Below are 144,179 nucleotides of genomic sequence, written 5' to 3'. Positions count from 1 at the left end.
GTCACCTCTGGCCTGAAAAGATCTAAATGGTGACGGCCTAAAAGCTGAACTTGAGGCTTTAAAACGGGAGTCCACAAACCAATGGGTAATGTCATGGTAGCTACAGCCATTATTATTACAGTCTATGTCCAAAAATCCCTTTTAGTTAAAATTATGTAAAATTAAGAAAAGCAGCAAAACCTCACATTTCAAAAACTAGAGCCAGCATATTTGATTGATTTCTTTTGTTAGCCATTAAATAACTTTACAATTAATCAGCTATCAAAATTGCTTTCTATTAATTTTATGCTGATCAACTAATCAAATAATTGACTGATCATTTCAACACTAGTGTAAAAAATCTTGATAAAACCTTTGTTACAAAGTGCTTCACACACAAGGACACATAAAAGAAAGCAGGAAACAAATACAAATTCACAGTCAACAAATAAAAAAACATATATATCATAGAGCAGATGAAATGGGAAACTGATAAAAAATAATTAAGAAAAGAGGGTACAAGTGTGTCTTGTTGTCTTGTGAATTCCTTAAAAGAACTACTTTTATTGATCAATATACAATGCTCAAATTGTATTCAATAAAGCACGCTTCAACCAATATGAGATTAGAGTTATTAATGAAAAGTTATCTAAAGCTCTTAGGTGACACCCACACACACACTAACTCACATTTGAATTCCAGTTACAGTGATGATACACATGTGACAACAAGGTCAGGTGCGGCTGTAAACATGAGTGAAACAATGGTCTTACTGAGAAATCCAGCTCATAGGCCTCTGGGGAAACCCACTGTGAGTTTGTAGTCATTGTCTTAAACCTAGTTAATACTCTGTTTACGCTATGTATGTGCATGCATGTGTGTGTGGGAGTGTGACATCTACCATTTTCTCCCCTATTGCCTAAGCCACAAGTTATTGAGAAAACAAATGTCAGTTGAAGGGCGTTGTCTGTTTGGTGTTTGCACTGAGAGTTAGTCTTTCCTCCCGCTACTTGGAGCAAATCTAATTTGATTATGAGCACCAGTGAAGAAAGCCATTGAGGGAGAGAGTTTATTGGATAACATGGGACCAGGGATGACAGTAGAGAGATGAGAGGGAGTGAAATGGAGAGAAATAGAAACTGAGTGATTTTGTGAGAGAGGTGTGCTCAGATAGAGTGTAAGGGAGACTCTTCCCGTCGGGGACGAGGCTCTGGATGGTTGCCTGGTATGCCACTGCACTGTCATCTGCGAGTTGCCTTTGTGCACGTATGGAGGCCAGCATATCCCATGATCCTCTGCTATTATCCCAGCCCAACTCCTAGCATGTGGCCTCCTGCTCTCTCCTGCCCATTCCTTATCTCTCTGCTTCCTTCGACCTCCCTCCTACTGCATCTCTCTCTTTTCCTATTCTATCCTTCCTCTCTCCTCTACCACATACCCTCCTCACCCTCATTTCACTCTTCCTTTCCCTATCTCTCTCTTCATCCTCCTCGCCAAAGCACAGCTAGAGGCTGGGCCTTTGCCACCTCCATGCAAACAGATGACAGTGTTTTGTTTTTTTTACCCCTCCCCACTGCCGCAGACCCCCCTCTAGGAGAGGTCTGTCTGCCTAGGAGGAGAGGGGGAAATGAGAAGGATTGATTAATTTAAAACGCATGCTGTCCTCTGTTTTCTGCACTGAACCCCCCTTCAGGAGGACATGCCTGCTCAATGAGAGACTGAGAGGAAGATCATGGGAGCTCATTCATCAAGCCATGTATTCCATTATAAATAATGTGTGTAATGTGCAAAAAAAGCCCCCAATAAAGGGTTGTGGCCTTTGACCGAAGCACTATTATGTCTTCTGTGAAGAGTTTTTTGATGGTGGAATGGTGAAGAGACTGATACTTCAAAGCCAGGCCAAACAGAGAGGGATTCTTTTGTTGTTCTTACAATAAAAACACAGCTCAGTATTCTGTCTTAATCAAAAACCACATTGAAGGTTTCAAATAAAAACAGACAGCCATGTAAAAATGATGTGCTCCTGCCTGATTTAATGTAAAATAAGATAATTCCATGCAGTAGTGTAACTTCTTCCCCAAAATCAAAACACACTAAGATTATTAATTCTCTTTCACGACCTAAGTTAGTATTATACTCGCTGTTGTTCCCCAAAATAACTCAAGTGGCACTCACAACACCGTGGACATTGAGTACTTAGACTAATAACAAATGATGCCAAAGATAGGGCAGAGATGCACCCTGATGCCTTGTGACCACGTGCATAAGCGCTTTTAGACCACATGTCATTCTCAAGTCAGATGCTAGGCCGGGACGAACAAGCAGTCCTTTTATCACTGACTTAGTTATTCAGTAATTTCAACGTCCTCATGCATTGAAGACCGTTCAGCTTGCTTACACCACTTAACTGTGGCAGCATCCTTTACAGGCTTTACTGGAGAGGTGGGACTTACTGCTGAATATTTCAGTTGCCATCAAGTTCAAAATAGTTAAAAAGTGCTGTTTAGGTTATTTCCTTCCCAATATTGCCCTGAGACAGGAATATTTCTCGATCTCATATTAGGATGTTCTCACTGCTGCAAATATGTCTCTTTTTTCTCTTCTTCTGAGGAAACTATTTTCTCACTAACCACAATATATTTCAACCTTTTTTTGCAAAATTTCACCATTTAAACCTGCTTTCATTTTATTTTTGGTCACTTAGGGTGGTGGAAAAAGTTGCCAACACAGTACCAACATTCTTATAAAGGCGTTCATGCAAAGTCAAGCTTTTAACCCACAATAAGCTAATATTCAGTTGAAGTCGTGTTTTGAGGGAACAGAGGATTTTGAGTCCAATGTTGACTCTACTTTTAGCTTTTTTTTTTTTTTTTTTTTTGTCTTTTGTGGGAAATATCTAAATTTAAGTCCCTGGCGCACCAAGCCAAAGGTCAACCGACGGTCAGATTTTGCAGCTTGACATGCACGTTGGCACTAGTCTGCACTTGTTTACATTTTCTCAGCTGATTCAGCATTGAATTGGTGTTTGAGATGACGGAGCCTGTCGGTGACTGACAAGAACTCTGATTGGCAGTTCAACTCAGTACATGAGAACAGAAGTGGAAGAGAGGATAGTGAACAAACAACTAAAGTTGAGAGGTAGTGAGATAAAAAAAACTTGTTAAATAAGGTAAGTTGTTTAAGCCAATGAGCTTTTTACCTGAGACAGAGAGATTGTTTGTCTAGCGCACATGAGGGAACCCAACAGTCAGCTTTTGTTGCCACTAGTTGTGGCCTTTGAGGCCCAGACACACCAAAGACTATTTTTATGGGCTTTTTGCCTTTATTGATAGGATAGATAAGATCAAGCATGAAAGGGGCAGAGAGAGGGGATGGCATGCAGCAAAGGGCCGTGGCCGGAATTGAACCTACGACCACTGCATATTTCCATCCCAAATATGTAAATGGAAGAAATGTAGTATAGTCAACTTTTATATCCACACCAGCATTCTTACTTTCATGTTTACCCTTAAGTATTTCATAACTTTGCAATGTTCCCAGTTCCGTACACACGCTATCTCCATTCCTGCCCCATACCTCATGTGCACTTTCCAGTCTATTATGCCCACAAACAAGCTACAGAATTATACCATGTACTATTCTTTTTTGGTCTCCTTATCAACAGAGGATCTGTCTCTGTCTGTATCTGTCAGTATCAGTATGTTCCTTCATCTGTAAGAAGTCTTTATGATGGATTGCGAGGACAATGAATAAATTAGAGAACGCAACACTTGTATCACATGTAGCCTATGGAAAAATGCAGAAACATGACCGAGCCGTAACCAATGTGGTTTGGCCCTTGTGGATTGTGAACTGTTTGGTAACAAGCATGGATCCTATGCAGACTTGTATATAGACCAAAGGTTCATCTAAGTCCAACATGAGACTGCACGACTGCAAGACTTTCATGGCTAAGTTCAGGCCAAAAGACTGAATGTGTCAGTTGTTGTCCGTAGAGCGTGAAGCATCAAAAACAAAAACGCTATTGATGGACAATTTCTGTCCCAATGTTGTTTCTTTGTGGCTGATTCATAGACTGTATAAAAATAATGGACATAACCATCAAGACTTCAACAACTGGCTTGTGCACTTCTGCATTAAAGTTTATCATTTTGGCTGTCATCATCTTTGATTTTTGGAGCCAGAAGTGACTTCATTTGGAGGAGAGAGTGGAGCTGTGGAGGAGCGAGGAGACGGCATCCTTAATTATGAATGACTTGAAGCCATAGCAAAATGAAAGCGGGTTAGTTATATAGAAAATCATCCCCATACAGTTGTCATAAAAAGGACATTACCTATAGACCAAAACCGTTCTTAGTACCAGGCCATAAACATGTTTCTCCTGTAAAATTAGGCATCTTAATATGGAGGTCTGTGGGGTTTGACTTGCTTTTGTAGCCAGCCTCAAGTGGCCATTTTGGATTGTTTTTTATTTTGAGGGAAGCATAATTTTAAATTCTTTGCAATGGGAGTGCGGCATATTCTACCAATGTCAGCAGCATGAAGAGGCATTGAGCATCTGTATCCTGCTGAGAGCTGCCTGTTTATTTCTGAGCGCCGAGATTTGAAAAATGTTCAACTTTGGGTAAAACACTGCACACTAGCTATTAAGTCACAGTGTAGAAAGGACATATACCATGAGCACCAATAATTACATCTTGGAGCCCTGACACACCAAGCCCCGGCCTACCCAGAGCATCTGTTGCCCAAGTTGTTGCGATGTGTCAGGCATTGTTGGCCCTTGTCGACCCTTTATGTCTTTTTTTTCCCAACTGGTACAGCAAATTGAATGGGTATCTGAGATGGCAGAGCCTTTCACTGAATGAAATTGCTCTGACTGGCAGTTCAGCTCAGTGCACAAAAAGAGAAACAGAAGTGGGGAAAGGAGCTAAGGGGAAGAGGGCATGAGATCAAAACAAACACACATATGAGATAAGGTTTTCTTTTTGCATTTAGCTCTAGCAGAAACATTTCATAATTGTGTTATTTTTTGCTAGCAACAATTAAAATAATTTCTTTCTTTTTTTTCTTTTTGCTAACTGGCTAACAAACATCTTGAATCTGTCCTGTTGGTATTTCAGTCTCTGTTTTTAAAGAAATGATGAATACAGACTTCCGATGCTTGCTGCTATGGAGTTATTTCCTTGGCTGTAGTCTTTGTGACATGTTCAAGTGCAACTTTTTGGCCAAGTTACATGCAATGTGAGACAATACAACAATTGGCTTTTGTCGCCACTAGTTCTGTGGTCTTTACATGCACAAGTGCGTAACTACAACAACGGAGAAGAAATATGTTATTATATTAATATACAGTATATTGATAAATGTTTCCTTTCATGAAACCATAGCAGGTCTGTCGTATTTCCCAACGTGCTTCAGCATTTTCTCATCCAGAGGAAGTACGTTGTGCTGACATTTTTAGTTACGTGGTTATTCGGTATCATAGTAACTAGACACAACCAAAGCATCTCAGCTAAAAAAACAAATGCCTCCAAAGCGTTCTCAAACGCTGCCATCTGGACGTTTCCTTAGGAGCTCCTTGTGTTTTCAGCCAAAAAAAAACTGTAGTTTTAGGCTTTATTTTTCAGACCCCGAGGTTGCTGCTTGAGCCTAATGGTGCCTCTGGTGCCTTCATGTTCCATATTTATAGTGTGCACTTCACATCCGTTCAGGTTATGTTAATCTCTTCCACCAGTGTATGCTGGACTAGATTCCAGCCCCCTGTGATTATGTACAAGGTAAACAAGATCTTAACTGCACAGTGCCTCCTTATCTTTCGGTCAATGTTTATTAAGGAATCCTCCATCCTCATGCTGAGGCAGGGGTTAAATCTGCAAAGAAATAATCCATTTAAGATTGTTGACTCCAAGGCGTCGTGGTAACTCAGCAGGTGCTCGTGAGTTTGAATCTGACTCATGACTTTAGCAGCATACCTCCTTCTCCCCTGTTTTCTCTCCGTCTTCATTGTCGGCCATCTAGTGAAGCATGGCTGCCATAAAAATAATCATTAAGGAATGATTATCTCCCTCTCACCTCTCTCTCAATTTCTCTCCATCTCTCATTGAGTTTGGAATGCACCAGTGCAATCTCCCCCGCTGAGAATAACACTCATGTTGGGTAATTTTGTCTTACATAAGGGAGAGTATTGCACACAACAAGACATGTAAAAACAACATCAGGCAAGGCCAGAGGGAGAGAATGCAATCCTCAGCTATTTGTAATGGAGAACAGGGGAGGGGCAGAGGGGTGGAAGATGGATGTGATTTCACATTAATTGTGTGGGTTCACACGAGTGTGTGTGTGTGTGTGTATGTGTGTAGTGTGCGTCCACATGGGGTGGGAGGTGTTAGTGGAATTTCTGAGAGCTATGCTGATTTTACAGGCACAGCAGGGATAGTGTGTGTGTTTGTGTGTGTATGTGCACATGTAAGTCAGAATGAATGCATGTGTCGGTATGTGCCCGCATGTGTACTGGGGAGCATGTGATTTTGTAACTACATGTATAAATGTGTGTGTTTAAATGAGTTGATGTGTGTGTGTGTTTGTGTGTGTGTGTGTGTGGGCCTCCACACTTGGCTGGGGGTAGCTAGTGGAATCTTCAGAGTGTGATGTTAAATTTGCAGAGTCTGTAGAGCCAGAAACAGGCTAGTGAATCTTCCACAAGTCAGTTGCTGTACAACAATGTTTTTCTTGCTACAAGCAAAAACAAGCCACGCAGGGAGGTAAATTCACTTTATTAGCATTTGCTTTTTTATTGCCTTTTAAAGCTCAATTAATTGCCTTTTTCAACACTGAATCAAGTTGTCATGTAAAAGTGGTGACAGACCCACAGAGAATTACCACCCAACTCTACAACTGCTTTAGCCTCTTTTAGCTCATGTTTTAGTTTTATTACATGTTACCTGGCCAGCATGAAGACAGTAAACAGACAGAAACAGACTACATGGTGAAGAAAATGCAAACTGTGCCCAAAAATTTTTCTTAGGAGTTTATCAAAAGCAAAACTAGAGAGTAAATATTGGACTTAATGTAAACTTCAAACACACGCTTTTTGTGTGCACATCAAAGTACTGGTGGCAACAAAAGCAAGCTGTTACGTCTTCTAATGTCACTCGTTTCTCAGCCAAAAAGATGCATTTTAACACATCGTAAAGACTGCAGCCAACGGCTAACTAGCTCTTATGTTCGTTGCCTACATGAGAGCAGAGTACCTCGTCATTCAAAAATAGAAACTGGAAGATCAACAGGAGGGATTTAAGATGCTATTAGCCAAATTAACAGCACCAACCGATGTTGAAAGAGCAAAAGATGTATTCTGTGCTTCAGCAAAAAATTACAAACTCTAGCTCAATGACTAAAATAAATAATCTAACCAAATATAAAGAGTTTGTTTCTCACTCTGGACTTATGTCATTTGTTTAATTTTCTTTTCCATTTCACTTCTCGTCCACTGTGTGGAGTGATGTCATTAACCGATGCGCTCCTTTGCTCCGATGCAGATTCAACATGCTGAATCAGCAGAAAAAAAAGCTGGCAAGGTCCACCTAGCGCAAAAGAATGCGAAAAACACATGCAAACTCTAGGGCGACAGACTCTTTGAGATGGCCCAACATGGACCATCAGCTTGGTGTGTCAGGGCCCCTGGAGACAAAAAGAGAGAGTGACTATTTCACCCTAAATCCTCTGGTCAACAGAAACACACCTTCAAATGAACACTAATTTAACCTATTGTTAGGTAGATGCTTGCCGTACACTTTTAAAAGATATTTCAGTGTTGTGGTAACAGCTTGTTCCTCTGCCGTAAGTGGCTGAGAATAACCATTTCTCCTTCAGAGCTCAGTGGCTAAAAAGATCATTCATTCATTGTCCATTCCGATTGTTCTCATGAGGGTCGCGGGGGCTGGAGCCTATCCCAGCAGTCATTAGGCGAGAGGCAGTATACACCCTGGACAGGTCACCAGATGATCACAGGGCTGACACATATAGGCAGAAAACCTTTCACACTGTCATTCACACCTACGGGCAATTTAGAGTCACCAATTAACCTAAACTGCATGTCTTTAGAATGTGTGGAGGGAGCCAGAGAACCCGGAGAAAACCACGCTGACATAAAGAGAACATGCAAACTCTGCACAGAGAACATCATCTTCGACTTTAGTCGCTTGTCCACCTCCATTTCTCTTTTCGTCCACTAAGCTGAACTGCCAAAAACAGTCTCAGACACAATTAAACATTCTGAAATGACCAAAAACTACCAACAAGGTCCGTCTATTGCCAAAACTGGGGTGACAGACACTCACCGACAGTCCATCACTGACAGATAGCCGACCTTTGGCAAGGTATATCCCGAGAGAGCAACTTTTTGCTAAAATGATAGCCTTAGTAATTTTATATCGTAATAATATAGGCAGCTTGTCCTGGAGTTTCCCACCCCCAGGTTTACAGAAGAAAGCCTTTTGAATATGTTGAGTAGGCTGCTAACAGTAAAGTTGTGTTTAACTTTTCCTGCATACCTCAAATGCCATGCAAATGCTGCATCCAGAGATTTAAACCCCGCACAAAGGCTTGCATATTTTAGAGTACTAGCATTTGACACAAAAAAATATGCAATGAGGTGAACACTGTTGCATTTAGGCCTATTTTGGCAATCTATGCATTAGACAGTTTCAGTTGTTTCCTTCTTTGTTCCTTATTCCCTTTCCTGCTTACCATCTTTTGTGTGCTTGCCCCTGTTTTTTCCTCCTTCCCTTTCAGTGTTTCTTTATTTGTCTGTCTTTGTCTATGTTTCCTTATTTCATTCTTTTGTTTACTTGTTTTGTTTCCTTGTTCTGTAACCTTTTTGCCCATTCTGTTTCTACTTGTTTCCTTTTTGCTTCCTTGTGTCCTTTCCTAGTTTCCTTGTTCATTTCAGAGTGAGAAAAAGGTATAGGTCAGGGCAGCATTTTCCCCATAGACCACCACTGTAAAATAGACGATTGTAAAACTGTTGACAGGACACTTCAAATTCAAACAAGGTTAATCATGACTCTACATATTGTGAATTTTTGAGCCATGTTGGTTTTATATTTGTATAACTTTTCTAGAGCTGAAAAAAGCTATTTAAAAATCTGCGATGTCATCTCAATGTAATGTCTATGAAGCAAATGGGAATTTATGGGCGAGGCCAGCAGGAGAAACATTACTGTGCATAGTCAGTGGGTCGCATACTGGGGATAAAAATCTGGAAACCAGTAAACATTTTTGGTGTATGCGCCAGTCGAGCAACTCCACCAGGCACATTTTTGGTCCGCTGTATTATTAAAGACTATGAAATCAACTCACCCATCCAGTGCATGTGTGCGTGTCAGTGATTCAGTATCATGTGATACTGAACCGTGAATTAGTTGTTTTTCTCACAGTTGTCTGATCAGAGTATGATTGACAGGTCATGTTCTCATTGTCGGTTTGAAATCTGGAAAACTGCAGCAGGTTTTGTATCATCAAATTTATCAAGCTCTGTCAACATTTTTAAAAATGTATTTCCTGTTATACCATGTTTAGATATTTTTCAATGAAAAAAAAAATCCATGAAACTTTAAAAGTTAGTTGTAGCTCTACACTTTTACCTCATTTAGTATGAGTATGTATGCAAATTAACCCAGCCACTCGCATGCAGATCAGGCATACTTGCTCACCCTCATTTTTCTAAACAGTAATAGATAACCCAAGCCTTCAGCTTGGCTATGTTATCAACAGCTAATAATGGGATGCTTATGTAGGAAAAACCTTGTTCCCGATTGCCATCTCTGACAAGTTGAAGTACAAGTTTTAATTCACTTTTCTTGGCCATCGTGTTCACAAACAGTAATTGACAATCCTATATAGTATACATGTAACTGTTATTTCCAAGGTGCATATCTGCAAGAAAAGTCCAATCTCCAAGCTTAATTTTTTTTTACATCCACCACTAACAACTGTCATTACATTCTACAGCTTAAATCAATTTACTTTTTGACTTTTGACTCTTCTCTCTTTTGTAACTGTAATACCAGCCCAGGCTCATGGCCTCATTGAGTAATTAGACCAATCCAAAATGATAAACAAAGTATAATTTCTCTGAAATAAAGTTAAAATACTTAAAACTGATGTCTATATTGTTAGGCCAGATAGAGTCCTATGTTTCTGTTAAGTAACATCCAGGATACTATTTAAAGAAGGTTTTGAAATGGGAATACAGCATGGATGTATATTAATGACTAGATCCTGCTCGGCTCACAGCCTTTACATCGTGATGACATCATTAATTGTATTTTATTTTTTTCCAGCTCAAAAATTCATAACAGAGTCAGAATTGACCTCGATTACAGTTCAAGGTGCCCCATCAACAGTTTTACATACGTCTCATTTGCAGTGGTGGTCTGAGGGTAAAATACTTTTTGGGCCGCGAAGAAATTTTTTTGCTGGAATACCACTCATGGCCACTGGGAAAAATCGGAAGCACAGCTGAGCTGCTTTCCTGGGGGCCTGAAATGAACAGGAAATGGAAGGACTTGCACTTGGATAGCACCTTTCTCATCTTCAAAAGAGCTTTTACACGACATGTCACATTGACCCATTCACACACATATTCACACACTGATGGCCAGTGCTACCATACAAGATGCCACACGCCGATGGAACAGCCATCTAGAGCATCGTTTTTAGGAGTCAGTATCTTGCCCAAGGATCCTTTGATATGCAGACTGTAGTAAGGTGAAAAAAGGAGGCCAAGAATGCTTGTTAACAGTGCCTGCTTAACAACTCTATAATATTTTGTGCAGCTGAAAAGGCTAAATTCTGCCACCTAGTTAGGCACGAGCAACTAAAGCTCAGCTGTGGAAGTGATATTTCACATTAATCTTTATAACCAGTATTTCAGCAACACTCACAGATCAGGTCAACTTATCTTTTAGACCTGAGAAAACTGTCTTTCCGCTGAGAGACTTTGAGATCCCCACTGTGAAATACTGAGCTGCCAGTTAGATATGCTGGTCAGCTGATTCAAAGATAAACTGAAACAAACAAACAATGCTCATAAGAAAAACAGAGCGTTTTCATAACCTTAAACCACTTATCTACAACTGGTTATGTAAGAAGGTTGTTTGACATGGTATATGGTCCATAAACTTAGCTAGATGGAGGATATTCATTGTTTCTGACCTTTGTGACACATAAACTTGTCACAGAGTTGGGCTTGCTAGAAAGCCAACTTTGTCTGACTGCAGGGACAGCAGTGCTAATGGCATCGAGATGAGGGGGCACAATGTAAAAACACACATAACTCTACTGGAATTTTAATAACACATTTTCACATATCCACCCACATTAGAATGGGAGGATGACATGGCCCTTTAAATGCCAGGTGGGTGGGATTTGTCATATGTGGGCTGTAACTCAATCAAGTATAGTTTTATGTAATATATTACCATAAAGAAATTGCATATTCACAAAATGCTGACTCAAATGTTTTTGATTCGAAGCTGGATCAGACAATCAAAAACAAATCCGTATACCCAGGTTGACCCAAATAGTTTTTGACCCAGTAAACACTGACACACTTTTGGTCTTTGACGCCTCTGACACTGGTCTGAGAGATATTCAGTTCCTCCAACACCCATAAAAGAGCTATTCTGAACTCTAAACAGTGCTGCTTAACTGAGGAAACATGGACTCTTTCCTGGAATTACGATTTATAAACTAAGCTTGCCTGGTATTTTAGAAAACTGAAATCAACCCATTAAAGTTTGGCCTATTTTAGCTGAAAATTAGTGCTTTTCTAAATCTGTAGTTGTGTTTAACTTCGGTCCTGCTGCAAATGACAGATCCAAGCTTTACTTTCTTAATTTCATTTGTTGTTTTGGATCCCATTCATCCGACTGTGCATAATATTTCAGGCCTGGCATAATCTGTCAGCACTCCCTTTAAATCTAACCGGCTGTCTCATGAGATGATTATGACAAAGCTTCATCCCTGCTCCCTGAGAATTTATGAAAGCCAGTTACAATTGATCATATTTTCTCTTTGCAGCTTGTCTTTCTGTTTATCTATTGCCTTTTCTAACCCAGTGTTTCTTTCTCTCTCAAAACCAGAGGTGGATCAAAATGCCCTCCCCACATACACAGTCCACAACACTGACCCGAATTCCCCTCTTTTTCCTTTGCTTCCTCCGCTTCTCTTTTCCTCTGTCACTGCCGCCCCACCCCTTAATTTCCTCTCTTTCTGTCCTCTCCTCAGCTGTCCTTCTCTTCAAAGTGAACCCAACACACGAGGTGGTTCTGTTACTTTTTTCATGCTGCTCTGTGTGTAATCACCACATTCCCGGCTCTTCACCTGTTTATCAGGATCTCACTTTGTGAAAACACTTGTACGCAGGATGGGTGTTTCCAAGGTTACCGCAGAGGCACTAAATAATGGTGACAGCTGTGGCTGGGGACTCTAGTCAAGCAAAACGATATCGCCATAGATACAAAGTACTAGTAAACAACAACATTTATTCCCCGCGCTCTGAAAACAAACATATTATGAACTCAAACAGGCATAGACATGACAGGTGAAAGCTTGCGTCTAGGTAACCGGAGGGTGTTAAATAAACCGCACTATGGCAAGGTTTCTGGAACGCCAGCCAATGGCCACTGATGCCAGCTCTTTAGGAAGAAACCCAAAACATATTCACAGTTAACGGCGCTACAAATCTGTCATTATATTACATCCACTTTACAGAGAGGTTAGAGGCAGAGGAGAATGCCTGGATTGTAATCTCCACAGTAGTGTGTCTGTGGCCATCTGTGCCGCAGTGTTAGTGTGTGTGTCTAGTGGTCTGCGTGACGTCTGTTCTGTGCCCGTGTGGCTGGTGCTGCATTCATCTTTCAGTCACCCAAAAGCAGATGTCACCAGGACGATAGGGAGTGGCAGATTGCCGTGGCGACCGACCGGTGGCAGGTTGAAGGTGTCTCCGCCCCGCGGTGCCCAGCAGATGGAAGCTGAGGTCATTATCTGCTGCTCTGTTCATCTCCTTACCCCCCCACACCCCCATGCCCTCTCTCCCTCACACACTGCGTCAGCGTACTGCCTATCAGATCAGTTACTGTGTGACTGGCATTAAATGCAAACACATTATTAAGTGCTTTACATCATGCAAACACATTAGGCAACTTAAACTGTTTGTTCTGCTGTCAATTAAAGCTCATTATCACAGTCTTCTCTGTGGGAGTGATGAATGTTTCCTTGTGTAATGGGACCCAGCATCACAACCCTGATACCTGGGAAGGAAAATGAAGGCAAAGCAGTAGCCGTAAGTGTTTGTAGAGACGCTCCATTTCCTCGTAAACAGCAAAAGTAAAGAAAAAAACAGCGATTAGTGGCCATTCAGTACAAATAAACCAAGTCAACAACTACAAGCAGAAAGTAGGGCAGCCTGGAAAGAAGCACTCCGCCACAGCATGCAGCAATTCCAGGTTTATTATGGTGCCAGCATCCTTCTATAATAAGCTGTGCGGGCAGTATGGAGGACATGGGTAAATCCATGTTAACATGCTTCATGTCATGTTCTTTCCGTGTGCCGTGCTTCAGACAGCTGTCAGTAACAGAGGGTTTTCCTGACCACTGCAGCAGCATGGCTATCTGCTAAGCTTGGAGTGTCAGCAATTATCCCACAAACTGCCTCAGGCTACAGTATATTGAGCAAATTTCACTTCCTGTGTGCCTACTGCTCCCACTGCTCGGCGGCTCTCTGCTGTTGGTTTTACTCCTCTCTCACAAATATGAGACACACGCTCCAGATGTGTGATGTGGTGCATTATTGAGGCCATGGAGTATTTTGTTTGTGTTAGCGCAATGATGTTTGCAGCTCTGGCGCCTGTTCAAATGTGCCGAGTTATTCTTGTTTGTTTGCTCTCTTGGTTAAAGCAGCATTGTAACCATTCAGCAACATATGGGCAGCTTCTCTCCTGCGAGTGAGCGAGTTCGAGGTGTTGGTCGTTTTACAGCCGTGCGCACATGTGGCACACAGACGTGCTGAACAGCAGCTCACTGGGGCGTTGCTGTCTGGCCATAAGTTTCATTTTATAGAGCTACTGAAATGATCAAAGGTTAGGGTTGTATGAGACAACTTTCCAAGCAGTTCCTTTATTTTGAGTGTTTATCTTACCTGTTTGCTTATTGTTGTCATTCATATACTTTTGGTCAAAGCTGAAATCTGTTGTCAGTTTTTAATTTAATATAGTCATTGTAAAAAAAACTGCAATAGCAAATTGTTTTTTTAACAATTCGTCATGACTAAAACTAACAACTACTGTACTTATAACTATACTAAATGAAGGCAAAATGTACCGCTACAATGCCATTACAGTCATTTTTTCGGCTGCAATGACGTTGCAGAGATGCCAAGAGCACAGATGCCAAGAGCACAGATGTGGGAGACCCGAAACACTGACCAATCAGAGCATATTGGGCTTTTGTTGGAAAGGGGGCTTAAAGAGACAAGTGCTAAAATTGAGCTTTTCCAACACATTCTCATCCCAACTCATCACATGTTGCAGCTTTGTCAGTGGACCTCTGTGCCTACATATTAAGAGTTAGGTATCCTTCTGCGTCTACACTCCAGGATGCCACTACCCCAATGTCAGCAAGCACATGGCGGGATGACATGGCACATGGTTGTGTTTAGGCAGCAACAGCACATGCAACAACAGCTCGGATAAATAGGTTTAGGCAAAAAAAAAAAAGTCACGAATGGTTAGGATGAGGGGAAGGAGGCACATGGTAAGCTGTAGTAAAAAACATCACATTCAAATAGAAAGCGAACACAGGACTCTAACCACATCACAGACTTATACCAAAAGCATTGAGAGAATGGAGCTATTTGATGAGTTTGGAATGAGCTTTTCAGAACATTAAAGGATGTAAACATGTTTTAGTTGAAAACCATAAATAAAAGGCGCCCAGTGGCTCAGTGCATAGAGCAGGTACCCCATGTATGAAGGCAGTGTCATTGCTGTAGCGGCCGCAGGTCTGATTCTGGCTCATGGCCCTTTGCTGCATGTCATCCCCTCTCTCTTCCCCTTTCACGCTATAATTCTGTCCTATTGAATAAAGGCAAAAATACAAAAAATAATCTTAAAAAAAAAAGAAAAAAAAAGAAAACCGTAAATACAAGTATGAATCTGAAAATGAACATTAAATGGGACCTTTAATAAAATGAACCTTTGTAATTTGTAAAAAATTATCATATTTACAAAGACTAACAAGATTAGTACATAACTATATATAGTCTAAAATTGTAATCAGTTTTGAAATGATTATATATGTTATATATGCACACTTTCAGCGAAACTTGGGTTTACCCAACTACGACAGGAACACTGAATGATTAAAGTGGATCAACTGCTGTCATAAATGCATACACACACATTTTACACTTGTATCATCAGTGCATACACAATCATGTACAATATATTCACATATTTTCATATACATATGCACACAGTCTGTTTTGTGTGATCTGTTGTTATACTTACATTTAAGTGAATGCAAAACTAATTTAAACACTGAATGGGAAAATGGATTTGACATGAATTGTAACATCTGTTGCATTTCTTTTTTCTGTGTCGCACTATCTATAAGAAATGCCCTATTAAATGAATTAACAGATGGATGAAATATTAAAATTAAGCAGAGTTTATGTATTGTATAACACAATCTTACAACCAGTGACCCAAAAGGCTTTACAGTGTTTACATGCTTCATGCGAATGCCCACATAGTGACTGCCCACATCATCCGTAAATAATTCTATTAGGGTGGAGAGTGTTTGGTGTCCAGACGGAGGCTTAATCATTAACATAATTCCAGACTGTGAGGCACACTTCAGTCTGCGGTGAGGCTGTGTGTGTTTCCTCCCCCCAGCGGTGCATCTCAGGGAAGCGTTTTTGGCCCCTGTAGCATTTTAGTGAGTAATCGAGGGGCTTTGGAGCTCTCAGTCATCCATTTACATGTCAAAACCTCCCCAGGCTCTGGATGTAAGGGACCCAATTTGGAATGACAAAGCTTGGCCAGAGACAGCTGATCCACAAAGGAGGCCTGGTTAAGTTCTTCCTCCCAGTCACCAGCTGCTCCACTGACCCATAGTACCTCTATTCAGCAAACGCACACAGGAGAGAGAGGGGAATGCTGCCACGTGCACTCGCGTGTAGCTGTGAGGAAAGGAGCTTTATTCTTATAAATCACCTAAGGACACTGCTGACACACTGTTGTAATGATTCAACCCCAAAATTAAGCATCCCAGCATGCATTGGGAACACATATGCTCCAAGCAAATAAAATGTTGCTTTTCTTGTATTTAAAGCCTGATATTTAATCTTCCACGCCCACTCAGATGGTGAGAATGGTCAGTTTACTTTGTGGTCCTTGAATTTTCCTTTCAGAAAAATAATTTAAAAAGCAAAAAACAAACGTTATTTGATTTTCATTTCAAAATCCAAGTATGAAAAACAAGCCATTTTTAGCGTTTTGGAGTTAGAGATTGATAACAAAGAATGGAAACATCTTTATATTTATTTATTTATAAAATTTTACACCTTTGAGGGGGCGCAAATTTTCTTTTTCTCATATTCCAAAAAAAATCTAATAAAATCTTTAATTTTCTGTGCAGGGTCTTCTGACACACCTTGCAGAAAAATCTCAGACTTCCCTACACTTATGTGAAAAATGCACAGATTTCTGTAGATGATAAACCTTGTTTTGACGAGTGTAAAATGATGTCTGAATATTGTTCCAAAGCCATTACAGTGCTAGTTATAACAATAAGTTCATTGTTCACTCATCACTTCTCTTGCTAACTAGACTAGTTTGATTTTGGCAACCTTGCATTTAACAGTGTTATTTTGTCCCCAGGACAACTTCCAGTTTCATAATAAAATACCAACAGGACTTCCAGTTTTCTTGGTATTTTATTATTATTTTTTGATTGGAGGAAAGGAATAAAGTAGCATTTCTAGGTTCTAGATTCCATTTCTGACCCCAAGAACTAAAAATTTCTTGTTTTTCATTTTTGGATTTTGAAATGAAAATCAAATAACTATGGTGTTTTGTTTTCTCATTTCTGCTTCTGAAAGGAAAATTCAAAGACCAAAAGGTACACTGACTGAGAATGCTTGCTGACTTCCTCAAATACCAAAGTGCTTTTACTATAAAAGCAGGTCACACACAACAAATCTTTCCATGCTTGTGTCTTAGGGGTACTGGTGACATTACTGCCTACTGATGAATGCTAGTACATGCAGACTTCTTGCTTCATCCGCTTCATTTATTTATTTCACTTTATTTATTTTTTAGTGAAACAAAGCGTCGAACATGACAGGTGAAATGAACTGTCATTGATTTTTAACACAGCCTCTGCGTGTGCAGCATCTGTCACATGGAGTGCCACTCTATTTGTGTCTGCATCTGACACAAAGTGGCTTAGGGATTTGTCACCTCCCTCCCTGCATTGTGCACTGGAATGACAGGATACTGGCTGGAACTTGTAGGTCACACCCTGCATGTTTTTCTTGGATTACTGTTCCACATCCAAATGGAAACATGTTGCTCCTACACCCTATTCCCACTTTCCTGCTCATGCACCTGACCTCTAAGAACTGCAGCAGAATAAACACACAGGCCTGAGTTTGCAAGACAGCAGTGACAGGAGGAGATAACTGCAGGATCAGGCCCAGATGGTAAGGTATGGCCAGCTCCTGTTGATGCGAGGAAGAGATTACATAAGTAGATTTAAAGCAGCGAAAAGGGGGACGCGTTTCATTAGCGTCACTGGTGCCAGATCTATATTTGGAGCGTGAGCCCACAGAAACAGACGTGCAGGGATGAAAATAGCCTTTAATAGCCCAGTTTGGGAGCTTTATTCCATTCCGCTCTCCTGCCACAAGGATGGTGACAGACGGTGCACACTCCGCAGAGAGCAGCTCTTTTCACCCAATCACAGCACTCCCCCAGGCAGGGAGGGAAGGAGGAGAGTGTGGGAAAAAGGAGAGGGGTGGAGGAATGGGGGATGGAGATACAGAAGGAAGAGATGTGGCGACAACAATGAGCTTGGAGCTGTGTGTGTTGTTTGAGAAGCCATTTAGGCATGATACTACAAAAGAGCTGAGTAGTCTTACCAGCAGAAATATTTATTTTCATTGTAAGATACAAAAGGATGACATTGCTGCGCCAACCACTAAAAAAGACTAGTGGAGAGAAAACCTGCAAAATACACTTTTAGGTATTAATTTTAGTAACCTCTGTTGTGGAAATGCATGCAAAAACCAGGAAAATTTCATGGCAATATCCATAGTTAAAAATTTTGCCCAAATATGTATGGAATTTTAGAATATATATCTCTTTCAAGGAAATTTTCTCAATATGAGTTTTCCATACTCCATACTCTGGGCCAAAACTCCACTTCAGCAGCACTTACATTCACCAAACTTTACAGTTTTATTCCAATCTATTTTCTAATGGTTTTTATAGGGGGGTCTGTTCATTAATAGTCTAATTTATAAAACAGGTTTTTTTTGTTTTTATGACTGTTGGCAATATTTCTGATTCAAAAAACAATAAAAAGAGATCTGAATATGCCTCATTTTATTCCATGTTTAAAACTAAAAATTCAACTTCTTAATTCTACACCATGTTATTTATTACACATCTTTGTATTTTCACTTCATATATCTAAATTTGTTCTTTAAGTTAATTTATTGGCATATGCATTCTTCTCATCCACAGCCTTAAGTGCAACAGCAAGGTTTTGTCTAGTCCAGAAGTGGCCTCAGACAGAAGGCTAGAGAGTCACAGTCAATGCTGCTGCAGATGCGTGGGGGGCTGGGAGGGAGTGTGTGGTAGAAACCCAATCTCCTCATATTGGGTGCCCATTGCCCCCAGAGAGAAAGCAAGAAACAAGAGGCCCAGCTGTCCTTAACAATGGACCTGCCCCTCACCAGCCAGGACTCAAAAGGACTCATTCAGTCCCCAGGCTCTCCAAGGGCTGCTTCCAGGGAGGCTAGCCAGGACATGCTCACATTGACGGCAGACATGTCTGTCTCTGTTTTGTGCAAGTACTGTATGTGTGTATGTGTGTGTGCACACATGCTGAAGCATACATGTTCATGCTTTTATTCACCGGAAATAAACAAACACTTAAAACAAATAGTGTGCATAGTGTTTCTGGATCCACTTTGGTGTGTGGTGGTGAGTTTTTATTCACAAGGTCGGAGAGGCATCACTTAACGCCAAGACACACGGACATAGAGGAGCTAGTGAACTTCAAAGGTTGACTGTGGCGTTGCCTCACGTTGCCTATTTCGTAGAAAAAGCTGCACTTGAACACACCGCAAAGACTACAGCCAACTAGCATGTACACTCAGCACCTGCATGAGAGGAAATAGGTCAACAGGCGGTGGTGGTCTTTACTTGTCATTCAAAAGGAAAACCAGGAGCCCAGCAGGACAGATTCAAGACACTAGTTAGCCAGTTAGCACACAATAACACAACCTGATGTTGAATTGGCAAAGGATATTTAATGTGCACCAGCGGACAATTACACAAAGAATTATGAAGAGCTTAATGACTAAAAAAATAATCTCAACTCATATACCAAGTTTGTTTCATCTAACACCCTCTTGACTTTGGTCATTTGTTCGCTTTCCTCACCTCCTTTTCTCTTCTTGTGCACTTAACTGTACAAAATAACAAAAAGTACAAAATATCTTTCAAGTATTAACAGAAGGCTCAGTAGTCAACAATGCAGCCTGTATCATCTAAAATGACCCAGTTAACAATTCACATGATCCAACATTTCCAAGAGTATCTTTCCCAAGACTGTACCTAGTTGCAGCAAGTTCCATATGAAATAACAGAGGTCTGTGCACAAATACCACAAATTAAAAAAAAACATTAGACAACAATCTTTAATGTCTACTGGATTGCAGAGACCTGAGGTTCAATCACACCCTCATAACTGCACTAGATAAGTTCTGCTGGTTAGTTGGTGGACCTACATGGAGCCCGACCACATCAGTGAGACAAGGTGAAACTCTTATGTTGCAATGGGCAAAATACTTGTTTTGCAAGAATGAACATCCAATTAGACAGCTATCTATTGCCAACTTGCCCAATTGGCAGACAAGTCACCTGACTCTGAAACACCTCAAAAACTGCAGGTAATGTTGAGCCATAGATGTTTAAGAACAGTCTAGTGGATTGTTTTGTTGAAGCTTTTAATGACATTATCTTAACCACAAAGAGTCATTTGATACCATAAATGGGTTGCAAGGAAACTTAACGCCTGATATAATATTTATTTGGCAGATTTTTACTTTAAAAAGTTGGAAGTAGAATTCAATGTATCAATGTGTTTGAGGCCCCTTGTGCTGTTCAGACCAAAGAGTCCCACTTAGATGAGTCAAAACTCACCACTACTACCTGCCAGTTTACAGCTATGTGACTACACGAAGTGGTGTATCGTCTCCATGGCAACAACTCAATTTACTTCAGTTCTTAAATCCAAGTTTTCAGGTACAAGTAATGACTGAAAGAATAATTTGTTTTCCTTAATGCGCAAGTGTGACACTGTCCATCTTTGGAACAGTGTGAGGATGAAGACCGACATACGTGTCAACAGCCGTGCTGATGTAAATGAGATGAAATCCAGCTCGGCAGGGATGAAGGGCTGTTGTCAGTGAATGCCAAAACAAACAAATGTGCCATATTTGTGTTTGTAGCTGACATGGCTGACGGACTTTGCTACAAGTTGATTGGCTGCTGAAACAAGCGACATGCCTTACATTTTAAAATCAGCCATTGGCAACCTGACATGCAAAGTCACGCAAGTCATTTCACATGGCTAAAACTTTTCTCTGCAACATTCTTAAACGGTTTCAGCTTGGCATGAATCTTTGGTCTGAGCTGGGCTTTAAATTCACAATACAAAATAATGAAAAACTCAAATTCACACAAATCTTGTGGCCACCATGAGTTTGCCAGGGAACCAGTGGAGACTCCAGGACATCACTGCACAAACTATCATTTTTACATTACTGTTTGTATTTGGATTACATAAACAAGATATAGTCCAGTCTTTTTATTAAACTTAGATAATTGTCCCATTGCTTTAGCATCATACATGGTCGACAAATTTAAGAGTGTTATCAATCGTCTCATCTACTTCTCAGCAAGAAATTAAGTAAGCTGATTTCCCAAAATATCTAATGATTTATTTACAGTAAAACTCTTTCCAAACAGCTATTGTAAAAGCCCTGCAGAGTTTGTATGACAAAATCCCCTTTCTTTCTCACAAATGACTAGTGTGTGATGCTGTCAGAAGAAAAATATATTTACATGTGTAATGGGAACATTGTAAGTGACCTGCTGTGCATTTCTCGTCCATTTTAATTACACAGGAAATGCTGAAGCTTTTTGGAGGTCTTCTGAGCAAAACCGTGTTTGATACCATCTGTAGTATCTCTAGTGTTGTGTACATTCCAACTCTACTCATCCCAAAAGACTTTACCCTTTTTTATCTTGTGGGGGGAAGGGAACAGTAACTAAATCTGCACTGCCAGAGCCTGGCAGTGTGTCCCACCCATTCCAACCCAGAAACCTCAGGTTCGATCAAGGCCATATGTTATGATATTTCTTTTGCTAATGTCTCACACACATCTGTTTTGATGCATTGTGATCTTTAAGCCAAATTCACATGTTGCACAGAATTAACTAAGTTAGTCAGTAACAAGTGAGATAGATTCTCAAGAACCCAACCTATCTGGTGCTCCAAGCATGTTGTGAAAACTGCTAATATTTATTTGCGAGTACTTGATAATCTGCTCTCCATATTCATAAAGCTTCTCTGTCACGATCACCCCCTTCGGCTGTCAGTTTACATTGTGTGCGAGCTGTTGATTGTTGACGTGGATGATGTGTCGGTGTTAAGTGTGTGCATGGAGTGAGCAAATACATTCGGGAGATAGACGTGTGGGCGAGACAAAGAGAGGACGACGTCGTGCGTGATGGTGTTTTGTGTAGGTGATGATCCCCCGGGTATTTCCCGAGAGCGGGGTCTTTATTCCATGCTGCACAAACACAGCCAGCGCTCCGCAGGGGAAAGCACCAGTCAGTCAGTTTCCAGGGCTTAAAACGAAGGCTTCCCCTCCCCCCTGCCACAACGATGATCCTCACACACACAAATGGACATGCATGCAAGCTACACATATGCTCAAAGGCATATAGGAGAATGCTTACACACACACACACACACACACACACACACACACACACATGCACAGGCTTGGCCTCTTTCTCCTTCACACATTCAATTGTCCTCAGTGCCCTCCCTCTGTTTATTCATGGCGACCCCACTGCTGATACCATCTCATTCTATCTCAATTACATCAGCCAACTCCCCGTCCTCCTCAGCAAGAACTGTTTTTCTTCTTCCCTTACGCTTGCACTTATGCCCTCTGTCAGTTTCGCCTGTCTCCTTCAACCAACATTCAGGATTACATAATATCCATATCCACATAAATACAAAATAAAAATAAATAAAGACACTATGATTGGCACCTGTGTCAATAGGTTTCAGGCATTATGTTGAAGAAAAACCCAAACAGAAAAACAATGTGGATTTAAGACAAATAAGAAGGGGTACAAAAACATGCTCCATGGGAAATGATTAGGTTGTTGCATTCAATTGCATCACTACTGTTTGGTTACTCCAAATAATAAGGCGCATTGGTCACACATTATAAACTCAAAGATTTGTAAAGCGTGGCATGATGTAATTGACAAACATCATACAAGACATAACAATGAATATGATTTATCGCTTGTGCGCCTGTAATTACATGTTTCCCCTTTTTCTCAGCTTCAAGAATAATTTCTAAAGCCTGAAAAAACATCTTACCTGCTGAGGTATGTTATACTCAGTGGCAGGAGGGCCATAAAGTGAAGGATTGTGGTCTCAGTGTGTCATAAATCACTTTTACAGATTTGATTTTTAAGTCCCTGTAGCAGCTAAAGGTTTACCTTCACGCTGTCTTTTTCAGTCACATTTATAAGTCACAGGTGTCTTGCTGCTGCAAACAATATTGTCACATCATCCAAACTGTTGTATTGCTAACCCTTCTGTGTAGTATTTCATCACAATTCCAGTGTGAAGTATCAGACAAATAGCTTGATGATCCAGATTATTCACATCCCTGCAACCTTTTTTTCCCCATAATTCCCTTGCTGCTCTCCTAACTCTCTGGTCAAGTGCTCACATTGTATTTCTCACACAGCACTATACTTAATCAAGTGCCTTTTCAAAGCAACCTCTGAAGGAGCTTCTCTAAATGTATTATAGTAAAATGAACTGTGATAATGATTAAAGCTGCTGTGGGCTGTGCTGTGAAGTGTATTACCCCACTGTGCCGCTTTTGATGCACAAATGATTAGTATAATGCTTACTGAGTTGGGTATTTTGGCAAATTGGCCTTGATTGCACATAATAAATAGTTGCACTGTCACATTTTGTTTGTTTGCTTTTCGCTCTGGACATCAATGTTTTTTTTTCCTGTTTCCGGAACGTGTTGGGTAATCTGCGCCTATCCGTTGCAAAATATGAACACACACACAGGAAAATTGAAAGTCTGCCATTGAACTTCTGTAATGTAGTGGCCATCGACTTCCTGTGAGAGACAATAACAGGAAGTGGTTAACAAGGTCCCCAACAGGCATCCCCTATAGTGGAATGCCTGAAAAAGAAAAAAACATGACAACACTATGACTGTTTCAAACTGAACGTCAAAGTCACATCTACAGGACACTCCAACGGATTTTATTTTGCTTAAAGTAAAGCAGGATACAAACTGTGAACAGCAGGAAAAGGTGAGGTCTCACTTTTGGCAAATAGGCACTCATGTGACCGACCGAATAATGAGGGGAGTGTCTGTAAATATGCAATAATAAAAGTGTGTTTTATTAGATCCTTGTAAATATTATTCGCCCTTGAGTGATTCTCTGAACACGCATGAAAATACATACAATAATACTATAAACTAAAGCAGATGTTATTGATATTTCTGGCCTTCTGGATTCATTTTGTTGCTGGATGGAGTTTTAGTTTATCCCTGCAAGTAAACAACACAACCTTTCAAAAATACTTTCAGGGTAGCTACAACACAATTGAGTTTTTCAAGTGTATAGAAATAATCACTCTATCCATTAGGGGTTAATGGCAGAAGGTTTGGTGTTAAGAAAAGGTTTACAGTTATATTAGTGGCTCTGTGAGGCTGTACAGTGTTGCCTTGAGATAAATGCTAATATCCGTATGTTAAAAGGCAGGTTTATTTATTTATTTGGACTTTTCTATCATTTTGTAGCTTTCTATTAAGGTTCTTTATGTGTTCAAATCCAAACAATAACATTTTTGTCAAGTAAGTGTGTTTTACAGCCTAGTTGCCAGATGAAAATTATATTGTACCATTCTGCAAATCACAGATATGTTTGTATGTTTCATACGTATGATTTAATTTGGATTACATGTGTATGAGCTGAGTAACTTATCACAAGGAGGAGGAGAAGGTGACATCTCGGTAAAATGGCTGCTAAGTAGCACATAGCAGCAGACCACTGTTTGGGATCAAGGGTATTTTTAAACATCAGTTAGGGACACATTTAGTTGTGTTTGTAGCCACCAAACAAGGTATTTTATGCCAAAACATGATATCTTCCTATCCTTAACAAAGTGGTTCTAAGCCTAAACCTAGCCACAATTGAAAATTGAAACTCAACACATCATATAATCTCTAACACTGGATGGTAAGTGATCTGCACCTGTGCAATGAACCATGGATTTATGGGAGAAACACATGAATTCCAACATGACTGCACCTCAGCAGCCTCATGGCCACTGAATGGATATGCATCGGATTTCGGACCACATATTAAAGTGGCCCAGATGTGATTTCTGTGTTAACACCCTGGACTGTAAAATAAAGTTGGATGACATGACAGCTCCCTAAAAGTGAAGCCAAAACATCTTGTTAGCCACCTTGCTGTTGTCGTAAAGGCTATAAAACCTGCCCCCTCATGTTGACTAATGTGACAAGGGCCAAGCTAAAAGATTAAAGTACTCACCTAATAATTATTTTTTAAAGATGGTTTCTGTCATTTTCGGTAGTTCTCATCACATTCATGTTTAGTCAAGTGTTTATTTATTTGATAAGTTTGGGTTTAATTAGTTATTGGATGCTATAAATAGGGGGTCTGACGTCCTGATTGACAGCTGTGTGTGACAATTAGTGTGTTCAAGATTGGTCGACCAGATATACGGTAGAACTTGATACTGTGAAGATTGGTACCACGCAGACTCTTGCACCAAATGACATCGCCAGTGCAAGATGGCAGTGGTTATATCCAGGATATTTTTGCTTAATTTTGTACAGTTGAAGGAAGTGGTGACGCATTGTGCATCGTTATATATAGTCTATGGTCCACACTACTCTAAAAAAGTCAGAACTGTGTCACATGAGAGCCAAAAAAAGGGATTTGGGCCACATTTGATTGTAATGTGAACATAGCATATATTAACTAATGAGCAATTAACACAAATCACATCTGAGGCTAATGGGAATCACATAAGTCTTGCAGGTATTAAGTCATAAACTAAAGAGCTGCCAACTTTTTCTTTGGCAAAAGCCTCGATAGACTGTAATTCCTGATTGCTCTCTCTCCTACTGCTATTTGAATAACTCATTTCATCTCTATTTATAATCCACAGGTGAATATAACATCTACCAGACCTTTCCTTTTCAAGGATAGTCAATCTAAGGATCTGCAGTTGTAGTAGATGAACATGACTAAAATCTTACCTGCCGGTTTGACATGTGTATTACGTGTTGTTATGGCATGTGAAACACATCAGCTGTCAGCTATGTCCAATTTAATACAGAATCCTTCTCAACCACATATACATAAGTGATCATTTATGCTTATTAGGCATATTTAATCCGTCTGGATCTTATTTGTAATTTTATATGGTGCCAGAGCTAGTATATTATCCACCATCCTTAATAAGCATGCATATGTGCAGCTACCAGCGAAGTGATGATACTTCTTTCTCTTTCTCAGTCTGTAATTAATGTTCTTCGGGGGATGTGTAAATATAGTTGCTCAGTCTTTTAGCCAATTACGCAGAACAAAGACGGCGGATGTCAGCAGAATCCTCAGCGCTCTGGGAGCTCCCAGCACAACCAGGACTGACCTTCAGGCTTTCACTTCTTTGCCGCTCCTTATCAGCAAGCATTACTTTGTTATTGTCATCCAGGCTCACTGCGGTCTTCCAAGGACAGTTTGGAGTATGAATCGTGGCAGAAACAAACTTTAATTTTAAAGTTTTTTTTCCGGCATAATTATCCTGCCAGACAAAGTCTATGTTTTTGACCTTTAACATTGACCTCTTTTTGCATGTATTTCTCATTCTGATGATCAGTGATGCTATGATCTTGATTTTTTAAAATGAATAACTCATGAATATGAGCTCCAAGCAAACCATTATCACCCATTTCCATTCAGTGTGACTACACCTACTTCTTGTCAAAATATCTCACTTGAAGGTGAGAATAAGAACTTCATCTGCTCTTGAAGTGTAGTTCTGTTTCACGCCGACCTTACTCTCTAACAAGTTTGTTTAAACTGGCCCTCCATTACCACACTGAGATTATGTCAGTCAGGATGAACCTGTTTAATAAATGTGGATTACCCTAATCTTTAGTTTCCAATCAACTGTATGGCAAGGGATGTCCTCTTCTGATTTTGTGATCATGAGTTACTTACCAGTGGCCACTGATCTCAGTGCTTTGGAAGTAAAGCATGCTGGGATAGTGCACTGACTGCAAAGATGACTAGAGTAAGTAGCAGTTAACTGCTTTACAAAGCCATCTCTCTACCAGCCTAGCTTCATCTATATGGACTAAGCTCTCACCATAAACCCATCACTGATGCCACATAGGTCAAGAGGCTGAACAAGATGAGCAAGCTACCTGCTCAGTGTGTGCTTCCAGTGTCTCTGCCTACTTTTCTGCTCTCAGCAGTGTGCAAAGGTGGCTGTCACTCCTCCTCTGTCCATCTGTATCTTAACTATATTCCAAATATACATATTCTGAGCTAAATAAGACAAAGGCTAGTGTTTCATTTTTCAGTGAAAAAATATTCAACTTTGCACTACTTTTGAAGGCAGCAGCCCTGAAAAGTAGTGCAAAGTGCCGTGGCCATGTCTGCTACCTAGCAGGAAATGTCTGCTGTTTGGTAATCATTCCATTTGCTCATTCACCATCTATTTATGAAAACACATCAGTTCCGCCTGCAGAGTTCCTACTTGATGCATGTCTACAAACTGTAGTCCTGCCACTGAAGGGAGAAAATGCAAAGTGATTTTGCTTGATTAACCAATGTAGTGTGGTCAGCCACATATAGTATATTTTAAAAGTCAAGTCAAAGGCCACTTAAAATTGGTTTGAGGGGCAGAAATGGCTCCCGCACTGAACTTTGGACATGCCTATCATAATCTCATAATCTGTATAAAAATATTCAATGTAGCTATGGTGACATCACCTATCATTTTGTAGACTGCTGTCATCTTGTTCTTTTTTTTAGCTCGAAATGACTATATTTGGACAAGAGGTTGGAGAGGCAGACAGCCTGTCACTTAAGATGCCCTGCCCTTAATTTTGCACAATTTTAAGCCCTAATGAATTGTAAACAGGTTTGTTATATCTAAAATTACCCCCCCCCCCCCCTTTCAGCTGTCATAAATGGAGAAATTACACATTTTAACATGGGGGTCTATGGGGATGGACTCGCCTTTAGAGCCAACCTCAAGTGGCCATTCAAAGAACTGCAGCTTTTGGTGCATATGAGTTGGCTTCATTTTTTTTTAGCCTTGGAGGATACTGCTTGATCTAGATGTATTCTATGACTGTTCTCTTTGCATTTGTTTTTGTATTTCATGTTATCGCAGGTTATTTGCATCAGTTATATGGTTTAATTAATTTCATTAACATAACAGGAAATAGACCCGCCATTCTAGTACAGTTATTCAATTACAATTATTAGATTTTTTAATAGAACTAGAGTTATGTGTAACTATATTACAGTCGAATTTTCAGTGTTGTCTCTTTTTCACCAAATATGACAAAACCTCTTAGTCATATATAAAAAATGTTTTATAAAAACTATATTCCATATTAAATCTCACAACATGTGAGCCACAGTAGATTAGTTCCAACAAGGGCAGATCCTCCATAAGAAAAGGACATGGTATTGAGAAGGAAAAGGACACATGAACCCCCTGTCACTACTACACTCTGCATTGATCCATTTCCAATTTACCCTCATGAGCAAAGACGATCTTTCCCCAATGACAAACAGTCAATGAGCACTGGAATGGCTTCAATCCACAGGACACATAAAGAAGTGCTGTGACCTGTGATGAAAAATCAGGCGAGGCAGCCGGAGGTGTGGCTCATTGCCTACAGGATGTCTGAAAAATGGGTCACACGTGCAAGAGGACTGATCCTTGTGTCTGAGTTACACAAAACAAAGGGATTCATACTCTGCCACAGTGTACACAGGGACCGTGGCTCCCTCAGTGCTGATGGGACAGAACTGGGGGGCAGGGAGCATCAGTGGCCCTGTTTAATTAGATTTAGTCTTGGTTGCGTCCAACCTGAGTGGGGAGGACGGGGGGATGACTATGCTGTGCAAACAAAGTGGACATTCATCAGTGTTGCCAATCACACCGGACGTGATTAAGTTACACACCCTGTGGCCGCAGTGCTAGGGCTAGCATTACACCGTCTAGTCGCCAAGGCAAACATAAGCATTCTGCACTCATGAGCTCAAGGGTCAGAAGGTGTTGGACTCTGTTTTTACATCAATACCCAAAGAGGTCACGTTAACATCTAAGTATTACACCCAGGGTAAATTATTATAAGTGCCGCGGCCAAGTATATGTTAAAAGGTGACTGCAGTAGACTGAGGAGCTCCGTAATGGAATACTGTTATTAGTGACATAAAACGTTCTATAACCCATAAGCTGTGAAAAATGCTTTAGTGCTGCATTTCCAAGCAACCCACTTCTTCTACTCTAACAGCAGTCACAGAGAATACAACACATGGATTTATACTGAAAATGTTTTTTGTATTCAAGTATCTTAGAAAAGGAGCCATATTTTTTAAGAGTCTCATGGTGTTTTTTACAAAGTATATTAAATGTTCTCATCAAGCTCTGTATGTATTGTTCTTTTATAGGCAGAGTCACTTTGGATGTGATGATGTAAGCATGTGCCGAATTCCAGTCAAGCAGAGTTGCATCAGTTGAGTTTAATTGCTTTCAGCCTGAACTGTTTGGATCCCTTCCACTGAAATCATATTTGCATCATTTGCATGGGAGGACAGGCGCTGTCTGTCGCTGTGTGTGCAACACTGAGAGCACACCTAGTCTGATTCAAATCTGGACATGAACTGAAATACAAGAGTTTAATCAGTAAGATTAAGACTGTCAGAATTTTCAAGTAGTTGGGTAAAGTGGAATTACAGGATAAGAGGTGATTTAAAAGGAATTTTAATAATCTTGTGCTCTATGTCTCAAGAAAATTTAAGGAGCTGACTCCAAACCAAATATTCCTCTCCTGTTCTCTTCCAGTTTTATCAAGAGTAAACAGGAAGCGTGTGGCATGTTGTAAGAGGGGGAGGGGAAGCACAAGCTGACTGAAAAAATGAGGGTAGGAAGAAGGTAGGAAAGATAAAGATAGAAATAACCGGTTTACACGCTCATGCAGCAGCTTATATGTATTAAATCAGTTTTGAGGAAGTATTCAGTTCCTTTACTTAAGTAAAAGCACCAATACCATACTGTGAAAACTGTATGTTAAAAGTAAAGGTCCTGCATTAAAAAAAAGTAAGTATTCAATGCAGAAAACAACAATACCACTACGACTACTACTAATAAATGAATAACTAAATAAATAATCTAAAAAAACCCAAATCCGACAAAATTATTTTAAAAAACTTATTTTTTTATCAACATAATTGCCAAGTAATTTGACAACAATTGGCTAATTGATTAATTGACTTATCACTTCATCTGTACTTGATTAATTTAAATGAAAAATTTATATTTTATAAACTATTTTATGCCTTTTTGCAAAAATCTTAATTTGTAGTAAGTAAGTAACTAAAGATTGCAGATAAATGTAGTGAAGTAAAAAAGTACAATATTTCCCTCTGAGACATAGTGGAGTAAAAGTACAACATGGCATAAAAAAAAAAGTAAAAAGTAAAGTATCTCAAATTTGTACTTAAAGTACAGTACTTGAGTAAATATTCTTAGTTACATTTCACAACTATATATAATTTGATAGTTTATAGAACAAAAAATAATACGATTGATGTGGAAAAGAAGATGGACAACAAAACTCTGTGGCCATGGAGCATGTTGTGATGGACAGCATTTGACATTCCTGTGTGTTATAAAAATAGTCCTCCAAAGGGGAAGAAAGAAACACAACGTGCAGCATTTTGTCCCTGATCTGTCTGGCACATGACACGGAAACAGCAGCTCACTTTGAGTAGCGTGTCCAACACAACGGCAACCTTCTGAGAATCAATACTGAAGATAATTGAAAAGCTAAGTTAGCTCTGTGTGCTTCTCCTATCAGTCGTAGTTGCAGTGTCACAGACCTGCCTGGTGTCTGTATGCAACTTGTTGGCTGGCACTTGGTTGATCAACAGTGTGCATTATCCACAAAAAAATCCTAAAGAGCCCAGGCTGCCAGCCTCCCATCACTTGGCACAGGCACACCATGTAAATTTCATGACCACAGCATGTTACTGCTGCCAATTCTTCGCTTTGAGTCGGATTCACTGGGACACCCACAAAAGCCTGGGGCATTCATCTTTTATAATGCTGTTTTTGTCTTTATTTGACGGTCTCAATGAAAGATTTAGGGACATTCTTAATCCTATGGGTCTAGTCAGGTAGACAGATACTGCTGCTGTTGTGGTGAAGAGACCCGCAGTGGAGGGATAGAGGGAGGCAGGGTGCAGACTGACAAGCAGACAGACAACCATGGCTGCTAATATAGCAGAGAGGGAGGTGCTGATGGCCTGTTGCCAAGGTGACATGGGCCAGCCGGGTTCTGTCTCATTTGCAGATGCAAACGAGACCTCGCAGCTCCTACCGACGCTCGCTAAGCCTCCTCTGGAGACACAAACTGAACCCCCCTCCTCTCCGGAGAACAGCTCCTGCATACACCTGAGCTGAGAGTAACGGGGATGCGCAACTATTTATTTGCTTTTCACGTTTGCTTGTGATGTGCCTCCTTTGTGCCCCTGTCTGTGTTGACTCCTTTGGGAGAGACGGATTGTATATAGTTTCTAAGTGTCCAACAACCCCCACATTGACATCTTTCCTACTTGCCTCCTATTCCATTGATTCTCTGTGTTGAATTGGCCTTTTCAGAGAGGGGGGCTGATAGCAGCGTGCGCTGTTGAATAACAGCCCTCAGCCGACGCAGCACTCCACCCCAGCGACAACAAAAAGGCAGACTCCTTTGTTTGGCTGGAGGTAAACAGCTGGGAACAGATGATGCTGGCCGGGCTGATTTATGTGGCCACGGCTACCGTGGTGACAAGGTTTTGTTATGATAAGGACAAACAGACGAGGGAAGAGGGAGGGACAGGAGAAAGGCAGAAAGACAGAGAGCATGATAAGTCAAGTCAGATGAAAAGAAAGAAAAAACAGAGAGCAATTTGGACATTTGTTTGTCCTCTAGAGAGCACTTCCTGAACACACCTGAGAAAAAAACAGAGGGCCTAACAATAGATTTATGTCACACAGGTTTGAGAGTAGACATCCAAACTGCAGCAAATTACAAGAAAAAACACACAAAAGGGGAGAGAAAACACACCATTCAGTTGTTTTTCTCCTCTTGCCAAATACAAATATATTTTGTCTTGGATTATAACAACTAGTAGACAGAACAGAATTATTCCACGCTGTGTTGTAGTAATTTAAAGGTATAGAATACAAAACAATCAGTAATGAAACTGCCATTAACAAGTGTGGCTGACGCACACTTATGAGAAACGCCACATATGCCGCGCAGACCAAATCCTGAATGGTTAAATGGTCATGAATAATTAGGGCATTCTCTCACTGAGCAGATGTCTCTTTCTGCCAAACGCTGCTTCTCTCAAGAATGAACGGCTGGGCGAGATAAGCCTGGTGCAGGGAACAGAGTGGGGGTCTCGTTGGATAGGAGCGGAGAAGGGAGGAAGGTTGGATGCTGCGGCCTGTAATACAATATACCATGTGTGCATAATCACACACACACACACACACACACACACACACACACACACACACGGGCATATATAATGCAAAGACTCACAATATGCACACAAGCGCTGATCAATGCCTTGAGCCTCCTGACCCTCACTCAAAACACATACACACTCACACATTATTTACGAGCATTGCATTTGAAGTCTGAAGACACTGAGGTGGCAAGTCCCCACTTGGCTGCACGGCCACTGTGTCAGTGAACCCATAAATTACTCAACCGGCCCCTCAAATATTAATAAGGCTATCACCATCTCACTAATATAGAACGAACACATTTCCGTCTCATTGCTGTTGAGCTCCAAACATGTTTTTACAGAGGATTGCACCTTTTCCTGTAATACTTGTTGTCAAGACACCTCAGATTACTCATTGACTTCATTTGTTTCCTCCCATGTTCAGTTGTTGCATCACACCATTAAAGATGTGTGGTAGAGGGGAGACTTTGTATCCATGTTACAAAGAGTGGATAAACTCTTCACTAACATGGATATAACCCGGAATTTGGCAGAACACTTCATCTGAGTCAATCAGAGAGACTACTTTTTTCCATATTGATGAAAATATAGATCATGTTTTCTTAAAAAGTGAGATTAAAAGATGATGTTGATTTTGTGCTGTTTTAACCAACTTAAAATCTCACATTCCAAAATGTTGTTCTCTCTCAAAATGCCTTTTTCATTCCCAAACTTCAATTGGGCTGCCACAAGTGTCTCCCATCTACTTTCACTGCTCAAGTTTTGCTGTGACCTCTGTTAACCCATTATCTTGTTGCTGTTCTGTTTTTTATCCTCTCTGGGCTTTTGTCAGCTGTCATTCAGGAACTCCACTGAGACAACCCCCTGCCACCCCTCGACCTTCATGTTAATCACAGCTAGCCCCAGAGTGTGATTGAGCTTTAGGTCACATCCATCCAGCTCTTCATGCAAAGTCTAAAGGGAGAAGGTTAACTTCTTGGGAAACTTGCTTATTTGTTTTCTTGCCAAAATTTTTGTTTAAATTTATAGGGACAATGCAAATAAACATAGTACAACTTCTGCCTGTTACAAACAAACTGTTATATGGAATAATGAATGCCATATCGCATGTCTGTGCTTTTAATATGAAGACACAGGCAACAGATAGTTAGCATAGCATAGTGTCATGAAGCAAAAGGTAAAGAAGCTGAAACAGTTAGGTTTTAAGAAACCAATGGTGACTCTAAGAAGTTGCTAGCCAACTAGTTCCAGCTTGTATATCCACTGAAAAAAAGCCATTCACAATAAGTCTTTCATGCTGAATTTCCATTATAGGGATAATTATGAATAATATGTCCAGCAGCAACCAACGAGACTGCTGGGTGAGCTTCAGGGCCCTGACACACCAAGCCAATGGTCAGTGAGTGTCTGTTGCCCTAGTTTTTTCTGTGTATCAAGCACTATTGGCACTAATCAACCCTTGTCAGCTGTTTTTCAGCCAATTCAGCAAGTTGAATCACCGTCTGAGCTGAAGATGAGATGAAAATGTTATATAGGTGAGTTGTTTTTTCAACGATTGAGCTTTTAAGCAGAAACACTTAAAAATTGTTTGTATATCGTTCACTACCTCAGGGTATATATAATTTGTTCGTTCAACATTGGGTTGTGTTATTAATCTGCTAACTGGTTAATTACCGTCTTGAATCCCTCCTGTCAGCCTTCTGGATTCCCTTATTGAAAGACAAATACAGCCCACTGCCACCTTCTGGTACTGTATGCGCTAGTCGGCTGTTGGCTGTCGTAACACGTTTTCATCCCAAACCGTCACATATCCCCGCTTTGTCAGTGGACTTCTGTGTCCACATATTACGCTCTAGGTATCCTCCTGCTACTGCTGTTTATGTACTGCGATGCCGCAACCAATGCCAGGATGTCAATAAAAGCACATAACTAGGATTAGGCAACAAAAGCATGGGTGGTTAGGTTTAGAAAAAAAAACCCATCATTTGGCTTTACATTAATGTGGGAAATGAACACCAGGCTCACAGGTAAAAGTCCAAGGTTTGTTGTAACCATCCACCAATCCTCCCACCCTATAGGGACCTTCCAGCTCTTTATATGACATCGCTGCCAGCTGTGTTTCAACATGACCCTGTCCAGCTGTGTATCATATGGCTTCAACAGGTTTCATCCAGCCGCATTTTCAACCGATGTAGCCCGGCAGCAAATCACACATGCCACAAAAGGTGGCTTTTGCTGTCTGTATCTTATGCTGAAATCACTGACAAAGTGGCAGTATTTGACAACTTCAGAATGAGAACGGGCTGGCTGTAGTCATTGTGGTGTGTTCAAATGCAACTTTTGGCCAAGACACAAGCAATGCGAGGTGGAGAATTAGTTGGTTTGGTGTGTCTGGGCCTTTAGATGTGCTGGAAGGCAGTTTTAATACCTTTGGACAGACTCACACTCTGCAAGAAAGAAAATAAGCATACATCAAACCTTTAATGCTGTTTGGTTGCTTAAAACCAGCACTGTATATCGTACTCAATCAGGGATATTCTATGTGTCTCAATAGGGTCATACCATCCCATATGTAATTGCCTCAGGACTCATATCGCCCCAGCTTTTACTGTATTGTGCCGTGTTAAACACATAAATTTTATTAATAACTGCCTAAGCCTTCCATTCAATTAGTCTCTTCTCGCTAAACTGAACAACAGCTCTCAAATTTGAGCCCAATGACCAGCTGCATTTTAGCAGTCATGGACGAGTGGTTTTATCATGTATAAATGTATTAACAGTATCTAAAGGTCATGTCATGCCAGGCAGAATGAAGTGTACTCAGCGGTCAGGCACACTGATTTGACTTGACTGTTATAGCTCTGTGGACAGTTATAGCTGTCAACACTCAGAAACACGACTGCAACAGCCAGCGGTGTGGCACACGTGGAGGTGTCTTTCCACCATTTACTCACACACACACACACACACACACACACACACACACACACAGAGAGATATGTATTCAACCTTACACCTGCAAAGGTCAGCTAAGGAAAACAAGAGAGGCATCGATATATAGATTTGTCTCTTTGGAATCAAATCAAGGCTTGGAGACTCGAACTTTGGGATTTGAAGCAGGGGAAACAATAATTGGCTTTTATTAAGCGGATTGAATAACACAGATGTAGATTCTACTCGATCAATGGCTTGCAAACAATTTAGCACTTGAAGCTTATTGATTTCCGCAGCTTCCCATACATGCTTTAGGGTCTTTGAAAAGCCTTGGTGGTTCTAGGTATGGCTGTATTATGACAGGGAACAAAGCAGTGAGTCAGACAGAGACACTGACAAAGACTCCTCTGCTATGCTGTGAAGAATTTATTTTCTCCTGCATTGAATTTAGCTGAAGCTGCTCTCAACTGTAGCTCTGCTACTGCCTCGTTGCTGCAAAGGCAAGCACTTATAGAAACTGAATCGGCTGCCAGTTCTGGAGATGAAATTGTCTGACAGTAAAAGAGCTTAATGTGGAAGGCACTCCTGTTTGTCACAGTGGAGTTGCCATGACTAGATAAAGTGTTTTGCAGTTACAGGCTTCATTTTGTTTTCTTTCAAATGCTGCCTTCCTGCTCTCCTCAATTGAGTACAGAAACTGTCACTTTATCAGTCACATAAAGCTTGATGTCTGAACAAGAGAATAACTTACGGGTAGCTTGTGAACCGAGACAACTGTGACTGATTCTGCGTTGCCTTTGTCATGCTATGAATTTGTTCATGACTCACATGCATCACAAGTCAAACAGTCATGGGCTCACACCTTAATAACCGGTGGAAGGGGAGTTGTGTTTGTGCGCCTAACTGAAGAAGGATATAAGTCCATTTAAATCCCATCAAATAGGCAATGGTATTTATGTTTGTGTGAGGAAGTGTGTGTCCTGATCACCATATCGCCAGGAAATCCCCACAGGGGGCAGCTTGTGGCACCTCATCCCATTTCAGTGATAATGCCATCATTGTCTTTTTGGTAAGGGATAGAGAAGAGCTCTCATCTGCTCTCATGTTTGAATTACTGCCACAGTCAAATAAAGATGTCTTTGTCCACCATGGATCACCAAACCTATTGTTGCTTTTCCACTTTTTACCGTGTGTGTTTAATGATTTTAGCACGGCAGCATGCTTATGAAACATTAAAAGTGAACAGCAGCATTTTAGCAGTGGTTTTTCACAGTTCTAAACGGCAAAAATATTTCTAGTGTTTTTCGAAATTGCTCTAACACATCAGCAGTGTTGTTAGCGTTGTGTAGGTGTTTCGGTTCCTCATGGCAGAATGGCACATCACAACAGAGCGATCACATTTTTTTCACAAGTAAGCAGAGTTACTAAAGCTGACTTGGGAATGGCTTCTTCTTGTATTCTTCCCCTTGGCAAAATGGCAGAATGACCTTGTGTCCCCATTTTTGAATAAACTTCACACCTACCAAATTGCAACTGGAGGTGTGAAGTCATTTAATTTTCTGCAGAACATTTTTTTTGTTTATGCAGAGCCAGCTGGAACAAAAAGTAAAACTGGTAATTTGTTAAGTGGAAAGTCTTTGCTGGCCAGTGAGTGATTGCTGCCCATTTTGATTCAGCAAACATTTTTTTCTGCATGTCTCCATGGCTAGTAGTGAGAGTTTTTTTTTTAATTATCTTTAACTTTTTTACCTTACTTTAGAAGCTGATTTAGCATGGCCTACAACTGAGAATTGACAATAGTGTGCATCCTTATCCCCATTTTGTCACTTCATACAGTCTATGATCCTGTCCTGCGGGCTCACACCTTTGACACAGACATCGATGCAGCACTGTTACTACCCCCGCTGCCAGTTTAAAGGTGGAACAACAGAACGAGGTCCCCCTTTTATACCCTCCCCTGTATTCAGACACAGAACCAACCAACAGCAGCATCATTCTGCTTGTGTGTGATTACACACTGCATCGCGGCATCCCATGATCAAAAAGGCATGACGAGTGTGACATTTAACGTAAGAGCGTTCGCCTTTAGCGTGAAATATAATATACGCATCAGCAGAACTCCCTAAACAATAACAAGCATAACATGCCAATCATAATCAGTTAGTTTCTCTGTTATATGGCAGCTGATCTTGTCCTCTGATCTTAGGGTAAGAAGCTCCTTCCCACATAAACATGTCATTGCAACGTCACACTCCTGCTGACCATGGTCTTTTCGGCTTTACGTTTTACACAGACCTTATGTTAGTGCTGTTACTGCCTCATGTCCTGGCTCAGAGGCGAGACCACTCTGTTACCCTTTCCTGCGATCAGACTTTATATATATTTATTTATAACAGTGAGACTGCATAATGGCGTGATATTCCTGTCTTGAACAGGCAGTATAAATGTAGATTAACTACTTAACTTACAAGTAGGAACAATTTCGCCTTCAGAAGAGGTTCAAAAAGGTGTCCCACGAAATAGATGTTTCAAGTACGCTGACATCTTAATGTGAGCAGGGATTCACTCTACCAGATCTGTTGGGGCACTGACCAGCTAGGAGTCACTTGCACAATGAATGAGGTTATGTTCTCATTACTTTCCTAAAGCTAACATGGCTAATAATGTGTAATGAAGGACTTGGCTCAGCCACATGAATCACTGCCCAAAGTTTTATCCTCTATACACCAGCATGCATGGTAAAGTGCACCATCAGACCATTATAATTTTAAACATACTCCACATAAAGTACTGCAGTAGGTCTAAATATTTTTACTCTCTATAAAGAGAAATGCTCTCTGAACTTTTGACTGCCTGTGCTGCTTTACAATTTGGCTTCTGATATTTAAGAACTGTAGAGTGTATGTACTGACGTTGCTTTTCCACATGATCCCAGGATAGCACTGACAAACTGACAAACAAGAAGCTGCTATGAATGAAAAGATTTATGAAACTTTATCATGTTTTGTTATGATTTCATAAGTAAGATAAAGAGTAGCTAAAAAGTAAAAGCAATGAATGATCCACATGATTCAGAGTTCTGCAGTTGAATTATTTCATTCTTTTGTTTTACAGGCAAATAAATAAAAGCTTTTTAACATTTACCACATACCACAGTGGTCTTTACTTTTTTCAAAGTCTAAACTGTCACTCTTTATTTGTCACTTAGAGGTGAGTGACCAAAGAAAGTTTAACACACAACCACAGAATTCATTTCAAACCCTGTCGCGTTTCAACATCAGTAAAAAGGGAATTTGACTGTGAGGTTCCTTTTTATTCAAAAACCTCAACTCTACTTTCAAACATGGTCTCCGGTAAATGTTGATGCACAGACTGTCGTAATCATTGCAGTTGTGAAATCTGAAAACACCTCCATGTTTTTATACAGCAGAAGCAATGCTAATGGGCAATACAAGATTAGTACGCGCCAGTGTAGAGTTGACTTTGGTAAAAATGCTTAAAAGTCTATATCATACACTGTCAGGCACAGTTATCAGAAAACTTAAATTAACTTTCTCCATGGAAACACAAAATTCAGAGGGTTGTATTTATTTATATTTATTTCTTTGTCATTTCATGCTCAACACCATTATAATGCAGGTCCCTCCTCAATGGGCATTTTAAGTAAAACAAAGGCTGATAATTCAGTGGGTAGCACACTGGTACTCAACCTGACCGTAGATTATGTGAGACACCAAAGCAACCTTGAACAAACACTGATGTCAAAGACGGCACTGCAAACACATAGACATTTGTGAGCACTTTGCCTCAGGATGATTCACATAATAACACTCCACAACGAATAGAAATCATGGTTTAAGTGTGATCTGTGACGTTTGCAGAGCTAGGTCAGATGCTTTCCTCAACTACAGCAAGTTCACTGTCTTTTTATTGATTTTATGAAAGAGCAAAAGAAAGAAAACTAAACAAAAAAAAAAAATGTAAACCTGAGACACAACATGCAACCAATTATGTAGGGGAGACCAGGGCAGTTGTGACATCTCTAACTGCACCACTCAGATATGAAACAGAACAAAGCGGCAACCTCTGAGGCTGGAAAAGGAAGCCACTGCAGAAGTGCCACAAACTCAAGTTTATTTAATGTCGACTTGAGGCTGGAGGTGGGGGTCTGTGAGTCTGTGAGTTGGATACAGCCCTAACTCAAACCAAATCAGCTCGAACCTTTCGTCCATGGTCATTTCTGTCTCTAAAAAGCTAAAATGACGAAGGCCGAAATACCAAACTCCAGGCTCCAATAATCATGGTCCATAAACGACTGGGTAACATCACAGAACATGTGAATTATTTTCTATAGTCTAGAGACAAAAAAACATGAAACCCATTATGCACACTGTCTGTGATGAAACTGTATCAAGTATGAAACTGATGTTTCATACTTGATATAATTAATAATACTGTTATGAATTAAACTGGAATTAATTGCTCAATGGTTATTTAATTGTTTGTTATATCCATATTCTATATTCTTGTGAGTTGCAATCACCCCCGCACATATGGGCAGATGTTACATTTGACCTCTAGTGTTTCAATCAATACTGCCACTCTTGCCTTGTTTGTAAAAACAGTTATTAACTGTCAACAAGTAAAACACAGACAGCGTCATAAAAATTGTATCCACATACTTTAAGAGGTTTTTTAAATAATGACTTCAAAACCAAAAAAAAAACCAACTACCTGTTCTCCCCTACAAATACTGATGCATGGCATGTGATGTTATACTGGGGATGTATAAAATATTAACAATTGCATTCAACACATTATCATTGTAAAATTGCTAAAGAGTGCACCATGTTTTCAGCCACCCAGCCTTCGTCAGCAGTGGCTAAACAAGTTAACCATGTGCCAACAATCAAGTGATAATGCACTGGTGTTGAACTGGGCAATTTAGAATGAAAAGGCTAAAGTGCAGTGAAGTGTTACAGCACTGGGAAATATAGAAAGCTGTAATAAAAGATGAGTCCAGCCACTAAACATGTGCAGTGAAATGTTATTCTGGTCATAAATCTGCCAGTTTCCTGTGCAAACATGCCAGATAAAATTGCTGCGGTAAAAACCATGAACGCACTGTGTTTTTTGTAAAAGTGTGTCCAAGAAATGTGTTTACATTTGTTTCAGGTGAATGTCTTCAATAAAAAAATCTTCAGCTTGCAGCTCAAATAGCCTTTACTCTACTGGCCTCTGCATTGCATAAAAACTGAAAGCTCTTATGCAACAGTCTGATTGCTCTTTTGAACACGTGCTAAATGACAGCATTATTAACTTTATATTTAAATGAGAAGTACTCCGGAGAATGTTTTGAACAGAGTTCACTTGTACTCATTCCAGTCTCATGCTGTTTTGCCCCCTCACTAAACACCATGCAGCAGGGTGGAGGTCAAGACAGAGGCAGCAGATAAGAGGGACAGAGGAGAGGAGGGAGAATGGAGGAGGGAGAGGAGGGCGTACTCCCTGACCGCAGAGCACAATGTCTTATCTTGTCCTCTGTCCTCCCTGTCGTTATCTCCTGCACATGGACAAGGAGACTGTACACAGCTGTTTGTTACCCGCAGAAATTGGAAATGAGATTTAAATGTTTCATACGGTACAGATGAAAGTGTTGCCTCAGTCATATTCAAACAGCCAGTTTGTTAAGAAAATAACTTCAGGTTAAAACAACATATGGCCAATAAAGGTTTTAGTGTGTGGTTGCTCTTAAGTGAAAAACAAGATGTCACATTGGCTCCAAGTATTATTAAGTATTATAAGACATAATATAATAGTTAGATCCTATTGCACACAGCCAACATGTTTGGTCTAAAGAAAAGAGATTTTCAGCCAAAATAAACAATAAGAGTAGCTTCAGTGCCAGGCTAGCATCCAGCTATGCATTCATATCCATACAAAATAGGAGGCGATGACGTAGTGACTACATGGTCTCTCAGCCACTATCTGGACAATAACTGAATGCGGTTAAGCAAACTGACCATTTCCCCGGACCCACATAGCTTGTAACCCCACATAATAATACAGTTAGGTAATGGAGTAATCCAAAGTGCGAACTACAGAGGAAATTAGGCTTCTTTTAATCAGTCATTAGCTCCCCTAAAAACAGCATTTGTGAAATTTTTAGGGGATCCCTAAAATCTAAAATATAAATAAAGTATCTTTTTCTTTATGGAGCATGTGTAAAATAAGGCTATTATAGATGTACAAGGGTGATTTATCACTTATTCACTTCAATAAAGAAACTGAGTGCATGTTTTTTTACCGCTGTGGAGATTTGATGTTGTCATCAACTGATTATTATATATATCAAATGTGCTGTCAAGAGAATAAGAGCCCTGAGTTTCAGTCAATAATTTCAATTGGAACGCCCCCTGAAGTTAGATTTCTGACTTGGAAAGTAGGAAGAATCACACCAACTACAACCACAAAAAACCAAATCCCTCCATTTTGGTCTCAGTTCTCAAAAGTCAGCACTATCAGCATGGTTTGCAATTGTTCAACGCTGCAAATTCAAGTCCACCAAAGCTGAACATGGGAAAAGCCACTTCAACCACAGACTTTCAAGGTAAGTCGAATGCAGCATTACTCTGACACTGGTTTGCTCCTTGACTCTGGAAATAACCCTGTAGGTAAGCTAGTTAGACAGGCAACTTTTGCATCTTATGTCAGAGCTTCCTCCATTTTGGTCTGCTTGTTCAATGCCATAAACTGAAGTCCAACAAAGTTGAACTCTCACCACTTTAGTTTGCCTCTAAAAGCAATTTAACTGACTGCAGTTATAACTAACAACTACTTGGTTTTCCGAACTTTTTGTACAGGAACACGCTCAAATCTGGTTTGACATAATTCCCAGCTCCAACTTCCGAGCTAAATTGACACAGCAATAATTCCACATTGGTGTGCTCCTTACCCCTCTGAAAATAACGCTGTGGATAGTAGCCTAAGCTGGCTAGATATGTATGCTAACTTTTGTGGCTTATGTTGGAGCACCTTCTATTTTGGTCTCTTTTCTCTCAAAAGTTTCATGGTTTTGCAATTGGTCAAGGCCACAAACTGAACTCTGTACAAAAGCCACTTTAGTTTGCCTTTACGAGCAAATAAACTAATTGTGGCAGTTCTGCTGAAACTGACTGTCAGTGTATGTATGAATAATTGTTTACATATAAAGGCACTACATATATTGGTATATTCACTGGATAATGTTGACATTAGCTTGAAGATGGAGTTCAGGTATTTATTAAATCAATATCTGAAAATGTTATTTGACAGTTTCTTGCAGTGGATGGATATTATTATGGATATATGAAAGCTGCCTTTTGGTTTTTATTCTGTATCCTCTGTTCTTGATTCATGGTTTCAAACAGCAATATCCAGGGATGAGCCTAGAGTGGATCTTGGATAAGCCTCTAGCCCTTGGCTTAGGTCCCCACCCCCATCTCTCTAGTGCTTGCTCTCCTTCTCTCTCTCTCTCTCTCCCTCTCGCTCTCAAACAGACACGCACACACATACAGGGACTCCAAAAGCACTACAGACACTCTGCCAATTTAATAAAGAGAGACTTTGTCATGCGTATCTCTCCCACAGCTTCCTGGCCAGAGTGACAACAGTGTGGGTGAGTGGAAAAACAGGAAGAGGACAGGCAGACTATAGACAGCTTTAGCAGGCAGTGGATTGGCCTGTGTGTGTGTTTATGTTTGCGTGTCTTTGCTGAATCCTGTGCATGTGTACGTCCAGCATAACCCGCTAAGACACGTGCTCACCAGGACATTGCTTAACATTTAGAAGCGATGGTGGTGCAACACAGATAGGGCTCCCTGGTCAGGAAGGAGAACTAGCAGCTTCCTGGAGGGACGTCTAGCTGTCAGCACCCGGGTAGGAGCGGGATATGGCTCCAACCATTAACAGACCTCATGATGGGAAGACCAATGGACAAAGGCCACAGGGGGAACTTCACCCAGGCACAGAGCTTTTGGGGCAACTCAATAATGCATGATTTGTGTTTTCTTGGTCGTACAGCATGATTGCTCTCCTGAATGTCCCTCTGGAGGATGAATATCTCTGAGAATGTACAGATCTCTCAACTGTTATTGAAAACAGTCTAAAAGATGCAACATTGTGCTTTTTAGAAGTTGACTGTACTTTTATCACCACCCTAGAGACCAAAGGTAGACTATTCTACCTCGTTTTGTAACATACGAGCCATCTACTGTTGTAATACTGCAATATTTTCCTCATTCACCCATACTTTCCCCTCCTAATTATTTTGCTGCTGTCAACGATGTTGTAACCAACTGCTTGAATACTAACTGTGTGTCCAAACAGATTTCTGCTGCGAGTGAGTCATTTGGTAAATATAGGGAATGACAGCACTGACTTTCAATTTGGGCTCAGCTGTTTAGCAGTCTCGTTGGAACACACAAACACATGAACATGATGACAGATGCACGCACACATACACAGCTGTCAGTGGTTTGGGTGTTCAGAGAAGACATCTGAATTCTGCGGTGCATACATGTAGGAGATGGAATTGCAAAACATGGCATGACATGAAACCTTGGCGTGGAAATAGGTCATATCACAGGTTGTATGTCGTTTGAACTGCCTCAGCGTTATTGCACAGATGTATCAGTAGATGAGACCTGCTTTAGCTTGACAGCCAGAGAGGCTCCCCAGATGGTAAACAGAAAAATGAAATTATGCCCAGACCATTCCAGATTGTTATTGTCCACAAAAGGCTGTTACCTCCTGGTGTTTTTTTGTGTGTGTAGAGCTGAGCTACAGTCAGAACTACCTTACATCTCACTGTCATATTTACACCTTGAGATTTATTTCAGAGAAGTGAAAAATGCCCACCCCCAATTCCCACTACCTAACACAGAGACATATCTGTTTACCCAAGGTGTGTGTGTGTGTGTGTGTGTGTGTGTGTGTGTGAGTGAGAGAGAGAGAACAGACGGTAAGGCCACAGGTACATGTGCATGCATGTGTGCGGGCATGTGCACAATATTTTTTCCTGCGTGCATGGGTGTTTGTTTGTGGAGGGGAAAAGTGTCACCGGGTGCTTTAGCCCCCGCCACAAACCCGACTCCTCCTGACATCTGTGAGTCAATTAGCTGACTGAAGAGAAAACATCCCTGCCCCCTCTCTCCCACACCCTCCCTTCCCCTCCATGCATCCCTTCCTCCAACCAAACAACTCATACCAACCATCCAGCCAGTTAGGTAGTGTAGCATAGCAAGCTCCTGTCTGCCCTGCCTGGTGTGAGGCACTGGGGGAGGGGCGCTAGTCAGGGCCAGGGGGTGGGAGGGTAGTGGGGGTGATGAGGTTGGATGTCAAGAATGTGGCTCATGGTCTGCTCTTTTGTGTGTTTTGTGTAAGATGAATAGGCCCATGGCAGGCTGGGGTGCTAGCCGGCCGCAGCTCCCCGTTGACTTGTGTGTTAGAAAAAGCCTGAAGGCCCTGGCCTGCCCCTCTTGAAATGAGACGGATAATGAAGGCTGCTGGGTGAACAACTTAAACGCCCACTACATATAGACATAACTATTTCAATGTCTTATTTCCTCCATGGCTCGTTCTTGTCTCCACATTAGGTACAGCTTCATTATCTCCCTTCTCTTCTGTATCTCTATCTCTCTGTCCATGCCTCCCAGAGCCCCCTATCAGAATAGTTATTGTTTGCTAAGCTGGTGTGGGGGCTGTTCTTTTTTGTGCCTGGTGCATCCCATATTCCCTTCCCCACTCGTCCCCAATGCCCTCCACGTCCTCAGGCTACTGCTATGGAAATATGCTTCAGTCACATTGCTAATTATTTAAGAGTCGTCACCTCATTAACAGTGCTGGGAGATAATGAATGATTAATAGGTCATTCTTCACATCGTCACTGTGTTCTCCCACTCTCTTCGGCTCCCTCCTTCCATATAGCTACTTGTCTGACAGGTTGTGCTGCTTCTTGTTGTCCATCCAGTCCCCCCTCCTCCTGCACTCCTGCGCTTCATGTGCATGTTCCTGGAGGTAACCGGGAACATCATGAGTGGCTGTGAGGCAGGAAGTGCAGTGAAGGGGACATGATTAGTGTTTGTGTCGACAATGATTCCTCGGGCTAGTAAATGCTGAAGAATGGTGTTGCTCGGAAATGCATGCAGTGGGCTTGTGGTGCTGACTGTAAATGACTGACATTGCTTGGTAATGAGCCAGGATTGGATACATGAAACCTGGGAGTCAACTGCAGCCGTATTTGTATAGCTCACATTAAGTCAGCACTGGGGTGTGTGAACACCTGCAGGCAGTAATACTACTTATCATGTCTTTGCTATCATGATAAGCATGCTGGGAATTCTCAGCTGGAGTGGGGAAGTTGTTTCAGTGGTTATCTGGGGCTTCAGACATCCCTTCATGGTCTCCACTTTCTCAGCTAACAGGGACATTGCATTCTTTGAGACATTATGACATCTCTTCCTACTAACACTGAAGACCTCGGTATGCTTTAACAGTCATATGATACATCATCTGACCATGTCTACAGTGTCAATACCTATTCTGAATCGCCACACGTTGAGTTGGGGGTGAAAAGTCTGCTGTCACAAAGAGGGGAGGGGTTAGAGAAAATGGGACGAATTAGACAAATGGGAATAAAAGGACACAATTTTGGATAGTCTCTTCTCTTAGGAAATATAATCATCGTGTGATTGAAGAAGTACTGAGATCTTTTAAAATAGAAATACTTTAGTCTAAGAACATGACAAAAGTCTGGATTTCAGAGTGTTTCTTAAGTAAAAGTACAGAGGTATTATCAGCAAAATGTACTTAAAGTATCAAAAGTAAGAGTTCCCAGTATGCAGAATGGCTCCTTCCTTGGTATTATATTAGTAGAGTACATTATGCTATTCTGGTATTATCACTGACAGATACATATATGTGCATTTATATTATCATATAGCTCTATATGATATTCAGAGTGTATCTACAATTCAGATGTTGTCTGCACACGGCTCTCAACATGGAGGTGGCTGAGATGGCAGTTCGCGGCTAATGGTGCTAACAGCTAGAGCAGTGGTAACAATGGCAGTGGTGCTGACAGAGCTTAGAGTGTTAACGTGGTGGAGGGGTAAAATGTTGGCACTATGCCTCTGCAGCTACACTGTCCTGTCATTAGCAGTAACCGCTGTATGAGTGCAGTGCAGAGGGGCTGTCACGTACTAGCCAGTGGGATACACACACTAAGTGACATGCACAAACATGTACATGTGGCCAGACCATCTACCACAACAACCCACAGAGAAGATTACAGCAGTCACAGATGGAGTGTGACTGTGTGTTTTAAGGTATACGATGATATGAAAGTTGACGATGATCATATCATGTACATTTGCTTATCTATGGTAATGAAAAAATGCAACTGGATGGAGAATCTCGCCTTTATTTTAGTTATTTTCAATGTGAGCTATTTAACACAACTTCCACTTAAAAAAATGGTTTCATGTCTAAATCATAGTGATAAATCTTTGTTCAAAACCAAAACCAACCCTTCTGTTTTTATTCCTTTAAGGGTCATTCTGACTGATTAGAATAACAATTCACTAATATTATGATGCCATGAAAGTGCAATATTTTCTGAGACTGTTATTTTACCATGAAAATCTCATACCATTGCTACCCTATTTGATGTATGGGCCAGTACTACATCATATAACCATATCATGTTTCTTTACATAAAAAGTAGCTAGTAACTACAAAGGTCAAATAAAGGAGAAAGTACAATATCGCAGAGTACATTTCCCTCTGAAATGTTGGGGAGTAAAAGTATGAGGCAGCATAATATAGAAATTTTCAAGTAAATACAAGTTTGTCAAAATTGTACATATGTACAATACTTGAGTGAATGTACTTTGTTACTTTGTTTCTTCCATTTCATTTCTTATAAACCCTGTTCTTAGATATTTTTCACTTGTAGTTTCTTAGAAGACATTTAGAGATCAAGCCTATTGGGGCTTCCTAGAAGCGTAAAGTAAATGGTAACACAAGCCAATCAAGTGTATCACCGTCAAATAGTGACAGACCAAAGTTGATTTAAACGGAAAAAAATGGTAATTTAACTTCACATGGAACAATCACAAAAGTTGGTGGAAAGCTGCATTTCGGTTACCCCTATCTCACCGAATCACAACTTTCACTCAAGCCTCTCACCCACTTGTGGCCTCAGGTCCGTGAGTGGCAGTTACCATGTTTCTCCCCCTCCCTCTCTTCCAAAGTCCCTTATCCTCTCCTCCACCACAGTATGTTTGAGTCAGACCCTCCCCCGTTAGCCTTGACTCAGGCTTATTGCTTTCTCTCAGCTGCTCGGCTAAACAGTGACTGTTGATTGGTGGTTGAGGCAGAGGAGGAAGCCTTGAGAGTATTTATAGAGACTCTCTCATTTACCAGAACAATAACAACCCTCCCCCACACCAAGAGAGGAGCAAACTGACTTTTGGTTTCACATCTCGGGGGAAATGTGCATACTAGGACGCACTTGTCCTGCTGAAAAAGGTTGACTGTCCATTCATGTTGATGTTATGAAACAATTACAACAGAATTGGTTGAAAGTGACTCATGGTTGATTTGTGTCTTGAGTCTAGAAATTTTGAGAGCAAACTTTTGGGATGTTTTAAAAAGTGTATCATCCATTTAAATTTGATGTTTCAAGCATTTAGGTGATTATGTTAGTCTGAATGGCTCCTGTGAGTGCCTCAACTGAAAAAGGCTTAAAGTTGTAGATAACCAAAATTAGAAGAAGCAGAAAAAAAGTAAAGCATTTTTATCTCAAATGCCTGCTGGAGCAACACTTTCCCTTTCACAACAGTCAGTTATTATCGAGGTATTAAAACACATAACAGTGAGTAGCTGTTTTATCTGAGATGCGCCAACACATTGTTTTTAAGGAATTGTTATAGCAGTAAGTGAAACAACTTTATTTTAAGGATGTGGTGGCACTTCCTGAAAACTCAGCCATATGGCTCCACCTCTATAAACGCACATGTCTGCACCAGCCAAAAGGCTCTATACATTGCTAACATTGCCAGTAATTACTGGCAGAGACGGTGTTGGGAGGATTAGTCAGGTAGGAAGGATTGAGTCAGCTTCTCTTAGTTGATGGTGACAGAGATTGAAGATGACTTGGGTGATCAGTTCAGTGTCCATGGGTAGATGATTACTTTAGCCAAAAGAGCTGCCCATCACTTTGTCCATCTAATCTCCTGTAGACACAGGATAATGGTCCAGGTACACCAATCCAACATCAAAGAACTAGTGATGATGAAGGCTAACTGTTGCATGTGTCTCTGCCAAAGAGCTGCACTTGAACACACTGCAAAGACTAAGGCCAATGGCCAACTAGCATGTATGTTCTGGTTGAAAGGAAATATCTCTCCATAGCAGCAGGCCGTGGTAGTCTGTATTCGTCATTCATGAAGGGAAACCAGAAGACTGACACTAAGGATTCAAGATGCTAATTAGTGAGTTAGCACATGAACAACACAACCTGATGTTGAAAGAACAAAGAACATTGACCATGTCTAAGTGAACAAAAATTCAAACAATTATGAACTGTTTCTGCTTCAGAGCTAAGTGCCTAAATAATCTTCTAATCTCATATAACAAGTTTGTTTTGATCTCGCTCCTTCTTGACTTAAGTGTTTTGTTTGCTTTCCTCACTTAATTTTTTCTTTTCTGTTCTGATCTTAACTGCCAATAAGAGTAATTTCATCACTGACAGGTTCTACTGCCAATTCATTATTCTGAAACGGCCAAAAAACAGCTGAAAAGGGCCAATGTCTGCGTTGCAAGATGCACTACAAATACAAGGGTGAAAGACTCTCACTACCTACGGCCAATCATTGATTTGGTGTGTCAGGGCCCCAAGTCATTCATCTCAGACTGCAGAACATAGTGATATTACTGCAGCGCGAGTTTGTCGGGCCAACTTAGCAACAGGCTATCCAAAAAAATACATTTAATAGAAATGCAACACTTTTTACGCACAAAACACTTTTGCTGGTACCTCTCTTTGGGAGTTAAATGTGGCTTCTTTTTTGTTCCACAAAGAAATCTATGAATGGTTAACTGTATACTTTATTGAGAGTATTTTTTCTGTCAGACAACCCATTCTTACAGGAAAGCTATTAACAGCTTAAGTTTTCAATCTATGCACTCGTCAATGCCACCAGACTGCATTGACAAAAACAGTAATTTTGGCTTGCTAAACACATGAGCTGCTGGGAATCCAGCCTGCTTTTCTGAATTGGGAGCATGCTGACTGACATAAAACTGTATGTAATACACTGGCTATAGGTACCTCGTACAACCTCACTTCAAAATATCAGAACTATCCCCAATTTCTATGAGTTTCTGCTCTACCAAAAGAACCAGGGATGAAGCTGGTAGTTGGTGCATTATCAAGTATGCAATGCCTCTGTGCACAACATCAGACCTCCACTCTACTATTCACCAGTGAGCACCTCTACTCTCCAGGGCTCTCCACAAAGTCAAAGACCCTGTTGAGGTGCAATAAACATCTCATCTCTACAGGTATGTCAGCTTCCTTGAAGTCTGACCTGGAGGACCTGAAGGCAGCAGCTAGATATTTCTTGGGCTTCATGGCCAACCTCTTAACTGTTAGTAAGTTAGTTAGAGGTAGTGCAGACAGTGGGAACAGCATGTAGAATGCAGAGGCAGATGAAGCACCGACAGAGTGGGGTGAGTTGTACAGAGTGTTCTGACAACGCACGTATTAGTTATGTTGTCTGCTGTCACTAAAGAAGAGTCAACAAGTAATGCTGAAACTTTTAATAGAGGAGCTCATCAGCAGTTGGAGAAGCTCATGCTAAATTGCAGAGAAGACAAAAAAGGGAAACTATAATTCTTTAGACACTGTTTTGTGTGTGAAACCTGGGTAAAACCAACTGATCCTACAACTGCTGTATTTTATTGCATGTTTTACAGTGTGTCAAAGGGGTGTGTCCAAGCTAGGAATGGAAGCAACACTTCTAATCTATTGCTCTTATAAACATAGTCATCTTAACTTTCTCTCTCTTGCTCTTTGTCCCTTGAATCTAAACACACACTCAGAAACTGAAGTCAATAAATGGCTCAAAGCAAGTGTGTGCAGATGCTTCTCTTCCAAACCATAGACCACAGCCAGAGATGTGAAACACGCACAATAATCTGAAAAGGAGACTTGAAGGAATACAACTGCAGTGCATCCTCCATCTAATTACAGCAAAGCAAGCCTGTTTAATGGATATATAATTACAAAATGCATATATTTCCACTACAATCATGGCTGATTGCGATTTCATGCAAATATCTTGGGGTTTAAACAGACGCAGGAATGTGATTGGTGAGCTCCAGAAGGTTGGGAAACATTGTCTGCGCTCTCTCTGATGCAAATGACACCATTAGGAGCTTTTGGCCCTGTGTTAAAAAATAGACTATTTTGATGCATTTTAAAATGTGTGTTTATCATATTGTCACAGGCTGCAGTAACCTTGCACAGAGCAAACACTCCACTAAAGGAGTGCTCATCACAGCAGCTCAACAGAAACTTATGTTGATTGTGTGTTTTCTTTGGACTGACTGGCTGGGTGAGTTTCTCAGATAGTACCAACACCTGGGAGTGGCTTATTAACACTAGCTTAAAGTGGCCGGACAATGTCAAACAATGACAAATGCCTGGCAACGGTTGCCCATTTATAGTTGAATTCCCAGGACAATAGATTGGCTTGCTCTCCCAAAGTGCTCCCATTCATTTGCAATTGCAGGCAAGAGGTCGTTGTCCTGAAGTGGGCAATCAAGAGACATGTGCATTTGCAGAGTGAAAGTACAGAAGGTACACAGAGAAACATACACACAAACACACACACACATACGCCTGCATCCACAGTCCATGCACGTAAAAACCAGAACACACATCCGTGCACAGCAGTAGTTACACTGCCGCTGCAGCTAGTGTGGCCTAGAATAGCACACAGGCTACATTCCTCTGCCCTCCCTCCGCTGCCTCACTGAGGCGAACACACAGCAGACTGGTGGGTCACATGGACCAACAGTGATCTTGGTTATGAAGTGTACGTGCACATACCAGGGCAACACTATTGCTACACATGCACACAGGGGCAAAAAGATAAGTACGTGTGGACAAGTTGGGAACATTGATTTCTACACTAATGTTATGCTCTCTGACACACGTGCAAATGTGAGCATGCATGCTGGCTCCTAGATAAATGCATAAACAAATATGTCAGTAATCTATATATCCCTCTATCTGTGTTTTTATCGCTCTATCTAAAATCTTTTTAAAAAAAATGCGTTGTGTTCATGATTCAGCCACAACAGCAGCAGTTACTTATAAAGACAAACAAGATGTCCAAATATTCTTTCAAAAAGAAACAGTGGGGCGGAGGGTATTTAAATTGGCTACTGTGTCACAGCTCTCCAACAGCCCCTTTTTTTTCTACGCCCATGCACAATTATATTAAGTAGGGCCAATAGGAACAAAGAAGAGGCAGGACCGAGGCTCCACCTCTCCCCGACTGCCTTCCTCTGAGCTTTTTAGATGTACATAATCCCTGAGTTGACCCAGAAAATAGGCAGTCGTTTCAAGATCTGATGCGGCAGTCTTTGTGCACACCGTCCCCGCTTGAGCATGAAGCGTAACCCTGTGGAATACATACTCTAATTCAGAGGAGCTTTTGCTTTGCACGGGAAAACTGCTTAAATAGACGGAGCCGAAGCAAAGTCGCGCAACTTTGTGAAAACGTAGCGGATACGGGTAAGTGATTTTTTATCGGATTTATTTGTTGGACAAATTGGGGTTTAGGTGTGCGGTGGTCTCCGGGGCTGCTGCTCCATTGTTTGCATTCCCTTGTTTCAAACTCGCGATTAACAGAATGGATATTATTTGGCTACAGCGTGCACGATTAATGGATAGGGAACGTTTTAACAAATCGGTACAAAGTAATCGGATAAAAGCGAAGCCTTTTGTTGGGATTTTCTGCCTTGTTAGAAATGTGGTGATTCAGCTGTTGGGGAGATGTTGCATGATGTCAGTGTTCTTTGTTGCAACCTTACGTGCGTAAAATGTAACAGATTTTTCTGCCTCGGCTGACATGCAACATTGATGGGATTTAAAGCAATGCATAACGCGATGCACGCATTTTGACTCCGTTTTTGTCGATCCCGTCGTGCATGAATTATCTGGCTGGAAAAAATGGACCCAAACAATGTATGTTAACCTGTAATTGCGACCTGGGCGTTCATTCCTTGGCACAAAGAGGGGAGGTTTTAGGAAGACTAAACACACGAGGAAGGTTTTCTGTGTCGGCCAATAGGCAAAACAACCATGCAGATATTTTTTTCTTCCGGTAGCGTTTCGGTGGTTTAACTTGAGGCGGAATGGTGACATTACAAGGAAAATTGAATCTTTGTTTCCTCTCATTGAGGATGAAATGTTTGGTCACTATAAGAGTAGTCAATTAGCTTAGTTAAAATAGATTTGAACCATAGCAATGAAACATTTCTTCCACAACATATATGGCACCATTAACACAAAAGCTGTGTAACTACTGCAGGTTCAAATGGACAGCGCCATACGCTCATGCCATGCAAGACTTGATCCAGCTGCACCTCCCCTTAAATGTTTCTGAACATCTCCTCACCATGTTCTAACAGCGTCTTCTTTCTGTTCATAGACAGGAGGCATGGCAGACCATCTGATGATGCCCATGAATCACAGCTCAGCGGGCGCCAGTCTCCACGGTTACAGGATGGGCATGAATGGCGGCCTGCAGGCAGGTCACCAGCAGCATGCCAACCAGCAGGGCATGCGGGCACTGCCCAACGGCCAAATGATGCACTACGGCAGCGCCCAGGCCAACATGGAGACGGCCATGAGACAGCGGCAGGGCATGGTGGGCGGACCCATGAATGGACAGCTGAACGGGGCCCAGATGGGTCACCACCAGATGACCTCTGGTAACATGATGTACAACGGCCAGCCCCAGCAGCAGCATCACCCTCAGCAGCAGCATCACATGCACCCACAGCAGCACCAACAGCAGCACCAGCAGCAAGCCCAGCACCCACAGCAGCAACAGCAGCAGCAACAGTTCATGAATGGAGGGTTAACATCCCAGCAGCTCATGGCCAGCATGCAGCTGCAGAAACTCAACACCCAGTACCATGGACACCCACTGGGGCCAATGGGTGGGAACCACATGGGGCCCACGACCCAGTACCGCATGAACCCGGCCCAGCTGGCTAACATGCAGCACATGGCCGGGCCGGCTCTGGCGCTGAACGGCATGGACGCAGATATGATTGACGAGGAGGTTCTGACCTCGCTGGTCATGGAGTTGGGCTTGGACCGGGTCCAGGAGCTGCCAGAACTCTTCCTGGGCCAGAATGAGTTTGACTTCATTTCAGACTTTGTCAGCAAACAGCAGCCCAGCACCGTTAGTTGCTGAGAGGACCTGATTTGCAAAAGGGGCTCAAATGGAGACAGAAGAGTGAGAATTGTCCAGGGTGGATGAAGAGTGCTCATCTCTTCAAGTTTTATTTACTGAGCACCGACCCTGTACAACTAAGCCACAATGCGGCGCAGGGGGCTCAGAAGAGAACTCTGGATATCCACAGGGAACACACAGTGCTCGAGTCTCACATGTGCCAGTGGCCAGAGGGTGGATGGTGTTACGGCCGAGTTCCACCTCTCCCTTCTCTTGGACATGAATGTAATAAAGAAATGCTGAAAGCCACTCTGAACAATGCTATGACACTGTGTAGCCTCCAAGCCTGGACTCCATGACAGTTTACCAGTACAAAGGTGTATTTATTTATTCCTATCTGAGAAAACTGATATAAAGAACAACCACCTTCTCTATTTTTGGGATGTGGTTTTCATGAATTTTTTTTCTGAAGTGGGATGGGGGAGAAAATTCAAATTAAGTTTTCTGCTCATGATTTCTCATCCTATTTGGCCTAGTATTTAAATAAGCTCAGATGACAAGGTCATCCAAAGAAGAGCGTGGATTTTCTATCAAGAGTCAGACATGATAGAAGTACAATGCTGTCTCATTTGAATGGGAGCCTCATCCAGATTTAAAAAAATGGTTCACTTTTGGTAAAGTGCTGCCTTTTTAGATGTGATGTTCTCGAAAAACCTACTGCTTTTACTGTATGAAGCTGTATAACTCCAACATGTCCACACTGTTGTGTTCTATTGGAGATGTAGAACCGCCTTAATCGCGCAGATTCTTATTTATTGGTTGTTTATATTGTCCCCTTTTTTGTGGTCAAGATTGGGGGGTTGGTATTTGTGAAGGGGGTTTTAAGGATCAATAAAGATGGCCTGGATAGAAATGTGGCCTGCTTTCCATTCATTGCGCAGTTCTTCCCCCCGGGCGGTGGAGAGCAAGCTGAGTGCTTAGGTTAACCTGCGGGTGAAGAGAAACCTCAGTTCTTTTTTTCAGTCTGCTGGAAACATTTAAACAGATGCAATATTTATTCTTTTTGAAAAGGATATATACTCCAAGTCTCCTGTGTTTTCAGTATTTGATCATTGTCTTCATTTCAAATTTTCATCGCTAATAATGCCACTGGTGTCACTGATAGGAACATCATTGGCATGCGGGGATAGTGACATGTTTCTCTGCTGCTTAGCAAAAGAGGAGCTGTTTAATCCCAGCTGGCAATGGACATTAAGGAAACAGAAAAACATTGGGACTGTAATATCAGACAGACATCAAATTTTGGTTGAAATAACATTTGGTGGACAATATGTTAAATGTCTAACGCCATTAGAATTTAATGTTGTGTGGACGTTACCATTATGACGTTTTGCAGATGTTGGGTTTTGTTCTCTAAAACCTCACAAATAAATGAAGTTATTCCACATCAAGATGACTTTGGTTGGCGTGAGACATTTGATTTTGGTTACTTAATAACACAACTTAAACTAGGGCTTACCAGACTTGGAATTATGTCAGCCGAATCAGATTCAGCAGTTCAATACAAATATTCAATGATTCTTTTTTTCTTCTTCATGTCAAGTTTTAAAGATTTAACTGGACTTAGTGGGTAGTGTGACAGTGCCATTCCTGAGATGTCGTAAGCAGCAGACACTAAATATCAAACAAAAGCCAGAGACTGTATTGTTTTAAGCTGCTGTGAGCTGTAATTTCACCACTTCTAAGCAGAAGAGAGAAGATAATGTCAACACAGAGTCTTACAATGCAGAGTGTCTTCCTCTGTGCAGCCGCAGCATGTACACAACTCCATATCTCAAAGAGTATTGTCAAAGTCAAGAGCATTCACTCCGCAGCAAAATGTGGGGACCAAAACTAGCAAAAAAAAAAAAAAACCCCAATAACAACTTGAAGCAATCTCAGTCGCCTGAGGGGTCTCTAACTGATGATTCCAAAATCCGACTCCAAAGGGACAAACTAACCCAACAAAATATCAATGTCATCTTTTGTCAGTATTTTATGTCATATTGATCTTGGCATTAGACACCGTCCTGACACAGAACTTTGGTCATCTGACATAACACAACTTAAATTCAACCAAATGACAATATCCAACTACATCGGTGGCCAGCTGGGATCTTTTAGAGTACATCTGATGTGACATCTCAGGGAGTGAAAATGTGATTCACGAGTCATCATTGTTTCTTGGTGCAAGCAACTGCCATGTATTGACATTAGAGGTGGTTCTCATCATAGCAAGATACTCATTCAAATGTTGTTGGTCTTCCTATAGCTGCATTTGAATAACACTGACTCCTCCACAGCACCACAAACATTTGTTACTTTTCTGTGTGCAAACTAATGCAAGTTTGTGTGTGGTTGGGGGAGGTGAAACTGACCAAGGAATGCTTACCTTGATGGGGGTTTAACTGACTTAAAGCTCATAAGCTCTGACTCAAAGACAGCACTGCTTTTCCCAGCTTTTCCACTGGCTGGTCAGAGAAACTATTGCTTCTAAATAATAACAAATGACTTATGCAAATCCAGTACAACCCCTCTCCAGTGTAAGCCACAGCCAGTTGGAGGAGTAAAACAATTTTCCTCATATAATTGCATTCATTATGAAATAAGGGTAAAGAGATTCTCTGTGGTGGCTGAGTTTGCTGGATTGTTTTGTGCCTGCGGGCTATGAAAACGCTTGATTGAGGTCATGTTGGGAATGTCATCACCGCGCTGAGCCTTTTCACATTGTCAACAAAGGCATCTTTAGTGAGTAACGGGGAAAATGAGAGCACTGTGGTTCGCAACCAGGAATAGTGTTTGCTGATTGCTCAATTTTTGACTCAACTCTGCTCTTAAAGCTGCCTCATCTGCTCTCATTTGTCCAATTGTGTTAAAGGCCGGTGAGCTTAATTTGAAACCCGGTATCAGGGATGATCCAAACTGAAATATCCTGGCTTGAATGTGGGCTTGTTTCAAGTAACAGAGACTCGCTTAAGGGTGTGTATGTATGTGTGTTGGTTTTCTTGGCTTTGCGCTGTCAAGAGAATGGCCCATAAGTAGGCCAACAGCCTTGGCACAGTGCTTAGTAACGGTTGCAGGTCCCTTGCCCAGTGCCAATCTGGTGAGATGGTCTTCTGGTGTGTGGCACATGGGGCATGTTGGCACACTGTCAGAGCTCTGTCTCCTCGTATATCTCATAATTGTATGCTACACTGTGAGCTCCTTGTTTAGCTCAATTAAATGCAGAGGTTTTTGTTTCTTGATTGTGAGTCCATAGACGAATTGTTAACTACGCTAAACAGCCCTGTTTGCTCTCCCAATCCCTTGTTATGACTGCCGCCTGCCTCACAGAGGTCCGTCTAGACGCATGCTAAGCAGGGTGGGACACTCAGAGACGTTTACAGTTACTTCTGTTTTTCTTGCTCTCTCGTTTTCAGCCCACCCACAGCAACTGCTCAATACAACGCTGTTGTCTTCCTGTGGCAGTCTGCCGGTTTCTCAATTTAAGTCAGAAACCAAAAGCCACATTCTGATAGAGAGGCAGAAAGGCAAAGTGAAAGAGGCATAAGAAAGGGGGAAAGAAAATGTAAGGATCACTCCACTTAAATAGAAATTAGGTGGTGGGATTTTTTTTTTGTCTTTGGGGATTTTTTTAGCTGGGTTTTCCCACAACAGGTTTATGATTCCATTTTACAGCCTTCATGCGAGGTATGCTAAATACAATCCAGATAAAATTCCTCTCCGCTGCCACATATCTGTATATGAGCTGTATGTATCTATGCATTGAGCACAGTCGAGTGTCCAGGCTTTGGTTCAGCTGGTGCCAAGCCTGTGCTTGTGGTAATCTCGTGCCGTAGCGGCAATGATGGATAGGTGGTCATTTGCTGCTGTCACGCATGGCCAGGTCTTCACATGCACACACACACTCACAGCATCAGCACACAACCTGATCAAACAAGCTAACAGGGATACCTCAATATCAGTGTGGAGCCAGGGGAAGATGATAAAGGGTTTACATCTCATCTCTGGTCATTGTGATCATTACAGTGACAGTATGTTGGTTGATTATGGCGGAGTTAAAGAATATCCATATAATATTACTTTGAGGAGCTGTGTGTAAGATTTTAGGGGGATTTAGTGGCAGCTAACACATCTGAAACTTTTCGATGTCAGAATTCTGTCAGTGGTTACTGTTCAGGAGGTTTTTAGCATGAGCCGAATTATCCACGGAGGTCTCTTCCTCTCCAAAACAAACAAACAAACCAGATAATTTAAACTAGTAAAAAACACTAGATAAAGCAGTTTCACATTGCAAATCAGTTTCTCATACTTTGTGAGGCTCATTGCAGATGCCTCCTTGATCAGCATTTGCATATTTTTAATCAAACTTGTCTCTTTTAAACTTAATGTGTGATCCAGACGTTCAGGAGGTCTTTAATGTGAGCCAAATTATCCACAGAGGTCTCCTCCTCAACAGACCTAGTGATATATGTCAGTAAAAACACAGAATTAAGCAGTTCCATGTTACAAATCTGTGTTTTTCTGACGCTGTTTGGCATGCCACAGATGGGTGGCTAACCCTGCACCTGTCATGTGTGCTCAACGTTTTTCTCTGATAACTTAAGATCTAGATGTTTAGAATGTTTTTAACTGGGAGCAGAGGTTTATTCCTCTCCAAAACAAACTGGTAAACCATGAATAAAGCAGTTTCACATACAAATGGTGCAATGCAACATGGTGACCTCCATCATGACAAGGACTCGCTCCCTATGTAGATATAAACATCTTATTCTAATGACGACTCTTATTTTCAGGTGACTACACACTATAGAAAACATACTTATTAAATTCCATTTCTGTCAATATATGCCTCTACATCCTACACACTGGACCTTTCATTAAGCTGCACTGGAAATGTGTTATTTCGAAACCGGACGGCCAAACTGAGCAGTACCTCTATAATGTCATGTCAAGAATCCCTCAGTGTGAATAACTGTAAAGCAAAGAATGAAATACACACTGAAAGTGAGAAACAAAGTGAGAAGAAAACTTGAGTTTCCCAGATGAGAGGATGAGTTATTTATTGACAACAAGGGGCATGTCTCTATCTCTGCATGTGAATATTGTGTGAAGGGGGCACATGTTTGAACTTGTCTGCTTTCACAAGAAAGGTTGGAGGTTTTTGGCATGTTTTGTGTTAACCTTGTGTGTGTGTGTGTGTGTGTGTGTGTGTGTGTGGCTGTGTGTAGTGGTGTACAATTGTGTGCTGGCAGGGAGTAAATAAACAGCAGATCCCTCAGGGCAGGGTTCATCCAGTGGACATGTTGCTTAAGCCGAACTTCCTGATTTTCTAGCTGAACAGTCACCCTGCATCTCCACCTGACATGCAGTCTTATTGGCACCCTGCTCTTGCTTCCTCATGCGTCTTAAAAACACAAACATTTCACAGATATTTCTATTCAACAGGTTTTCTGTGGAAAACATCAGTTGTTGCACTGTTAGATTCTGCTTCTGAGCTTTTTTTTTTTTTTTAGTAAAGCTCAGCATCTTCTAAGCAACTAAACCCTTCCTCTTTAGCACACAAGGGAAAAAGCAATATAATCACATCACACTTTCTCTCCCAGAGCCGCATAGTTTAGCTGTGTCTCAGTAATTGTTTTGTTTTCCATACGAATCCTGCTGTGGAGGCTTTTAAATGCAGCCCTGTATCTTGTGAACGCAGCCTCCAGAGGTAAGTTGCTGATTTTGGCATGTCGGGGCAGGTGATACAGAGGTTGCCTAGTGACTAGCGACTCCTCCTCCGACCCCCCTCCCCAAATCTGGGGCTGAATGGTTTGCCAGCTCTTTGAAGTAGAAGGAGGGGGTGTAAATAATTTATTTTTCTGCACACAGCTGACACTTCTCCGTCGAAACTGGCTCAAACACATCGAGGAGTCCCAACAATGTCTAAAGGTGGTAAATATTTAAGGGTCGTGTGATTTACACAGTTGAGCCAAACTGAGCAGAGCTGTGGTTTCACAACAGTGGCAGAAAGTTAACCTCAGTGTCAGCACATAGAGGTGAACTGGTAACATCCCCTGTTAAAATGTTATTTTAGTCTTTTGAAATTTCTTTATCTTAAGGCAAGTTAAATTTAAGATGTATTTAATGCCACCCAGAGTGAAACTTAAGATCAATATCACAATAACTGAAATTGTGGGGAAAAAAAATGATTTACTTTTTCAGAAAAATCTTGCCCAAATGTTTACTTCAATATAAGATATGACTTTGATCAAAAAGTTAGATTAACCTCAAATGCTGATTTTTTTAAAAAAAAAACTTTTTACAGTGGAAAAAATTAACTTATGTTTATCATGAAAGTGTCCATTTCTTGAAAAAAGCAAGTTCATTTTTCATTTGGTTGCATTTTGTAAATGAATGAGTGTTTTTGTCTCTTCTGCACTGATCTGCATTACATTAAATTTGACAAATAATTTAAATAAAATAGATATTACCAATTATTTTACAAATTTTACTATGTGATATCATGAAAAAAAGTTGATTAATAAAATCCTACCTCTAGTGTCTTAGCATGTTTAAGACTTTTAAAAGACAGATTTAAGACATTTTAATACCAATTAAGGCCTTACTTATAGATGATTTAATGTAATACCTATTAAGATATTTTAAGGATCTGTGAGAATTCTGTCTTAAAGTTTTATTTTTAACTGCATGCATTACTAAATAAAGTGAGTTTTATCATGTAATCCAAACTGATTCAGCAACAAGAATAAGCTTTAATTACCTCTCAAACTGCTCTGGTTTGTACTTCAATGTGTCAGAATCTGACATACTACAAGGGAATGCTAACATTTAACAGTAACACATGCAATGTCATACAATCCAAAACAGAAGCAAATATTACCCCTTTGAAGCTTAAAATCTTTGTTGACAGTGTGTCAGCAAGATTTCCTGTCATGACACTTTACTGTACAAAATAATAGGTGAATGTGACAGCATTATACAGTTCACAAAGGTATTATTTGGTTGCAAAGCTTTTTCAGGAGTTCACATTTCGGGTTCACCCTCTGTACTGGCAATTTTATATGACTTGTTAAATGTGAGCAAGAAAATTCTGCAGGCTGCCCAGGAGAGTTACAGGTTCATAGGTTAGAATAGAGGGAAACAGTATTAGCACGGGCTATGTTCTGTACACAGTGTCTTTGTGAGCAGGGCTTTAAGCCGGCGTGCTAATCTGGCTACAGTGGCAAGCACATGCTACCAGAGACATAGGCTATAGGCTGGGGGTGGAATTAATACAAGAGAGCAGTTCTTGTGAGGCTTTACGAGTGTTATCCTGCTGCGGAAATATCCATGTATTGTAATATAAATGTCTTAATGCCAGGGAGAATCATATGCATGCCATAACCACCTGTGTATTTGTTATTTTTTTATGTTTATGTGTGATCCATGCTCTTTTTGGATGCTCATTACCGTGTGACCAACATTTTCCTTGTAGGAAACTCCTGACATTAGCCGGCCCACACCATCTGCAGGAACAAGGCTGACAGGGTGAGCGTGTTGGGGTGAGGGCTGTCAAGACATTGCTCTTAGCAGATATTATCTCCCAATCAAAAGTCACTGTCGACAAGCAAGTGAAGCAGGTCAGCAGCCTCAATTATGGAAGGTGATTTGTAGAAAAATTCTTAACTAGACATGGCTGTCACAGCAAACTTTTTTTTGTTTAAAGGTCCAGTGTGCAGGATTCAGGGGGATACGGCAGAAATGGAATACAGCTTATTTAATATGGATGTTTGGGAGCAGGTCATCGTCTGTGAAGTCCACCATGTTGGACCTCTGTGGATAATTCAGCTTCTGGTATAAATCTCTTGAACAATGAAGGAGGAATTCTAGCCAGGGGAAGTTTTTAGCTGGTTACATTCTGCTATCCTGACCTCAAGATGCCACTAAATCCTCCTAAATCATGAGGCATAGTGAGATGTTAATGCTCATGGCGTAGAGTTTCCTGAACAGCTTGAGCAGGTTGACAGTACAGAAAGTGGACCTGAAATCGATGAACAGAATTCTTGCATAGGCATATTTGGACTCAAGATCGTCGTCAATGTTGTAGGATGGACTGCAGTGTCAGGTTGACGGCATCATCTGTGGACCAGTTTGGGCAATATGCAAACTATAGTGGGTCCATTACAGGGATGCGACTGAATTAACCACCCTATCCCATTTTTTTATTTAAGGGGTGCAGCGGATCAGCAGGTCAACATTAAATGCAACGTTAGAGGTAATATACATCTGAAAGCAGGAAATCCAAAGATTAATTTGAGGAGCAGCTCAGCACTGTTTCAAGTTTTTATAGTAATATATATGAAATGAAAACTGTGTTCTGATTGGGTGCCTATTCAAACTTTTAACGTTTAAAGTGTATTGGAGCTTAAAATATGAATGATGAAAGCACATGATCAATTACATGCTCAGTTATGACTCATAGGTTGTTGCAGCAATTTTTATGTTGAATCAATTTGTTACATAAATTCTAAAATAACTTTTAACATTTTTGATCACTTGAGAATGGAAAAAACATCTAAAATGCCACATTAAGATACAAAGACCTCGAGGAACACCACAGAGAACACCATGCTTTAATGTGTAATTTTTAGGAAACTGGATGGCGAGCACTTCTATTCTGGAAACTGATGAAAACTCCCCTTTTTGTCAAAATACCTAATAAAGCCATAAATCCTCTGAATACTCGAGGTCTCTAGTTTGTGGCTGTAAAGTTTCACAAGGCTGTGATTATCCTAGAGGTCACTATAGGGCATAGGGTGATGTCAGTTTAAAAAAAAAATTCTCACTTCAATAAAGTGACTGCTATGGAGGCGAACATCATCATACACGAATACACTGGGCTCACTGAATCCAAAAGGGTCTGAGCTTTCCAGTAATACCCAATTCATGCAATTCCAAGACTGTTTAGGGCCCCCAGTATACAGAAATAATCAACCACTAAAGGCAAAAAATAACACATTTGTACTGCATGCAAAACACTGCATGGGACTAGCATTAAATAAACAAACCCATTTCATTTTCATTCGGGTATTTTAAAATGAGAGGTGAAGGGAGCCCTGTAAAAATGGCCATGCCAATCTTTACATTACCAAAAGTGTAGCCTAACTTTGGAGCATTATGTAAACCCCTTCCTGATAAACTAGCAAGGCGTACCAATGGGTATCTTAGGTCTTCTAGTCCCATATACCAGTGCGGCATTAGTGGTGGAGTTTTTGCTCTATGTCTATCAAATAACAGACAAAAGTGTCTTGTACTGCAGAAGACTTGTGAATTGAACTCACTGCACAATCTGGAAAACAGATTTTAAAGATCAACCTGACAAACAAATTCAAGTACATTCTTTAATAGCTGAGAGTTTCACAGACACACAGGCTCCTGGGGCCAGCAGGACCCCCACCCTAAAGCGCCTTAACTGTCAGCCCAAAGGCATGCTGGGAATACTGGTATCAGCTGGAGAGAGCGTGGTGGTCTGAGCACCTTGATTTTGTGTTGTTTCCCTCGCCTGGCCTGCACTTGTCTGCAACATGCCCGTCTGGTTCTGCAGAGAATATGGTATTTCCATGCTATATTTTGTCACTTGAAGACCTGTGAAAGCCGTTTTTTTTCTCAGTTATGACTGATCTGCAAGCCCGCAAAACTTCCTTTCATGCATACTGAAATGGTTTCGCTGCTCTATATGGTGCATGACTGTTGAGGCAAAGAAACTGGATGACTCAGGTGCGCTGCACAGCATTGTTGGTAAATATCAGAGGCAGAATTCCCCCAAAGTACTGCATACCCCCTTATGTCATAACAATAAAGATAACCTTTCTTGCTTATATTTTTTCAGACAACCCAGTCTGTCATGTTAAATATTCACTTCGACACTTAAAGACCTGCTGCCCTATCAGCAGCACAAGAATGATGCCTGATAAAATCATACTGTAGCGTTAGGCACAAAGTACAAACTCGCTTCACAACCTTCACAAACACAATATGCAGCACAAGGAGCTGTTATTTCTATAAATAGCGCTGGCTTCATGCACAACACTTTGGCTACTATTATACATCAACAAGCACAGGCATCAGCCACGAGCTCGGAGCTTGTCACATGTGCCTGAGCATAACACACAGTGCAGATTGTGAGTATGTGTCATATGCTCACACACAGAGAAATGCATTCATACTCATCCATGTCAGTTAGAGTCAGTGGGTTTGGTCACTGTTTTCAACCTTACATGATATGTTTTCCTGTTTTCACTGGGAGGATGTGGTTAAGATTTTCTGCCTTGTGCTGAGTTGTTTCAGTAGACACAAAGTATTTTTTTCGCCCACAAGCCTAATAGCCCACTCATGTACTGACAGAAACAATGACAGCAATATTTACCAGAAGCAGCGTGAACAATAGGTTGACATTATCATAGCAGAGAGAGTATTTACATATTGGACAATGCATTAAATAACTGCGCAGCAATACAGGAGAGACACTGGAGCAACACAATAATAACAGCTACATGATGAAATCTTTATGTGGTATAAAAATATCACAGAGATTATCATGCTGACTATACCAGATGGAGATATGGCCACCCATGGCAGTATATGTCAGAGAGGCCCAAGGAGAAACAGCAAGGAGACGTGAATGCAAAAAAGTAGACGAGGCCGTGCTGCCCCCTGTTGGTCAACTACTGTAAATAAAATAGAAAAAACAACAGTAAATGGGACTAAATATATTCTTTAAAACAGAAAAACCACTGACAGGTGAATGATCATCTTATTAGAGTGTAATTTTCTGCTGGGAAACCTCGGGTCCTGGCATTCATGTAGATGGTTAAGGTAATGAACCTGCTGTCGTATAGCACCTTTCTAGTCTTCCGACCACTCAAGGTACTTTTACAAAACATCACATTTACACATTCACTCTCGCATTTACACAGTGGTGGCTGAGGCTACCATATAAGGTAACCAGTAACTCAGTAACCATTCACATGCACTCACATAAAGATGGAGCAGCCATCAGGAGCAATATGGGGCTCAGAATCAAGGATACTTCCAGGATCAAACCGCCAGTCTTTCAGCCAGTGGATGATCCGCTTTACCTCCTGAACCACAGCCAGACTCACCCACCCAAATGTGGTTGCAGACCGAATATACCCCCTCATCGCAACAGTACTGCCCCCCAACAGGAAAACGCACCTTGTCTCTCTGAAAAAACTGATCAGGAATGACTCAAGAAATGAGACTAAGAGCTTAAGGTGTCAACTTAGCCTCCAAATTTCCCAGATTTCAATATGACCAATCATCTGTGGGACATGCTGGTCCCCCACCTCACAACCAACAGGACTCAAAGGATCCACTGACAGCACTCTGGTGCCTGACACAACAGGACAAAACCAGAGGTCCTATGTTCATGAATCAACAGGTCAAAGGCCCAACCATGGATCAGACTGCCACTGGGCATTGCCATGAGAAAGTACATGATAACATCATTCACTTCACCCATCTGTGGTTTTAATACTGTGGCTGACTGGTGTATTTACAGCGACAGCCTGTAGCCGGTTAGAGACACGGATATTGTGCAAATTAAAATATATTCGACAAACTGTAGTATAAACCCAAGATTGTAAATATGTAATCACAAGTGGCAAGGTTGACACTGCAGAACAAAAAGCGCTGAACCAACAGTTGAATTATTATATATTTATTGAACAAATTGTTGTTAAGTATGATAGGGCTCTCCATGTAGGAAATCTAATAATATAGTATAAAAATTAAAAAAGTACAAATAACAAAGACAAGACAAGGCATTGTAAACAACATCCAGAATAAGGATAAACAAACAGATTTCCTCATGGCAGTATTTTCAGAATAAAGTGTTTTTTGTTTCTTTCCATAAACATGTTTTTAATCATAATTAATTTCGTCGTAGTTGCAAAATCATGCCTCAAACCGAGACGTTAACCAGAAGCAGTCCCAACTATTGGGATGAACATAGTGTATTCTTTGCTTCCTTTAGGGTTCTTTTAGTATATCCCACACAAACTGTCAAAAAGGCAAAAATACAAGTCAATATATCCATAAAGTACAAAATATGAAATGTACAGAATAAATGTAACATAACAAAAGCAGGCCAAAAAAGCCTTTTACAGTTAAGATGGCCACATATGACTCTTCAAGTTATACTGAAAATGCGAAACAGATGACGGACATGTGGGTGATCCTACGTATTCCATGCTGCCTTAAGGCTGGATTGTGCTACACAAAATAAACATTCCTCATTGGATGAGGCTGGGACAGGGTATGTAATACCAGATATGGTGGTCTGATGGAAGTCGCTACATGTAAACGGCCAGTATATGTCCAATATGCAGTGCCTGATATACTGATCCAATAACAGAGAGATGCTGTTAATCCTTTGGAAGGCTGCGGCTAGTCAGCTGACCTTTTCAAGCCCGTTTGAGCTTGTCGATGTGGAAGGTGAGTTTGAGGGCGGGACCAAGCTTCAAGCCCATGTATTTCATCATCATGTCACTGCGCAGCAACAAAAGTGCTTTGCCGTCAATTTCCTGTAGCAAAAGGAAGAAATTGAAAGAATTGTTGTGTAAAGCAAAACACCATGTTAAACTTTACAAATGTACTACACAGAAAATGATGTCAAGTGTAATCTAAAAAGAGAAGAAACATGTTTATTTCCTAAATCAGAGTAGTTTTTTTTTTTAAGAGAACCATTGCTGTTATTTTAAGAATACATACGTGTTTTCTAAAAAGGTCAGCATGTGGTGCCAGCACTGGGTCGATATCTCTGATATACTGCATGACATCTTCCACTGTCCACAGGTTGGGGTCCTGTCCACTCGGCCTTGGGCTCTCCCTGAAACTGCCTGAGAGTGCAAACCACAAACTCAAATCCATGACAGTCATAATTGATAAAGCTATGATTGCTATGATACATTTTAGTTTGCAATACCAAAATACAATTCAGAAAATTACAACATGTTGATCAAATTTCAGCAGTTGGAGCTGTCCTTGTGCAACTTTAACCTGTCAAATATATCAGATATTTGCCAGTCAGTGCTCTCTGTGTGGAGTTTGAGAACCTGCATTATCTTTTTCAACAAAGCAACTAAAGCTTACTGACTCTGAGAAAGCGGATGACTTAGACCCCTGGCTGCTAAGGAAACATGAGGGGGGGACTACATATGCCGACTTGCATATCTGAACGCTTCCATGACAGTATGTTGTATTAACAGAACAAACTACTGTTACAGACTATTTCGGCTCCGTTACATACCCTAAGTAATTCCAACAGTAAGAAGTTTGAAAGCTTTAAATCTAGAAATGTTACTTTTCTTGTAATGATAAAACTCTAGCAGCAAACAGAATGTTATGCCTATTATTCACCAACAGTAACATGTGACACAGATGTTCAACTACACCATAATCACCCTTAAAAAGTGTATAGTTAAAGCCTACTTACTGTTGAGTCAGTGGGATTCTTCTGATAAGGAGTTAGGCTGTGTTCAGACAGACTACAGCACTGCATGGAAAAAATGCAGCCCCCTCATGCATTTGAATAGGGTCTTTTTCCGGAGGTGCAATCGATGTGCCAGTGCAGAGGGCTCCAACAAATAAATGTAGAGTCGTCATCCATCAAAGTGCTCGTGGCCAATAAAACATGAGCAAGCACAAAGTCCTGGTCTATTACTTTGTGATGTACAGTTAACCTCGAGATCTTCACCATGAAAGATGAAACTGACATTGGATTTGGTGGACTTTTTCATCATTTTTCATTGTTTCACCGTTACCTGATGCAAAACATAAAAACCAATGCGACATCTTAAATGTCGTATTGGTTTGTTGCTGTTTTTAGTCTGATCATCCACTTAGGAGCATTAAAATAGTACTTAGAGTAGTACTTAAGTATAGAAATGTTATCATGACATCCCATAATTTTAACAATTTTAACATCCTTATTTATGCGCACAGGGCTGTTATCAGAACTCTTCCAAGAGCACATGGCTGGAATATTAGTTGTTCAAAAGTCTTTTTTTGCTTCTTTCAAGCTCTGACTAGCAATCTATTTATCATATCATCTAGCTGCGCCCTCTCCTGCAGTGGCAACTGACTGGAGCATTAGCACCACCTACTGCTTGTCTCCCTGAACCAACTTCCAATATTTGCATGGGAGAAGTGGGTGTTAAAAAAAGCATAAACACTCGTTTTCTTTAGCTGTTTTTGTGAAAATGTGGTACAAATTTGCACTACATTTGGATGGAAACCCAACTAGGGTGTCTTCCTACCTGTGGAGTTGTTGTGATGCAGCAGCTTGGAGGGAGACCTCAGGTTGGGAGTTTGTACCGAAGAGTTTGGAGAGAGAGGGCTCTTCTTTAAGTGCTCTGATGCGGCAACACTGTTCTCCACGAAGGACTCACCTGATGACAAAGCACACAGAAGACTCGGCAGTGAGATTACATAAACACTTGGCTGCTTAAACATTGCCCTAATAACAGAAGGGGCCACCAGCCTAAGAGAAAATATATCAAGTACATACAAATATAAAGTGATTAAAATGCTGCAACTAAAGGAATGCAGACTGAATTGTCTCCATTTTGCAGCGATATGGCTGTAACCCTGGGAAAGTATTAGTGATCTGAGTGTGCATGAGCCTTCTGTAAAAGTGTAGGGCCCTTTTAAGGAGGATATTACCCTTTTACATAAATCTCTTCAAATATTCCATTAACTTAATTAAAATATAAGGAAATTGAAAGATGATTAAATGATTAACCTCCTGCCCCAGAACTAATATGATTCACTCCTGAGCCAAGAGCTTCTTCTGTTTTACTACCTCCTTTTACATGATTACATAAGGCTTTACTGGACAACTCAGAGCAGTCGATTATTAGAGTAAAATGTCCTACATAAAGTGTGGTGCAGCATTTGAGTTGAGAGCCACTTATTATATAAACAAATACTACATACACGAGTGAGAGGCTTGTTTAATCAGGGAAATCCTTTGATTTACTTGGACTGCAAGTTATTTTTTTATCACACAAAGAAGAAAAAGAAAAATATGATACAATCATTTTTAAAAATCTGAAATTTACCAGCAAGGAGCAGTATAAACAATGATCCAACAATGCACAAAGTGGGTATGGTAAAAATTTGGGCACCTGCCATATTTTAGTGCAAATGTGGTGGTGCAAAACAGTTTAGCCTCCAACATATAGGGGAAATCATTTATTACTGTCTAATACTGTAATTAAAGCCAAACTCTAGCCCTTTTTACCCATACACTGCAAACCTGAAATTATCTGGAAATTAGCCGGAGGAGCTGTACATCAGAACGCAAATGTCCGAATCAGCTGCATGGGACATTAAACAGGCTTTATCCTGTCAGCTCCTTAGTACAAAGGCCTTGTAATGTCAGATTGAGCCCATATGTGGACAGAGCCGGTAACTGTCCATAGAGTTTACGGCGAGTGAGTGGGTGTGTTGATGACATTTAAATCATGTGGCTCGCACAAAACCAAGAAAAAAAAAATCAGAGTGAAGAAGAAGGTTCATTTACACAAAGATGGGAACAAAAATGGAAAGATGACAAGTTTTGGGAAATTTTGTTGGTAAGGGATGAAACTGAAATCAGAATAGTTAAACAGACGGCAAGAGACTCTGCATTACAAACCGGCTATGTGACCGCGGTGTAATCTGCATCATGTCCTGCCTCCTGCATGCCCTACACAGGCACCACCCCTGCCTAAACCAAACAAAGTATTTCCAGTACGTTAGGACGTGGCTGACAAAGACTATCTCCTGTTGGGTGCTACGCATGTGTAAGAAAAACTGATGTCCGGAACTTCCTCTACAGAGTTCATATGAAAAAGCGGCTATCCAAAGTGTTAATGCGGTATATTTGTTAGGGGTGGCCAAACTGGTTAGAAAATCAAACTGTGTGGTCCTGACATTGTTTTTGTTCCAGATATGACTGCCGTCTGACTACTAATAATAAACATCCATAGTCAGAGAGAAACACAAAGATTTCTCACTGACTCTGTCTAAATATAAACAAGCAGAAAATTGTGTATTTTTAGAATTTATTGAGGTTTAGACACGAGGCCCATGGTGGATTAGAAAAAAGAGCAAAAAAAAAACAAAAACAAGACAGTCACAAAATTAACATACCATCGGTGGAGTGCCGGGGGATTTTGGACAGTTTCTGAGGCAGTGGACTGTTGTAGTCCTGAAGGAACCGCTTGGTGCCTCGCCCCGGGCCCGTCGTTAGGCTGTCTCCAAAACTTCTCCTCTCTAAAAACCAGCACAGATGGAAGAAAGAGCCACATGTGATACAGTCAGAGGTGAGGACATTACATATACGTGGAGCAGGCTGTATGTCATGTATGGCTGTACAGACTTTTTACATACTGAATACCGCAAATATAGATCCTGTCAAGTAGGTACTCTTGTAAAAACAGCGAACTTGGTTTGTGTCAGTTAATCATTCATTCCTTCATAACTTTTGGGAGCTAAAATGCATCATCAAGATCACACACTACTCGTTTAACCCTCCACATGATCACAGCGGAAGGTTTTGACTTGAAGAATTAATGAAAAGGTTACGATCACAACAAACGATCATCACGGCGATGGACGTCGTATTTCATGCTTCTTCTTCTACTCCACTCCAATAAGGAGCCTTGTTGTCAGTAGAAGATAAAATAATGTCTGTATATTTGGTAGCCAACAACATTTCTTTTATGTCTGATTTATCTTGTTCCCAAGAAATCTTAACTGCAGACATGGTACAAGTTATTCGCCTTTTGTACAGCAGTGTAAAACATACTGTGCAGATACTCGGGGGAGGCCCACAGTGCACCTCCCTCGAGTATTTACAAGATTTGCTTCTTAGAAGGTTTCTGCCAACATCTCCACGTGAGTAAGGCAGACAAGATTTTCTTTTGCTGTAGGAGTTTTTATCTTCTAAAGAACAACCAAACACAAACACAATGGGAGGACCAATACTGGTGCCCCAAATGCTGGTTCTATGAGACTTTAAGAGAATCTGTATTGTTTTATTCTTATGTTCTTGTCAACTTTAAGAAATATGTTTACATTAGGTATGTCAATAGTTCACAGCAGAGAATATTTTTGACCAGTTACTCATATCAGTCTAAATGTTAATTTTGTTACTTTTCAGTTTACTGCAATAAGAACCACCCAGGTCTGGTGGGAGCTAGCTAGCGGCACCGCTCATACAGTAACACCATGTGGCAGGATTTTGGTCATCCTCAAGTTTCCCCTCCAGGTCCCCTGGTGAGATATTCAACCTAAAATGTAAGCAGCAAACCTTCTTTAGCATTTTTAACTATCACTGTCAGGTCTACAGTGCCACTAGCAGTGTCAGCACAGCTAGTGGTGCTGACATAGTTAACAATTCTTAAGGTGTTCGGCTGCTTAAAAAGAAGCTGCTTACTCAGCAGGGCTACCTGGATGGAAATCAGAGTACAGCCACTGTGTTTATGCAGTAACACAGTCCCACCAATATGGATCAGGATAGCTAGGTCCCACCCAACGTGGGTGGTGCACAGTGCTCAGCAGCCAAGACTAACATAAGCTAACACGTAGAGAGCAAAGGGTAAGCAGTGGGCACTATGTTTTCACATGTTAACGCGACTAGCCGACTGCGAATCAGCAAAGCCAACAGAAAATAAAATAAAGGCAGAACCTTTACATCACAAAACATTGAGATTTTGCCACCTCTAATACATAGCACTTTGAAATGTGGTGCTAAATGATACAAGGACAGGCCTCTTTTTCTATTTTATTTCATTTTGCTTTTAAAAAAAATGTTTCCCTTAAATTTTAACCAGTTGGTGACCAGTTAAAAGGTGTTGGGCTTCCTAAGCAAAGTTAACTGAAACTTAGGTCATCTGTGCACATGCAATATGCTCTCTGGAAAATAAGTAAAGTCAACTTTTGGTTCTTATTATAATAAAAAACCTTAAAAGTGACACCCCAGCTATCAGATTTGTTTCCATTAACGGATACAAATCTTAACAGAGCTACTGTATATCAAATAAGGCATTAACACTAACCACATGCTATTTCAATGTAGATAGATGTGATAGAGATAGATAGACGTGAAGTCACACAGTGCAGCAGCTCTGACCTGTAGTGTATGTGTGGCTATCGTAGTGCAGCCCTCCTCTGGCTACAGGCTGGCTGCCAAACAGAGGATCGCAGTGAAGGTTGTGGCAGAGTTTTTCCAAGAAGCGGAGGACGTAGGTGACACTGCTGACTGTAGGCAAGGTCAGGGTGCGCTGCTGTTGGTCGAAGTAGGCTAGACAGGGGAAACAGGGTCAAAGGGCAGAGGATCAAAATCTGTTAAATCTAGTGTAGCCCTTTGTTTTTACGTGAAGAAAAATCAAAAGATGTGAGCATTACTTTTATACGTTTTTATGCATATTTATGCAACAAAAGAAATACGTGCTCCACATGGTCTAGTAGTGTTTTGGTGGCAGTTCTTTGACAACAGCACAACATTCTTCTCTAATGCAGGATAATTAAACAAAGATGTGATCGCCACAGTAAACAAGGAAGCAATAAAGCAAGAGCCTCTTAAAATGCGGTTTCATGAGGACTTCTCAGGAGGAGGAGTGTGACAGAGGGAGAAATCAGACTCCTTTTAGTAATGTCAGTTTAATCTCCACCTGAAATGACTTCGCCTCCTTGCCCAGACTTGAGGCAGGAGAAGACTGTGCCCTGGTTGTGGGCGGAGTCCACACAAGCCTGAACACACTGCTGAAGTACCGATGAGGCCCGGCCTGGCCCAAAGTGGTCCGGGAGCTGCTGGATACGCCGCTGGTCCAGATGGGGTCCCACCTTGCCGTACTTATTTAGGTACACACAAACTAGGGGGGGAAACAGCAAGAAGAGGAGTCAATATTGATGTGACTTATTTGATTAACAAAATGTTATCATGGTTTAAAAAGCAATATATTCTGTTATTCTAAACCTTGTTTGCGTGTATTAATCTTTATTTGTCTAATTTGGTCTGATTGTCAATGCAGCAAAAAACATGGTGACTGTGTTCGTGACAGCATGACAGATGCTGGGGGGGTTGAGGGTTTGTGCACGTCATGTACCTGTGGGGGCCTGTAGTGCAGAGTTGGGGATGGTGGCATTATCCAGAGGCACAGTGCTGGTGTCGGGCTCTGGGGTGCTGCTGGTGGGAGACGTGGGGACTGGATTAGGTACCACGCGTGGTTTTCTCTGCACACAAACACACACATTCAGACATTTTACAGCATTTGTCTCTTTACTGGTTTGTTACTGTGCATACATTTGAAAGGAAAAGTTGATAATATAGCAACATATGGGACTGGATTAGGTCTTTTATGCTATTATTTTAGTATTCTTATTTAGACTCTTAAAACAAAGTGCCTTTCTGTAGTTGTAACATGGTGTTATACTGGAAAATAAAGCAAAGATCAAAAGGAAAATTCATGCCTCTGCCAAGTATTTCCATTAATCTCTCCTCAGTACATTATTGGAACCTGATGAGCGCAGCTACCTGCCTTGCCAGCATACAACATTTGTTGTGGACAACCACTGTGTTTTTGGACTGTTGTTGCCTTTGAAATGGAAACCAGCTCAATCTGCCTTACTTCAAAAATATCAACAAACAGAATGGCATTTGTTTATAAATGTTAACAAAAGACATACACAGCATGTTAAAAGATAGACCCTTTTTAATGTGCTTAGTGTTTTTATAACATGTCCTCCTGAGGTGTTTGTCCAGTCTAATTGGTCAGAAAGGTAGTAACAACAAAGATCAGAGCAGGACTTAGCAGAGCAGAGATAAATTCAACAAGTTTATCAATAGGTGCAACATCCAAATTTTTATTTTTGTTTTATGTTTTAATTGTTCCAATTTCAGACTAAACAACTTGTCTAAGTTAAGGAGGTGGGCACTGGACAATATGTACTGCTGACTATTGAAATTAGGGCTGCCCCATGAAAGTCAAAAATATGAATCATCGGTCAGAGACCCTTCAGTCAACGGAGTTTCTTCAAAATGAGCAGTCCTTCTTTGTCAGTCAGTGTGCAGGGTACTGTAGGGGAAGTTTTGCTCCTCTTATTTTGCTGCAAAGAGAGTGCTCCTTATTTTCATGCTGCTCTCAGGTAGAGGCAGCTGCAGACACAGGCCCGACGTGAGTCTGAGTCAGACTAAGGCAGCTGCCCGGAAGAAGAAAAGCTTTTCCCAGTCAGGCTCTGAGATATTGCCATCTTCTTTTTTTTACATACAAGTGATGAATTTACAGTTGACAGCAACTTAATACGATACAGTGTTTGGGTTTTGTTTGATATCTAACTTTGTCAAGAATCGTTACACATTTGTGATGTGTTGTTAGCGTAGTTAGCACACATTAGCTCAGAGGGCCAACTTTGCTTGTTTTTTGTATCAAGTAAATGTTACTGTCACCCTAAAAATCCCCATGAGCATTGTCTTGTTTTTCCATGTTGAGTTTGAACAAATAGTCAAATATTTGAAGAGCAAAATCCAATTCAACTGACATAATTGAGTCGGGTACGGCCCTAATTTAAATGCTGATAAATTACGAATCATGTGTTTTATAAAATACAAAAATACACCCAAATAATTCCATCCTCAAGAAGTTATTTGCTATCATGTGATATCGTGTGGTTCAGTGATGCCTGTGTTAATGTGCATGTTCTGTACGTCTACCTTGCTGCCAGGCTTGGGTCCTCTTTTCTTTGGGATCTTGATAGGTTCTTCTAAAGTCTGAGCCTGCTGCAGAGCTATCCTCTGCGTCCAGTTGGCAGGCAGTCTACCCCTAGTTCGCCCTGGGCCTGTCACTGGCCGTCCTGGGCCAGCCATGGCATCTTCCAGCCAGCCAGCTCTCTTTGCCCAGCCCAACTGCAAACCAAGAGCAAAGGAGACAAAGTGTCAGGCAGAGTAACTCTACATGCTGGAATACCTTCCAATGATAAGGCTCCTCCAACAGAAATCAAGGTGTCACACAAGGTCAAAATGTTTTAGCCATCAAAGCCCATGAGAGTAAGCAGTGTTGATACAGCAGTTTGGTTTTCATACAGCTGGCTATGAGCTGGCGACACCCCAAAACACTGGAATTAAATTTTGTCAGTGGTGCTCATAAATTCTCTATTTTTTTTCCTTAATAATGCACAGATTTATTTCTTCATTGTAGACTGAAGAAATAGTCCAAAAACTATTGCCATGGCATGACACCATTAGATGCAATTTAGAAAATATTAATTGTTTATTGTAGTTTGGGTGAACTGACCCTGCAGTTTAAGGCAATCATCTGTTCCTGATGGTATCGCTGAGCCACTTCACACCTACCTTACTGCCAGGCTTGGGCCCTCGTTTCTTGGGGATCTTGATGGGCTCCAGGCCTTTGCTTGGCTGGATGCTCTGTGGTCCCAACGCTGGGCCCTTCTGATTCCAGGGCCCTGTCACCTTGGTTTTCCTGCGGCCTGGCTTGCGTCCTCTCTGACCTGGAGGTTTGCCCACTGTGGGCGTTGGGTGCATGGCTGGGCTCTCCACACTCCCTTCTGTCAGTGCCCCAAGGCTCTTAGGCAACACTACTGCATAGGCAAAGACAAACAGATACATAAAAAAAGGAAGTTGAGTAAAACTCTGTGTCATAACAGCAAAAAATAACTAATTAACAATTACAGCTCCAGGCTCCCCACTTAATCACAGGGGGTATAAAGAAATGTAATAATGCTTGATCAGTCTGAACAGTTATTTTCTCATTTATTATCATGTGTTTAATCTGAAATCTAGACTACATATATGGTTATTTGAGGTGAGTTACAGGAGAAACAGGTTCATTCAAAATCAACTACACCATGCACTTGCCACATAACAAGCACATAACACATAGCAGAATGAGTCATGCACCCGACTGCACACACATCCAAGAAGCGTTTACGCTGTTGGCTACAATGTCCCTGTTTGACTCTAGCTGCAGCCAATCAACAAAAAAGTTTTGTCGAAACACTGTTTTTATTTCTCATGTGAAACTCCTCCATCGTGGCTGGAGATTGAAACAGAGTCTGTTACTCCTTCACTTGTATTTGTACTCTGCAGGTGTTAAGAAACTTTGAAAACAAACATCCAATCTCAGTGTTTCCAATATGATGCCTGGCATGATGTAAAAAATATTTTTGGGCTCTTACTTGCTTTAGCCCAATCTGGGGTGTTGATGATGTTGTGTCTTGTGGATCTGATGGAGGTATAGGACAACTAGCCGTTCCAAGATAACTTTAGACCCTAATGGTGGAATCTGCATGTCATTTGGCCTACTGCTTTAAGGCTGTACAGAACCCTCTGAATGAGTTAAATGTATGGAAGGAAGATTTACAAGTGCAGATTACACTTGAAGAATGGCAGAATGCCTCTATTAAAAGGCCCAAACCCAATATGTTACTATCGCACACAAATTCTTACATTATCACTGACGACGCAAACTAATTATAGTCCTCTTAAATTCCATACATTTGAGAAGCAATCATTCAGAAAGGGGGATTCTAGTCCACAGTCTCCAAACCTGTGCTAAATTAGGGCTGTAACCATAACTACATTACTGCATACAGTGATCCTGTGATGGCACTGCAGTGCTGAGTCCATAACCATCATCACTGCTTTTTTTTTTTTTTTTGAGAATATAATAAATTCATAGAAAAATGTGCTACTTTGGCTCTGATGCAGCCTCTCTGTCTGCAGTCACCACTCTAGCATCACTCAGTGTCCCGCCTGCAGCATTATCTGATTGGTTACACATCACGAGTAATAGCCCATTAACACTGAAGGCTGCTGTGCCACAAATGACAAAGACAGAGGCTGGAGCTGCTCTGTGAGTGAGCTGTCTTATGTTGTGTGTCCAACGTAAGACAGCAGATATTACTGAAGCTGTAATAAACATCACAATTTCTTACACCAAAGCTGCAAAAACAGACCAGAGTTTCCGGTAGTAAAGTTCTGCCATAATAGTAGTTACTGGATGTAGTTGTATAGTCTGCAGTGTAGATCAAGCTCACTGTCAAAGTTCAATGCTATTCAATGATATTCAGTGCTATAGGTTTTTAGTTTGGGAGTGTACCCACTTAAACCATATATACAGAGAAGTAAACACACTGTTCTTGACACCTTTGTTGGAAAAATGTCAAGACCTCAAATGGTCAATGACTGAGAGAAATGTCCTTCTGTCTTTCAATGGAGAAGACACCTATGTTTATTGATACTGTGTTAAATCGTGAAGACTGAAACCTTGAGCATGATTTTGTACCAAGAGAAACATTTATGTGGATTTTTATTCACAATCATGTTTTTTTGTCAGTCTTAGTTTTGTTTGTTACTGATGAAAATGCAGGGGTGCATAGTGCATTCCCACTTTGAAATCACTATGTGTATATGGAAATGCTATAACACCGTCCTGTTATATGACTATTGTACTCGCTAAGTAAAAAAATGTAATTAACATCTTGAAAAAAAAAAAAAAAAAGAGTTATGTCATACACACATGTTGCACACCCAGTGTTATATGGCTCATTAGGTATTACCATTACTCCTGTATGCTGTAAATACCTTAATGCTGAACAAGTAACATATTACTTGTTTTTCACGGTCTGGAGCATTAAACATGAAAAAATTCCAAATCCCTCGGTATTATTTAATGAAAAACTCAATCCAGGCCGCTCATAACACCTGAGCTCAAGTTTCTCCCAGCAGCAGAGAAGGTCAAACATTTTCAGCAGTGAGACACTTTTCCTCTCTTGAACTTCCTTCCTCAGTTATAAGCATGAGGATGCCACTTCTGCACCTCTCAGACTGTAGAGCGCTTCACAGTGAGAGAGTGAGCGGTTACACAGAGAAGGAAAGAGGGTGAGAGGTTACATCAAGAAGTGCATGCTCCAGTTCGCTTCAGAAGACTGCTCATTCTGTGGATTTTAACCTTGAAGTGAACTCAGGGGGTTTAATCTGGGTTTTTTTCTGCATATAAATAAGGATGGAACGAGAGTCTTGAGAAATTCACTGCAATATGATTTCTCTTGATGGTAGTCAGATTAAAGGAGGGGAAAATAAAAGATACAAAAATGAATCCTGATATGCTGTCTTGCTCTAAGACACTGCTAATGATGCTATTTTCTCATGCAATATTAAAGCTTGGTTCATACACATTACAAGAAACATATTTTCCACTAAGCTCCAATGGATGCATTAAGCTTAGGATTTCTTATTTTTTATTGCTCAGGCTATGAGAAATCTGTCAGTGGAATTTCATTTGTTGCACAGGGTGTCAGGGTTAATCCTTGGGACTGATATCTAAAAACCAGAGCAAATAACGCCTAACCATCTGCATGGTCACAAAACAACAAAGTAAGCAAGAAAATATGTATCACTATTGTAAACAACACAAATCAGCCCAGTATTGTACTGTGAAATCAAACAGGCAATACCTGCACAAGCTGTGATCCATAACAGTCAACAAAAGATGAAGCAGAGGAAAAACAAGCACTGAAAGATTTGTGGCAAGAGGTGAAGGAAAAGGATGAATTGTTTTGAAAGAAAGAACAAAAGTAATCAAAGATGATTTTCTTTTGGTCTACTTTAAACTCCCTGCTGGCTAGAATTTAAAAAAAAAAAGAAATATGTGAACACCTCAAAAGCCAGAGGAATAAACCCTAATAAAGAAGTAAGCTGCTGACAGCTGTGGGATGGTCTTAAAATGTATCTCTTGCACTCCCACCCGCAAACACACACCCTTCCTTTCTTGTAGGAAGCATTTCAGAAATCACATGAACCACTGAGGGAGCACTCACATGGTAAAATCATTTAGAGCGAGGCTTAGATTAAAGACATTAAAATAACCAAATAAGCCAACACAGAGCTGGCAAAATTTCAAGAATGTGTTTGACCACCATACAGGAAGGAACCACAGTATAGCACGAAATAGCTGGCTTTACATGCACCTGCAAGCCTGTGCGCGTGCACACGCACACGCACACGCACACACACACACACACACACACACACACACACACACACAGATTCATTCTGGATCAACTGAGGACAGGTTTACGAGAGGAGTGGCCACATTCATTTACACAGGTCTTGGCCCGCGGGGCAGTATTTATTAAACACACGGGCACACCAATCAATGCAAAGCTCAGTCTGCAGGCTACTGTGACTTTTCATATGGAAGCCACTGTGAAGCTACAGAAAAACAAGATACCTGATTGATCCTAAATAAATTGGATAAATCCTACATAATGTTTAAAAGGTTTAAAAAGCTTGAGGTTACATGTTCATTGATCAGTGGCAGTGCTTGTTAATACAGCCAAACAAACGTGTTACGAGCAAACTCCTTTTTTCCCTCCTCTCCCATGAGTGCACTGAGTTCACTGAGTTCACAAAACCACCGCTGCCAGCTTCACATTACAGGAAGATAACTTCTCACAAGCTCATAATATTTCACTCTGACTAGATTTCTATCATTTCATTCATTTTTACTCACCTCTCGCTCCCAAACAAAAGTCAAAAGTGTGTGGCTGTCTGCACAGCTGTCCTCAGATTCACCCTCTCCTCCTGCCCTGTCCTCCTCTCCCACTCTTCCTCAATGTTGCTCCTCCTTTCTTTTTCCTCCCTTCTCTTCTTCTCCCCTCCCACCATCTGCTAACAATGTAAACAATCCACCTCTCACAGCATACGTCTGTCTTTTCTCTTCGTGTCTATCCCCTCTCAATCCTCTCTGAGGTGTCTAATCACAGCCTGTTAGAGAGGGTGCCAACGGGAGGCCTGTGGAGGGGCACCCAGGCTTGTTCCAACCACGTCATGGCCCGACTCTGCCAACTGGGGGAGTGCCAGGCCTTCATAAAACACTAGCAGGCTACAAAGGCATGTCCTGCCTCCTCCAGATCCCTCCTTCCTTTTCCACTCCTTCAGATACTGCAGCTTCTAACAGATGAGTAAAGCTGACCTTCTGGCTGATAACCCTTGTATCCACTTCTCCCTTTTAGGTTTTTAGTGACAAATTGCTTCCTCTGGTTCTTTATGATGAGAAAGTAAACATGGATACAACTTCCAAAATGCTCCAGCTTTAAAAGACAAACTAACTGGAAACAAGAAGGCTCCTTGTTTTTTTTCGAAATGGAAAAAGGATGTATCATGTAGGTCTGTTCCACGCCAGATTGTGTCGCACATACAGGCAAAACTAAAGCCATGATACTGTAACATTGTACGATGGGGACAGGATGTCACTGGATATTGTTCCTTTTGCAAACACAGTTCAAAAGTTATCTGGAGAAAATTCAACACCATTAGGAATTAAAAATAGCAAGCTCATGTTGATGACTTGCAAATGATGCCTTCAGGCAGATGATGTACTGATAACTATGATGCACCAGCGCAGTGCAACTGTCATTGCTAGTTTCAACTGACGCAGTTGTTATTTTCATGGCCAGCACCCACACTATGTAGTCTTTGCATCCATCTGTGCGCCCATGTGTAAGGTCTTAAAATGAGGTGTGATCAGGCATATTGCTGTTTCGAGACAGCACAAAGCGATTGCACCACTGACCAACAAAATCCTGGTCTATCAAATTATTTCATTAGCTCAAACTTCAGTTTTGTTTCCTCTGTCAAGTTTACAGCTATAGATTTTAGTTTTGCTGCTTAAACAATGTTTGCTGCTTACTTATTACATTACTTTCAGCAGATAAAAGTGCGCCTCTCCAATTTGCTGAATGTTAATAGCAATGCGCCAAGTACAGGTGCACCTGGCTTTTATGGAAGAACAGGAGATAACACGCTAATTTATGTTATGCCTAAAAGGCATCTATGATTGATGGAAATACTAAATACAACCCCTTTGCGCCCAGATTATGCACCATTTAACTAGTAACGTGGAGTTGGACAAACCCGAAATGCACTTGAGCCCATGTCCCTGCTCTGAATTTAAAGTTTTTTGCAGGTCTGTGAAGCAGCGCAAATGGAACTTTTCATCACTCAATTTTCTCCTTTGCAGTAGCCTGTCTTATTTAAGTTGCCAGGTGGCTAACTGAGGAACAAACTGTTTTGATTTTAGCATTCAAGACTTCCTTTAGATCAGTTTGTGGTCGGATCAATCAGAGAGAGATAGAGAGAGATAGAGATAGAGAGAGAGAGAGGGGGGAAGCTCCAAAACTAGAAAATCTATAGTGGTGTCAGATGCTGCTGTTGTGGGAGTGCGCCACAAATGAATGTGTGGGAAACCCTGCCATGCTCTTTAGATCCTTTAAATACAGCTCAATGTAATGTGCGTGTCCAACCCTGTATAGTAATAACCCAAATCTTAACAACCTTGGCTTGTTTAAGGCCCTGCAAACCCACAAAGGTTTTTTCAGTTAACCCCGATGACTGGATCTCTGCTCAAATTCATAATGATAAAAGTGTTAGTTGTAACTGGAAGGACATGTCGACCAAGACACTGCACACACTTCCACTCCAGTGTCCTGAAAAAAGGTGAGTGCGTGTCTGTGTGTGTGTGTGTGTGTGTGTGTGTGTGTGTGTGTGTATTTATATTTAAGCAATAGCACACGAGAGGCAGTGCTGTTGTGCTATATATCATCACGGCTGTGATTGGCCTATCGTTGTTTAATGATTCAATTACTAATTGTTTGCCAATATGAAAATAAAACATGTTAAATAAGAGCATGTAGGGGAAAAAAGTTACATCAGAGCTATAATTTTGCCCCTAGTCTTGCTTAAAGATATGGCCCAAGCAACATCCCATTTCAGCTACACTTATCCAATTTGCTTGCTTTATTTATATATATTTTTTTAAGATGATTTTTTTTTTAGTTTTTTCAGCTTCATTAGATAGGAAAGACTTTAGAGTGAAAGGGAGAGAGAGAGGGGTAGACATGCAGCAAGGGCCAAGGTCGGACTTGAACCTGTGGCGGCTGCAGCAAGGACATAGCATTCGTACATGGGCCGCCCGCTGTACCAGGTCAGCTACAGGGCGCCCCTCTGCACCTTAGTATGCTAATTATTGATTGATCAACAACATGAAGCGATATGGACCTGAAAAGCACACATTTTATTTATTATAGTGGGGACTGAGTACAGAGATTCAGACAGAGCATCAGTCATTGGATGAAATCCACTGATAAAAGGCCTGTATTTGATGAGATGTGAGTGACAACAGGCTGCACAGAGACAGCGCTGTGGCGTGTGTGTGTGTGTGTTTGTGTGAAAAAGAGAAAAAGAGAGGGGAGTAGAGGGTGGAAGATCAACTACTACACCAATTTCTGTCACTTCATGACAACTCACTTTGCCAGTTTTTGACACTGATGTTGATGTTTTTCAGGTCAGCTGACTAAACTCTGCACTACAGCTAATAATAAGCTGACAGCATTTTTAACGTCTTTGGTAACCATGGGTCAAACGCACATATTTGGGGCTTTAATATAGGGAGAAAAGAAATTCTCAACATACTACATACTGTACTGCATTTTTTTCCCTCTTCATATTTTATGAATGAATTAATGCTCTGTGGGCTGAATGGAAAGCTATGGCGAGCCAGATGCGGCCTGCAGGTCGCCCTTTGACAATCACTGCTCTTAAGGGTCAGTTCATCAAAACGTCTCACCTTCCATACTGTTATAATGCCATACAGACAGATTTGGCTTTACATGTGGTGGTTTGAAACATTGATCACTCATGTTTCCACCTCCTCAGTGGTACAGCGGATGTGAATACATTCTTGTTTGTGATGCTCATGGTGCCCAAAAAACTCCCCAAAACACGTGACACCCCTTTTCATAAACCTCCCACCTACTGTTAAGATGTGTACCTTTGGTGCCAGGCGGCTGAAGGTTGTCTCCAGTGAGGGCGCACCAGCCAACAGGGAAGATGTCACGCGAGTCATAGCGACAGTAGTAGTCAAAGGCTCCCCGCCAGCCATCAAAGGTGACCAGCACCTCGACACCACGCAGCGCACCCACAGTGGCCGGGCAGATAAAGTGGGGATTTTTACGGTCCACTGCCTCCAGCTTCATGCCAATCTTGAAGGAGTTCTGCTCCGGGGCGGGGGGCTCCTGCTGGGGAACAGGGAGAGACAGAAAGGGGGTCAGGTATCTGTACTTTTATTTGTACTAGGAAAATAGAGTGAAATAAAATAAAAATGCGGTTGAATTTAGTATTGGGTGACTATTTTTTTTTTTTTTTTTAACCAGACAATAAGACATCTTTTGTGGACGAAAAAAAATTATTAAGACCTGTAAATAAGCATGCTTGTTTTCTCCCTGATATACAACAGCAACTAGTTTTTCGGAGCGTGTTGAGCTCGTGAGCCTTGTACAGGTACCTTGTGAAATATGCGGGAGGGTGCCATCTCTGCTCCGTTTAATGTTTTCAGAAGGAACATGGGCCAAGAGGACGCATTGAGGCGGAAACCTGCAGAGGAGATCAGCTGCTGTTAAAAATACACCAGCTTTAGATCCATGGGCTGTTTGATGAACATGGTGATGTTGACATAAACAAAACAGAGGATAAATGTAAGACCTGCAGTGATTAATGGATTTATCGTTTCAGTCATTTTATAAAGAAAAAGCTCACAAACTATCTTCCTGGTTTCAGTTTCTCAAATATGAATATTTGTTGTTTGCTGCAGATTGAATATCTGAGTTTTGGACTGTTGGTCACAAGTAACAAGACATTTGAAGACATCACTTTAGCTTTGAGAAATTATGATGAACTTTCACTATTTTTGACATTTTATTGACCAAGCAATAAGAAAATAATTAGGAGATTAATCAATAATGGAAAAATATTTCAAACTAGGGCTGCAATTAACAATTATTTTCATTATTGATTTATATGTCTGTCTATTTTCTCAGTTAATTGAGTAGCTATTTGGTCATGTCAGGAAATGGTGAATAATTTTGATCAATGTTTCCAAAAGCCCAAGATGACATCCTCAAATGTCTTTTATGTCCACAAATCAAAGATATTTAGTTATAGAGGAGTAAAGAAACCAGAAAATATTCACAGAGAATTTTTACTTTTAATTAAATATATAAATCCCTCAAATGTATTATCAAATTAGTGGTGTAAATAATTCGATATATGTGAACTAATCGATTAATCGTCACATCTGTATCTGCAGCCCTCAAAACACTCAACAAGATTTCGTGGTCTTAAAAAGGCAGACAAAACCGTGCTCTGGTGTATTCTCCTGGGTATTTAATGCAGAAACCTCTGGAGTAGGAGGCTTTCTAAGCTGTGTCAGGAAGTTATTTATAGGCATTAACATGACACATAGACATTCTTTGCTGTTAGTCGCTGACACCTAGTGGACCAAATTGAAAACCACTAAAAAAAGAAAAGTAGAAAAGACACTGAAATCAGAAGAAAACCTTCAACAATTGCTGCATTCCAAAAGTTGTTCCACTTGCCCTCCTTCACTTCCCCTCAGCCCTTAGTATTACACAACAGCTGACGCCATACGGAGGCCACTTGGAGAGCCGAGGGAAAGTTGGCGGGGGACTGAAATGAAACACACCTGCCAACGTTCACTTTCAGCCTGACTATCATGGATCGACCACCAGTTTCAGGAACGGCTATATACTGCTTTTATTTCTTAATCATCAGAACTACACTGTGTTTATATATATATAAATGTATAGTAAATACCTGCAGACCCCTTTTTGTGAGCTGAAGGCATCTTCTGCAGGTAATTGCAATACACTGACAGTCAATCGGTAATCAGCTGCAATAGTTTCTGATTTTATCATTTTTGAGTGTGATCTGTATCATCATTATCATAACTATAATTTTTATTGGGTTTATGATATCTTTATGATATCAAAACAGCATTTCCCCATCCATTTACAAATAATGTTGGAAATACAGACATTCCACAAGCTGAAAAGGACAAATATCCATAAATATGAGCCTAACTAATTAATTATATGACAGTTTTCAATAAGCATCTATCTACTAATAGACTAGTGGTATTTTATGTGTGTAAGCCGACCTGTACAGACCACAGACCAAGTGCCGAGGGGAAGTGAACAAGGGCATGTTGAACGACTTTTGGAACGCAGCGAGTGTTTTCCCCTGTCATCATGTGATTTGTGTGTGCGTCCTCACCCAGTGGCGGCTGCAGCATGCCTCCATTCTTCTCACAGTTGCCGATCGGCTGGATCTCTGAAGAATCCACGAGGCGCCAGAAGTCGTTCTTGTTGTCAGAGCCGTCTAAGCGCAGCCGCAGCCGAGAGCCCGTCAGGCCCACCACTGTGGCAATGCAGGTGGACGTGGTGTTTCGCGGGTCCTGGGCCTCCAGCTTCATCCCCGCCTTGAACTCGTTAAGTGGAGGTGTGAGGCTCTAGATAGTGTCACCAGACAAGTGTTAGCTGGAGAGTTGCAGCATGATAACAGCAGTGGACAAAGACTTTACTGTGATGAAGTATTCACAGAAGAGATGCTTACAAACGTGTTCAATAAAGACATTTAAGAGCGGACTTTAAGAGCAATTTTTCTCACCTGTTTGAAGCAATTTGAGGGTGCAGCTGAGGCACCTGTCTCTTTTAGGTATTTCTCCCAACTGAAATGCCCTGTAAAGGACCACAAGGAGCAACAAGACATTCATATCATATTACAACAGTGTTAAGATGTTTTTCCAGTTGCAGAAAGTCTGACAAATGTTCAAGTTTTTATTAATTTGTGGTTCAATTTAACATGCAATATTTTGTGAGCCCTAAACAGAACAGCAAAGACACATGAGGCTTTAAAATCTGTTATCAACATTTGTAGAAAACGTTGTCTTTGTGATTAATGAAACTCTGCTGAGGCTCTGTTTTCTATTGGAATTGCCCAAAATGGACTTCATATATCACTGGCTGCTGTGGGTTATTTACCTTGGTACTGCGAGGGAACCCGGGAGGGCCGTCCACTCCGGGCATGCTTGATCCTTCTGGCATCTTTCCACTCTATAGCTAAAGGAGACAAGAAAGATACAATAAGCTCTCAACTACTGGTGATTTTGACCTGACAAACTCAACGCTCCAAACACTGTCCGCAATGACATTACTACAAGATAATGCATGAATCTGCCTGCACTGAAAAAGAAAATAAACTGGTTGAAATGAACTAAAATGTGTCATACTTGTAGCTTTACCTGCAAGCTGCTGTGAATATTTGTTTGTTACAAATCATGCTGTGAATGGAATATAAAGTCTTACCTTTCTGTGGCACAGGTTTCCTCATGCTCCAGCAATACTGACCAAGCTCACAACACTACAGTGGCCTCTACTGCAAAGACATGGAAAAAAGACACATAATTAGGTTCCAGGTTTTGCATATGCTTGCTCACTAGAACAGAACCATTGTTAATGTTAGCACTAACAGAACTGTGGACTTTCATACAAAATAATTTAAACAAAAAATTAATTACAAGATGGAAAAACGGCATTAGATAATGTTTATGGCAATGGAGACCTCACGAATTCACACTTATGACTATTTAATGCAGTTTTAAAGCCTAGTACTTTTTTTTTTTTTTAATGAAGACATATGAAGACTGTTTAAGGACCTGAACCTTAACACTATCATGAGAATGGGCTTAAATGTGTTGTGTTATTTTGAAAGAATGACAATCAACATCCCCTCTGTATTGCCCGATGATGTGATTTCTTTTTATATCCAGAGGTAATTAGTTACTCCACATCTGACTTATACTGTAAATTTGAGATCTGGGGTCCCTTCATTATTTTTTTTTAGAAAGCAAATCAACCTGCCTGTAACTAAGTAGTGTGTGTTACTTTATGTGACCATCAAGTAAAGCTTTAAGAGACAACATATCTGGGCATACATGGACAACTATTTGCTACTTAGGCAACATTTTATTTCTCTAGTACTTTTTTTAATTGCAGGTCAGTAGGTGTATAGGGGGGAAAGCTAAGTATTGTGTTGTTTCTTGTTTGTGTTTACATATACTTGTTCTAAAAAATGTAATTAATAAATAGATAGAGGGACATAAAGGGGTTAACAGCATGGCAATGAAGAGTGTAAGAGTTAACTCAAATAATTAATCACAGCAATAAAAACTCAGCAGTATTCAGATCATAGGTTAGGCTGCCACATGTTATCTGTACTTCATTTCAAAGAAAAACCAGAGAGCAGCCCTTGTTGAAGCCCACAGGCCTTCTCTCCAAGCAGGGGGTCATCATGGGAGGCAACCAGCGGCAAGTTAAATAAAGAGACCCAAGATCAATGTACTTCATGTGGATTCAATTAGCTTTTTCACACCTTGAAGACTAATTTAAAGCTGCTGTACTAACTGCAAATGCAGGCAGTCACTCATATAAACCTAGGGGAAAAAATATTAGAAACACTGAATTAACACCTACCTTATAGTTTCATCAGTATCACTCAGCTAGGCTTGCAACAGCATGAGAGTTTCACAAGAAAATATCACAATTTATGGTTCAAAATTATTATAACTATTACAAGTTCCAGAGACCCTTAAAGACATGAAAACAGGAGGGTTTTTTTTGTTGAATAAATGTCCATTATTGAAACTTAAAACCATTTTTTTGTTGTATGTGTAAAAAGTCTGTGCTGTAGAACAGGGGATACACACTCAGAGGTAAGATTCTCAATCTGGTTGCATTTTTTCCCCAATATCATAGATAAGCAAATGTTCATGGTATGATATCCCTCAATATATTCATACCATGGTATACAGTTTCATTGTACACTGCTGCAACCCTACAAACTAAGCTTGCACAGGATGTCAGTTATAAAATATGTTATAATTTAATAAGAAAGTCAACCTACTACGTTTTGATAAGAAACAAAATTGCCTCTGTGTAAAAAATGAAAGTGCTGAAAGTTCACAACATTTCTCGCCATCAATCAGTGCATAAGGCTTTAGAGAGGGGCAACATGTTTTCAGGCTCAGTGACTCCTGTAACCCAAACCCTGGTCTAACCAACATTACTAAGCAGACACAACATCCAGGTCAATAGGTCAGACTGATAGAAACATGTGCTTCAAGTGGTTGCCTGTCCCAGTCAGTCCCACAGTAACCACAGTCCAATGGGACAGTTAAAAGACACAATATAAATCTAAATTGCACAGATTTCTAATCATATTTAGAGTTTTTGATAATACAACTATATGCAAGCGTTTTCTTAAAACATGCCAAAGCAAGTACTGACAAACAGTAACAGCCACAGTTGTTCACCATCTGCCAAATATTTGAATTTGCTGAGAAAACATGCCAGCTTATTGTGTTATAAATGAACTGTAAAATCAAACAGAAAAACTCGCAAACAAGCAACGACAGATGATCCACAATGTGTCTTAAGTACGATGCTGTTAATATAAACATACCTACCTTAAAACTTCATAACCGTTTAGCAGCGTTTCTCCTCCCCGGATGATTTCCTTTTCAATGGAAGTGCGCCTTTTTCCTCCGCCAAGGGGGGTGGCGTCCAAATTAAAGCGGCCCGGTCCCTGTTTTCCAGTCTGGGACAGTGACAGGAGGACTGACGTTAGAGAGCTCAGCAGCCGGGGACAGAGTCCTCCTGTTGCTGCGAGTCTTTACAACTCAACGACCAGATAACACTACTTTTCTGACATCTACACGGGACACTACTGTCATGTATTGCCAAAATATGGCGTGTTATATTGCAGAAAATTGTTGAGCTCCATTCAAAACACAAAGCCAACACATGGGTACCCCCGCCCTCTCTTTCGCTGTATTTGCATGCGTGACAGCATCGCTAATTGTGTTATTCAGGAGTAAACACTGCCTCGACCGTAGCTTTTAAGGTGTAAATCAGATAATAACGACACAGAGAGGAAATTACACAAGCATAAAGCCGGCGCGGTCCATGCAGACACCACTTCCAGCATGCTATGCGACGCTACACAGAGACATGCCTACTGCCCGGGATGCTAGCTTAGCATGCTAGGTGGCTCGCTAGCTCGTTGACCTGATTATAAATATTAGCATTAGCAAAACGGGAGCGTGCTAGCACACAGAAGCTAGCCGGTGGTAACCTGGGCTCAACGCTGAAGCTGAGCCCCAAAAGGCGACGTCGCTCGGTGTATCCGAGGCTGTTTACCTTGCTTTATAACGTGTGTGTTTGTTTCTGATGTGGATTTAGCGCTTGTCCGCCATTTTTTCCCTTACACGATGAGGAGGGGGTGTTTTGCCAACATTTCTCGGTGGGCAGTCAGTCAGGCAAGAGGCAGACTGGAGGTGAGGGGGATGGAGAGAGGGCAAAACAACGACCCCTGGCGGTTAAAAGATTTCAGACATGGCACACAGAGAGAAATAATTTCAAGTTAAAATAAGGGAAAAAATGTCCAAACTTATTATTATTATTATTATTATTGTTATTATTATTATTTATAGCATTTCAAGTTGGTTACTGGTTACTTTTGCAAAAATATTATGTGCATAAAATGATTTGGTTCATATTTTAAGACAATAATTCTGAAATTTACTAGTCAATTTAAAACGCATTAATTTTAAATTGGCAAAAACGATTTGATTACTTGGAAATTTCTGTTTAATTCCATCTTTATAGCAGATCCTGAGGTTATTTATTTATTTATGTTTTTGTTTCTATTTCCTCTACATTTTACTTATAATGCAATTTAATTAATTTTTTAACAATGAAATATTCTGATACAACCTTTATTTTGAAAATGTTAATTGTATAGGTACTGAGCATGTCAATTAAGTTTGGAGAATTTGAATTAAAAAAAGTTTTTTTTAAAAAATTACATTTATCAAACCTTTGTCAAAAAAAGAAAATCAAAGAGAAATGACGAAACAAAATTTTAAAATAAAAATAAAAATTAATATATGGATGAAAAAGTTAAGGTACTACTACTACTACCACTACTACTACTACTACTATTACTACTACTACTAATAATAATAATAATAGTTCTCTGGACATTTTCCCTATTTTTTCAATTATTATTAACTTGGAATTATGTATCTCTTTGTGTCTCTCTTGTGTCTATTATGTCTTCGAGATTTCAAAGGGTTTAAGTCCAATGACCGAATTATCTTTTGGGGACTGTACTTTATCTGAGGAGTGGGAGGCTTTTTACCCCTTGAAGCTCCCCTGGGCTACAATTATTTTTCCTAGAGCCACCCTAAGTGAATCACCTTAAATGTTTTTTTAATTTAATTTTTTTCTAATATTCACACTAAATATTGAAGCTAATGCAACGAGCACACAGCGTGGGAGTAAGAGTTATCATTAAAACAAACAACTAATTTCTTATGCAAAAAAATAACAATTAAAAATTCAGAATTGAAAAAAGCCTTGACTTACCCCTCTACTCCTGCAGAAGCACAAAATTTACTATTGTTTTTTGTGTGTGTGTGTTTTTTTTTACAGGATCTGTTTAGTGCAAAAGGTTTATATTTTGCTGAAATTTAAAGTGAGACAATAATGTGGTTTTAATGAAATATCATTATTTTAAGCTTAGATTTGGTTATGTTTCCTGACGGAAGCTTTTTTCATGAAATAAGTTTTCAAGGACTGTCAAAAATGTGAAAATCTGACAATGATTTCTGATTTTACAGTTTTGCGCTATAATATAAGGTGTGATCTTGGCGAATGCTAAATAAAACATACCTTTTAAACCTGCCAGCGTGTTGCAGGATTCAGAAGCTTTTTAAAATAAATACAAAAAAATCTTAAGACACAATTTTTCCTCTGCGATACCAAAACATCTACTGCACTTACATCTTTAGGCTATAAGCACACTCTATTAATATTTTAAATTGCTAGTTTCAAAAGGCACACCTTGTTAAAATTAATAAAATTTAATACAACAGTCCTGCAATAAATTCTACATTAATAAAGGTTTTAATGTCCAGTTTATGAGAGGTGCTGAACTTAGGGTCACTTATTGGGCAGTAACAATATGCAAAAAATATGTAATTAAATTACAATTACTAACAAAGGTGTTACATATGAATATACTCTTTTCAGTAGGACTTTCATACCTAGAATTTAAAATGTAATCTGTTTCTATGCAACTTTTCCCTAGGCAAGAATGCCTTCTTTTGTTACGGCCTATTTCTGGACATTTTTCAGCTTTATTTCCACATTAAAAACATTTGTTATGAAAATAATCAATAAAATAAGTTACATTACTTTGATGGAGTAATTTAAATTGTTACACAATGTATTACAATTTTAAAAAGTAAGTAGTAATTGACAACCCATTACATTTCAAAAGTAACCTTCCCAACACTGTATGCAGCCCAATTTGTGTAACAGCATATCACTACTAATATTCATATATAAGCAGACAGCATACAACCTGCTTATAAATGAATATTATGTGGTTAAATGCCATTGCACAAATAGTAGACTATTGCATATTACAGTGGAAATAATATACTTAAAAAACAATTTCGAGAGGTCCAATAAGCTCACTGAAACTGCTGAATTGCTAGTAGAAATGCTGCAGAAATTGAGTTTTCTAGCTTTTATGTATCTCTTTAATTTGAAATAAAGTCTCATTAATAATAAGCAGCCATTTTATCAAACAATGTTGATAGTCATAATGATTAATTTATTGTAAGAATATTAAAAGAAGACAAACGGTTGTGGAATTTCTGTAAACATTATTATTGCAGCATTACTGCCGTACAGAGCGCTGCTCTATTTTCATTTAAACTGTGCTCTAGTTTGGGGTGTTTGACTAAGAATGTGGGGTATTTGCCTTGAGCATAACATGAATAAAATTTGATTATCAGTGCACACAAAGCTTCACTTATTAACCACTATTTGTTCCAGTTAAGATTATTATAACATTCTGAGAACAGAGTCATGACAGTGTCAAAATGTACTACAAATAGAGCAATTTAATATCTCAAACATAATGTGATCCACGCTATGAGAGCAAAATACCACTGAAATACAGTGTGCCTGCAGTAGTGTAAAAAACCTGGCAGAGAACAAAATCTCTAAAGATATTCCAGATAAATTGTGTAGGTGTGAAAATTAGAAATAAGGGCCATTTGGTAATGCCATGCCAATTACATCTGGGTAGCAACTGTAACTGTGTGATTTGGAAAAACACCCAGCAGTTCAATTGTGTGTAATGGTCACCTGGCAGCACTGCTAATGCCCATTTCAGCCTACGCTGGGCAGGCCATGGCCCAGTGGCCCCCTGCACCCCAGGCAATTATGTTTGGTTTCACACGGTGAAAAGGGTTAATTGGCAGTGCCCACGCGCCTGATTGGACCTGTTTCACGCCTGTCAGCCTTCATCGCATCAAAGGAAGCCCCAGTCCACCAGGCACCATTATTAGAACACACACAAACACACACACACCTCATGCACACACACTGTACACAGAACTTAAATCTAATGCTCTCATGATTGTCTGTACTGTATGTGGAGGATTAAACACACACACAGTGAGAACACACACACACACACGGGAAAAAAAAATCCAGGCATACTAAGAAAAACTCAGGAACACACACAGAAAAATTATGTATTCATCGTCCTCACACAGAGACAGAGACATACAGTTGTTCACACTTGCCTGCACACAGGCATAATGCAAATCACTTGTGGATGGTCCTAACTAACATCACTAGGGGTCAGTGTTGTTTTATACAAATCAGAGCCAGATAATTCTGCCGCTTTCCTCTCCCTAAATTCATTTCACCATGATTATTTTGTGCTTTCCTGAGAGCACAGCACAGAATAATTTTATCCTCTTTAAACTCTCAGACTTTTATTCTAATGATGATTATGGATTTTTATTTCTTTTCAATGAATACTTTCTCTTTTATTATGCAAAATTCCTTGGCTTTGTTTCCTTTGCAGACAGTTGTGAGTCTGATGCATTTGAGGGAATAATCGTATTCTGTCTGCGTTACTGTAATTACAGGCAAACCAAATGTTGTGTGGTGAAGCCGTGCCTGCTATATTTTCTGTCTGTTTGTCAGGATTTCCACTTGCTTCTAGTTTTTTATTAATCCAGCTTCAACCACTGAACTACCAGTGGGAAAGTCCATCAGACATTATACAAGCCAGTTTGACTGGCAAATAACAACAGTGACAATGTGTCCCAACAGTCTGCACTAAATCATACTTTCCCACAAGGTTCAACAAATTGCACATACACACACATTATAGGCACAATTCTGTAAGACTTGCAAAAATGTTTTCAGCTGTCTCAGAAGAAATTTCAGAGGTAATCCTCCTCTTATCTTGTTAGTCAATTCCAGAGTACAAATACACAAAGAGCCTCCAAATGTCCAATTTTTGAGAGGGACCTTTTGTGTCAATGCAAATGTAAATTCTCACATTAGTGTTTGCTCCTCTCTTTTGGCAGCGGCATCAGTTTTTGGCCCGTTTGAAACATCTTCCTTGCTCTTTTCATTTTATCGAACTAATTGAATCTGGCTTTCGGAGCTGGCGATGTGTTTTTGGATTTCCAAACATGTTGCTGTAGGTGTCCACTCGCCAATGGCAAGGCTCCACCACCGTGGTCTGTTTCTTCACATACAGACAGTACAGCGAGGATCTTTTCCCACTGTGCCTCCTTGTCACTTTCAGCTACTCTGGCACGCTCCAACAAAGTCGCCCCTCTCACACATGCACACACACCCAGACACACACACGCGGGCATAAATAGACACACACAGTGAGAGTCAGATTGCGTGTGTTCCTTTCCGACTGTGCCTCAGAGGACTCTGCGCTTGTTCCACAGACGAGGACATGCATGCGCACACACACTCACACACACACATACACACACACTAACACACAAAGAGTCCTGATACACACTTCCCATCTCTGCTGGCATCCTGGGAGGGACGTGCAAGAGAGAGAGCAAGAGCATATGTTGGATAGACGTTTGTTGAGGGGGGATATTTCTCTTTGGATGTTGTCTTACAAGCTCTGACGGCGTGGCGCAGAAAGAAGGAATTTTTTCGTCCAATTTATTAATCCTTTTAGGCAATGTTCTCTGTTCAGAAATGCAAATTGAATCAATCTGAGGCTGACTTTAAGACTTTTCAAGTGGGATTTAATTAGAAGCCAGGGCCTGCAGTTTTTAATGAGAGAGGGGGTGGAGAGACGAAGAGAGAGAGAGAGAGAGAGAGAGAGAGAGAAAGAGAGAGGCATGGGGAGGGAGAGTGGGTTGCGGTTTTGATCTGGGGGTCCTGCTGGAGAAAGGATACACAAACACCCACAGCATGCACGCACAACAACATACACACATGCATGCACGCACACAAATGCACCCCGTTGAGCCGAGTATGAGGCGGATGCCCGCTGTTTGGTTTTTCTTCACTTCCCTCATCTCCGTCTTGTGAGAGTTCAACCAGAGATCTTGTTACTTCAGTATACATCTCAAACCCTCACGCCAACATAGCAAGGAGGGGCGCTTCACACTGCTCTTCAGCGCCGGAGCTGCTCAATAGTAAAAGACCTCAGGGTTAATGCCGGACAGCTCCCATGTGCCGCATGTAAAGCTATGACTGTGAAGCTGGTCTTTGCAGGAGAAAAAACCCTACCTAATACATACCTACATTCCCCCGAAGAGCAAAAATTCAAGTCAGTGTATAGATTTTGTGGCACATTTGTGGCTTTTATATATTTTCCAATTTTTGGTTTGTTCTTTTTTTGTTTGTTGCTTATTTTCAGCTAATGTTTGGGTATTTTTTTGCTAAATCCTTGTTAATTTCTTGGTCATTTCTTCTTAAATTGCTCATTGCCTTCTTTCCATGTTTTTGAAAGAAACTGAGCCAATTTGCTTAGGTTCCAAAGGGTTAATCTCCTAGATCTCCTCGTCACTCCCTTATAAATGACTCTAGCAGACAGCCTTTCCCTCAAGAGTAAAACGCCTCCCTGGATTTATCAGAGATTTCGCCGCCATTTGGCTATCACGTGCTGCGTCTGATACATTTTGGGGGAATATGGCGCTGTTAAAAAGGGTGAAGTCGGCCTGTGGTGTCGGGATGTGGTTTGAAAGCTCACGCTCTCCTCTCTACAGTAACTCTGCCATCTTTCCCTCTCCCCTCACTGTTTCCTGTCACCCTCTCAAACTGGGGCCAAGGCTGGAGAGCACTGGCATGTTTTCAGCGGCTGTGTGACATCTTCACAGCCACTAGGCTGGATTTTTCCATTTCTGTATTGCCACTTTTGTGTCGGCATCCATCGGGAGAGGGGAAGGGGAGGGGAAGGCTTTGACTCGTTAGTGCTTCTAACTTGACCATTTCCACTTTGAGAGTTTTCTCTATGCTCCTGTCATTCATGAAAGCTGTGGTTTGTCTAAAACAGCAAAAGACAAATGTCAGGAAGATTATTTCAAGCTTGCGAAAGCTTAATATAGGTAGGAATAAACATGAAATAATATGCACGAAAACAACAATTTTGGATGCCAGCGGAGTTGATGTACAGTATTGAAAGAGCGGTGGAAGGAGGGAAAAGATGTGAAGAGATGACTTTTAGGCTGCCATGGAGAGACATGAATTTACCCATTAAAGTGAGAACTCTAGTGTGCGCCTCGCAAAATGCTTGACGTCTAGTTGATACTGTCAATGTTTAAATAATACTAATTAATCTCCATTATTGAAACATGTAATTAATCTCTCTCTCACCCTCTCTGGCTGTCTCTCTGTCTCCTTCTCGTTCACATTTAATGGAACATGAAAGGGAAACCCAAAGAGCAAATGCTGTGTTGTGGTCCTTGCGGGGAGCTCATTGAGGGACTCACATCAGAGGAGAAGACAGGCAAAGAGACAGACGGGTGGACATGTTTTGACAAACAGACAGTTGGTCCAAAACTCCTCCCTATCTTACCACTCTGTGCCTCCACTCTCTCTCTCTCTCTCTCTCTCTCTGCGTCTTTGAACTCAGGCCTTCATTAACAATCTGCTGATTAACAGGCTTGGGAACACGGGGGGTAGACGGATCAGAGGGGGAGAGATAGATGGAGGAGGGAGAGACAGAGAAAAAGAAGTGTTTGAGTATGTCCACAGTAAGCCTATGTTCAGACTAACATTGCACCATGTGAAAAAAACTTAGCCGTCTCGCTCATTTCGGTGAGACCGCTGGGGCTGGCACAGCGGTGGTACAGAGGATGAGGGATCCTGCACAAAAAAATAGAAATGAATAAAAATACTAAATCTACCACCTCACAGTTATACGCCTCTGCCACCCAGTCAAGTTACAGTTAATACCCGATCCTGCTCCAGAAAACACATCACACCCATCCTTCAACACTTTCACTGGCTCCCAACACAGCACCGAATTCACTTCAAGATCCTCCTCATCACCTACAAAGCCCTCTATAAACTTGCCACCTTACACTTTACTGACCTTTTTCGACGTCACTCCCACACACAGAAGCTCTGATGCAAACCTCTGACCCCCATACCCCCATCACCAGGACTAAGCACCGCACCTTAGGGGACAGAGCATTTGCCATTGCTGCCCCAACCCTCTGGAACTCCCTCCAAACTTCGCAAACTCAAACTCACTACCCTCATTTATAAATAAGCTCAAAACCTACCTTTTCAAAAAAGCCCATAATTCCCATCTCCCACTGCCTCCCCAAATCTGAACTGCCATAGCCTCTACATTTTGCTTTTGCATTCTACTCTTGTATTTGTATCTGTTCTATTCATGTAAGCGTCTTTCAGAATTTTGTATACTCTATTTTGCATTTGTTTTCTTTTTGTATTTTATGTAAATTGAGTATTGAATTGAGTCTTTGAGTACCTAGAAAAGTGAAGTGAATATAAGTCCTATCTATTATCATTATTAATATTATTATATCCATGTCTGTCCAGATTTATTTGTAGTCATGACAGTAGATAGTGCTTAAACTATGAATGTGGCTGCAAAGACGCTACAAATTCTAAAACGTGGATGCTTCACACACATCCTCAACCCGGCAGCACAGAAGATCTCTACAATCAGCACAGTTTCAAAGTGGGCACCCAAGATTAGTGTCACCATTTCAGTGTCCGGCCAAATGTCTCCCCCCTTCTGTTCCGGGGTTATGCACAGAAAAGTGTTTTTGCAAAACATTATAATGTCATTGCGAAGTTGACGTTTGACCTTTTGAATATAAAATGCCATCACTTCAGCTTTTTACCCTTATCCTGTATTACGCATTTAGGTAAAATTTTGTCGTAATTAGTGTATGAATTCATGAGTTATGGCAAAAGGTTTTTGCGAGGTGGCACTGACCTTTGACCACCAAAATTTACACCGTGTCTTGTTGGAAGTTTGTGCCAATTTTAAAGAAATCCCCTCGAGGTGTTCTTGAGCTATTGCGTTCACGAGAATGAGACTGAAATAAGGTCACAGTGACCTTGGCATTTGATCGATGACTACCAAAATCTAATCACTTTATACTTGAGGCCAAGTGGATATTTGTGCCGAATTTGAGGGAATTCCCTCAAAGGGTTCTTGAGATATCCCACACACAAGAATGGGATGGACTACCTGAAGAAATAATGCCTCGAGGCATAAAAATGCAGGGTTTTATGTCAAACAGGTTGAAGCTGGATTGACACAATGCAACATCATCCAGCAACTCAATGTGGGGGCCAATCAATAACTGTGAATGCAATTTCACATTCCTGATGATTACTTTGCGTTATGAAGGTTATACCTCTGTGGTCTACCTCAAATGGACAAAAGGATTGTCTCCAGGGTTCTAAAATTCTGTCACATAGTATTATAAGCTAGTATTATAAGTCCTCACCTCAACCCACTGGAAATATGCAGGCTGGTCTGAAAAGACAAGTCACTGCAAAATCTGTTTATACTTAGCCAATGCTGTCCTGAGGAGTAGTCAAAGATTCATCCAGAATGCTGCCAGTTAAGTATTGATGGCTACAAAAAGCATTCAAATGAGGTGAAAATGGCTAAGGGGCATGCAACCAAAGTCTAGTTGTGTTAGAACTGTTGTTGTTGCTGTTGTTAAATCTTGTGTCGAGAGGACATGCGATTTATTTGTTGAAGAAACCAAATTTAGTTGATGTTTTTTTTGTGAATTAGTCAAATCAATAAAAATAAACAGCCGCAAAAATGAACATAATACCAATATAATAATGCTTATAAACATGAACAAACTATGGACCTCAACTATAAATGCAAGAGCATATCCAGCATTATAAAATCCTCATAGTATTATAAACTTCTGTGCAGTCTTTTGACATCTAATTTACATGAAAAGTCGGAGATCTACCACCCCAGCAGGCCTTCCTGTATCAAATTCCATCATTCCCAGTACTAAAAGCAACACACTCCAGCCAGCGCAGCTCCTTGTGTTTTTCTTAATGTTGCAGCTGACCATTTTTGCCCTCTATCCATACAAAGCTGATGTTTTTCAGATCCACTGTGGATTAATCTGAAAAATCTAGACTCAAATGTTAGCGTGGATGGAAAAGTGAGCATTTACAGAAAGATGATGTGAGCTTAGTCAGACTGTGTAGCAGTTAAGATAAGAAGACAACTCTGCAAATGACTTTTTTGGCATGTATAGTATGGGCATGGTATGGGCTACGACAGAGAGAGGACAGATCACGCTGTGTCTGTCCCAGATGTTGACTATGATGCACTTTCATTTGTGAACTGACAGAGGATGTCAAAGGAGAGATTTTACCATTTTCCTTTTGTTTTGATGTTTCAGCGTGGAACAAGATCTTAATGAAATGGTCTGAAAACTCTGATGTGGAGTTGGATACGATGCATTTTCATAATTCATCCACTTTGTATGGGCATACTCTTGCAAAAAGAATGAGAATGCATTGCTGGGAAACTCAGAGACAGAGAGGGAAAGAGAGAGAGACATTGGCCGAGACTGGAAAACAAAAAGAAGGACAGACAGACTGACACACAGTGAGAGACAGTGGCAGAAAGTTGGGCTGATGGGCAGAGACAGACAGCGAGAGAACCCGTCTGATGGACAGAGAGAAAGAGACAGACTGACAAAGGGAGAGAGCGAGGGATGGGCCTGTTCTGAATTAATGACTGCTCTCATCAGAAGATGAATGTTCTCCCCGCTCTCCCCTCGGAACCGAGCTGGCAAATAAAAAGAAAGTCAGCCCAACGAATAATGAATACACAAATAAATAAATAAGCCAATAAATAAATGAATAAACGTGACAGAACTCCTGAAAGACAGATTATGATCGATGTACAGTCAGCGGCATGCGTTTGTGCGCGCGTGTGTGAGTTTTTCTAAACGTGTTTTTTTTACTTTTGTGTGTTATGGTTATGTATGGGTACGTATCCACTCTGCATGTGGTTTGGTGTGTGCTAGTTTGGGGCTGTAAACATGCATGTTTTTATTGTGTGTTTCCTGCTGAGCACATGTGTGTAGTTGTCCATGCATGTGTGTTAAAAGTGTGTTTGTTGGTGTTGTTGCCGTTCATGTGACTGAGCTTGTGGTCGTGAGTTTTTGTTTGTGTGTGTGTGTATGTGTTGGTATTTACTTGCATGTGGCTTTGTGATGGTGTGTGCATGTATCCATTTTTATGAGTGTGAGTTTGTGCGTGTGAGTGTGTGAGTAGGGGGCTCTCTGGTGAGTCTCCTTAACATCAAACAGCTGGAAGTAATAAAATATTTAGGAAGCGCTGGGAGTCTGTGAATATTAATACTGCCTTTTCCTTCTGTCTCTCAAATCTCCCTCTCTTTTTCCCCTTCTTTCTGTTTCTCTTTTTTTCCTCTCACTCCCTCCGTCCTGACTCACCCAGCCTCATATGTCTTCCTCCGCTGCTCCATCTCTCTCCCTCCTTACTTTTCGGGTCCAAACTCATGCTCTGACTCTCACTTCCTCTCTCATTCCTGTCTCTTTGACCTTGTTTATGAGGGAATCACAGTCACTTAATTGGGAGTCTGCTCCGACCGCTGCCGCTGAGGGTGACGGAGGGAGAAGAGAGGAGTTGACCTATGCCATTTTGTCTTGCTTGCAGCGTCGGCCTCACACTGTGCGGAGGATAAGCAGTGTCACAAGTCCTCTGCGCCACCAGGCAGCAAAGTTCACCACACTGCACCCTGCCATGTCGAACATGAAACAGGCAGACGGATGCACCGGCTCCTGAACATGGAGCCATGAGGACCTTTTGGCCCGACCCCGACAGAGGCCTGTGGCTCTTATTTTATAGGATTATGTTCGATTCAAACGTTTGCACCTTGCTGACATTTTTAGCGAGACAAAATCAATGTCTTTGCTTCTGTTGCACCATAATTACTAGAGCCAAAGAACAAGACGAGCTTCAGTGACGTACACGCAGTGACGTAAGTATCTGTTCACCACAATTTTAAATATACTGTTAGCTTACTAACCTTTACTAAGTGGTGCGGTCTATGAAGTCTGCAGTGCACCATCAGAATAATCATGCGCTTTGATTGTTTAATTATGAGCAATTAATACATTGATGAATTTAGAAAAGCAATTATAAACCAGTTAATTAAATTAGCATTTGATTTATGCATTAGAATGAAAAGACAATTACATCTGACAATTAATTATTCAGCCTCCTAATTTTGCCTTTAAATGTTGATTTTTTTTTTTAAATGGAATTACAAAATTTATTATCAAAATGATTTCAATATTTTATCCTATGCCATCTCACAATTCATCTCATTTACACATTCGGGTACATAAGCTCTGTCCAACCCGCAAAGTAGAGACATAAAATGATTAATATCAACGTCATGAAATAAATCATCAAAAATATAATACTGCCATTAAATAGTGAAACAGTCCAATAAATATTTAAACCCCCTTTTCTCACTCATTGTTACTGAGTCTAGCTTCTGTTTTGTGTTTTCACATTAATTTACTGCAGGTCATTTCTATGCTTTTCCAACATTTTTAAGTTGTAAATGCCCTCTTTTAAAAGTCTGTTTCCATAATTATTATATTACTTATTACACTTAATTTTGGGGACACTTTGGGTCTGGCAGCTCTGATTGGCCAGCTGTTGAGCTGTGACCTCACACACGACTCCTGCCAACACAAAACACTTATCCAAATGTTGTAACGTGATGCTGAACACAGGCTTTGTTCATGTAAACAATGCCAAGTGAACAGCTACAGACAAAGAAGAGGTTTGTCATATAAACTTGAATTACCATCAGCACCATCAATACCTTTTTTTTTTACATACTTCCTTCAAAAATAGCTTTGAGTTTCATTCATAGGAAAAAAAATTCTTCAAGCAAAAAAAAAACCCCTTCTATTTCTCATTTATTTAAGGGTCGTCATTACTGATAAGAATAATTCTGTAAACTGTGGCACAGTGAAACCACGATATTTTCTAAGATGGTTATCGTTCTGTAAAAAAAAATCTCATACTGTAGCAACTGCAATTGTGGGTTTTTTGCAATTGATGATTAAATGATGATAGTAATCTCAGCTTCTGTGATCAGTCGATGATCTGTCTGCAGCTCAGTCGATGTGACGTATCTTCCACTGCGCAGAAGACAGTGAGTCAGAATAGCCAGAAAAGCATGCTGGCTTGCATACTGCAAAATGAGACCGGATGTAGTAGAACATCCCGGTATTTTTGGCATACTGCATTTGACATACTATGTACTCGGACTTACTCAAATTTTTTTCCCCAGCATCCCAGCATACAAGTATGGGAACTGGAACGCATGATTTGTTTTTGATGTTATTGGTTGTATTTTTAAGTACACATTTACAGTGATTATTTGCATTAGCCAAATTCAATTGCTTCTGCCTTTTAAAAAGAAGTTCCCTTCAAAAACTAAAATGCAGGTCAACATACTGTCAATAAACACGTAACTACACTAAATGCACCTGGGTCAACTTTTGTGTGCTTTTTCTGTACTGCTACACAATCAGTAATGTGAATGGCTTAGATTAGACCCAGAAGCAGACTTCCGGGCAGGTGTTGTTGAAATCTTGGGATGCACAAGGTCGGTCATTACAACAGATAGTACATTCATGTACAGAAGGTAAGACAGGTACACAAACATGTGACAGCAAACACAAAAATGAGTCAGACAGGAAGCAGGACAAACAGACTTCAGCAGAAGGTTGTGAATCAAGGTCACTTTTTTGCAGCTGCCATTCCAAGGCTGCCATGCTCGTTTTTTTCTTCTGGTTAAAAGCTTTCTGTATGTGTGAGTCACAGGAACATGCAAAGAAACAAGTGATTACGCTGCTTATTACATGACCATTAAAAGAAACGCACAAAAGAACATGCTTTAAGACACGAATAATAGTCAGTCGTATAGCCAGGAAGACAGGTAGAAGGAAAAAGAAGACAGAGAGAGACACAGGCAGACTGACAGTGAGACTGGCTTTGGGCAGGGAGACAAAGAGATATAGTCATACTGAAGGACAGGCAGATAGGAGGGCTGGATGTTGTCAGCATCAGTGACAACAACGGCAGCAATGTAATTATAGGCTCTCTGATTAAAATCAATCTCATTTCTGCCACTCACAACACACTTTGCCTGCTGAATAGATCTCTGCCTCTCTGACACTTCAGCTCCAGGAAGAAAAAAAGAGAAGAAAGTCACGGTGGATGGATGGGCAGGAATGGTGGCCATCTGAGTTTTCTTAAATAGCCAACAATTTCTGCATTTTAACTTTCTACTGTAATTTTTTTCTTTATACTGGCTGTTAATAAACTATGAGCTCAGGTAAGTAGTGCTATTCTTTTGTTAATTTGTGCTGGCAATGGACCTCACTCACTACCATGCACAGAAATGTTCTTCCTTTCTGCACAAAATAGGCGGATTCAAGACGTGCACACCGATCAAGTTTATTATCACCGTGCAAATGTTAGTGAATTTTTCTTATTTTAAATTGACAGGTGCATGCTCCCTAGTTGCAATTAGCATACTGTCACGCATACTTTTATCTATGTAAGGAAATACGTTCCAGCCCGATCTGCTATATCCCTCTGATATGACCCTGTATCCAGGCAACCCATGGTGGACAGGACTCGAGCATGATAAGGTATCGAGTGAGAGCAGTGTGTCCGATGACCAACACACCCCTTGTCCGTGACACTTTGGGCTAGCGTATCCCAATTCTTGTTGGGTAAGAGGGGTAGGGTAAAGTGTTCTACACTTCAAACCAAGTGTTACAAGAAAGTATTGGTAAGATGTCTGTGCAAGCAACCACAAAAAAACACACACAAAAGTATTGTCTTTGTAAATAAAGAACTGAAAATTATGCTATTATACTGACTTCTAACTATTATATTATCTCAGTTTAATGTTGTTTCACTATATTGTGGCACTTGTCTTTATAACAAACATAACAAAGAAATTGCTATTGCCGGATCCTGGATTTATGTGTAAAGATGTTAAAACGGATTTAGCACAAGTTTGATCTTATGCTGTTTGTGACTGAGGCTCTAGCTAAAAAGAAAAACTGAGAAAGAGAGAAACGAGATTTATGCCATGCCACAAAGGTCCGTTGCCTCATGCTGACATTGCATATGTTTGTGATTGTGATCCCACAACTTTCAGTTGTTGTAAGAGACGCCGTTCTATTGCACGCAGGCTGCGGCATCTTAAGCTGTCTGTATAGTCCATCAGAACTGCTCGTCAGACAATCAAAAAGCTTTGGAAACCTCCTTTCCCATTCACCTTTCCGACATACGATTAGGGGGAGCTGTGTCGGACCATTTCTGTAACTTTACAAAATAGACTATCTGCATACACACCCACTTTGAACTCCTCTAACTAGCTTCTTTTTGACATGACTATTTCTGTCACTTTTTATGTGACCACCCTCACGCAGCAAAATGAATGCCTTCCAGGAGACACTGTCTGAAAATGGATACGATATAGCATATCTCCCCTCTCTGTGACAGCTGACTTTTCACCCCACCTTCCATTGTTGCTTCTCAGAACAAGTATAACTTTAAGAAAGTAAACTTTTGATTTGTTTTTATACAAACTACTTCTGTTTGAGCAGAAGTTAACCATTACTGGCCTCCCCCCCTCTCAGTGGTGTCCAGAGTTTTTTGTTGTCCGTTGAGGTCAACTGGACACAGACAGAGTGGCCTTTCTTTAAACCTCAACAGCAGCAGGGTGCTGGATGAGCCAAAACACACAAATTTTAGTGTGTTGCTCCACAGGATTAATTGGGTTGGTTTACAGGAAAACCCACTGTCCGATTTATAAGTTGATGTGTCTCAAATGACACTGTCCTTACCGTGCCAAAATAGTTGAACTGAATGCAGTTTATTTATCAGTGAAAGCACAAATGTCTGAATTTATCTGTCAGCAACTGACACCTCTGACAGACAAAGGTAGTCTACTATAGTCCTAAAACACGAGTGTGAAATTGCTTGTGACTTAGAGTTTAAAGAATCAGTATTACCTTTATTATTTTGACAGACCTCAACAGGACAGATGTGCTTTGTAGTGACTACAACCCACAGCACGATACCCAAAATACTGTTTTGAACCTAATTTGCTAGCACAGGATTATGCTAAAACAAATGCACTTCTAAAAGTACCATCTTTGAGGCCAGGAAATGTGTTTTGTTTCAGACAGACCATGAGGATTTCATGGAGTTAAAAATGAAATCTGTGAAGATTTAATGGAGCAGAAGCATATGAATTTTCATTCAGGCTTTTCAAAAGTTGCACATAATCACTGGAGCAGCAGATGACAGCACAGCTCAGTCAATGAGGATTGGTGATTTGCACGTTAAAAGACATTTAGGTGTCGGTTAAAGCTGGATGAATTTTGGAAAAATTAATAGAAAATTATAGAAAAATACTGCAAGAATATTTTTGGAAATGAGACATTTGCAGCTGTTAAACTAGACAAAAAGGCAAAAGACAAAAAGAAACCGTGTAATTCTGAAAGCAACCACAAAAGCACTCCTAGCTGCACTGCCAAGCAAATAGTGTATTGGTGCTCATGTGTAATTTGCACAACTTAAATGAGGTAATGTATATAAATATGGTAGAAAAATGCCCATTTCAATGCAAATGACGCCATTGCAAAAACAGCCCAATTCACAATGATCAGCACTGACAGACATGAGCAATTGGTGTGAGAGAGTTGGTGGTAATTGAAGCTCAATTATAAGGGTTGTCACACTCTGCACTGACCCAAGCACAATTTCTCTTGGATACATATACATTTCTTGCCTGACAATTTTAAGGAATGCCCCTGCACCTCGTCAGTCAGGACCTGTAGTTCCAAGTGTGAACATTTATATTTTATGGCAAAAAAGCAACATTTATACTTTGCCACATTAATTACCGCAAACAGATGCAAAAAAGGTCAAACTGCACTCAGCTGCAACATTTTATGGCCATGTTCGCACTGTAATATCAGTAGTGCAATAGGACATTGTGCCAGGGCAGATAGTGGCTGCAGGCGATGCCCCCTTTCTGGTGCTATCATGGCAGCAATCCATTTGTTGCGAATTCGCTTGTGTACTAACATGACGCAATCTCCTGTACACGCATGAATTTCTTAAATCTGTACAAAGTGGTACAACACAATGTTTGTGTGGGTTTACAAGTTATAGGCCACCACAGTGAATTCTCCCCCCACCTCAAATTAGACCACAGAGCCCATACTCATAGAACTGGAGGGTTACAAATTGTTCATAAGACTATGTTCCCAGCTAAGGAGAGAAATACATGCAAAATGGGTAAGTTAGACAAAACAGACACACACACACACGCACACAGTGGGATAAGTCGAGAAAAGACAGATTGACAGAGAAAGAGAGACAGAGGGGAAAGGCGTCAGTGTGGAGAGGATTTATGAGCGGGGCCTGTCTGTTGGCTATGGGCCTGGTCCCTCTGTGGTCCACTCCTCTGTAATATTCACCGCTCCTCAGGCTCCCATGTGTCTGCCTGTGGCTGCAATGTACACACATGCACACACGCACACCCCTACACGCACATGAATACTGTAAAAACACAAGTCTATGTGTGCACATATAGACTGCTCTCTCCAGAAGAATCCAGTCACTGTACAATTACCCTTCTGCTGTCACTGGGCAGTTAACTTCTACGCCTGCTTTTGTCTTTTTCTCAATCCCTTCCTCTTCCCCTGTCTGCTCATCTCTGTCTGTTTATTACCCCTGACTGTCCACCTGACCCTTTACGTACAGATATCAGCCGCCAAGACGCACCACAGTCATTGAATTTAGCTTGAATTTCAAAAACAAGCTGCTTAATTTCAGTATGTGCCTGGTATATAACGATATGAAAATTCATGCCATAATTATCCTGGCCAAAAAAATAATGATTCATAATGTTATCCTCATAATCATCTAAATATACTTCATACTAAAATGGAACTAAAACAAGCATTTTGTCAAAGAACATTTTTTTTTCTATCTTTTTTTTAGAGAACATCCTTTTGATTGAAAAATAATAAAACACTCTTAAAAAGACTGGCTTTTCAGATTTTTTGCGTTTTTTTTAGAGCTTGGTGCGTGTGCTGCCTGTTTTTGCAGATTATCTTTTATTGCTGGTTTTACCAGCAGTCTCTTTGGTGCTGCTGGACATGATAATCATGACTAACAAATAACATCATACACACAACTAGGAATGTCAATCACAAGCACAAGGCATCACAATACAATATTATCTCAAGTCTTTGGACGATTATACAATATTTGCTGATAGCCTATCACAGAGTCTGCTACGATATGATTTCAGTTCAGTTCAGTTCATTTCAGTTCAGTTCAGGGACCTGCGATCAATATGATACATTGCCAGTAAATATATGAATGAGGAAAGGTTGTTTTAGGGCTGTTTCTATTTATTTTGCAACACTGAGGGATATTTAGATTGTAAATAAACCTGGGATAGTTATTTATATATTTAATTTGGTGGTAAGTAAACTGGGGATGGTTGTTTGTGTACTAGCTGTAAATAAATTTCGAAATTTGCTGAAATAATACATGAGTTAAAAGAAAAAAAGTGAGAAAGGGGAAGGGATATATACGTTTTACTTCTGCCTACTCCTTTCTGGACACTGTAATTTGTTTTGTTTGCTTTAATATGTTTTAATTTTTGGTTCAAATTAAAGTCATTCATTCATTCATTATCCTCCCTGTCTTTTTTTGGCCTCTTGTCATTGTCTGCCTGGCATTAGACTGCTAGCACTGTATGATTGTTTAGGAAGAGGTGTGCTTGGACTGAAATGGTGACACAGTCATATCATGTTAATTTCAAAATAAAGGCGCATCATTAAGATAGTAAAGTGTTATCACGGTTTTGACTTTGCATAAATTATTTTGGATCAGTGATCCTTGAATCGATATATAAAAGAACCTGTGTGCATTTGTATTTGTGCAGCCCAAAGAAGCAGGTTCCAGTCATAAGTGGCTGAGCACGGTGGCTGTCACAGTCGCAAACCAACTGTCAAAATGCAGTACTGAAAGCTAACAGCTTCACTGCACACATGCACATATGTATGCACATTTAAAGAAAAATGCAAAATGTACATAGAGACAATACAAATGCTTCAAAACCTAACAGCAGGGAAGACCTTAACCTTTTCCTTTTTTCCTTTCATAGAAATGTGAGGAGGTCAAAGACTGAGGCGTTAGACAGTGTCAGGCCTTTATTGTCAGTGTTAAGTGTGGCCGATGCCATGTGCTAGACATGTCCATGATGCACTGAGGAGGGAGGGCTGAAGGGGGATTCCTTTGCTATGACCCTGGTCAGTACGCCCGCAGCAGTGTGCCAGGCTGACCAACGGGATCAAAGACAGTGAAGGAAGAGTAAGCGAGGCAGGAGCGTAGGAGGAAGAGAGAGAGAGAGAGAGAGTATGAGTGAGTGAGTGATGGAGAGATGCAGGGAGGAACAGGAGCATCTTAGGGAATGTTTAAAGGATTGAGGGAGTGAGGGCAGAAACATTTAACAGACAGAAGAAAAGAAAGAAGGAAGTGATGGAGACAAGGAGGAGAAAAGGTTAGGGGAGAAAGGAGGAGACAGAGGGTGACAGGAGAGATGCATGAGGAGGTCAGGGAGGGAAGAGTCTCTCTATGAGAGTTTGTGATGTGTGCGTCCACACGTTCAAAGAGAGTGCATGAGGGATTTGACAATAAGAAAGACAGAGAAAAAAGAAGAAGGAATATAAAAACATCAGTGGCATCAAAACAACAAAAGGAAGAAAAAAGTCAGAGGGACAACTGAAAAAGAAAAAAAAACAGAACAGAGGGGGTGAAGAAAACTTTGGAAATAGCCCGTGAAAAGTGTTTGTGCGAATGTGTGTGTGTGTGTGTGTGTGTGTGTGTGTGTGTGTGTGTGTATGAGGGGGTGGGGGGCTCCCTCTCAGTAGTGTGTGTCTCATGCAGCTGCCAGTGTTGAACCTCAATCTGCCCAGGACACTTCTAGAGGACACTGAAGGACAAACAGTTCAGGAGCAGATTCATGAGTCTTTTTGTTAGAAGTCTGGGAAACTTGAATCCTCGTACAAATCTGATGCAACACAACAGGCCACATTGACAGGAATTAGGACCAACAGAAAAACAGTAACACATTTTCTGTCAAGGAAAATAGCAGGAGAACTATTCCATACAGGAAATACTGTACACAAAATGAGTGTTGCTACTTTTTAGGCCATCATCTACTAACTAAATTAATTAAATTGCCACAAATTCTTGGAGGAAATTTTTCAATTGATATAATGCAGTACGCAGTATTTGATCACCTATTTATTTTCTACAGGAATCCAGGAACATTTACTTCATCCATTCAGATTTTTTACTGGAAAAATACAACCTACACACCATCTAAGAGCCCTTTTATCTACCTCATTCGGTCTAGACTTCTGGACTTTTCTATTTTCCTTAAGATTATTTTCTGGGCTTTTGGCTGTTATTTGACATCACAGCTACAGTGTGAAAGGAAGAGAAAGACGGGATAACATGCAGCAAAGGGCTGAGAGTGGAACCAAACCCGTGGTGACATGAGCCACCCGCTCCACCAGGTGAGCCACTGGGCACCCCACTTTTGAACTTTTCACTTTGACCTGAACTAAAAATTACAGATGCAAAACCTTCCTAGACCATGGTCCAAACCAAACAGCTCGTTTGATGAAAAGAGGTGGTCTCGGTCCGAATTAAACAAAATGGTTAGGTTCGTTTCTGTTGTGGAAACATATTTTGGATTGTTCGGACTTTTGGTCCAATTACAGGAAGTTTTGGCAGGCTATACTTAAGAGTAGTGTGGCATCTAAAAATGTGTAGTCTGTGTGGTTTAGCATCAGAGAGAGTGATGGTGGCTGCGCTCAGAGCAGACAGGTGTTGATGATCAGAACAGCAGAGAAATTAGTTGTGAAGTTGTCAAATGATTGTAAATGTACAGTGCAGGTTTCAGTTGGTCCATGAACAATGCAGCATGATAAAGTGAGCTGCCACGGCACACGGGGAGAGGAGAAGACGACTCTATGAAGAGTAAGTTGAAAAAAAAACTCAAAGGAATTCAGTAACCTTTCAATTATTTTCTAAGAGGATGAGAGAGAGGGAATATGAGGACGCGCTGCCAGTACACAAGCCAATCAAGTAAAGGGAGACTCAGCTTATGTATGTGATGACAACAGGATGTAGGTATGCCATGTATAGTTCATTACTAAATTGCATAATTGCAATTGCAAAGTGACACCAAAACTAACAGGATCTACACTATGTAACAAAAAAGTTCGCACTTTAAGGTGTGAAAAGACCCCAAAATCTCCAGCTCCTAAAATCAATTTATAAACAAAATGCATTACATTGTTTAATTTGTGTTTATGTTATTATCATGTTATCCAGTGTGCCTGGGATTATCTACTATTTCAAATCAAAATAAATAAGATTAAAGAAATACTTATGGATTTTAGGTCAAATCTATAGATATTGAATATTGGCTCAAGAAAGCCTATGAGCCCATGAGCCTAAATCCATTAAATGTTGGCGCTTCCCTCAAACATTACGTAACAGTTAAACCTGAACTGAAACGCTGTGAATGTGTGTCTCTAATGGAGAGAGAGGGGTCTATGAATGGGCACTGTGTGTGTGTGCGTCCTCGTGCGCATGTGTGCGTGCATGTGTGTGAAGCTGGGTTCACTTATGTAACAACCACAAGACACAGACAGTGGGAGGTTGAATTAGGAATTACAAATCGAGGAAGAGGGCAATAAAAAGAGAGACAATGAGACAGAAGGGAACCACAGACAGAGCATTTTATACAGCTACATAACAGAAAAACTTCATTTGGTTCTCACAAACTACCAAAACTACAAGAAGAAATTGGTAATGTTGCCTGTGATAATTGAGCTGAAGTACGGGAGGTAGATTCACTTAACAGACAGACACAAAGCCCTCGCAGAGAGCCTGTGCTCAGAAGTGGCCTTCTGTGATCCCTGCCACTTCCAAACAGCATCAGGAAAGAGTGTTGCTCTGGCCGCCAGCCGGGCTGTCGCCATAGGGACCCGATTCAAAGAACCCCCGGCCAAACCATCTGAAAGATGTGGAAGGGGGGGATTTGAAGATGCGAAGGCTCGGCTGGAGCATGGATTGAGTGCTTAAATACCCCATATTAATACTATCATCTGGCCCACTAATCAAAGCCCCCAGTTTCTCTTTACTTTCCCTATGTTTTTGTCTGTCTCTTTTTCTATTATCTGCATTTCTTTCCTTCTGTTGAGGACTTTGAAGTTGTTTAAGAGTGACAAGATTCCCTAATTTCCTCTCCGAGTTGACGTCTGTCTCTGGCTCTCTCCCTCTATGTCTTGTTTCCCCCCCTTTAGCTCACAGAGAAGAATTCAAAGTGTACTCTTAATGGCTTACATGTGTTTCGATTAAGAAGCTGGCATGCATTTCCCATTTTAATGGGCTTTCTGTGCTCTTAGTTCACTGCTGGGCTAGGTTATGTGGTGGGGATTTGGAGGTAAAGGCTTTTAATTGCCAGGCTATGGCAGGAATGCGGTTAGTCAGATGGCAGGAATGTGGCATGGCACATACACATATTTTTCTGCCTCTGAGACACATATGTGGGCACAGATGCGCAAATGATATGGGCACCACACAATGTGATCAAACGCACTCTTCTTATAAAAATCCTGACCGTCTGTTCAAGAGTATAGGTTTGAATGTGCAGGATGAGCAGCAGCGCTGTTTGTTATGCTGGCAGGACACGCGGCCTCGAGACTGACAAAAGGCAATCTTGAGCGAGGAGTCTAGCCCTCACAAGCATTAAAGACACCTGTACAGCAAGTGTTCAGCAGTATTTTACCCTCGACAGGTTTGGTGAGCAAATCAGACCTTGCAAACATTAATGAGATCATATAGATAGTGAGGTTAGTAAAATGTCTGTTACTAAATTTGTGTGTCTATGGAATAAAGGAGTTCCGATTCCAATTTTTTTCCATCCCAATACCGATTGCAACACCTGAGCTTGCATATTAGCTAATACTAAATATTAATCTGATGCCATTGCGTTAAAAATTGTTGTCAACCGACAGCTAACAAGAAGAACTCCTTTCACTGTGGCTACATGGATACATAATCACAGAAAACATACAGTGTTGGATTTATTAGTTTTATAAAGTCTCTAAAAAAACCTGCTGTTCCAGGACTATTTAAAGTAAGTTTTTAGACCACAGTGCTTGGCAGATATATTAAAAATAGTAAATATAGTACTTTGATGTTGTATAAAACATCAATGACCAAGGCAGGTTAAAGTTTATGCAAAAAAGAGAGAATTCCGGCACACTATCCAATTACTTGCAAAAGAATATTATATTAAGTGAACAATGTTTTGGTCATAAGACCTTCATCAGTTTAAAAAAAACTAACAGGACTGTGTGCAAGAATTCTCTCTTTTTAACATTCTATGGATATTTTCCTCCTATGCAGCAGTCCACAAGTGTTTTGAAGGTGTGCATGAGCCTCAACATTCAGGTTAAAGTTTATGAATAAATCACGTGGTATCGGATTGTTGCATATACTTACGTATGCTGCAATACCAAATACAGCACTTCTGGCAGTATCGGTGGCATTTCCGTTACTGGTATCGGTATCAGAGCAACTCTAAAATAATATAACATTAAGCTTCTCCGAAGATGAGCGACTGGTCTGGCATACTGATGTCAGACAACACGTTTCAGTCAGCCTGGCCATACATTTTTCAATCACTTATTAACAACTGTATGAAACTTTGAATTGATTTCCAGTTTACACACACTCCCAGCTAATTTAAAAAATAAAACAATTTAATGCATGTTTAAAAATGTTAATCCGAGTATAGGCCAGTGACTATGGAGCAACAAATACTAGAAAAAGTTGTCAGAAAAGTGGTATTTACCTAATTTTGCAAGCAGCTGGTAGTTGACTAAAAGGTGTTTAAGTCACCAGTTTACTTTTACATTTTTTTCCGTCAACCTATTTCTTTTTTTATTTTATTTTTCTTGATTTCTTGCTACATTTTTTGTACTAATTTAATGTTATTAAATTTCTTCCACACAGCATAGTGATATAATGTGCTATACTGTGAGTACTCATGGAGGGCCCGCTCGCTCACTGAGTCTGTTTTTCTCTCTCCTCTCTCCCTCTGCAAAATACTTTGCAGGCCCAAACCGCCCTGCGGTTAAAGAAAAAAAGAAAAAAACACGCTGGGTGTAAAATGATCCCAGCCCTGTAAAATTAGAAAAGGGGTGGAAGAAAAATGAACGCGCCCAATGTGGCATGTGAGCTAATGATGGGTTGGTGGGGTGTTGGTTTTGGTGGAAGAGTCAGAAGGCCGACGATGCATGTGATGTAATCATCACCTTTGGTCCAGTGTATGGTTAAAGTGGGCCGTGCCCCAGCAGTTTGTGGCATGCCAGCAGGGTCATGCCAGGGCATGTGTGTGGGTGCTCAGTCAATGGAGGCAGGACGGGGCAGGAACAGTGTGGAGAGGAGATAGGGGGATAATCAAGGACGAGGAGGAGGAGGAGAAGTAGGTCTGGGGGTGAAGCGGTGTAATGTAACAAAGTAATAATACTTAATTGCAGTTAAGTTTTCTTAATTTCCTTGAGTTTTTATATTTCTGTCAACTTTCAATTTGAATCCATTACACTTCCCCTAAGCATTTTAGTTACTTACTACAAAATAGGGAATGAACTGAGAAAGGGAGAAGGGGATGGACAGAATAATGAAGAGGAATAGAAAAAAAACTGGATGTTGTTCTTTAAAGCTTTAAAGTTTCAAAAAGAACCCATTTTTCTTCAAGTGTAACATGTGCTCTATTTTTAAAGTGGTGTATGTTATGAAAAATAAACATCATCCTCTAATTCTAACTTCTAAATGCGTGTATTTTAGTTATCTAGTGCAGCTATCAATCTCACATATAGAGTATTTGTGTAAGTAAATGGCATACATTGTGTATATAGATTTTATATTTTATATTAATTTATTTTATTTTCATTGTATTTTGTAATATTTCATCCTTTTTAGTCACTGAAATCACTTTTTTGATCTTTTCTCTGTTTTTGACTCTTGAGCTTGCTGTAATGTGTAAATTTCCCCGGTGTGGGTTATCTCATCTCATCTCATCTCATCTCATCTTGTCTTGTCTCGTCTATCCGCTTGCTTTTCATTAACATTTACTTGTACTTTAACTTTTAATACTTAAATACATGTAATATAATACAATTATTTTTGTACTTAACTTCAGCAAATAGCAGACACTTTTAGACTTTTACTCAAGGAGTATTTTAAGAGACAACTTTAACTTCTAGACAAGTAATTTTCTGGTGAGATACCTGTAATTTTACTTAAGTGTGGATTTCAGGTACAATGTCGATATTGCAACAATATTGTAGGGTTGGCTTGGTGCTTTCATGGAATACACACACTGAAAGTTTCAATAAATAATCAGCAGTAATGCTTATATATTAACTAAGTGGGTAGAGGTAAATGATAGAACAGCTACAGGAGTCTGGTAAATTCAGAAAATTAAATCACTTAACTGTAATGCAGTCTTTAAAACTAGGACAAGACAACACCTATGATATTACAATATCTAATCTCTTATCACAAAAATGAAGTATCAATATATTGTGCAGCTTTAGCATCAAGACACACACATACACACGCTCCCAACCACTCCGAGTCACCCTATTATTATCATTATGCAAGTGTGACTGCAAATGGTCCCTCTGAGCAACAACGGGACTGAGCAATGAGCCCATAAACAGATATGGGCTATGGTGTAGCAGTGTTGGCATTTTTGATGAGGCAGCAGCCACACACACACACATTCACTCACACACACACATACACTCCTCTTTGCCTTCGACCTCTGCTCTCCGAGGGAAGGCAGTGGGAGCACACAGCCTGCTGGAGGGACTGAGCGACAGTGCGCCCAGCTGCATGCCAACTGCGCCCGCGGGCTGCCCTAACCCATGCACCCAAGGGAGCAAACAGCCTCCACCGCTCTCTATATCACCATCTCTCCCTTTCCTTCTCTTGTCCTCCCTCTCAGCCTCTCGCTGTCCTTCTCCATCTCCCAATTGTTGTTAATCTCTCTTCTTCCTCCTGCTGCTCAGTCTCTCTTTCTCTTTCTTTCTCCACCCATCCTTCTCTCCCTCTCACTCTTACTGCGAGTCCTAGAGAGTGAGTGACAGGCTGTGAATTGCTCTGAGGCTATACCCAGATAAAAAGGCAAGGAATGCACGTAAGTACACACATACACGCATACACATACACACATACACACACACACACACACACACACACACACACACACACACACACACACACACACACACACACACTTCACTGGGAATCACATCCTCTGTCACATAGATAGACACAAGTCCTGCCATCCTCGTGTTTGTGAGAGCAATACACACTCAACACACTGAATGTGGACTGACAATCTCTTTGTCCACTCCCCCCCCAGATGCCTGTGTGCTTGGTCACTCACTGTAATTGTACCCAGTATCCATCTGTGTGTATGTGTGTGTGAGAGTGAGAGTGAGAGTGAGAGAGAGAAAGAGAAAAAGAAAGTGTGGGTGTAAGACGGAGAGACAGCGAGAAAGAGAGACAGATTGAGAAAGAAAGTGTGTGTGTGCATGATGTGCATACGTGTGTTTGTATGAGTGTGTCACAGGGAGAGATATTGCGTCTCGCAGTGTGCGGTGTCAGGTCTGGCTGTGTGAGCTGACACTGATTATAGTCTTCACAGCTCACTCCCATCACAGGCAACTATAGCCACGGCCAAAGCCCTATATTTTCAAAAAGTTGCAACACTGTGCAGGATCCAGAATTGCTTTTATGCCTCCAGCAGTTCGGCCACAGGCTTCCCGGAATGAAATTTAAAAGCCATACGACCCGACTGCTTGGCATTAAAATAGACTGTTCGGATGTAATGGGACATTTTTTGGTAGTGACAAAAATGTGTCTGTACCTGGTCAGATTTGTAATCTTGTTTGCTTATTTTTTGATCAGATGGTTCATGATGTAAAATCAACATTTTAGACTTTAGATCTTATTTAGTGCAGAGTTCTTGCACAGCTACCTAAGACAACATGACAACATAATACACATGACAACATAAATATATTTCTCAAAGTAAGGTACGAATACAAAACTTTTACCTGATGAAGGTCTGAGGACCAAAATGTTGTAAAGAAAGTGAGTACAAGTGCGCCTTGGTAGCTCACCTAGCCCCTACCAGTGGGTTTTAGGTCAGTTTTACGGCCCTTTTGACACATGACCTCCTCCACCCTCCTGTCTGATCAAATGCAACTGCAAAAAAATCCAAATACACAATCTAAATACATAACTACATTCAGTGCACCTGGTTGATTTTTTTGGTTCTTTCACAGTTAATCTGAGGAAATGAAAAGACATACTGTTTTGGCATTTAAATTCAGGTATCACATGTGTACTAGTAGGGCAGACTGGAATGCTTCAAAGCTTCAGTCTTTGCTATGGTAATCTATATCCACACCAGTATTTGAATGCTTCATTCTTTGCTAATTTTTTCACCAGTAATCTGTTGAAAAGCACTTGGATTGCACCTTGTGATGAGCCCGACCCAAAGCCTTCTGAGTTATTCATAATTTACAGAAACAGTGTGTGCAATAGTTCGCCTTCTCTTTCTTCTCTCTGTCTCACTCTCTCTCACACACATGCGGCGGCGCCAAGTCCTACCCAAGTCGGTTCATGTTCGGTTGGTTGATTGGTGTATATGAATATGATTGATTACTCATACCCCCTGCTGAAACTTTGAATTTTTCTGCAAATTTTCAAAATTTGCAGGAAATATCACTGAAGATTCAAAACCTCAAAAATGGCATTCAGTAAAGCCAAAGGTATTAGTATTTCAAACTTCAAATGATACCAACCCCTACCCCAAGAAAATTCTATGGGTGTAAGAAAAAAAACAGTACACTTAAGTGTCACAATATTATGTTTTTTAATACTGTGTCAAATCTTAAAAACACTATCAATCTTTAATTAATAATTTATATGCAAATATTTGTTGTTCATTTTGTGATGTGTTTACGCCCCATACCACTAGGTAGCAGTATGGTAATCTATCAATAGTCATTTGACTCTTCCAATTCAGCACAACATATCGCAAGCATAAAAAACAAAGCCAATGAAATAGGCAGACTCGTAAAGGGTGCACCTCTAGTGCCTAAAATTAGATTTTAAAAATATAGCAATACACCATCTGGCTTACAGTATCGCAAAATATCGCAATATATTGATTTGTAACTCCTGTATCATGATACAAATTATATTGCGAGACTCTTACCAAAGGCCCTAGAAAATCACAATATTAATATGTAAACATCATTCATTTGGTCAGTATGCAATAGCCAGAGCACTAATAGAAAAACCATCCACCCCAACAGTTTTCTATGTAAAACAGCTCTGGCCTGATCTTGTTGAGACACATGCTCCTGTCTTTTGTGCCAAATGATGGGCCGCACTGCAGAGTGTATAATTATTGTAACAAGCCTTCTGTCTTACCCTGTATACACCAATGATGAGGAAGCATTCAGAAAAACAAACAGTGACACTGATGACTGATGCTTACTCTTAGATGCTCACATTTAAAGGCTACCAAACCGCAAGACCCCTTTCTGTATGTGAACCTTTTTTTTCTTTTCATGTGCTCTCCCTTTTCAGTGTCATTGACTGCTTTATGCCAGATATAAAAAGCAATGCATGGCCAACGAAGCGCATAATGGGCAGATTTGACTAACGTGTCAGTGCAGAGGAGTGAAAAAGAGGAGGGAGTGAGGGAGGGTGAGAGGCAGGCGAGAGGAGAAAGAGAGATTGAAGGAGAGGAAAAAGGAGAGAAAAAGAGGGGAAGAGAGACAGATAGAGGCAGAGGGGTGGTGACCTGTGCCCTATCCTACAACAGAGGTAGCCGCCCTGGCATCTGCAGACACAGCAGGCATCAGATGACATGCTACACGACTCGCAGGCTGTGACTGGAGTAGATTGGACCGGCACATTCATGCTGAGTCGGGGTGGAGAGTCTCCGCTGTCACATAAAGTGACTCTCTGTCAAATGAATACAGATGATAAACTGAGTGGACGTCCAGTCTGAATCAGTCTGAATCACAACTGAAGCAACGTAGTGCCAAATCCACGCAGGTTGAGTTAAAAAACCCATGTGAGGCTCGATTGTGAGATCCAACAGAACAAGCATTGGAAGTCTAACCACGCCCCCCCCCCCCCCCCCCCCAACCTGACTCACCCTGATTCGTTTGAAGCCAACATGACCAACGCTGTGGACGCCATTGAGAATCTTTGCTCTGAGCCTAACTCTCCACTCTGTCATGTGAATCACGTACACCATGAGCGTAGTTGACTCCGGCTGATGTGTGCTGACATGTAAGTGCCCACAGTGTGAATGTTAAATCCGGCACTGTGCTTCCATCATCCATGTGTAAACTCCACGCTGTGTATGTGTACAGTGCGGAGCCCTGCTGGAGATGATGTAAGTGGAATCCAACAGAGGTCAACCGTTGTCCATAACTTCTGGCTTCTGCATAATGAAATAAGTCCATTAATGTGGCAATAATGTCTTTGAAAGATCAACATACTGTAAATGCCTTGGGCTTACATTATTACTGTGTATATGAGCGCTACAGCAGTTTAAAGTACAGATAAGTAATTTTATATTTGACCGCCATCACTTATATTACATCCCCCTATTGTCTGATTATGAAACAAGTGAAGGCTTAATATAGTACAGCTGACAGGCCTCACAAAACCTTACTTAACCTTACTGCAAACTTACAGATATTTTCTTTCTACATATGAAAATGTACTAATTCAGAGCAAAAGCAGAAATGTGACACATGAGATCAAAAACAGGCCGTGATAGCTTCATCTTCTAGTCTGGTATTAAATGCTCTGTAGCAACTCGAATTCAGTGTCAAAGTCCTGCATTAACCTGTCTGGGTTTATTTAGCAATAACGACCTGCTTGCTGTACCTTTATTCCCTTAAGTATGCATTGGCAAGGTGGTTGGCATGAACCACTTGTCATATTAGCACATTTAATGAGATGAATTGACATTCAAATATATCAACAAATTAGGTCTCTACTGGAATACTGTGTTGCAAAATGGGATGGCAATTAATGAAAACTTTGCTGTGTGGTCAAAAAAAACCTGTATTAAAACTCTGTGATACTGCTCTGTAATACTGCTTGCATACTTTTCACTGACATTACAAATCATCTGGTGTTTCCTGTGTTTCTCCATAAGTTACCGCAACTAGAGGGGTTAAAGGTTATATGACTCGACTTGACAGGCAACCAAATAAATGGTACCATCACTCTGAATAAAATCGCAGATTTCTCCTGGTTTGAACATTGCTGAAAACATTTGGGATAATATAAGCACAACTCAGAAAACATATAACATAGGTCTTGTTGTTTTCATAAATTAAATGCAGAAATGTTACATGATATTTTTAATACCAAATGCAAGGATTTCATTTAAGATGAAGGAAAATTTTGTCTACCGGGTTGTTTCTGATGAAGTATAAATTCTGCTATTCAGAACTCGATTCAGGTTTCAGTCACTTTCTTTCTCATTTTTCTGACAGCGCAACACCTCCACTGCTGGCAACACAGAGAATACACTTGGTGTTGTGCCTATTTTCACACCTTTCCACACCTGGCCAGTCGTACTAGAAAGCGGGGGTGACTGTCAAATTTTATGTTTTGAAGTGTCTTTTTCCTTTTATTTAGACGTCTCCGCAACATGTCTGAGGGACCATGTAACCACTGTTAATGAATCCATATAAACTCTGCAATGTCTTCTACACATTTAACAAGACAAACACTCTGTTTTTAACTAGCAATGTGTTTTCTGAGGACAGTCAGTTTAAATCAGATGGGATCGCTCGCTCCCCGTGCTCTTTTTTTGGGTGACTCTATTTAGTCAAACATCGTTAAAAGGGTCGTTGATTGGCTTTTGCCATGAAAATAATAATCTTAGATCTAAATTCGTAAACTTGTATTACCCTTTCACTGCTGATAAACCAGTGTGGTCTTGATTGGCCCCAGATGCTGCTTTTTAGCCATTTCATTTTTGATGGGTGGCCACTTGCGCTGCATGAACACACAGCGGAAGAAAACTGGTTTGTGGGTAGACAGACGTGCAAGGAGCAGGTGTATGCCGTAGTGGTGCAGTCCTGGTCCCCACCTCCCCAACCCTCCGCTGTTTAATGACTGTGGTATAGCCCTCCTCTGTGGCTTTGCCCCACCCCTCCTGCCTTTCTGAGCGTTTGAAATGTGCCAGCCAGATGTTCAGGGCTTACACCTGTAGGAGACACAGTCTTTGACATGGTCTCTGTGGATCTGTGTTGAATGCACACACACATACACACACGCACGCGCGTATAAGCACATATGTATGGCCGTGCATGTTTCCAGATGTACATATGGACGTCCATGTGCCCGGCAGAAGTGCATGCTCACAGATATGCCAACATGTAGACACACGCAACGTGCTCCATCTTTAACCCCTCATTCATCAACATTCACTCACTGACAGCTTGGCTCCAATGTGAATTTTGGGACTCTGGAGGGGTGGCGGGGCATCCAGTTTATGCCACCATGGTGCTATACATCTCTCTCCCACGTCTCGCCCTCCCTCTGCCTCCTTCTCTCTTTCGATATTGTGTGCCATTACGCTTTAGCATTTTGTAACTGGAGACTGTCTGTCTGGCTGGTGTAAGCTAATGGAGAAGAGTATGGAGAGGCTATAGGAGAGACAGTCTCCCTTCCTCGCATGCTGCTGTCAGAAAGCATACGGGCCTGATTAACGACAACAGCCACAATAGCTCTTTATGCATTCTCTCCCCACTGCTGGCCCGCTGCCAACTCACCCTCGGGGGGGAGAGGTATACACGGTGTGAGGAGTGCGTGTGTGGCAGAGAGACAGAGAGAGTGAGGAAGGTGAGGTATGTAATATGTTCTGATTTTATGTGTGTGTGAGAGAGAGAGGTAGATGCGAGAGGGAGCATTCAAAGAGCGCTAAAGACAATAATCAGATGCTACAAATCCAATTCACAACTCTGCTGATCTGCAATCCTTTCTGTGAAATACAAAAATAACCAGCTGGTGTCTTAATAATGTCTATCAAAAACTCACAAAATGACCTAGATGTAACCCTTGTTCTAGGCAGTAAAACTAGTCGGGACTGTTGTACCAAATGTAATTAGAAGTCGGATGAAAATAGCCCTAAAACTTTGTATCTTTTTAAGGTTGCGTTTTGGGTCTCAAGTCTCCACTGATGTTTAATACTTGTGGGTGAGTGTTTGCGTGTGCGTGTGTGCATGTGCAAATGTGTGTGTGTCTGTGTGTGCGGCTAGCTAGCAGCTATCTCCCCTCGCTCCTAACACAGAAAGGTTGAGAAGAGCCATCTTTCATCTCCTCTGCATCATCACAGCGTCTGCATTATTAATGGCCCTGATTACTGTAATCAAAAATTCTTATTTATTTGGAGGAGTCGGAGGAGGAGGGGGAGGAGGCAGCGAGGCCTGGGCTTCTCTCTCCAGACAAAAAACCTTTGGTCTCCAGCTTTAATTTTTCAGAAATAGAGATGCCGCAGTGCCCTATCTTCCCCAAGTTCGGAGCTAAGCTAGTTAGGCGCACATAAACATGCAAATACTGAGGCACAGACATTCAAACTTTTTCTCTCTGTGTCTTTGAGCATCACGTACACTTGCATACACAAACACGCAGCACAACTGAGATGCACATGCACGCACACACATGGAAGTAACTGTCAATAATAGCGTCTTAACGAAGACAATCATCTAGACCTCCAGACTGCCAAAACGATAAAAAGCAGAACGCACTCATCCCTGCCTTTCATCTGGTTTTGAGCTTCTTTTCCACCTCCTTTCCCTCCTTCAATAAAGTCTGTCTGTCTCCTTGCCTTCTTCATTCTCCTCCTCCTCCTCCTCCCTTGCTTCCTCCACCATCCACTCCACCCTGTCTAATCTTTCCAGGCACTGCCATTTGCATGCAAATAGTCCATTACCCAGTGGCAGGGAGACACAGCCAGGAGCTCACTACTAGGTAATCAAGGACAAAAGAAGTGCAGGAGAGATGCGAGAAAAGAAGGGGGAAAAAAAAGAGAGAAAGACAGAGCGGGGAGAGAGGGAGAGCAGTGAAAGATCACAGGTGAATTAACATTAAGAAAGAAAGGCACAAAGCGACTTGGCAGACGAAAGAAAGGAGAGGTGAGGCAAGGACAGGAGAAATACAGCGCAACTAGCAGGGAGATGACGTGTTTGAAGAGGTGATTGGAGGCAAGGATCTTTGTAATGTAAAAGTTACAAGTTAAGTTGAAGACTGGAATGAGCGGAGTGCAACTTTGAGAGTGAGACGGATCAAAGAACACTTTATTGCAGCTTGTCAGCCTGTCAATCTACTGCAGGTTTATGAAATAAAAGACTGTTACACTGAAGTAAGCATCCAGGGGAAATGTTTCCCCCTGCATGTTTTGTCTGCATTTTAAAAGAACAGATTGCAACAAATAGCTTGTCACCGTGGCAGTGCCCGTAAAAGGGCAAATTTGTAGCATTTGGGAAAGGTACATTTCAAAGAAATTAAAGGCATACCTTGACATTTTAAATATATATTTTGTCAGCGGATATTTGTCACACTGACGGAAAAACATCCACTCTGCAGGTTCTGTAAATAGTGTTCATGTTGTTATCACCCCTCACAACAAGTCCCGCGCTAAGAGCGTGTTTTGCATGATTGTGAAGGACAAACGTAGAAACGTTTTTTGAAAATTGTCGACGAAAATGGTCTTTTAAAATATCAATGTCAAATAATGTCAATGTATCCCTTCAAAGTACACATTTGTCACTTGATGCACATTAAGTAAATCTAATGAAAATGGTGCATATTACATACCAGTATCTGAAATTAGATAAGGTATCTGATATGCTGATACAAGTGGTGCTCAATTGATTCATAGGTTAATCAACTAAACTAAAAAAAATTGTGATGACAATTTTGATAAGCGTAACTAAGATGTGGTACAAATGCCAAACAATGTCTGCTTTCAGTGTTTTAAATTTGAGGATATCCTGTTTTTTTTCTGGTGTAGGGCGCTCTAAATTAAAAATCCATTTTTGGAATGATCTTTTTTGGACTGTGAGTCAGACAAAACAACCAGTTTGAGCACGCTACCTTGGGCTCTTGGAAATGTTTCACTATTTTATGACATTTTATAGTATGAATGACTTTTTCAGTCAACACTTGGAGAAGTTTGAAATAATTTTATCCCAACTCAAGTTAGAAGAGGGATTAACCGCATCTTAGCTGCTCGGCTCTGTAGTGCATTTCAGGTCCAACGACGTGGAAGATGCGGGCAATTTTATACCCAGGAAGTCAAAAATGCTTTGGCTTGATGCACCACTGAACAACTTGAATAAACAGGGCCTCACCTTGAACTTTGTATCTCTTTATACATCCATGTATTATATAGACTAAATGACTAGGCTTAACAATTCATCCAAAAATGATTGGTAGATTTCTCAAAGTTAAAATCATTGTTAGTCTCAGCTCTGGGTACCAGGCAACATTTGAATCCTTGATGGTAAATATTTGTAAAAACACTGTTTAATTTACATTTTTACCTGCCCTTCATTTATTCTGAATTAACACAACACGTTTTTCCACCATCAGCTCCTCTTTAGGGGCAAGAAACAGTGAAGCACTGCAACAAGAAATGTTTGTGAGTAAAAGCGAGAGCAGTCTATTTTGTCAGCTGCATGGAAAATAAGATTGCCTCCTAATTAAGAAAAGACCTCAAACAGATGATGACATCTCAGGGAAATATTTTAAAAAGTCAGGGATTTCACACTGCCATCCTGCATCGTCCATCCTTCTACACCTGTCTGCACAACCCACATAACCTTCAGCGTTACCTCTTGCAGCTTTTGTTCCGCTTCCTTATGTCTGTATCACCCAACACCTTGTATGACAGTCAGCGCATCTCTTTCTCCTTCTCTTGATAGATGCTGGAAGTAGCTAAACTTCTTCTTATGGAAGAAGAAGTGCATGAACGTCAAAGGAAATGAGCCCCCCGCCGCCGCCACCTCCGAGCCCCTCCTGTCCCCCCCTCCACCTCCTCCTCTCTGCGAAGCGGTTGATTGCGGCCCGTTTGATGTCCTAAACGCGGCGTGCTAAGATTTGCTCTCTGTTCCTCGCCGAGCCCGTTTGAAGCTCTGCATGAGCGACACACATTTTCGACGTTACACTCTGCTAAAACGGGCAATTATTTTTTTTCCCCCCTTTTTTATGTTTGGCTTTAGAATCGCGGCGTATGAGGAGGGGGTAGAGGAGAGAGACAGGGAGCGATGACTTGCACCCACACATTCCTCTAACTAAGACGTAAATATGCATGGTGCAAAGACCTTTCTTCTAAGACAGGCACTTTACTGTTTCCTAAACTTTTTTTTCTTTTTTTCTGTCACAAGCATTACTGAAATTACACCTCCTGCAGATATCACCACCATGCACCTATTAAGACCCATATATTACTGTCAGTAGTGCTTGGTTGAACCTGCCTCAACCACTTCTCAGCATCTCTAAGCACTTTCATAAGCTTCCTCTGTCGGTCGTGGGAATATAAAAGAGTCCTCCGTGATATAAGTTGCTGTAAAGGGGTTTTATTCATTGTATGAAGCGCCACTGAAGCCGCCCCAGGCTCGCTTCTTTCTACACCCACTACAGCAGCTCCAAGACAGTGGCTTGGGAAAGAAAACGCTCTAGCCTTGGACCTGCTCCTCACCCACCCACTCATCTCTATGTGAAGCAAGGTCACCATATGTAGGTTTATCATTTTACATACCAGAGCTACAGAGCTCTCTCAGACTGTGATATCTGCTTGGCTGCAGGTTCAGTTTGGTGTAACACATGCAAACACACACTCACAGGCACACACCCAAGTACACACACTTCTCTCAGAGCTTGGCCTGTGCCCAGCACTGCACTCCCCTTTTATGACCCTTGCTTTATGGTTTATTTAAAAAGTAACAGTCCCTTTATAGGTCATTAAAGCAGAAATAAAAGACAGCAGACGGCCTGCAGTGGATAGAGGAGTGAGCAGACGCCAGCCAGATTGGCTTGTAACACACGCACATACACACTCATATACCCACAAACACAAGCAAGGGTGCAACCGAGGCCAGGGGTTGTGACCCTGCTGGTGAGAGTGGGTGGCTGCACATCATCACTTTACACATCATTACCCTTGTCGTATACTGTGCCATGACAAAGTGTAGGGACAAAGAAAACGTGTGTACAGTGCACATGTACATATGCAGCATTACACAGACGGATTAATTACACATTTCCAAGGCAGATAAATAAAAATGGTAATACATGCAAATACGGAGCTGATGCAAGAACGCAAACACACACAAGTAGTCAAATGAGTGCTCACAGCAGACATCCTGGTGCATGATTCACATGTAATTTTATCCTTTTAGGTTGTCTCTCTCTATCTCTCATACTTACCCTCACACTCTGACCTGTGCGTGATGGCAAAATGGACATGATTAACTGTACACAAGTGTCAGCTGAGAATAATGGCTGAAATGTAATTACTGAATGAATGCAGTCCACGGAGAGAGGAGTAAGACAGAAAGGAACGGAGAGACAGAGCGAGTGATTATTGTGTTCACTGAGCGCATTGGTGTGTTATGTAGTTAGAGCAATGTTATCAATACGCGATGAAACACAATTTTGTGCACATTTTTGCATCAGTCGAAGTTTATTTGCTGGGATAATCACCACAAATACTGAAATTTTGTATCTGTGCACGCACGCACACCAGAGCTTTGTGCGTCTCCAAACAAGCATGTGCACATATGTTCGAATGACTCTAAACTGCTTCATATCCAATAAGCTACATGATTGATTGTGACTCTACAGTACCATTAAAATTGCTTGCAACTCCTTTTGGCATCGTAAATCTTCATGCAGATCTTTGCTGGAATACATATATAATAAAGAGCTTTGCTGCTTAGATTATGAAATAAAGTGCATTGCTGACGATAAGTAGTGAGAATAATTGCGTGTTAGTTTGTATGTTAGGCCTTAGTTCTGCCTCAGAAATTCTCTGTGACTATAAATACATCTCTGTCTCATTTAGTGTAATGTCCTTGGACTGATGTGTGAAGAATGGTGCTGTGCATACATGTGTAATTATATATGAGACAAAGACAGGGAAAGAAACAGTGAGTACATGCTACTTTATTAGTGTAAGATACACAGTTGTCTACATGTGTGATAGAGAGGGGGAGGAGGAAATAATATATACACTTGCACCGCTTTTGTGCTCCTCAAGAAAAAGTTCCCTGGTTTTCTTTCAGTGTATAATGTGGTATAGTTGTGTGTTGTATCAGCGAGTGCATTTTGAAATCGTTTGCTTTCAGGAACAGGGCTGCAGCGGCCCTTTACTCTCCCTCTCTCTCTCTATCAGCTCATCTCTCTCTCATCTAACCGACCATAGAGAGAGGGAGAGAGGGCGCAGAGAGCGAGGCCATAGTCTTATTAGTGATAATGAGAGAGAGCCACTCTGCCAATTTACATCCGTAATCTGATATTAGCTCCTGCCACCCGCACTGAAGGAGCACACACACACATACACACACAGATGTAAACGGGCGTGCACACATTTGCAGGGTAGACAAAAGCACACACACTTACACTCGTTTGAAATTAGTTATTCATATTCATGAAAGAGAGGAGAACTGCTTTTGGGTGAAAACTATGGTGTCCCCTAAGGGCAAAGGCAATATGCTCCAAAAAACAGAAGTATCAAAACACACTAGACTGAAGGTAACGTTAGTAATGCTAACTCACCAACGAGCAGGTTATCATTATTTCACACTGCAACAGGAGTGAATTTCTACCATAGCTTGTACTTTAACTCGTGCATTCTAGTATTTACAGCAGATTTACAGGGCATTTTCTTAATTTTTGCATTTCCATTTTTGCATGCGATTGCACAAGTCAAGAATGCATGTGTACCAAACATCAGTTTTGCAGTTAGATGAAGGTTGTTTTTAGCTTTAGGACACTGCACGTTTGATGACATCCAACATGCTTTTGAGAGGGGTTGAGATTGTGCTAACATCATAGCAAAGCATGATATTGCTCAACTGAAAATATGAAATCATCAAAACTGGGATGTGCAGATTTTCTTCTGCACCGGTTTACCCGGTTTGTATTACTTAACACTAGTAGGGCTGAACAATTAATTGAAATTGTATAAAATTCAAGGAATGAAACTATGGCCTATTGAATTTTTCAAATTGCAGGACACGAAATATTTGCTAAAGAGGAAATGCACAAAAAAAGAAAAAAAAAAAATCTAATTAAATATTTCTATGCTGCAGAGATGTTGTGGCCTACACATCATATTCTGCAGACTTCAGAATTTTTTATGCTCCATACAGATCCCCATAAAAATCACACCACAATCATTTCAATATGTGTTTCAATGAAAATGAGAATGGTGCTGTAAACATTAGTATTTCTGCTTATATAGCAATTCATATCGCAATCACTCAGAATGATCACAATTCGATTTTTTTTCAAAACTCTTTCAGCCCTTTAAGAGAGACAACAACAGGTACACAGATGTTTATGTCCACATGTATACAGCGACACAGAGTCCTGCAGACAAACACATACACATTAACATGGTCTCACATGGTGAACCACAAATTCATGATAAATATCACAGAAAAACATGTCAGCTCAACATATACATGAGGAAATTCATGCTCATCCTCTGTTTCTTTATCAATAAACCAATGGATCCAGGAAACGGATGGATAAAAGAAAGCAGATTCTCTCCGGCGAACACTCAAGGACTTGGTTGAACACGATAAGTCCTGGCAACATGTTCATGAATATTCCATCTAGTACACTGGAGAGGCAAATCGCTCAATCGCGCTCATTCCCTTGTGTTTCAATTAGATCCAAACCACCCAGAATCAGCTAATTGTCGTAAGCACTTGAGCATGTATGGCAGGATCCCTACTGCCTATTTGCGGACTATAATGGTGACAGAGCATTATGCAAGCCAGAGGGGGAACCTTTTAGCTGCAACATCGCACGCTTAGACATACCATCATGTACAACAGCAACTCTGTAAAAATCACTTGCCTCCACTTCAGGCTGTCGCTTCCATTTCTCCACATCATTTCAACAGGACCTCTGTCGTACCTAAAAGTGTAGTTAAGAGTGCCATATGGATCCACACTGCACAGCATTATCTAATAACAGCACATCTTGCTCTAATCTAATCTACTCAGTTCCCAAGCCTTAAAAGCACATTTTTCTTGACGCAAATAAAGTGGAATTATGATTATTTTAGAGTGTTCAGGTATCTGCAGTATGCTATTTAACACGCTGTCACCTGTTTGCAGTTCTTCAAATAAGTGCAAATGAGGCGGCAAATGCAGGATTCCAATGATACAGTAAAAACTAAATCAGTATTCGATGAAAAAAAGATATCAAGGCAAGTCTAAGGCTTTTAAATGCAGATAGCAAGCAATTAACAGCCAGTGTGTGTAATGTGTATACATCTTCTTGATGTTGTGTATTTGAATCTAAATTCTACATAGCCACATCAAAAAAAAAAGTTTATTTCAAAGATGTATGGGAGAGTGAAAATGTAAATTGTGCCCACTGAGTTTTATCTGATATGTGGATTTGGGTCCCTAAATATGCTCCTGTTTGCATGCTGCCTGTATGAAGAAGCTTGTCACCTCATCAGTTATTACCTTGCCTTTCTGGTGTGACGAGAGATCGAAATACCTTGACCTCTAAGTCAGCTGCACCATCAAAGAATTTACTGACTAAAAGACATTGAAGAGGATGTTTTTTATACTGTCTGTTCAAGGCAGGAATATCGCTCCGTTATGCTGCCTCCCTGTTCTGTTTAAAAGGTGTGATCACTGACGATGGATGTAGTAACAGCACAGAAACAGAGGTCTGTGTAAAAGGGAGAGCCAGCAGGAAGGGACCTTGGGCCGCATAGTTATGGCACAAAGATGGGACTTTGAAGCAGTCATAGCACAATCGCTGTGTAAAAAAGGCTATTGATGGCATTTGTACCTCTTTTGGATGAGTTTATGTTAGCCGAAACTGACCCCAAAATGGACAAAAGAGTGCTTGAAATCCAGCTAGAATGATAATTTGATTGATTAATTAGGTAATTAACATAAACATGGTAGGAACTAATTTGATACTTTATTAACTGCTCATGTAAAAATAGCAAACGTACTCTAGTTCCAGCTTGTCAGATGTGAGGGATTTGTTGTTTTGTCTTGTGTGATAATGAACTGAATAGCTTTGGTTTTTGAATTTTGGCTCAACAAAACAAGTAACCAGATATCAACATCTGGGATTTAAGTAACTGGAATGGGCATTTTTCACAACCTTCTGCCATTTTATGGATCAAACTCCTTTTTTTCTAATTCTTGTATTGATATAATTCACTTTTTTAGGGATATAAAGCCTTTTAAAGAAGCATTTCACTGCTGGGAAGATGTTTTTTTCTTAAAATTGGGCTGTCTTTATAGCAGATAGGCACAAATACTTTTGAAATTGGTGTTACATGATCTGAGAAAAGAGCTGTGGCATTTGATTTTGCTCAAGAGGCAAAAAACCTACAATTACCAGAATGCACTGGCCATACGGGACCACTAAACTAAACCCACTGGTGGGTTTTGTAATATGAGCATGTCCGTTTCGATGCCTGGAACAACAGGGCGGCCGCTGATGACCAAAAAACCTGTATTACAATTAAGAAGTGCACTTCTGAAAGCATTTTAGGTGAGAAAGAGGCAATAGAGAAACAGACTCTTGGTTTACAAAATCATGTTGTTTAACTGTTTGATCTCAGTTTTTTCAGCCTCAATTTCTACATTACAATGAGCAGTTTGGTGCCCATTTCCTGTTCATAAATTCTTACAGCCAAACAGTGCACTAAAATATGTTTTCCAAAGACATTTTAGATGAGGGACAGATAACACAGTAATATAATCTTGGTTTATATTTCATCAGCACTGTCTAGTTTTACAGTTTAATTTGAGTTTGGTCTGCATTTAAGAGAAAGTGAGAGAGGCAAGCGTCGCTCTCTGGATTCGTGCCTATACTCTGTGTTTCTGTGCTTGCTGGTTTACAGAGGTAAAAATCTGTAGTTCGAGGCCAGCGCAAATTTGGTAACTGGTAAGATGGAGAGAAGTTTACCACAGTTCATTTACACATACCACCCATACTGTTACGATACAAAGCTGGTTGAAAGTCTATCCCTTTCAGTGATGCTGCCATGGAGTGGCTTCATTCTCCAGACTGAAGAAGCCCCTTTTCATCAAAAAAAGAAAAAATCTTGGAGGTATTCCAGCCTCCTGTCAGCTTTCATCTTCCTGCATTTATTTTGGACCACATGTAAATATGATATATGTGGCTAAAGACGTCTAGATCATCCGTCAGCATGCTGAGTCAGAGTCTGGCTCCAAATTGGAATATCCATCACATAAGAGAGAAAAACACATTAATTGGATTTAAAACAAATATGGTATAGTTTGAATGATGGTGCATAACTTTGAGGCTCTTGCTCGACCAAGTGGCAGCTGAACTTGTGATGTTTTAATTACTTTTAAGCTTTTATTCTCCCTAACAGGAATGTCACATTTAAGAATAATCCCAGGGATCTTTCTGGCCTTTCAGTTTTCCCTCTTACTGGTTATAAAGCAAACCAATGACCTCCAGATCTGTCTGAATCTAACGCTTTCCATTCTCGAGCTTCCTTTTAGCATTAACCCTCGCTGCATTAACCTTACTTAGTGCCTCAAAGTGCCTAAACCCTCTTACCTTCGAGTGTGGAGAAAAATACAGCCAACCTAAGCATTGTGCCTGCGTGTGTGCACTGCATTTTCTGTTCGCCTGAGAGTGACTTCTCCCTTTCGATACTGTGTATGCTGTCTCGCCCTGCACACTGCCAGTGTACTGTACCACACACTTTTTCTCACCAATTACCTGCCTGTATATCTCCGTCTGTGTTGTGTGATTGAGAGAGGGTGTGAGAGGAAGAGAAAGTGAGGATATGTGTGTATGTGTGTGTGTTTATTTGTGTGTGCGCGAGCATACCTGCATATGGGAGTGCGCGTGTGCACGTGCATGTGGGAGAGAGAGAGTATGTGTGTCTGCGTCTCATTCTTCTGCCTCTGTTTCCCCTCCGGATCTCATGTATAATTTATGGCACCTCTCATGAATATGCTAATTAGCCAGTGTGCAGGGAGAGGTGAGAGGGCTTCCCCTGTTCTATTCTTACATTCGTCTGATGAGAGAGGGAAAGAGAGAGGGATGGAAAAGAGAGAGAGAGGGAGGAAGAGGGGGGAGAAACTGGGAACGTGTGTGTTGCTGCTGAGAGGAAAGGGAATAAGTGAATGAGGGGAAAAGTGGAAGGGCAGAGGAGGAAAACGCTGGAAGGAGGGAATGTGGAAATACATTTATGTAATCCCCGGCGTTCGGCAAATACGCATTGTGGCAATATGGACGGTGGCGAGCCCATGTTGTGCTATATTGTGTTGGAGACAAATGAATCACCCATGCTGAGGGGACGTGGAGAGGCGAGATTGGAAGAGGTAGTGAGAGAAACTGGGAGATGAGAGTGAAAAAAAGGGAGAAATGGTTGTCATTGTTCCATCAGCATTTCAGTCGTGTTTTTGAAAGGCTAGACAGGCAGGCAAATAGGGCCGTTATTCCAGTTTCAATTGCTTCTCCCATAAATAGATGATAGGTGCCAAGTTTCTGAAGAGACGCTGAAAAACACCCTTCTGAGCATCGCTCGAGACAAAAGGCAAAAAGAGGGTGACGCAAGCCCCCTAGCACTAATCAGATAAATTGCAGAAAAAGAGAGGTAGAAGGTAGAGAGATTAATCCAATAGCTAACAAACTAGCAAACTAAACATCAAACGCCTCGTCTTCAAAGTTGCATAACATGAAAAACCCTTTAAACCACATCAAAACCCTCACAGACAGCTGAGGGAAGATCTCACTCTCCTTTCTTCTCTCTTTCTCTTGAACTCTCTGTCAGTCTATCTGCAAGCCTCTCTCTCTCTTCCTCTTTCTTTCTCTCTCTCTCTCTCTCCCTGTCTTGTTGTCTCACACTCAACCTTGCTCGCTCACTCTCTCACCCCTGTGTTTCCCTTCTTCTCTCCCTCTTTCTCTCCTCTACTATCTCCCCTCTGGAGTTCAATCATGAGGAGTGAATCTCATGTGAAATAGTGCATGACATGCAATGTGTGTGTGTTTGTACATGCAAGCCAGAGTGTGCACGATGTTTGCATGAATGCATACAGTTGAGTTTGTGCATGTGTGTGTTTGAGGGGATATTTGTGTGTGTGTGTGTGTGTGTGTGTGTGTGTGTGTGTGCTGTCTTCCCTCCTGGCACCCTCTGGGTAGAGAGAGCATTCCAGCGGGCAGCTCATGATTCAGCATCTGTCGCCCAGCTTATGTAAGAGAGCAGACACAGGCTGACTGACTGAGTTAACTGACTGACTGGATGAATGGTTGAGTTACTGACTGACTGACCAACTGACTCAGTAAACAAACTGACTGATTTGATGCCTTTCAAACTGCAAAAAAAAAAACTGGCTGACTTGACTGAGTGATTAGATGAAAGCACTTTTAGATTACTGAAATTTACAAAAGATGAGACACACAACCTTTGCCATCGATATAAACATATTTTTGGCTTTGACAGACAGAAAGAAGCACATATTAAACAACTAAGTAAATGCAGAGAAGAACACTCGATCAGACATGCATGCGAAGCAAAGTTTATAGATGGTACATTTACATATAAAGTCAGCGAGAAGACGAAGACGTGGGAAGACGTGATTAGACGTGATTAGACGCAAACATGCCTGAGCGAAGATGCATCCATGCAAGTTAAGAATATTTCAATCTGAGTGGAAATTTGCACATATCCTTGGCCTTTACAAATCAGAAAAGGTAGGAAAAAATTGCTTACAAACTTTTAAGGCCTTTATGCACCAGGGGTATTTTTTGTGAGATTATTGCACATCATTTTCTTTTAATTGATGTTTTTGTCAGTTTTGTGCAAAAACACTGCGTGACTCAAGTTTACGCATGTTGCAAAAAGGAAACTCAATAAAATTGCTAACAATAGCTTAGGCTATACAACAATTTAGCTCAGACAGACTGCTAGACGCTGCTCTGGGTCAACAGGATCCTGGTAAGTTGTTATTGAAAATTTGCATAGCTGCCAGTAGAAATAGTTCTGATGGAAAGTATTTGCAGGCTGGGGTGCCCCCTGAAAGTCTAAAACTGCAACACATTCTCATCCGCTCTGAAAGTGGACTTCCACATCTACACATTACGCTCTAGGTGAACACCAGGTTCCCAGGGTTTGTTTGACGCATCCACTGCCCCTCCCGCCCGCCCTACAAGGACCCTCACACTCCTTAAATTACGTTGTTACCGGCAGCGTTTCCACTTGACGCTGTCCAGCAACATATTATATGTCCGTAACGGGTTCCATCCAGCTGCATTAACAACTGACTCCGCCAATTCATGTATCATACAGCCGCGCCATATGCTGTCAACTCAACTGGTGGTGTATCATAACATCGCAAAAGGTTCTGTCCAGCCACATGACAACCTGGTGCCAGCCAGCAGTTTATCATACTGCCATGAAAGGTGGCTTTTGGTGTTGGTATCTTACACAGAAATCACTGACAAACATGCGTTATTTGACAACTTGGAATGAGAATGGGTTGAATATTTGCCAGAGATTCTTCAAGTCGAGCAGATGGGTTTTTTATTATTATTTTTTGTCAGTCTGTGTACATCTGGGGATGTTTCGGTCTGACTGCTCCTCACTTTCACATCGTGTTGCAGCATAGGCAGCTGCAGACGCAGACCCAGGGTGAGTCTAAGTGAGATGGAGGTAGCTGCCCAGAGAAAGAGAGGTTTTTCCCAGTCAGGCTCAAAGATAAAGTTATTGTCTGCCTTCTGCTTAGAAGCAGTGAATTTACAGCTCACAGCAACTTGATATGATAAAGTCTCTCTTTTGTTTGATATCTAGTGCCAGCGAAAAAAACATTTCATATTTTTGATCCACTGTTAGTGTAGTTAGCATGAATTAGGTCAGAAGGGTAACTTGGCTTGCTCACTATATTACGTGAACATAGCCGTCTCAAATTCTCAAACTCCATATGGGAAAATAAGAATAGTTGAATGTATTCGTATTGAACAGCTAAATTCAATCTGACTGACATTATTCCAAGTCAGGTAAAGCCATATTCGCAGCAGAGTATTTCACATTTTTGTGTCATTTATTTGTCACGGCCCTGGTGTGTGAAGCCCTCCAGAGTTACATAGCTGAAGTGTCCTGGTTACCGTCTCTCTTCCTACATTTCCTGTCAATCTGCACACTGTTATCAAAAAGGCAGTTGCAGTTACAGTCGTCAACAGTGGTAGTCAACCCTGGAATTCCTGTGAGGATGAATTCTGATTTGTTCCTATACCAAAACAGAAATCCTTGGGGGGAAAAAAACGTGTCTCCCAACTTTATGCTAGGATTTGCAAGAAAGAGGCAAAGAAATGGAGTGAAAATGCAAAATGCTAAAACTCTGCAGAGAGATTTGGAGGAGAGCGAGAGCTCCATAAGAGTGCGGATGAACATCAGGTATGCTGCGGCTCTACACTGAAACTCTTACTTGGATCAGAATATAATACCCTCTCCCCTGTGAAAGATCACATTATTTTACAGTTTTCCTTCTGTATTTTTCCCCACTGTGATGAGAAACTACTCTTTAAAACCCCACACTGTAACATCTTATCTCCCAGCTGTCAACATGGATTGGCCAAGACTGAAATGCTTGGTCCACATAGTTGTGATGACTAATTCTGACCAAAAAAAAAGAGTCAACATTTGTAATATTTGTGCCTACCTCTACTGACTACCTAGCTGACTCACCAGCTTAGTGGTGCTGACCAACTAACTAGTCATCCTCCTGACATGACAGCTGTCGGTCTAACTGATAAGGAAAGCTGGCTGCTTAGATGTCTAATAAAACGTCTGATTGGCTGGCTGCCTGGCTGCCTGGAGTCAGGCGAGCACAGAAAAGAGAGGAGAAGGAGAAGAGAGAGGAGGAAAGGAGAAAGGGGAGCACAGAGGCAAACCAGAGTTCATTACAGTAAACTTGGAGAGGCAGTGGTGACAGGCTGACAGAGAGTGCAGAGACGGGAAGATATTGAGAGTGGCGTGAAGACTGAGCCCCCATGCTAATAGATGCAGTTACCTAGATGGCCTGCTCCTTATACCGACACAATAGAATAAAATCACAAACACAAAATGGAGAGTGGCAGGTAAACACACACATACACTGTGTGTAAGGCTTTTTTTTGTGAAGGTTGTCAGTGGCCGAGAGCACAGGACAGACTGGACAGAGGTGGAGGGTAAGGTTGTGTGTCTACATGTGTGAATGAAAAGAAGAAAGAGAGAAAGATCAACAAGAAATGAAGAATGTTGAGGGAAACTGGGAGGAGGAGATAGCGTTCAGCAGTTTGACCTTCAGCGTCGGGCTGTGGGGAGGATCAACCTCTGGGAGACATGTGCGGCTTGGCAAAGTCACTCCTACACGCGGCTCACTGGCAGACGGGGTCAAACCAAACAAACACACGCATACAAAATCGCACACGCTCTCACAAAACCACCTCACACCCAGAGCCAGCCTGTAGCAGATACTCAGCCAATAGATATGAGGTGCAATAACACCCAATGTGAGTGGGTTCATCTCGTCGCTTCACAAAAGAACACACCTCGAACAACACATGCACACTTGTACACACTGCGCTCTCCAATTCACACATCTCACTTTAGTGGCCGCAGACAGAGGGAGGAGGAGGACTGAAAGAAGAGGAGGAGGAGGAGGTGGGTGACAGCGGGAGTGAGAGAGAAAGGGAGAGAGAGCAAGAGGTGTCGCCTCTCCTCACTGATCCCTTATGCTAAGAGGGATTTGCATACATTTTTAATCAAAGCAAATTAGATCATAACCAAATTAAATCACGCTTTCCAGCCGCCCCCTTCTCTGTCTGCCTCCTGTTCCATCCACCCACCTATTCCTCATCATTTAATTATAGTCAGTAATAGGTATGGTTAGATGCACACAAAAAAACCTCTGCACATGGAGCTAATTGACAAAAATATATGTGGAATATGTATTTGTGGCTGTTGAATTGAATATTTACTGCATATAGTAAGAATGAAATGCGGAAAGTAGATTTCAGCATACAGTAGGCAAAATTAATTTTACATTAGCTGTCTTGGCAGCGTCAACTGTCAAACATGTACTGACAAATACGTAGCAATGAATTAAATGGAAACACACACATGCATGCAAGCAAGCACGCACACTGGCTAACAAAACAGTCAGCTACCACAGAAACTAGACACCTCCTCCTACATTCCTCTCCACACCCTATGCTGCTTAACAGATTGGTATCAGCCCCCATAGCTGGCTACTGCCCATTACACAATGACTTCCTACTGTTGTACGATAACTCAATCACAACCCTACTATGGGCAATCATCATAAGGTCCACCTCTTTGTTGGCCCAAACACACTTTGCTGCAAACACAATTTGTCTCGATTTCCTCCACACAAATGTTAGTGCACATGCATTTGCCAATTCATGCACTCATGCCTAGTTATATGCACAAATGCACACACAAATATAAATGCATGTGAGCATATTTAAGTGCAGTCTGTTTCTTTCTTTCTCTGTCACACACACACACACACACGCACACAAAGGTGCCGGCAGGCCTATTTGAGATGCAGACTCCCATGTCCCAGTAAATGATATTAAAAGTCATATCATGAATAAATCAGCATGCAGGGCTCTAACGTCTCCTCCATGACACATTCACATACAGTCGACAGAGGGAGAGGAAGATAGAGAGGCAGGGACACGGATGCCTTCACGTAGAGCAAAATGCATATGAGCACAAAAGCGGGCACTCACTCATATTATAAACCAGGGTTGCATCTAACAATTATTTTCATCTGAAGTTGAAGGGGATTTCTTAAAAGGTCCAGTGTATAGGATTTAAGGGGATATACTAGCAGAAATATAATATAACAAGTATGAAAATAAGAATAGTTGTGTTTTCCTTACCTTAGAATGAGCAGTTTATATGTACAGAGGGAGAAGGTTGTCATCCATGGATTCTGCCATGTGCACTGCATTATTATCAGGCCGTCTGAGAGGAGCAGCATCTGAAAAAAAGATTTCTTTAACTGGTTTATTCAGTGTTTTTATCAGTTTTAATCACTGGGGCAACTTGTTCTGGAGAGGAAGAGGCCTCTGTGGATAATTTGGCTCCTGGTAAAAACATCCTGTATTATTGGATCTTAATTTATGAGAGAAAAAAGATGAGTACAGATTAGCTGATGCTAGGTTAGAAACTCATCTCCAACATGCTAAGCAGCGATGTAGAAGCCCTGATTTGTAGGGTGACACTGCATCACTCTGTATTTTACCAGTTTAAATCATCAGGTCCATTTGTTTTAGAAAGGAAGAGACCTCTGTGGATAATTTGGCTTCCACTAAAAACCTCTTAAACATCCGACTCTTAAGTTATCAGAGAAAAATGGTGAGCACACATTAGCAGGTGCAATGTTAGCGGCCCATCTCCAACAGGCCAAGCAACATCGGAGACGCACTGATTTGTAACATAAAACTGCTTTATTCAGTGTTTTTATCAGTTTAAATCGGCTGGCCATTTTGTTGTGGAGAGATCTTTGCAGATAATTCAGTTTAGGGTAAAAAAAAATCCTCTGAACAACGTACACTGAAGGAATTCTAAGCGGGAGTTTACGCCTGACACACGGGAGAAGTTTCATTCATTCATTCACTATCTGAAACTGCTTTATCCTGTTAAAGGTTGCGGGGGGCTGGTGTCTATCCCAAGTGACATCGGGCACCCTTAACCCTTAAAGACCTGAATTCACATCAGTTTTCATGTGTTTTCAGATGCCTTTCACAAGCTATTTGACCCTGAGACTGAGCAAATTGGTTTGCTTTCTTTCAGTGACGGGGGGAAAAAAGGCAATGATCAACTTGGCAACAAACATCCCAAAAATTAGCATGAAATTTGTAAAATGTGACAAGAAAATTACTTAATTGTTTCAAAAAAAAAGGGAGAAAGTTACTGAAAAATCATCAAAAACTTAGGGAAAAATGCCCTGAAAAACTATAATATATTATTTTTTTTATTTATTATTAGAAAAAATATAAAATGAATACATCTTTTTGTATTTTCAACACAATAGGTAAATTTCTTGTTGTTGCTTTTTCCCCTTTTTTTTTGCATATCCCCAGCTAATTTTCTTGTAACCTTTTTATTAATGTTTTGCTCATTTTTGGCAATGTCTTGTTAAGTTGCTCATTGCGTTCTTCCTATGTTAATCAAAGAAATCAAACCAATGTGCTCAAAGGATTCAAAGGATTGAAATGCTTGTTTTGGCACAAACCCCTAAATACATTCAGTTTACTATCACATAAGACAAATAAAGGCTGCAAATCCCCACAATAAAGAAGCTTGAACCTCAGACTTTTGAGCAAACTTGCTTGTAAAAAAGACAATTGATTGGTACATTTGTTGGAGCTCTACACACTAAAACAGTACATCTAAAAAATGCATGCAAAGTGCAAATACTGCTGTATCAGCTTATGATATCAAGATAAATGTTGTGTGCTCTTAATGTGTTCCAGCACACAAGTTTTATATGTGTCAACCTTGGTCTTATCTTAACCGAACAAAGCGAGAATACAACTATATTGAGTGTGCCATAAGATTCTTCATTAACAGGTTAAACTCACCTGGAGACCAGCTCCTGCTGCTTTAAGCCATTTCGAGTTCCATTAAGATGAAGTTCATGGAGGCACTTTCGGCCCATTTCAGTTGTGACCTGAGGGAGAAATACGAGACACAAATCCTAGGGCTATAAACAGTAATTTCCACAGTATATTTAAAAGGAGCGCAAACACTTAGGAGGCCTTGTAGATTAAAGAAAAAATGCTTAAATCGAGGCATTTTAAATCTGAGCATGTAAGCGCTGACTCTAATGCTTTAGGGCATGATTAGCTAAATGTTTTCTCCTTAACGTCCACAGGCAGTTGCTGGAGACCACAGAGATAACTCGAGGCTTCATATAGAAATATTTAGTCACAGTTTTACTACATTTTAGACAGGTGAGGTGGTGCCGCACAGCCTGGTAAAAGAGACAATGTGCCAGCATAACTCATGTGTTTCATTCTTGTGAAGGACACAAAACAATGCTTAAAGAGGGTTCGTGTTGAATGTATGTAAAATATTAATGATTTTGAGGCAGGCAAGTTTCTTACCTGTCCAGGAAATATCAAGCTAACTGCGCATCCACGTTGAAGCGTTTCCTGTCAGTTTCAGGTGCGCTGGTTAAACTGTCTCGTGGGCAGTTCAGGGGGCCTGGGAGTTCAGACAATCCCCAGCAAATGCATAGTGTCAGGTGTCGTGTTTTAACAGCTTGACATATGCAGAGGAGAAACAATTTAGTTGATTAATCAGTTAGTTGATCGACAGAATTTAAATCGATTTTTTTTTCTTACAAAATGATTTTAACTTCTAATATGTGCAAATATGCCACTTTTCTCTGTTTTAAGTGATCTTACACTGAATGCATTTCCGTTATGGACTGTTGTAGGTTACTGTGCAGTGATGGACAAACTACCAGAGAGCAATACTTGAGTAAAAGTACAAATATCTTGCCAGAAAATGACTTTAGTAGAAGGTTAAAGTTTGTTAGAATATTACTAAGTAAAAGTCCTAAAGTATCTGACATTTACTGTATTCAGGTATCAAAAGTAATTGTACAATATTAAATGTACTTAAGTATTGTAACATGCGACACATATTGTATATATTTTACATATTATTATTGTTATTCTTACTTATGCGTATCTCTGTTGTTCATTATAGCATTGCACACATATTTCTAATTTTATATTTAAACCTACACACTAGTTTTATAGATTGTATCATAGCATAAGGCACCGTTTTCTAATTTACACATTTAATACACTCAGCACATTATCCATATTATAATTTAAATATTCACATATTAGTGCAAATTGTCTATTACTAACCAATTAGTTCAACATGTACATACCTAAATAAAAATAAAGTATGTATAATATAAAATGTTTTATATATACTTTATTTTTATTTAGATATGTACATGTTGAACTAATTGTTTACTATTACTGTACTTCTATTTTTACGTTTATATTTTTAGTTAGTTTAGTTGTGCTTGTACATGAACCACAGTTCATGGAACTAATAATGGAAACTACTAATGGAAACCTGCTCAACCCTTTTCCTATAAAAATTAAGCTGTTCTACAAATAAGTGTTTGTATGTTGAAACATGGAAGTAAGGCATGTCGCTGCACTAGAACCAAGAACCATTAATAACACTTTATTTTTAGAAAATGCCGGTAACGAGTTGATTTTGACTTGACCTAAATTACAGACTGAAATAATTTAATGTAGTGGAAAGTATCCAAGCACATTTACAGTGAGTTTTCATTACTACAGAATGAGTTTATATTGTTTCTAGTGACATAAGGAGCGGGGCCCCTTCCACAGAGTCCATCATTGGCGTTTTTGTATTTTCGTGTCGGCCGCCTTAGCTCTCCTACATGCTTGGCGAACGGGAGAAGTTTCAGTTTTGCAAACTCACAACTTGATGCAACTAAATCCCACATACTGGATTATTAACAGATTAACTGATAATGAAAACCATCATAGTTCTAGTTGCAGTCTTTATCTCCAGACATCAATGTAACTGACAAGTGACTGTCTGGCACTGATAAGCGACACTTGCAACCCCCATTAATATACTGTACTATGGTGACCTTGCACACAGTGCAGACACACAGAGGATAAATATTGTTTACATGTTTAATGATTGGACTTAAGATAGCCATTATTATACACCATGATACATTGCATGAGATCAGTGTAATCATGCTCATGTAAATATAATAATGCGCTGGCTTTTTTTTTTTTTTTTTTTAAGTGGTAAGTTTTTTTTAGCTGCAAAAGAAAATGACTTGTTCCTAAATATAGTTCTGATTTCATCTTTAATTTGTGCGGGTGCTGAATATGAATGATGCTAAAAGAAATGAAAGAAGCAGTCCTCAGTTATTATTAAATGCTTAAAGATTTTGTAAATGCAGTCATAGATTGTAACTGTACTTTTAGACTTTTAGGTATTTTGGAGTCATCATCTTTCTGAACACAGAAAACCCTAACAACAGATGAACTAAATTGAGTTTTTCAAGCAAACCAGGTTCTATTTCAGCACTTAGAAAGTGTGTTTAGATTCTAACTAATTGATGGATAGCCTACAGCAAATCCTATCACACGGGAAATATGAGTCAACTGAAATGTAAGTTTACTTGAACTGTTACTGACATTAAAATTCCCAAGTCTTGCACGCACGGCACTAAGTGACTTTTCTAGTTTGGTGATAGCTGTCAAGGAGAAACGTATTGTTGAGTTATAATGATATCCGGACATCTATAAGCCAGCCTTAGTTTCATGAAGGTAATATTAAAAAAGACATTTCCTGGTTAGTCATTACAGGAGAGATTGGCTCTTCAGGTGATAAATCAAGTGATACACAAAAGAGTCATGAATCTAAAGTCGCACTCATTTACTTTGCAGGTGATTTTATGCTATGATTTTATCCTGTTACATGCTGTGAGGTTCTGTTATGTGTCAGTGTGTCTAGTGTGTGGGTTAGTGGTCATTTGATTAGCGCCATATGAGTTTTAGACTTCACTTTTCTGTAATTTGTTGTTGCTTTGGTTACAAATTTCCACTGTCAACACCTCAGTGGTGTTTTCAACTGGTGCTTTTCTTTATTCCAGAAAATATTGTTTATTCCATCAATATCATAAGTGATAGCCCAAGTACTGGTAACACATTTCAGGTCAATTTCTCTAACAGTTACAGAATCTTGCAGCAAATATCTGAGAGGTTTTACAATGAGTTTGAGAGAAGAAGTGGAGGAGTCCATTGGGAGATACTGTATGGTAAAGTGTGTGTGTTTGTGTGTGTGTGTGTGTGTGTGTGTGTGTGTGTGTGAGAGAGAGAGAGAGAGAGAGAGAGAGAGTGTTGAGTGGTGCAGAGAGCAGGGAGTCGGCTGATGGGCAAAGGCATGCTGCCTGCAGGTTCAATCTGCCCGCGAGTCAGGCATCAAACTTTCACATCCACACATCAATTATTCAGCTCCCCGCATTGTCAGAGTGTTAGCATGCCACAGTGGCAGACGACAAACCTGGGTGAGGAGGGAGAAGGAAATTGGAGGACAGGGAAGGGAGGGAGGGAGAGGGGAGGGTGGTTGAAGAAAGAAACTGATGACTTGAGAGCTGGATGGAGAGACTGTGGCCTGTATGAAAGAAGACACAAGGGAGCTGGAAGTGAAAGAAAGAAGTCAGAAGGATGGAGGAAAGTGAAGAGTGGCTTTTGGAAGTATCACTTTGGAGATTAGAAATTATAGCAAACTATGTTTTACTAATCAAGATTACTAAGACATAACTAACAAAAAATGTGAAATAAAATTGACTCTTATCATTTCAGTGATTCGTTTGTCTTTACATATTGTCATTAAACTTGCACAGTTAGAACCATTATTAACTTATTAAGGCCCTGTTTATAACTGGCATTAAAATGCATCTTAGGTGATTAGATCACAAATTGACAGCTCTAAGTACAGGTGTAAATGCGCCAAATGCGTCCTCAATGTGTCTAGAGATCCCATCACTCAAACCACATTCGAAGCTGGTCTTGGCCGCATATGGCCACTTTCTTTCAGCAGCATGTACGCTCATTTGTCCTGGTCTAAATTAAAGGCTCGGTCCAAATTAAAGGATCATTCAAATGATATCCTCACTTATCACCTGCTAACCATTAGACAAAGGGCTGAGGAGCACTCCCGGAGCCACTCTCCTCCTGGCAAATGCTTAGTTCAATGTCTGCTCAGCAGTGTTGGAGAGTAATTAGTTACAGTAATTAGATTGCAAATAAATGCAATTGTAATTGAACATAATATGTAATTAAATTATAGTTACTTATCAAAATGTTGGTGATTACAAAGAGGTTACATTTGAAAAAAATCTTTCCGTAACATTTTATGATATTTTCTGTATTTGATATTTGCAGATTTTTGCTCAAAAAATGTTGGTACACAAGTTAATGCCATACATGCAGAAAAAGTGAAAGTAAATGTTGATAGAAACTATATTAATTCACATATTGCGTCTCAATTATTTGCTCACATGCAATTTGAAACATAATAGGTTGCAATCGAAAGTTGCTGTCCATGTAGAGGGACCTAGATTAGTTAATAATTTAGTATTTTAGGGGTGGTACTGGTGCAGCAACAAATATGAGACAAAATCACTTTGTTATATAAAGCTTCAATCTGTAATCAACATGTTGCTTGAATGCTCTGGACAATAAAAGTCAACACATCTTTGTAGCGCCCCTGTTGTTTCCACAGTATAGTTTAAAGCTTGTGAAAAACACACTAAAGTCAGAATAAAGACTTCTGAAATTGGGAAATGGGACCATCCAAGCAGCATGTGAATGTGGCATAAGTTATGAGGAAAGGAGGAGAGAAAAGGAATTGAGGATGTATAAATGAGAAGAGGGGTAATAAAAGTACAGCAGTTACTCTCCCTTGTCCTTCTTTTGCTGTCTGTCTCCTTCCTACATGCCCTAACTTTCTCCTGTAGCTCACTTCATCAGTTTTCTCACACTCACCTGTAAAGAAAAGTACGGCTGATTTGGACTTTCACAAATTATAATGTGACATTTGGTGGAGAATGCATTGCAGATGCCAATGAGCGAGATAATGAGATTTAAAGAGGCTTAACACCACTGGAGTGGCACAGAATGGCTTTCCACAGCTCCACAATTGACTGCATGGCTGACCCTGATGTCAGCTCGTGTCACTTATCATCTGGAAAAGGGCAAAACTGAGCACCGGCACTCCATCGAAAACTAAGATCTTTTATTTCCAGACAGAGCGAGCTGCTTCTCTGAGCTACACCCAGTATTGTTCCTCAGCACAGTCTGTAGAAAGACGCCAGGCTTTTCAGCTGATCATGCACAAACACACATGTAATCTAACAGTCAAGTGCATCTGCACATGAGAGCGCACACACACATGGCATGCGCTCACACACACTCACACACAGGCATGATTTTCCACTTGTGTGTGAGCCATCGGAGAGAGCTAGGAGACGACTGACAGCCAAGGCAAAGTGCTGATGGTAAGCAACATTCTCCTGGAATTCTCAAAAGCCGGGACAGGAGGGTGCGTGTGTGTGTGTGTGTGTGTGTGTGTGTGTGTGTGTGTGTGTGTGTGTGTGTGTGTGTGTGTGTGTGTGTGTGTGTGTTTGTGTGTGTGTATTTGCCAGATATACACAAGAGGCAGAGCTTTACAATTCTCATAGAGATTTTCTTTTTGCTACTTCTTAAGATAAATACAGTG

The 144,179-nt window shown here is 40.7% G+C and overlaps 2 protein-coding genes across 4 annotated transcripts; one reads left to right on the top strand and one right to left on the bottom strand.

The window, feature by feature from the left end:
• Window positions 1-52,005: 52,005 nt before the first annotated feature.
• Window positions 52,006-54,794, top strand: cited4b (Cbp/p300-interacting transactivator, with Glu/Asp-rich carboxy-terminal domain, 4b). The gene is made up of 2 exons (XM_042490092.1): window positions 52,006-52,209; window positions 53,129-54,794. Exon 2 carries the CDS (start codon window positions 53,138-53,140, stop codon window positions 53,900-53,902), a length of 765 nt encoding a protein of 254 aa, XP_042346026.1. The 5' UTR covers window positions 52,006-52,209; window positions 53,129-53,137; the 3' UTR covers window positions 53,903-54,794.
• A 10,835-nt stretch (window positions 54,795-65,629) lies between these two features.
• LOC121945922 (polycomb protein SCMH1) lies at window positions 65,630-139,039 on the bottom strand. Of its 3 annotated transcripts, XM_042490293.1 has the most exons (19): window positions 138,983-139,039; window positions 138,458-138,546; window positions 136,751-136,851; window positions 88,375-88,505; window positions 86,216-86,285; window positions 85,892-85,969; window positions 85,518-85,588; window positions 85,125-85,359; window positions 83,338-83,426; window positions 82,825-83,071; window positions 75,327-75,571; window positions 74,688-74,879; window positions 73,084-73,210; window positions 72,649-72,849; window positions 72,108-72,278; window positions 70,124-70,246; window positions 68,245-68,376; window positions 66,698-66,825; window positions 65,630-66,510 (listed from the first exon to the last, which is right to left on the bottom strand). In XM_042490293.1, exons 5-19 carry the CDS (start codon window positions 86,238-86,240, stop codon window positions 66,391-66,393), a joined length of 2,184 nt encoding a protein of 727 aa, XP_042346227.1. In that variant the 5' UTR covers window positions 86,241-86,285; window positions 88,375-88,505; window positions 136,751-136,851; window positions 138,458-138,546; window positions 138,983-139,039; the 3' UTR covers window positions 65,630-66,390. The 3 variants fall into 3 exon arrangements, with proteins under 3 accessions (XP_042346227.1, XP_042346226.1, XP_042346228.1); XM_042490292.1 differs by lacking the exons at window positions 136,751-136,851; window positions 138,458-138,546; window positions 138,983-139,039 and adding an exon at window positions 89,108-89,228; XM_042490294.1 differs by lacking the exons at window positions 136,751-136,851; window positions 138,458-138,546; window positions 138,983-139,039 and adding an exon at window positions 89,108-89,228 and having other exon boundaries at window positions 82,825-83,068.
• Between the last annotated feature and the right edge of the window lie 5,140 nt (window positions 139,040-144,179).

This window comes from Plectropomus leopardus, chromosome 7 (assembly GCF_008729295.1).
Source record: "Plectropomus leopardus isolate mb chromosome 7, YSFRI_Pleo_2.0, whole genome shotgun sequence".
NCBI classification, from domain to species: Eukaryota; Metazoa; Chordata; class Actinopteri; order Perciformes; family Serranidae; genus Plectropomus; species Plectropomus leopardus.
The sequence above is the reverse complement of the archived record's forward strand: the minus strand, read 5'-3'. Positions and strand labels throughout refer to the sequence as shown.

Bases quoted from the DNA above. Each gene is read 5' to 3' on its own strand.
- cited4b (XM_042490092.1), top strand. From the start codon at position 53,138: ATGGCAGACCATCTGATGATGCCCATGAATCACAGCTCAGCGGGCGCC.
- LOC121945922 (XM_042490293.1), bottom strand. From the start codon at position 86,240: ATGAGGAAACCTGTGCCACAGAAAG. The intron at 75,572-82,824 runs GTACACATCTTA...TTGCCTATGCAG, and splicing joins TCAGCCGCCTGGCACCAAAG to TAGTGTTGCCTAAGAGCCTT. The intron at 66,826-68,244 runs GTAGGAAGACAC...TTGCACTCTCAG, and splicing joins GCATCACAACAACTCCACAG to GCAGTTTCAGGGAGAGCCCA.